General features: G+C 43.8%; 3 protein-coding genes across 15 annotated transcripts in view; 1 reads left to right on the plus strand and 2 right to left on the minus strand.

The window, feature by feature from the left end:
- NTNG2 (netrin G2) overlaps positions 1-1,270 on the plus strand; it is a 68,482-nt gene extending 67,212 nt beyond the window's left edge. For both annotated transcript variants that reach the window (XM_032418851.1, XM_032418852.1), the window contains one exon: positions 336-1,270. In XM_032418851.1, the coding sequence (XP_032274742.1) occupies positions 336-571 (236 nt within the window). In that variant the 3' untranslated portion in view covers positions 572-1,270. The remainder of the gene's footprint in view (positions 1-335) is intronic.
- A 12,286-nt stretch (positions 1,271-13,556) lies between these two features.
- SETX (senataxin) lies at positions 13,557-102,762 on the minus strand. 8 transcript variants are annotated; one of them, XM_032418179.1, is made up of 26 exons: positions 101,979-102,112; positions 101,013-101,128; positions 95,624-95,807; positions 94,410-94,620; positions 92,127-92,236; positions 82,969-83,188; positions 81,884-82,003; positions 78,766-78,937; positions 78,541-78,628; positions 73,862-78,085; positions 55,939-56,038; positions 46,846-47,019; positions 44,355-44,587; positions 43,229-43,396; positions 42,538-42,694; positions 38,837-38,938; positions 38,534-38,649; positions 36,650-36,721; positions 34,600-34,749; positions 33,442-33,549; positions 30,201-30,388; positions 29,082-29,174; positions 27,375-27,539; positions 23,047-23,145; positions 21,506-21,593; positions 13,595-17,622 (listed from the first exon to the last, which is right to left on the minus strand). In XM_032418179.1, exons 3-26 carry the CDS (start codon positions 95,798-95,800, stop codon positions 16,888-16,890), a joined length of 8,070 nt encoding a protein of 2,689 aa, XP_032274070.1. In that variant the 5' UTR covers positions 95,801-95,807; positions 101,013-101,128; positions 101,979-102,112; the 3' UTR covers positions 13,595-16,887. The 8 variants fall into 8 exon arrangements, 7 of the variants coding, with proteins under 7 accessions (XP_032274075.1, XP_032274076.1, XP_032274070.1 ...); XM_032418183.1 differs by lacking the exon at positions 101,979-102,112 and adding an exon at positions 102,644-102,762 and having other exon boundaries at positions 16,888-17,622; XM_032418182.1 differs by lacking the exon at positions 101,979-102,112 and adding an exon at positions 102,626-102,762 and having other exon boundaries at positions 16,888-17,622.
- An 18,687-nt stretch (positions 102,763-121,449) lies between these two features.
- The window catches only part of TTF1 (transcription termination factor 1), a 22,760-nt gene continuing 30 nt past the window's right edge, over positions 121,450-144,179 (minus strand). The window contains exons 1-11 of one of the 5 annotated variants that reach the window (XM_032418640.1): positions 144,143-144,179; positions 142,592-143,611; positions 141,034-141,260; positions 139,311-139,496; positions 137,886-137,964; positions 134,444-134,574; positions 132,156-132,390; positions 129,743-129,832; positions 129,418-129,483; positions 125,410-125,495; positions 121,450-124,500 (exon numbers count right to left, since the gene is read on the minus strand). The exon at positions 144,143-144,179 is cut by the window's right edge and continues 30 nt beyond it. In XM_032418640.1, coding sequence (XP_032274531.1) covers positions 124,322-124,500; positions 125,410-125,495; positions 129,418-129,483; positions 129,743-129,832; positions 132,156-132,390; positions 134,444-134,574; positions 137,886-137,964; positions 139,311-139,496; positions 141,034-141,260; positions 142,592-143,604 — 2,292 coding nt within the window. In that variant the 5' untranslated portion in view covers positions 143,605-143,611; positions 144,143-144,179 and the 3' untranslated portion in view covers positions 121,450-124,321. Of the gene's footprint in view, positions 124,501-125,409; positions 125,496-128,873; positions 129,484-129,742; positions 129,833-132,155; positions 132,391-134,443; positions 134,575-137,885; positions 137,965-139,310; positions 139,497-141,033; positions 141,261-142,591; positions 143,623-144,142 lie in introns of those variants that run through there. The other 4 variants (XM_032418641.1, XM_032418639.1, XM_032418642.1 and 1 more) reach the window with 4 other exon arrangements.

The following is a 144,179-nucleotide window of genomic DNA, read 5'->3' on the forward strand; positions in this document are numbered from 1 at the left end:
GCTTGGCGAGACCGAAAGGACGAGTGGTCGCTAGCCTCGGGAGGAGGGTGGAAGGGCGCTCCAGGCACATGGACTAGCAGGTGCAAAGCTCCGGAGGAGAGAGAGCAGGTGCGCCCCAAGGCCAGTGGGCCGGGAGCGGGGAGAGCCAGGGGCAGTGGCGGGAAAAAAGACAGGGGCCAGGTCTCGCCCGGCCACTGTCCCCATCCACGCAGGGGCGTTTCGCACCAAGTGCGCCCTGAGCCTCCGGCACCCCTCGGTCCGTCTGAGTCGCAGAAGCTCCAGCGAGGGGGGTGGACTGGGCCACCGCCCGCGTTAACTGCCCCTCCGCCCTGCAGCCAACGTGTGCGACGACGATCAGCTGCTCTGCCAGAACGGCGGCACCTGCGTGCAGAACCAGCGCTGCGCCTGCCCGAGCGGCTACACCGGCGTGCGCTGCGAGCAGCCCCGCTGCGACCCCGCCGCGGAGGACGGCGGCCTGGACTGCGACCGCGCGCCCGGGGCCGCCCCACGCCCCGCCACCCTGCTCGGCTGCCTGCTGCTGCTGGGGCTGGCCGCCCGCCTGGGCTGCTGAGCCCGGCCCGGAGGACCCTGCGCCCGGGGCCCCAGGGGCCCGGGGGGCTCGGGGGTTCGGGGGCTGGCGTCCGAGGCCGGGCGGCGAGAAGGGTGCGGCCCGAGCTGCTCCCAGGTGCTACTCAGCAGAGTCCTCCCGCCTCCTCCCGCCGCGGTCCGTGGCCCCCGCCCCCGCCCCGGCACTGCCCTCCGCCGCCGCAGGGGGCGCTGTGCGGCTCTGGCTCCAGCAGCCTGCGACTTGGGTCTTAGTTTTTCTTTTGTATTACCCGCCACCCCCCACCCTTCTTTTTTTTTTTGCTGGCGGTGAGACGAGGGGTGGGAAGAAACGCCGCTCACCTCAACACCTCCAGGTCCCGCCTCCCAGCACACACACACACACGCACGCACGCGACTGTCGCGGACACCCCCTGCACCTGTCCCTGGCTTACCACCCGCCAGCGGACCCGGAGGTCCAGTTGCCTACAACTCTTCTTTCTTTGTTTTCCTTTGCGACCCACCGGACTCCGTGAGGCCTGGTGACCAAGGAACTCACCGTCTGGGGGAGGGAGTTGGGAAGGAGGGTTGGGAGGGCTGGAACCTTTGTTTTGTAGAGAACTATTTTTGTTTGTATTAACCGTCCGCTATAAGGAGGACGTGAGCCGCTGCAGGTGGTTGATGGTGTATTATCCGACGGAGTAAAGAGTCTGCTCACTGCTGCCTCCAGGGCCTGTTTTGTGGGTTCATTTACACCCCGCGGGTTTGGAGTTTAAAGAGGAGCCCACAAAGTAGCCTTGGAGGAACTTTCACCGTGAGGGCCACCACTTCCCCAGGCCTGTGAGTGAGATCCGGCAACCCTCCTCCCGGCAGGTCTGGTTAGCAGAGCCCTCTAAGCCCTTGGTAGGGGGTACCCACCTGTTAGCAGCTTCCCCAGACTGTTGCCTCCCTCCTGTCCCTTAAAAAAAAAAAAGATCCAAAGTTTATTGGCACTTTTCCTCAGCTATCCTTGAATTTAAAAGCACATGGTGGACACTGGTATCATTGCTGAGAGATCCAAGGGAACTGACTGGTGATTTATAAATCGGGATGGATGTGTCTCTCAGACCTGGGGGACCCCCAGCCTCGGGCCCAGTGTCTGGAATCCCTAGATGGAATGCACAGCCCACCACCCTCTCCTCCTTTCCCTCCCAAAGATCCAGGGTGGCCAAGGAGACCCAGGGGCGGCCTGGGAGTAGTGAGAGGACATTCTGAAGAATGCGGTCTATCCTGTGCCATGGGAGGGTCCCCTGCGTCTCTCCCGCCCTTGGGTACTCGTATTTCCCACCCCCCACCCCCACCCCACTTACTCTCCGGAAGGTCCAGATTTCTCCCAAAGATTCTCAGCCCCATGGGTCAGTTCTGGCTCCTAGCTGCTCCTACAGCCCCCACCTGCGGTTATCCTGGCACCTGCAGCCACTCTTTCCAGGCTGGGGAGTTTAGACCTGCCTCCCCCACCCTCAAATCCCCAAAGCAAGGCTAAGACCCAGTTCAACAGAACTTGGCCTTGAGGATGAGATTACAATACAGCACAGGAAGGGGGAAGCTACAACTGGATATGAAACAGGATTCAAGGCTTGTCAAGGACAAAGGCCAATCCTGCTGGCCTCTCTCAGCTCCCATCCAACACCAGGTTGCAGGGGTCAGCTCCCAACCCCTAAAGGAAGTGCGTTCCGTCAGGCCCCCCTGTGGCTTCTTCACCTTCCTTCTTACCGACAGAAGCCCAGTGAAAATAAGATATCCTGGGACTCCCTGTGTATAAGAGTGGGCATGTGACATAGTTCTGGCCACTGAAATCTAAGCAGGAGTGATGGATGGGGCTTCTAGAAAGTTCCTTAAAAGCCCCTCCCCTCCCTACTCCCCACCCAGCTTTAGTTGGCCCCCTTTGGGGCCCTGGCCCTGCTCTCTTGCCCCTCCCCCTGGTGCTCAGGCAGCAGAAGTGAGGGAGGGGCCATCTGGCAACCCTGGGTGTGAGGGCATCCTTCTCGGGATGGTGGAGCTGAGGACCTAGGAGAGCCAAGCACACCAGGCCTGCTTGCCAACCTCTGCACTTCATGTGTGAGAAAAAAATCAATCCTGATGTGATTAAAACACTGGAATTGGGGTTTTCTGTTTCACGCAGACTTACCAGTTCCTAAGCTATTGGCTCTCCCCACCCAGCATCTGGGTCCCCCCGCCCCCCGAGTCCACCGAGGCCAGAGAGACTGACACCCTCCCTCTCTCGGCTGCAGCCGCCCTTCCCCCCCCAACACTGCCCATGACGAGGACAAGGGATTACAGCATTAGGCCCCGGTGTCCAAGCCTTGCTGTCTCAAGCCACCTCTTCCCCGGACGGGAGCTGCCTCCTCCTTCAGCTGAGTGTGGACCCACCGCTAGACAAACAGTTCTGTTGGCTGCAATTTATAAACAATGGTCGCCTTCCTCCTCCTCCTCCCAGTGTTAAAATACAAAGGCACCGCAGTGATATACCCCCAAACACACACACACACACACACACACACACGCACGCACGCGTGCACACAGCCCTTTGGTCTGGTTCCCTCATAAGAAGCAGAGCCTGAGACAGGGGTTCGGGCGTGAATTTGCTGAGGTAGTGAGGGAATTAGGATGTGGGGTGTGGGGAAGGCCCAGCGCCGATGTCCCCCCTCTGCCTGGTCCACTGCGGGGGCTCTGGAGCATAAACCACATCGTGAGGCAAGGGGCAGCTTCAAATCAGGCAGTCAGTGCCCTCATGCTGCCTTGGGGGGCTGCAGTCAGTCCCCCAGTACAGAAGGTAGGTGGCCGTGAGCTGTGAATATGCCAACACAACATTGGGGGGTGCTCCCCTAAAGGGCCTCTGGGCCGAGCACCAACAACTCTGCACGTGCATGCACACACACTCTCCCCTTTGTGTCGCCCTGGGTGTGTCCCTGGAAGGGTCCTGAGGGGTCTAAGAGGAAAGGGGCCTCTGTGGGCAGCGCTCTGTCCTCCCCGACCTCTCTCAGCCAGACCAGCGCTGTGTCAGCTCCCTGGGGCTGGTCTGAGTGAGGGCTGGGAGGTGGACGGCACCATCAATCAGAGCGGCAGCCCCAGTCCCTGAGGACACCACTCAGACCCTGACCTTGGCTGGAGGGTGGAGGGAGAGTTGCCCGTGGCCATTTGGAAAACTCTGACATTTTCCAGGCAGCGGGGAGAAGGAGAAAACAAGGTGAGCCGGACCCAAAGTCATAGCCCAGCCTCTCTTAAATACTGCATCCTGTCCCCGACCGAGATCAGGATCTGACATCTGCTCCTGAGAGGTAAAGAGGCCAAGGTCCCCATTCCTCAGCTTGGATAACGGCCCACCGTCAGGCGCCGTGCGCAAGTGAATGCTCGTCTTCAGCCTACAACAGGTTTCTCAACCTCAGGGCCTTTGCCATGAGGGCTGGAGACTTCTGGGAGGGCGGCGGGACGCTGTGCTCGGCACCTGGGAGGTTTAGCAGCGTCCCCGGCCTCGGGCAGCTAGATGCCAGTAGCACCTCCTTCTCTGGGGTGAAAACCAAAAGTGCCTCTGGGCATTGCAGCCTGGGGGCAAGACCGGCCCAGGTTGAGAACACTGCCCTAGGCAGAAGGGACTACCATACCCATTTTACAGAAGGGGAAGAGGAGGTCCACCAAGGGAGGCTCGGAGAGAAGTAACTGGCCTGAAGTCACACTTGCTAAGCCCGGGGGCAGGAGCTGAGTGCAGTCAGCCTGACTCCAGAGCCCAGTGTTGAACCCAGGGCCACTGCAGCCTAGGCAGCCCCAGGCAGGGGGGCATCTGCCCGGGGGGGGGGGGTTGGGGGCCCTCCTGCCTGCTTTGTCCTCCATCCCTGCGCCCCATGCAACCCCTATAGCGGGCCCTACAGCAAGCAGAGCACGGAGCCCTGGGGAGCTGGGCTTCATCCGAATGGCTCTGCTGTCGCGGGAAATGTCTCTCCACCCGCCCCTCCGCGGCAGCCTCGCCTCGCCCCCTGCCCCCACCTGCCCCCTCTAAATAAGCAGGACTGCTGTGTTAGCGTTTCTGGCCTCCCCTGCCATGCGTCACACTTATGAGGCATTTATGGGCACCGGGGGAACAGCTCTCGGCCTCTCCAGGCAAGCCTGGGTGGGCAGGGCTCAGAGGGGGCTCACCCCATGCCTGCACCCCTGCCCTGGGCCCCACACTTCTGGCTAGGCCCGTCTCCCCCAGTCCCAGAGGGACCCCAGCACATCTCAGCACATCTCAGGCCAGAAGAGTTCGGGGCAAAGGCCCAGGGAAGGAAAGCTTTACTTGTTTATTTTTCCTTTGCAAAACACAAATCAGACTGTAGGGAAGTTAGCAAATACAAAGAAGCGAAATAATAATAATTTAAAAATTAAAATCACCCACAATCCTCCGTTCGGAGCTAATAACAGTTAATATTTTCTGATATACATTTCTAGTACTTTTCCATAAAGCAAACCCACAGACAATCTGGGCCGGCATTTGTTAAGCCCAGTAGTAAGCATCGTGGTCAGGCTTGACATCCTTATTTCGAGAATCCCGGAAAGGAAGCTGGGAAGTGGGCTTTATCAGTGTAGCCACCTTACGTAAGGCTGACAATTCTGAGCCTCCAAGAGTGTCCTGCTCAGAGGGCTTAGGCCCAGCACAAAACCCAGCTCCGGGGTGACTTAAGCAGAAGAGATTATTTGAAGGCACATGTCAGGGGAGCTAGATGTACAAAGCCGGGGCTGTATGCAGCCCACGGTGGCCAGAGGGTCCCCCCTGCCCAGATGCTGCCACGGGTGCGGCCCTCGCCCCAGGCCTGCCTCCTGCTGGGTCCTCACCAGGTACGCACAGCCTTGTGTCCAGCATTTCCCACCCCACCGAGGGAGATGGTCTCCCTTCCCCAGCTAGAGAAAGGGCACAAAGAAACATGACTATTCAGCACAGAGAGGGTGGGCAAGCCGCCCAGAGTCACACAGCCAGGAAGAAGCAGGACCCCGGATGCAAATCCAGGCTCTCCGGTGCAGAACCTAGCTTTTCACACTGACCCGCACACTGCCACGTTTTCCCTCTATTTTATTTTATTTTTTAAAACAATAATGGCCTCATCTTATATATACCCTTCTTGGTAACCCGCTTTATAAAATGTAGCAATATATCCTGAATCAAAGGGGGTCTTTTGCAATGAAAAAGAAATGCCCAAAGCACGTCCTTTCATTCTTTGTTTCCACCTCCGCCCTCTTTCCCACCCAGAACCCGCGCTCTGGGGGGAACAGGAATCCAGCTCCTTGTTATAGGAGCGACTCCCTGCCAGGCCCATGTGCCCCTCCGACAGGACAGGGTCTGGCCAGGCCCCCGGAGTCCCTGTGGCTGTGTTCCTGGGGGCACAGAAGATGGTGCCGTCTTGCAAGAGCGGCCCTAGGCCAGAGACCAGGTGGGAATACCTGCAAGAGCAGGGCTCCAGATGACTTCTGGCCAGAGCACACTTGTTCTGCTGTTGAGGCCGGTGGTCCTGGGGACCCTGCCAGGAGTGGCTGGACCGGGGCCTGGAGTCCCGGGAGCTCTGGGATTGAGCCCTGGAGCCGGCACCAGAGGCCCTGGGGTCTGTCCCATGCTGTACATTCACAGCTGGTCTGCTTGCTGTAGGGCCCGCTATAGGGGTTGCATGGGGCGCAGGGACGGAGGACGAGGACCCACATTTCTACCCCCCCCAAAGGGGAGGGGGTTCTAAAAGCAGAAGGGGTGGCAGTGAAGGGCACAGACCCTGGAGTCCAACCACCTGGGTTCCAAGCTGTCCTCCACCACCTGGGTGACCTTGGGCAAGTTACTCAGTCTCTCGGCTTGGCGATGGGGGTGGTAAACAAGTGCCTGCGTCTCAGGGCCATGCGGGGGATTCAGCAAGTTGAGACCGTGTCCCCCCTCCCCCCCAACAGACCCGCGAGCGGGGCGTCACTCCACTCTCCTCCCGCCCTCTACTTGAGTACCTCTGGGGCCAGGCCCTGGGGCCCGCGGAATCAGGCCGACACCCCAGCCCCAGCCCCGGCCCCAGCCCAGGCACAGCGAGCGCCCCTCCTCATCACTGCCATGTCCAGGGCCAAGGCACCGGGTAACACAGAGGAGGGTCCCGCTCTGGGGCCCAGGGTCTGGTCCACAAACCAGCGGACTGTGAGGGCTGACGGCGTGGGCAAAGGGCAGGAGGGGACCTTGGAGATAAAGATGGGGAGGCTCTCTCATCCTGATTCCACCGGGGACGAAGAAAGTCCGGGATGAGCCCAGAACCTCTTGCATCACAAGGTAAGGAGGTGCTCAGAGGAAGAAGAGGGCACATCCACAGGGATCACTGGAGTATAATGAGGATAATGACAATCGCAGATTTTTACACACTGTCTTTTTTTTTAAAGGACATCCTGAGTCTCCAGTGATATTCCTAAAGAGGAGTAGGGGGGGCAGGCAGTGAGGAGCTCTTCCTCATAGAATTTTAGAATGACGCATTCAGGAGACGGCCACTGGAAAATCACTATTTCGTAGCCACCAGTGTGACGGCTGATCTGGGCAGGAACATCCATGGATGTTAAGGGCAGTGGGTAGAAGGTTCACGAGCGACAGGCCTCTCACGGCCTCAGTGGTTCAGCCCCAAATTATGGGTTAACTACAAAGAAGGCAGCTGGTGGCACCACCTTAAATTAACCAAGTGACCAAACTCAGCATCACCAACAACAAGGCCAACGAATGCTTTGTGCCTCCCGATAACAATGCCACAGAAAGAGTACATCACCACCTACGTTCTTGCCAAAAATATGTAACCTGATTCAAATCGCAAGGAAACAATCAGACAAATCTAGACTACGGGGCATTCTCTAAGCTACCTGGCCTTTACTTGTCAAAAATGTCCATATCATGACAGACTGACACAAAAGAAAATGTAAAAACGAGTGGAACATTTTACAGGCTGAAGAGACAGGGCAACTAAATGCAATATGTGATCCTTGATTGGATCCAGAATTAAAGTCTTTTTTAAAAATACAGCAATAAAGGACATTTTAGGATAATTGCAGAAATTTGAACACAAATTAGATAATTATATCAAATGTCGATAACAGTATTGGTATGTTTTAAAAAGTCCTTATTCCTTGAAAATGTGTTCTCTAGTATCTAGAAGTGAGGTATCATGATTATCACAAGACACTTGGAAATTGTTCCGTGAAAACGAAAAGCAGAGACCGATGGATGAACAGAACAAGAAAGGGTAACGTGGTAAGGTGTCGAGAACTGGTGAATCCAGGTACGTTAGGTCTTCATTGAATTTAAGTCTTCACTGCACTAGTTTAACTTTCCTTTACATTTAAAAATTTCAGGACAAAAAGTTGGATGAAAACGATAAAAAATTTTTAAATAAACTCGTTAATAATAGCACTAAGACAATTTGGCGGCATTTGTGAGAAGCGGGGGATACAATTGTATCCCTTCCTCATGCCATAAATAAAAATAAACTCAAGAGGTTAAAAGCAAAGTAACGCTTTCGAAACCTTTAGGAGATTGGTAAATTCAACCACACTGCAATAAAAATCTTCTATACCATAAAAGACACCAGGAAAAAAGCGCAAGCCATGACCGAGACAAGATACTGGAAATACATGAAAGAGATAACGGATTAACATTGAAAATATATTAAGAATTTCAAAAAAAAAAAAAAAAAATCAAGGGAGAAGACAAACAGCCCAAGAGAACAATGAGCAAAGGATGAGAGCCAGCAAATCCTGGATGAGGGAACAAAAATGGTCAACAAACCTAAGAGAAGATCAACCTGGTGGTAATCTAGGAAATACAAATTTTACCCCCATCAGATTAGCAAAGAAGCTTTTTAAAAAGTCTGGTAACACCTTGTGTTTGTGAGGATGTGGGGCAATGAGATTTCACATCCACTGCTGCTGGGAATATAAATCAGCATATGATTTAGTCTAATGGGCTTTTGCCTGGCAGTTCCTCTCCTCGGTATACATCCTAGAGAAAATCCAGCGCAAGGAACAAGAACATCTGTACAGGAATGATCACTGAAGTATTGAATAGTGAGTGATAAATGCAAACAATCCAGATGCACTGCACAGGAGGCTAGATGTGGGGCTTGCGGAGCGGTCCCGCACTGGGATAGCATCCAGAGGTGACAGTGGGTGACTGGGAGAGGGCCCCTCAGCCGCAGCACTACTGACATTTTGGACTGGACCATTCTGCTGCGGGGGGGGCGGCTGTCTTTGCGCACGCGCCATATTACACAGCACCCTTGGCTTGCGGTAGATGGTAGTAGGGCCCACTCCCAAATTGCAACAACTGTCCCCCCACCTGAGAACCCCTAAATTAGAGCTATATGCATCACCATGGATAAATCCTAAAATACAATGTTGAGTGGCAAATTCGAATCACAGAAGGAGAGATGCAGTATCACAGCCTTCATAAAGACACTAAAACATACAAAATAAAGGCATCTCCACTCTCCAGATGAGACTCAGAGAGGCGGGGCAAGTTGTCCGAAGCCCCCAGCTGGAGCCACAGTGGGGCCGGAAGTCCTGTTGCAACGCGCGTTTGTGCCATTCGAATACGTTAGCCCCTAAGTCTATATACTGGATTTTTTTCGTGCACGTTGGCGCATCTGCCCTGATTAAGCAATGCATCCACTGCCAGCACAAACGTTGCTAGACGCCTTTCTACCGGTGGGGACACTGGCAGAGGCCCTTGTCCATAAGGGGCCCCAGGTCAAACTGGCTTTGAGAGCAGCCGATGTAGATGGGCGATTTTCACACCTTTCCACCGAGACCAGGGTACAAGTAACATTTACCGTTGCGCACTACCGCGCAGGGGGCGTATCTGAAAGAAAACCTGCTCCCCGACCTGCGAGCTCCTTCCGGCTCTGCCCTGCTCTTTGCCTCTTGCTCTGCGTGCGTGGAGGCTGCAGGGTGGCAGCGCTGGTCACTGTCCCCACCGCTCCCCCGGAGCCAGGGCGGAGCTGGGGGACATCTCGAGGCAGGTCCCCTCCGCGGGCCCCCGGGAGCTGGGAGCCGGCCGAGAGCGCCGCCCTGCCGGTGGCGGGTTCCGTCGCATTCCGGCAGCCGGCGCGCACCTGGCACGCGCACCTGGCACGGCGGGGACACCCCATTGTCCCAGGCGCGGCGCCCAGGCGGCGCGATCCTGGGTGGGGAGGGCGGCTGGTGTCCCCTGTTGCGCAGCTGCCGCTCTGGCCATTCAGGCCGCGAGCCCCTGCAGCGCCCCCCGCACTAGGGGTCCGGGGCGGGGGTGAAGGCCAGGAGGCCTGGTGGCTGCGGCCACGGCCATGGGGGAGCCCAGGAGCCCCGGGGCCGCTGAGCACCTGCGCAGGGCGGCCACCGCCCCGGAGCCCACCGCGAGGAAGTGGCTCACTCGGCACGAGGAAGATTTGCGAACACAGCCTTTCTCGCAGGCTCCAGGGCAATGCCGTTTGTAAGACAGAATGACCGAAAGAACTGGTGTTTCCTTTAAAATACAATTAGTTTTATTATAAAAATAATTCACACTCACTGTACAACAAATGGAAAAATGAAAAAACAACAACCAAATAGAGAATAACCTTGCATTTACTCCCTGGAATAGTCAGGGCACAGAGGATTTCTAGGGCAGTGGAACAGTCCCATATAAGGCTGGAATGGCCTATGGGGGTCATCACACGATCATCCAGACCGATGGAATGCACCCGAGTGAACCCTAATGCAAACCATGGACTCACTGACCGCAACAAATGTACCCTCCGGAGAGGGCTGGTGGCAGTGGGGAGGCTGGTGTGTGGGGAGGAGGATCTTTGGAAAACCTACGTACCTTCCTCTCCTCTTGATGTGAACCTAAAATGCTCTATAAAATAAAACCTATTTAAAAAACCCCAACTACCTAGCCCTTGTTAAACATATTGGCAAATGTCTTTTTGGGTTTTTTTCCCCCCTTATTAAAAAATTCTGTGTGCTGTATGTAGAGAGAGAGAGAGAAGAAAAACATAACCACCCCTTACCACAATATTGTGAATCCTTTCCAGGTCAAGAAAAATGGTTGAAAACTATCCTGGGGGTCTGTCGCTGTGCCCTGGAGGTGCCATCATTAGCCGCCCCTGTAATGGTGTGCGGGGCAGTTGTAACGGGCTTGTGCCGCGGGACCAGTCTCTATGCCCCAAGATTACCCGGGAGGAGAGTGCCAGACATGGGGGTTCCAATCAAGGCATTTAAGTTGCTTAAAAACCTGCAAGGGCTCCCTACTGCCCTTTGCGTAAGACTCGGCGACTCGCCTGCCGAAAAGGACCCGCAGCACCTGGCCTTCCTTAGCCAGCCCCTCCGCCCCGCCGCTAGCTCCTGCTGGGTTCTCGGACCTGATCGTGCTTTCTTCATTGCGCCTTCCAGTTTTTGTCTGGAATGCCAACTCCTACCCCGCCCGTCAGCTCTCAGCCTTCTCTGCCTCCCCAAGCTGGAATGTCTGCTGACTGCACACAGCATAACGCCGTGTGTCTTCCTTCTAGCTCATTCTTTGTGGCAGAAAAGCACTGACTTGGGGGGGGCTTGGGCCCACATTTAGGTCACACAGGTTCTGTGGGTCAGGAATTCCAATGCAGCTTAGCTCAGTGGTTCTGATTTGGGGACTTTCTTGGGCCTGACTTGGGCCTGACTGGGGCTGGTGGGTCCACTTCCAAGATGGCGCCCTCCCTGCCCATGTTGATGCGCTGGCTGTTGGCACAAGGCGGTTCCTCCCCATGAGGACCTCTCCCCACAGAGATTCTGGAGTGTCCCTCACAGCAAGGCAGCTGGCTTCCCCCAGAGCAGATGATCCGACCGAGAGCACGCACCCCCTGCAGTCACCTGTTTCCACAATACCCAACTGCTTCCACAGTCAGCCCTACTCAGCGCAGGAGGGGACTACCAACTCTGCTACTGGGAGGGGCCAGAGCATTCCGGGTCTCGGAGTTCAGTTAAGCAGAACCACTGTCAGAAATCAACGTCAGGTATTATCGCCTTGACTTGGCCTTACGCGGCTGTGAGTGGTTGAACCGTCCCAGTGAGGTGGTCATGTTCACGCCTCATGCTGGAGCTCGAAGTCCACAGGCAGGCAGCCCGGGAAGACGGAGGTGAAGCAGGAGAGCGAAGGCAAGCTGGGATCGGTGAGGTGGATTGGAGCCCATGTCCGTCTGCCCGCAATGGTGGAGACGGGGGGCGTCCCCCAGGAGAAGCTGGGCCCCCTGTCCTGCAGCCAGACAGCCTCCTGTCCCAGGTATTGGAGAAGCTGAACAGTGACGGTTGCAGGCCCCAGGCCAACGAGCCAGCGGTGACAAGAGGCGTGAGTTACGACAGCGCCCCGGGCCTCTGTCCCGGCCTCAGAGCCTGTGAACAGTAGGGCGGCTGCTGCTTTCCTGGCCTCAGACCGCACGCAGGGTCTCCTGTGGCCCACCCGAAAGCAAAGCTACGGGGAGCTCTACCCACCCAAGCTGACACCTTACGAACTGCAACGGAGTGAGGTTTGTGTCCCCCTCCCCCCCATTCATACGCTGACATTCTGCCCCCAAGTGATGGTGTCAGGAGGTGGCGCCTTTGGCAGGTGATGAGGTCATGCGGGTGGAGGCTCACGATGGCCCCAGAGAGCGTCCCCGCACCTTCCGCCACGGGAGGACACAGCGACGAGAAGGCCATCACCAGACGCGGCGCCTGCTGGTGCTGCGATCTTGGACTCCCAGCCTCCGGAGCTGGCGAAGAACGTTTCTAAGGCACCTGGTCTCTGGGGTTTTGCTGCGGAAGCCCGAGTGCGCTAGGATAGAAACCCACCACAAGCTCAGCTCTCCCTCCGCAGAACCTCAGGGATCGGGGCCTGATTTTGGAACTTGGTGAAAAGAATCAGAAAAGGAACTCAAACCCCAATTTCCACTTTCAGCTAAAGAAAGTGAAGCCCCTGGAGGCTGCGAGCTGCGGGTGGCCGGGGTGGAGCTCAGGCAGACCTGCCCCCTCCGTGGTTAACACCGAGTCCCTCCCAGGCCCGTTTGTGTGCTGCCACCTACCGGAGGGGTTTTAAGTAAGGCCTTTCCGGTCACCAGCCCCGCAGCTTTGCCAGTTCGTAGCTCTAGCACCCCGGGCAAGCACTTCAGCGACAGGAGCCGGGGTTCGAACACCCGCACGCGCCCAGTGGACTCTGCCGTGCGTGGCTCAGCTCCAACGCGGAGCCCCAGCCCGGAGTCCCTCGCCTCAGCAGCAGCCACGCGGGCGTCCCTGCTGGGCAAGCACAGACCCGTTGCCTTTTCGAGGCCTCATTGGCCACACGGACTCACCCTGGCTCTCCTCCCTTCTAACGGCCCCAGGAGTCACCTGAGTGGTCTCCAGTTCTCCTTCCCCTGGCCCTGCTGTCCTGGGAACCTCCTTCTGAACGAAAGCGAAGGTGCCCCGATGGCCTTTCATGGTGGGCCTTGCCCTGTCCGGGGCTCCTGGGGGCGACAATGGTTGAGGAAGGCAGACGTGACCCCCGTGGGCCCGAGGGCTGCTCCTCTCTCCTCCTGACCCCTAGGAGCCAGGCCTCAAGGCTGGAGGCTCAATGGAATCACGTGAGAGTGAGTTTAAGAGTTTAAAAAAAAAGTAAAAGGCAGCAAGCGCGGGGCCCCGGACCCATTACATCAGAAATTCTCGGCTAGAGCCCAGGGGCAGAATGTTTCCAAAGCTCCCAGGGGACTCCGAAGCGCGTCCCCGGGTTGAAAACGCCACGTTAGCACTTCTTTTTGCAGGCAGGTGGCTGCAACACAAAGGTGGCCCCGTCCACCAGCACGTCCACCAGCACAGGTGAGCGTGAGCGCTGGGGAGCAGGGCCCACGCGGACCGCCTCGCGGGGCTCCAGCACCCCATCTGTCTACAGATACCATTTATGCCACTCGACGTGGCAGATGCCTCCGTACAGGAGGGCAGGGTGACAAGAACTCAGGTCCTTTAAGGGCGACGGAGGGGTCCCTCGAGTACAGAAAGTGCTGTCGTGTGCTGCACGATACGTAAATTCTACTTAAGCTGAAGCTAAATTTTTGTTTCCTCCCTGAATTATTTATTCCTCAAACAATGAATGGCGGCCCCCGGGAGGTGGTGGTGACTGCGTGGGTGAGTCGGGCAGGAATGACTTTAAAAATCGTCACTACAGATGTGGCAGTAATGAATTCCACAGATGAAACGGCCCTCGGAGCACTGGTCTCTCACCAGGTCCTTTGGTGAATTTAGGAGGCCCCTACCCACCATCCGTCATCTCACCCTCCTGGGGACTTGCTCGCACACCCGGAATGAGCCAGAGCCCTCCAACAGGAGTGCGGCAGAGTCCCACACCGCGAAGGAAGCGCACTCACTTCTGTGGCCGTCGGCAGTCACCCTGACTTGCACGTCTGCACCCATCGTGTCCCTGGGGGCTCCGCTCACGCCCGCCCAGCCTCTCCTACCCTCCCCAGCCTCTGCCTGAAGGTGAGCATGCTTTTCTGTCGGGCCAAGCCCCCAAACAGGACTGGCCACCAGGGCTGGTCGTGACACACCTCGTGACCTCACAGATGAGATTTCACCCCCAGAGCCGGGGGTGGGGGGGGCTGGAGAACATTCTGGAATAAAGCAAATCCCCACCATGTGCTGTCTGCAGACAGACCACGCGGCAGGCTGAACGGGCCTGAAGCACTCTGCTGAGCACACTGACGCTGAATCCCACCTAACTCAGGCCAGTTTTCCGGTTTCCACTTTTAATTTCACCAGTTTCTCTTAAAATGGAGGTTTTCACAAAGAGGGGTACTGTCTACCAAATCCCAGCTGTGAACTCAGAGCGTAGAGTCAAAGCTGCAGCAAAGAATTATCATTTGCGCAACTAATTTTAGAAAATAGTTTAGTACATTTTTGTTATAAAATCCATTTACAGGAGGTTATTCACATGTACTTATCAAATTTGCTCCTGGTGATACATGAAAACATAGAACCAAATAAACCATGCACATAAATCCAAGGAAAATTATATATAGAGAAGCAAAACAAGTTTTTAAGCAGAATATATTCATGTTGAAAGAACGAACAGTGAGAAGACAGGCCACTTTCTTGTAGTGCCGTGGCAAGGACGAAGCAAACAGCCGTATTCCTCACTCTGCAAGATTAACTACCACTCACCAACACTGCTGGGATAGCCACATCGAGAAGGGCCCCATTTACACATAGGAAATGCTTTATACCAATATTTTTTTACCAAGCGGAACAACAAACAGTTTCAAATGCAGCGTCAGGTGGCATGCGTTCGCAGGGAGAGGTCGGCAGGGCACAGGCTTGGATGGGGCGTGTGGGCAACCAGCGGACGGACAGGGCCTTTGAGAGCACACGTCACGCTCATCGGAAGCCCACGGTCCGGGCGTGGCAGCGAAGTCCGCAGCCTGGGAACAGGAACCCTTCCTTCTTAGTCCCCGTGCTGCACCAGCAGAGGGAGAAGTTCCTGACCCCCAACTGTGTCTGTCACGCCTGCTAAGCCTACAGAGTTTAGGCCCTTTACACCGCTACCGCCAAGAACCTGCTCAAGAGTAGAAGGAAAGTAAACTCAAAGTAACAGTGCCATTTCTTGCCAAAGGCACAAGCAGGAAGCTTAGAGAGCCCCTGACCCGGACAGGGTGGGGCTCGCCCTGCCCCTTCTCACACTGCCGGCCGAGGACCCATGCTCTACCTGCACGCAGGGAGCAGGCCGACCGTGGGGCTGGAGCGTGTGCTCCCTGAGGCCCGGGGGTGTCCGCTCGACGTCAGCAGACCCCTGCTGGGGTGACGTGAGTAATGAAGAAGCAGAATGTCTAAACTTTTGGCAATCAAACATTTAAAGCTTTTAATAACCAGCTTCAGTAGAATTTTCTGACACGAAGCCCTCTTTGCTTAAAAAGCAGATGGCAAAATTTCAAACGGTGCACAGTAATCTTCAAAGGGAGGCCCTCACCAAGTTAGCCAACGGGCTGCCTGGCATTCCCGACAAACCACTAGTTCTGACAGGTGCAAACTGTTGATACCATATATTCTCATGTCTGTGAGTTTGGAAAACTGGACTTTGCAATGAGTGACCCCCCCACCCCCACCCCCGGTGCAGGTACTCAAACATCCCCTCCCCACGGCACCCCAAACCACAGCACAACCCCCTCTAACCAGATGACCCTACAAAAGTGGCATCTTTTCAGGAGTTAACACAGTCTCCAAAGATCACAGGAAACCTGTCAACTCTCCTCCTGGGTCTCAACTTCCAATGTCTGCACTTCCCTTCAGCCTTCTCTTCTGAAAGGGTGTTTCTTTCCCGCCTACAGTATTCTATCTGGCTGGCCCTCCTGGATCCCAAGCTGCCAGGTCGGTGACCCGAGGCCCCTGGGTAGACATCTAACATGCAGCTCCCCAGGCTCCCCCAGAGCAATCTGGTTGGATTCTCCCGGCAACCTGCCGGCTTTCACGCACAGGGGTCCCCACGCTGCTCCAGCCCCGGCAACCGTGGGACCTGTCACCCACCAGTTACGGGACACTCACAATATGCTGGGGGCATCTGAATGGTAGGTCAAGAATTATTCTTCTGTTTCATCTGCGTCTATTTCAAGGGGAACAGGAATTTTAGCTAGAAACTCTGTGCTTCCTGAAATAGGAGGCTGGACTCATCAGAGCAGTGCAATATCCTGTGCCAAGAGCCTCATCTGAAAACGTCCAACAGCAGCAGAACTTTACCGAACAGGACTCGGCTGCCCGAAGTTTCCCCCAGGAGACTCCACTTGTTTTCTTAAATAGAACTAGAGCCGTCTGACCCACCGGCATGAACCCTGCCTCCCAGAATACCTGGGCTGCTGAACAGGTCTTGCCGGAACAACATCTGAAAGGGCCTGCCCTCCTCCTCCCACCTTTTTGTTTTGTTTTGTTTTGTTTTTTAAGTATAAAGTTTGTTCTGCTGAAAATGACTAACATTTTAAGTAGGGGAAAGAAAAGCGGTCTACTAGATTACATTTTAAAACGATTTTGTTATTTGCTATACAAATATACATTTCAACTTCTACAACACCCGCCTCAGTCTGACCCCTTATCTCAGAAGGACAGGAGCTCAACATTCTAAGTCTCCGACTTCAAGGACAGTATTACAGACACACAAAGGCCCTTGAAAGCTTTTACAACTGACAAAAAACTGTGGAAGATGACCAAGAGGCTCAGGTGTTAGGATACATTTTCCATGTTTTCCAACAGCACACAAACTCCTTTAAGGAAAAAAAATAATCTTATCTGGACAGTCCCACTAGCTGGTCACCTTAAGTTTGCAACGATGCCATGGCTGACAGTCTGTGCCATGTGGCTTCACTATAAAAGCCTTCTTTTCTTTGAGCTGCAGTCCTCCTTCTCCAGTCCCCTCTTGTCCCAGCCAGGGCTCCTCTTCGAGTAGTGGCTCTCCGGGCTCCACCTGTCCTGGTCGCCCTCACTGAAAGCCCGGGTCTCTCTTCTGTGGCTGAGCCCTCCTTCCCAGTCACATCTTTTACTTGTGGAGACATCAGTCCCAGCAGCTGGAGGTTCACACTGCGCGTGAGGTTTGTAGTTGTTCAGAGCGGTTCCTCTGGCAGTGGACAGCTGTGCGCTACCCAGATCCTGGTGACTCCCAGGGAAGCCTGGCTCGCCCGAGGGAGGTGTCGCTCCGGGATGCTGGGGGCTCAAGGGCTGCGGATCCCTTAGGCACACCCCTTTGGCTTCGGGGTCCAGGCCCATCCTCCTAAGCAGTCGTGGGTCCCGAAGCCGGTCCTGAAGGAGAGGCCTTTCAGGGTCCTTTGTAGTGACAGTACCAGAAGATTCAGGGGGCGTGTGATACAGGGAAGAAGTGAAAGATGTCTTGGCAAATTCACTGTCGAGCTTGTTGCTGGGCAAGCCGCCCTGGGGTCTGGACGCCTCCGGGGCTACGGCGGGAGGGTGAGTCAGACTTCTCTGCAGCACGGGCTTGAGCTTCAGAATCTTCGCTGCGTCGTGCCTATAGTTTTTGTCGCACGTCTTGATAATGGCACCCCGCTTCTGTGCATCCTGAATCAGGTGATTCCAGTGCTGATTTTCCTTGAAACAGAGAAGGGAAAAACAATTACACCCCCAAAACACTCATACGCTTGGGAAGCATGAAGTTTCTGCTTTCGTTTCTGAATAATAATAAATACACTTCACGAACAGATTCTTAAGAATCCATTAAAGGAAAAATAAGTTCAAATACGGAATTATGAAGCCACGTTACCAGAAAAGAGCACCAGTCACTGCCTATGAGAAAGAACTTCCACCATTTTACCCTGTGGCTCATGCCATGTGGGAAGCAGAGCTTCTGCAGACCGGACCAGCTGTCTACAGCCACGAGTAGCTACTTACATTTCAATTAGTTAAAGTTAAGTAAAATAAAAAGTTCTGTTCCATAGCTGCACCAGCCACATTTCAAGTGCTCGGGGGCCACACGTGCCTAGTGGTTAGTGTGCTGGATGGTGCACAGAACAGCTCTGTCATCCCAGAAAGTTCCCTTGGACACTTGATCTAGAGTCTTGCCTATCTCTCGAAAGGCTAATGTTCTGGAGCAGGAAGGCTTGATTTCAGAGAGCCCTAACTTTTGGGTGTGTGTGGCTATTCTAGAAAGAGGCTCATAGCCTTCACTGAATTCCCAAAGGCCTCCCAGACTCCAAAGGGCTAAACTGTCTTAATCCACTGAGACAACTATTCCACAGATTTTTCCCACTGTCTGTCTCTTTTCTGGAGGAACTTAAGTTACGAAAGCAAACCTAAGGAGAAGGAAACCCCACCTGCACACATCTCTCCTCTCTTCCCGTTTGACTTTCCTCAGCAATAAACTACCACTTTACAACCATCAGAACGTGAGCGTGAGAGGAGAAAATCCAAAGCCTAAAGAAAGAGGAGGAGACAGCTGCCCTCACGTGGCCTCCTGCCCTATTCAAAAAACTGGGTGAGGGCAGCAGTATTTACTTGCTGCATGACCGTGGTCAAGTCAACCTCTCTGAGCCTGTTTCCTCATCTGTAAAATGGGCATAATGTTTTATTTAATGGATTCTAAAATGCACATTGTTTTCACATTTAACATTTCTTAATTTGGGGCACCTCCTGGCCAGGTAGCAGTTTCCAAGTACCTAATCCTGGAGGAATTCATGGTTAGGCAACCACAACCCCTTGACTTTCAGTCAATAAACCATTTAAAAAAAGACTGAGTCCCAGCTCTTGTCTGAAAACCTATCCACAGATACCTTCTGATGAGACAAGACAGTACCAGCACTAACGCCTGGGAGAATGGAGACTGGGAGCTGGAAGAGAACCCTGGAGACCCTGGTGGGGTACCCTTAGGAAATGTGCAGTCCCCAACCCGCTGACTGCACAGGGAACAGTCTGTGGCAGAAACAAGGACGTGTGTGACTGGGACCTGGGGAATGATTCTGTAGTGCTAGACTCGGAAAGTGAAGTCCTTCCAGGAATATTGCAGCCTATTCATTTTGTATTTTCTCTTTTATGTATGAACAAGGGTGATAGAAGTCTGTCTTGTCGAAACAAGCCTAAAAGAGTTCTTTTAATAAATATAAAAATTCTACGTGAAAATAGTGTCACAGTTTAATAGTAATACATAAAATAATGATTCCTATCGTAATGGCTTCTTGGATTGGACGAACTGGGACTGTGTGAGGGCTGAAGGCTCATGCACAACGCGCACGCCCAGGGCCGGCATGCACCAGACAGGCCCGCGCGAGCACTACTGGGCCCGGGGCCTGGACCTCCTTCTCACTCTGGAGCGCTCCAGAGCATCTCACCCTGAGGCTCAAACACAGATGTGACGTGAAGCAGATGGCCTCGCTGCTATTTTTTGCCAAGTCTATGGCACCTCAACTTGGTATTTAATCTGATCCTAGGATCACAAAAACAGTTTTGAGAAGGATCTATTACTCTTGGTTTCTCAGAGGAAACCAAGTACCTTCACCATCGATTCCGTTTCCGTAAGGGAAATTGGGCTAAGAATTAAAAAAAAAAAAAAAGGAAAAAAGCCCCAAGGACCACAGAAGTCAGTTGGAGAGCCCAAGTGATACCCTGGGAGTTTTCCTATTCTGGTCTTTCTGTGCCACTGGTTTCCGAGAGTGCAGACACCCCAGCTCCCCGCGTGCTCTGGGGACACCCCCGCCCCGCTCCGTCCCGCAGTCACCACTCATCCATGCCCAGGCGCTCCAGGGGGTGCACCACCACGGCCAAGGCGCATGCAGATCCCCGGGTGCCACAGAGAGGGGGCAGTAAAACCGGGGGTGCCCAGCAAGCCTCCTTCAATCAGGGCGTCGCTAGGAGACACATAGCTCTAATACACTTTTTACCTTTCAGGTTAAAACATTACCAAAATTCAACCGTGTAAAAAGGATAATTCTAATAGGTTAATCAACTGATAAGAAATCATTTTTTAACACTTAGATCCTTATGGTACCAGGAAAAACAATTCTATAAAAAAATCTTTTAAAAAATTTTAAGAAATAATAAAAAAAAAAAATCTTTTCTTCTGAGGTAAGTACAGATTCACAGGAAGTTGCAGAAAAAGTACAGAGAAGTTCCGTGCACCCTTCACATAGTTTCCCCAGGTAGTTATAAAAATACTTCTTAAACTTTCAATTTATATGTAAATTTTTGTGGCAGAGAAACGTAACAGTGTGAGATAACAGAAAGGCTTTTAAATTATAAAAATATATATCCCCCTGAATTTTATCCCAAACAAGTACAAGTGGAAATTCAATTTCAAAGAGCAGAAAGAATCATACTGCTATCTGTTCCAATGGATTCATTTAAGAGTGATGTAAAGAGGGCGCCTGGGTGGCTCAGTTGGTTAAGCGACTGCCTTCGGCTCAGGTCATGATCCCAGGGTCCCGGGATCGAGTCCCGCATCGGGCTCCCTGCTCAGCAGGGAGTCTGCTTCTCCCTCTGACCCTCCCCCCTCTCATGCTCTATCTCATTCTCTCTCTCAAATAAATAAATAATATCTTAAAAAAAAAAAGAGTGATGTAAAGATTTTTAATAGTTTTATTTTACAATGCCAATATTTATAATATATTCAAAAGCAAAATCTTAAGCAATACTTAAACTTACCATAACAAATTTTCAATATCAACTTAAAAATAGGTGGTATGCAGCTTTTAAAAATTCCTTCAAGGGGGCACACAAATAACAGAAGCTGAAGACCACAGATGTAGGGAAGAACTGAATGGGAAAGACTGTATTTGAATGCCCTCTGGTGGTACTAACCAGAAAATGGGAAAAATACTGAAAAAAATCTAATGAGTTAGCTCTTCTCCTAACATAACCACTGACTTTGGGAAACACAAAAATGAGAAGAATTCGAAGTTGTGACCCCCTGAAGAGGCAAGCAGCAAACACCTGTGTTAGCCAGCTATCACCGACGGAGGCCACACTCTGCCTACCACGGATGTAAACCCGCCCCGTCTCCTAGAGGAGCTCTGACACGGCCTCCCCCACCCAAGTGACACAGGGTGAGCAGTACGCTCCCCATGCCAAAACAGAAAAGAAGATCCAAGCTTCCTCTTGCAAACTCCCTCGAGCTGGCGTTAAGCTGGGCCAGTAACAGCCACAGTAGCTGAGTGTGTGCTTAAGTGCCCACAACTGTTCTAGCACCTTAGATGTATGGATGGATTTATAGATCTCAACAGTCCTATGATGGAGACGTAATTTTTTTTTCATTATGGATAATGTGGATACTTGGGCCTTGGACTGGGAAAGGGTTAGCAGTTTACATCTATAAAAGTTCCCAGACAGAAGTTGCTGAAGGACAGGACAACCAGTGGGAAGAAGCTCATTATTTTGTAACCCTGCAATCAATTCCATTTTGATGGAAAATAAAAACAAAACCTCAACCGAGTATCAGTCACAATGGGCAAACTTTGGAGCACTCTGGTCCTGAGAATGCACCTACCATGAGGGTCCTTAAATGTCCGAGGATGAAGAGGCTGTACTTGGCTCGTGTGATGGTGACGTTCAGTCTCTGCAAACTTGCCAGAAATCTAAGCAATAAAAACAAAGTTACTTCCTTCTGCAGAATGACTTAGCGTTAAGTGTAGGTGACACAGAGACAGTGCTTCAGAGAGCTTTCCCTGCGCTCCTTCTCCTTAAGATTTTATTTATTTATTTGACAGAGAGAGAATGAGAGAGAAAGCACATGAGAGGGGGGAGGGTCAGAGGGAGAAGCAGACTCCCTGCCGAGCAGGGAGCCCGATGCGGAACTCGATCCAGGGACTCCAGGATCATGACCTGAGCCGAAGGCAGTCGCTTAACCAACTGAGCCACCCAGGCACCCATCCTTCTCCTTCTTTAATGGTACATCATTTTCTCCCTCTTCCCAACACAGGGTCCCCAGCAAAGAAGCAACTCCCATTAAAACCTGGAAACAAAAGGCCTGGAGCTTTCCTTGAAAGTGATGCATCTGTCTGTCAATCTCCTATTTGGACTTGGAAAAGATACTGGGAATTTTAAGTGTCATTTTTTTTTTTTTCTTAAAGATTTTATTTGACAGCGAGAGAGAGAGCACAAGCAGGGGGAGGGGCAGAGGGAGAAGCAGACTCCCAGCTGAGCAGGGAGCCCGATGCGGGGCTTGATCCCAGGACCCTGGGATCATGACCTGAGCTGAAGGCAGATGCCTGACCGACTGAGCCACCCAGGCGCCCCTTAACAGTATCATCCTTAAAGCTTTAGAAACATCCTAAAAACACGCTACTAGATCAGTTATTCTTAGTATATCTGAGATCAGTAAAATGTTGTGGAGCCAGAGGAGAAGCACACACATATCAGACAAATGTACCAACACATCTGAGGAGAGCTCAGCAATAATAGAACTGCTGTACGAAGAAGGTGGCCTTTCTGCTTCACAGGATGCCCCAGAGATACCAATGTCTTCACTTGTCCATGTAGACTCTCTCCAAACAGGGGAAGAGGTAACTCATGTTACTATTTTCTTTAAGAGCAAGAAAACTCATTTATAATCTATAAATTTCACCTGCTCCTCAAGAGCAGGAAAAGGCAGCCACACAAGAGTCTCAGGGCTCTGAGACTCAGGGGAGTTTTCTGTCACTCATTACAATGTCCTTGGCATCTTTAGTGAGTAAACTGACAGGAGTTAAGGTTTACAAACTTAGCAAAGCACAAAAACACAGAGAAGACGAAAAGCCACTCTATGACAGATCGTGGAGAGGACAAGCCCCCTGCAAACTACCCCCGAGCCAAGAGTTAGGTTACTCTTAGGAGGTCAAAGAACAGACTGCCCCTGGACGTGGGTGATAGACAAGGTCCAAGAGAAGCAGACGTGACAGTGGATCAACTTTACAAGTGAAAAAGGAAACTTTCATGAAGTGACACAAGTTTTTATAAAGGAAAATACCGCAAATAATGATATTCTCCAACAGTGATCAAAAACAGATCTGACTCAAGATTACAGACAAGTAAAAAGCCAGTGACACTCACCCAATTGAGCCCTGCATGGTATTTGCTCTGACGCACGTAACAATAACGCAATCCTTCTGCCGGCCCTGGAACCCATCCACGGTATCTACTTCTGCTGGCCTATTTACAAAAGACAAATATGTTTACTGAAAAACGTTAATTATTAAATATGCATATTTATACAGTAGCATTTTTTCAGCTTTTGTCATGGTATCTTTTATCAATATATAATTCATGTAACATAAAATTCACCACTTTAAAGTATAGCATTCTGTGGTTTTTAGTATATTCACTATGTTGTACAACCATCACCACTATGTACTTTCACAACATTTCCTTCATTCGTGCCTATTAGCAGTTAATCTCGATTTTTCCCTCTTTCCAGGCCTGGCAACCACGAATTTACTTTCCGTCTGGAAATTTTATTTATAAATGGAACCATAACATATGTGGCCTTTCCTGCTTGGCTTCTTTCACTTAGAACATGTTCAAGGTTCATCCCTGCTGTAGCGTGTAACGGTACTACACTCCTTTTAGGACTGAATATTTGGTTGTACAGATACCCCATGGTTTATTTATCCATTTACAATTGATGGACATCTGGGTTGTTTTCCCTTTTTGACCATTATGAACAATGTTGCTATCAACATTCACTTACGAGCTCTTGTGCTAACATTTTTTCAATTCTTTCAGGTATTTATCTAGGAGTGAAATTTCTGGGTCATACAGGAATTCTACGCTTCACTTTTTTTGAGAGAGAGAAAGCACAAATGTGAATGTTGGGGGAGCGGGAGGGGGAGAGAAAAGAATCCCAAACCGGCTCCACGCCCAGCAGGGAGCCCAACATGGGCTTGATCCCACGACCCGAGATCACGGCCAGGCCCGAGCTGAAATCAAGAGGACACTTGACTGACAGAGTCACCCAGGTGCCTCTATGCTTCACTTTCTGAGGAACTGCCAAACTGTTCTCCACAGTGATCTACCATTTCACATTCTCACCAGCAATGCACAAGGGTTCCAATTTCTCAACATGCTTGCCCAAACTTGTTATTGTCTGTTTTTCTGAGTCATTTAGATGGATGACATGGGGTCTCACTGTGGTTTTGATTTGCATCTCCCTAATGACAAATGATGTGGAACATCTTTTCATGTGCTTGTGGACCATTTGTTTACAACCTACTTTTGAGAAATGCTATTTGAATCCTTTGCCCATTAAAAAAATTAGATTACTTAACTTTTTATTTTTGAGTTGTGTGAGTTCCTTATATAATTCAGATACATGATTTGCAAGTACAGATTTCCCTTGACTTAGGATGGGTTACATCCCAATAAACCCATCGTAAGTTAAAAATACCCCAAGTTGAGGGGCACCTGGGTGGCTCAGTCGTTAAGCGTCTGCCTTCGGCTCAGGTCATGATCTCAGAGTCCTGGGATCGAGCCCCGCATCGGGCTCCCTGCTCGGCGGGAAGCCTGCTTCTCCCTCTCCCACTCCCCCTGCTTGTGTTCCCTCTCTCGCTGTCTCTCACTCTGTCAAATAAATAAATAAAATCTTTAAAAAAAAAAAAATACCCAAGTTGAAAATGTAATTGACTACACTTAACCTACCGAACACTGTAGCTTAGCCTGGCCTACCTCGGACATTAGCCTACAGCTGGGCGAAGTCATCTAACACAAAGCCTATTTTATAATAAAGCGTTGGCTATCTCACGTAAGTTACTGACCACTGCTCTAGGATAGGTACAGGATGGCTGTCAGTGGCCGCGGGACTGCCCGTGAGCTGCGCCCACTGCTGCCCAGCACCGCGAGAGGACTGTGCTGCGCATCACCAGCTGGGGAAAAGATCCGGATTCAAAATTTGAAGTATAGCTTCTACTGAATGTGTACTGCTTTCCCACCAACATAAAGTTGGAAAATTCTAAGTCAAACCATGGTAAATCAGGAACTATCTGTATATTTTCCCATTCTGGGGGCTGTCTTCTCCCTTTTTAAATGGTGTACTTTGACACACAAAGGTTTCTAAATTTTTAATTATGAAGCCCAATTTATCTATTTTTACTTTGGTAACTTGTGCTTGGGTGTCATGCTGAAAAACTGTTGTCTAATCTGAAGTCACACAGATTTATACCTTTATTTCAAGTTTTATAATTTTATCGCTTAGATTCAGTGCTCTAATCCACTTTAAGTTCATTATACTGTATGGTGTGAGACAAGAGTCAAAATTCATTTTCATAGTGCCTGGGCAGCTCAGCCGGTTAAGCTTCGGACTCTTGATTTGGCTCAGGTCATGATCTCAGGGTGGGAAGGGAGCCCCGTGTCTGGTTCTGTGCTGGGCGTGGAGCCTGCTTAAGATTCTCCTTCTCCCTCTCCCTCTGCCCCTCCCTCCCACTTGTGCATTATTTAAAAAAAAAATACATTCTCTTGCGTGTGGAGATCTAGTTGGCCCAGCACCATTTATAAAAAGGCTATTATTTCCCCACTGAATGACGTTGGCACCCTTGTTGAAGAGCAACTGGTCATAAATGAACGGGTTCATTTCTGAACTCCCAATTCTATTCTACTGGTTTCTATGTCTATCCTTAGGACAGTACCAGTTCTGATAACCAGCTCTGCAGTAAGTTTGGAAATAGCAAAGTGTGAACCCTCCAACATTTAGTGTTCTTTTTCAAGATATTTCCACGTGAATTTTAGGTTAAGCTTGTCCGTTTCTGTCAAACAGGCAGCTGGATTCTGCCAGAGACAACACTGAAATCTGTAGATCAATCACTCTGGGGAGTGCTGCCCCCTCAACAGCACGAAGTCTTCCAATCCACGGACACAGACTATCTTTCCATTTATCTTGGTATTCTTTAACTTCCTTCAACAACGTTTTGTACTTTTTGATGTGTAAGTTTTATACATCTTTACTACATTCGTTCCTAAGTATTTTGTTCTTTTTGATGCCATTATAAACAATTGTTTTTTAAATTTCCTTTTCAGATTGCTAGTTGCTACTGTATACAAATACAACTAATTTCTATATACTGATCTTGCATCCTACAAGTTGGCTGAACTCATTAGAATGAATGGTTTATGCGGTTTTTGATATATAAGGTCCTGCCAACTATGAAAAAGGATAGTTTTACTTCTTTTATAATATGGATGCCTTTAATTTCTTTTCTTGCTCAATAATCCTGCTCAGAACCTCTAATACAGTGCTGCACAGAAGTGGTGAGGGCAGGCGTCCTTCCTGATCCTGGGGGGACAGCACTCAGTCTCACCATCAAATATGATGTTAGCTGCGGGTTTTTCATAGATGCCTTTTATGAGGTTGAGGAAGTTCCTTTCTATTCCGTCTATTGAATGTTTTTATCATGAAAGGGTGTTGGATTTAATCAAATGCTCTTTCTGTATCTACTCAGATGATCATGCGGGTTTTCTCCCATTATTCTATTAATATGTTGTGTCACATTGATTTTTGTATATTGAACCAACCTTGCATTCCTGAGATAATCCCACTATGGTCTTGGTGTATAATCCTTTTAATATGCTGAATTCAGTTCCCATTATTTTGTTGAGGATTTTTACATCCATATTCATAAGGGATACTGGCCTGTAGTTTCTCTCTTCTTGTGATGTCTTTCCGTGGCTCTGGTAAGGTAATTTTGGCCTCATAAAAGGAGTTAGAAAGTCTTCCCTCCTCTTCTATGTTTTGGAAGAGTTTGAGAAGGATTGGTATTAATTCTGATCTTAATGTTTGATAGAATTCACCAGTGAAGCCTGGTCCTGGGTTTTCCTTTGTTGGAAAGTGTTTGATTACTAACTCCATATCTTTACTTTTTACAGGTCTGTTCAAATTTTCTTATTTTTTTCTAGAGCCAATTTTGGTAGCTTGTGTGTTCCTAGGTTAAGAAATTTTTGAATTAATGGATTTCCAATAATTAATCTTTAATTTTATTGTTGAGGTAAGAAGGAGACAAAAACATGATCTTCATCCTGTACATAAAGGCATGAAAAGGATTAAATACTTTATTCTAAGTGAAAGTGTTACTTCGTGAATCTTACTAGAATGAGAATTCAGATTAACAAGTCATAGAAGTAAAGGAAGAGGCCTGGAGGGTTTCTCAGTGGGTTCCACTGCCAATGGTGGTGAGGACATCCCGATCAGCAGGAGGCACTCTGTCTATGGCTGGTCTGCAGGGCCGGGAGTCTGAGCGTTCCCTACCCAGCATGACCGAAGCCTTGAGTCTCCTCCTGCTATATTACCACGGCCTAGGACCATTTCCTAGAGTTAGGTTTCCTTTTATCCCCTCTTTCTTCTTTTTAATTCAACAGAAAAACTGGAAATATCTGTAAAAATATAGATGCCTCACCCTTTTCTATCAAATTCTTTGTCCAAATCCTTCTGAATCATCGTCTTCTGAGCCTTGTAATGGGTTATTATGCCAATGTTCCGGAAAGTAACATCCCTTCTTTTGTCTTTAATAAGTTTAATTATTTCCATTACCAGTTTTATTTCTTGAACATTTACATATGAGCTAAATAAGATGAAAAAAACAAAACAAAACACATCAAAACTAATAGCAGTCCAACTGCTAGCTTCAGTCCTACTTTGTTTTCCGTTACAGTGAAGGGCAGGCAGATATGTTTCACCTTTATTCAGTCATCAGCGGCTCAAAGAAGCTGTTATAATGACCATTAATATTGCATACTTGAAGACCTATAACCACCCAGTGAAACAGGAGGTTGTAAGAAAGAAAAGACTCTGAAGTCAACTGAAGTTTACTCACCGATATCTTCATTTGTTATAACAGGGATAGCAACAATCAGAACAAAAGTATTCATAATAACGAAGATATGAATAATAAATAGCGAACACTAAGAATTTGCTATCTTCCACACACTGAAAAAAGTGCTTTATCATATTATCTTTCTTAATTCCCCACGCTGGCTGGGCACCACACGGCGAGGGGATGCCATCCACACAGGCTAAATGTGACGTAGCCCCCAGAGGTGAACAACATGGAATCCTGCAGCAGGCCTGCATCCTCACTGGCCTCCTCCTGCACTCCCAACTCACCTCCCAAACTACACGCACCCCGTCATTACTGTTCTAGGAGCAACATGCACTGCGCCCGAGGCCACCTTAGCCTCTCACTTTAAGGGCCTTTAATACCCACAATCTTAACTTCTGACTTACTCGACAGAAAACCCCATTAGCCAGCTCTCTCTTCCATCACTGAAGTCTAATTTACTTTACTTGGTCACCTCTCAGGTCAACACTCTTCTGTGACCTTCACCCCCAACAATGCTTATGGCCAACTGCTTCTCTGTATCCCTAACTTCTTCACTCAATGTCCTGTCCCCACACCTCAGTAGCTCAGCTAATACCTAATCCTTACTGAGGACGCCCCCTGCTCTACAGCGCTCAGGGACACAGAGGTGGTATCTGTTCTCTCCCCGTACTCCATGCTAGGACCTGTGCTAACAAACACAGCCTACAGACCATCACCCCTCTATTTTCTCACAAGACGCCCTAACTCCTTAGAAGTTTCTCCTACTTAGCAGTCACCACTCCTTTTCAATCCTTCACAGACCACATTAATACGTTCCCTTACACACAATCCCAGACATCAGGTACTGTCCACCCTCTGTCTCCTACCTTAATTCAAATGGATCTATACTGATCCTCACACCGCTTAACCCAGCTGGAATAAGTAATTACCTTGGCGATTACCCAGTTGTGTCTGTCTCTCCTCTTAGATCACAAGAGCCATGCACTGGGGCCATGTCTGTCTTACAACAGCTGTGATCTTATTAGCATGTATTTACTCAAGTGCTTACCATGCTAGGGATTACCATCCCCATTACACAATTAAGAAGAACTAAAAAGCCGAAACGTATAGAGAAAGATATTAGTAATTTATGATAATAAAGGAAAAGCTAGTAGCCTAGCTCCAGAAAAATGCCTGTGCCCTGGCACTAGGCAAAGAGATGTATGGAAAATGTTTCCCATGTAAATATGAACAAAAATAACAACTCTGGGACCATCCCTGGGGATTGAAGAGAGGAGAACATACTCATTATCCCGTCTTTCTGAACCGTCTCCGACATCAAACACCAAGTAAGGTTGAAATGGCCAGTCTGATGAACACCGACTGGTTTCAGTCTGTCTACAAAAAAGCAACCACCATTCAGAATACAGGTTATAAGAAAATATTTTATTTTTATTACTATTTTTTTGTTAGAGAGGGAGCTAAGGATAAGAAATACCTTATTTTATCAAAATGTGTTTTAGTGAAAGGTAAAAAACAGATTTTATTTCTGTTCTAGGCTAAGGAGAGTGATCGATGCAATTAAAGATAACTGCAATTGAAAAGTCACTCCTAATATAGTAAGTGAAAAAAGCAAGCCAGAGAATACAGACAAGTCCCCGACTTTGGATGGTTCAACTTAAAATTTTTTGACTTAACTCTGGTGCAAAAGCAATACATTTCGGTGGAAACTGTACTTGGAATTTTGAATTTGGATCTTGTCCAGGGCTAGCAACACGCAGTACAATCCTCTCACGAGACGCTGGGCAGCAGTGAGGAGCTACTCCCAGTTAGCCCCGCAGTCATGAAGGTAACCAACTTCTACGCTGACAACCATTCTGTTTGTAACTATCAGTACAGTATCTGATAAATTACACGAGATATCCAACACTTTATTATAAAATAGGCTTTGTGTTAATGATTTTTGCCTAACTGTAGGCTAATGTAAGTGTTCTGAGTACGTTTCAGTAGGCCAGGCTAAGCCATGTTTGGTAGGTAGGTTTGATTTATGATACGTTTATTGGGACGTAACTCCATCGTAAGTCAAAGAACTGTACTATGCTGAGTATGGTGTGATTCTTTTTTTCAAAAATTTAAAAAGTAAAAAAGTAAAAAAAGATATGCATAGTACAAGGACTAGAAATAGATATACCAAGATGTTACCAGTGATTATTTCTGGGTAGCATAAATAAGGGCAATCTTCCCCCCTTCTTTTTTATCTGCATTTGCTAAAATCAACATGGCTTTTGTAATTAGAAAAAATTATTAAACCTCTGATTTATGCTTTTTATGACGACTTAAGAACACAGTAAAATAGCTATTCTTCCTAAGCAGCTAAGCCCACAAATAAAAATAAGCTAATATAAGCAATGAATGGGAACTCACCTATGTGTTTTCAAGCTTCTGTTATAAACATAATTAGAGGGGAAGAGACATATGTCTGGGTGCATCCTGTACTGAACAGTAAGCTGTAAAATAGGCAGCCTGCCGATCATATTGTGCTCCACGTTGTCTTCCAGCAGCTTGTAGAAGCGTGCCATCATTGACTGGTCATAGCCATATTCCTGTGCTTTCTGGAAAGGGTGAGAACAACAATTTCCAAGCATTTGTTTATACTTTTCCCACTATTGTAAGAACAGCAACTGAGCTCTGATATGTGAGCGGCGTAAGATGGCCAACAACCACAGATTCAGAGAAAGATGTTTCTGACTCCAGGCCTTGAAAAACCATGTAGCTTGACTATAAAAGTTTATTTAGAAAACCCACATACTGCTTATGAAAAGGATGTGATCTGGGGCACCTGGCTGGCTCAGTCGGTAGAGCATGCGACCCTTGATCTCAGGGTTGTGAGTTCAAGCCCCATATTGGGTGTGGAGCCTACTTACTTAAAAAAAAAGAAAAAAAAAGGAAAAGATGTGATCTTGTAATGGCCATAACTAAAGCTATTTTGATGCTAACAGAGGTCACCTGAAAGAATCAATAATAAAAGAAACAAAGAATTGCAACACAGATTTTAACAATTATATCTAAGGTATTCTCTCACAGATGGAAATATTGGTTGTCATTGTACACAAGCCTTTTAAAGACCAATCTCATCCATCCAACATATACTGAGAGCACCTAAAAGTTGGAGTGCTGAAACTGTTAAGGTGAATTAGATCAAGTGCCACAGAATTTGTATTCCAGTGGAGGAGAAAGACAAGTGACAATAATTACTAAGTTGATTTCATAAACCTATTAATGAGTTAAGACCTGAAAAATTAGTGACCTAAAAGATAAATGAAGAGAATAATAGTTCTAATGTTATTGTAGCTGTGCCGTGGGATATACTTTTCGATGTCAACATCATACAAATATTCAAGAAGTATTGTGTCTTAAATCATCTAGAAGCAAATGTGCACTTAAGAATGCACTAAGACAACGGATATGGGATCTTCACACGTGATGCTGAAGACGTGTGTGCGAAGTTCGAAAAACCTATTTCACAAATTAGGAGGGGGGGGGGAAGGCATTACTTCCTAAATCATAGGTTATTTCTATATGTGATTTTAAGTAAGTCTGTGTAACTAAATAAAATATTAGTAGTAGACATCCAACGATTTCATCTACATCCCCAGAAGTTGATCTATTCACAAGTTAGCCAAACCTATTTTGAAAAAGAAAAAGGTAACAACAGTTCCACTTCCAGAAAAAGACTGAGTCTACCCTACAGAATGACGTGGATTTCTACGTTCTGACATGGAAGGATATTCCTGATCTATTTACAGACTGGAAAAAAAGACAACTTGGCACAGAATGCTTCTGCCCCCTTTAAAGCAAACCCTATACACATACAACCACCACACACAAACCTTATAGCCACCTGACATACCATATCTTAGCGACTTATTTACTGTCTGTTACCCCCTACATGCAAGCTCCAAAAGGGCAGGGACTTTTGTCTGTTTTCTTCACTGTTTTAACACCAGCACCTGAAACAGTGCCTGAATTAGGCTGGCACTCAATATTGATGGAAAGAAATGAATAAACGAACACACAAATGCCCAGCAAAATCTGTTAAAATACTCACTAAACTGTTCCCAGTAATTCTTCTTAGAAACAGGTGGATAGAAAAGCATGTTGAGAAAATTAACTTTGTAATTATCTTCTAAATTTTTCTCAATAAGCCCATATTATTTCTGTGATAATAATAAGCCCAAGCAGATTTTTCTCATTTTTGCTGCTTTTATCAATCACCAAAGTAAGCAGTAAAGTTGGGGCCCATCAACAATCCCTTTTCACGGGCGCCTGGGTGGCTCAGTCTTTAAGTGTCTGCCTTTGGCTCAGGTCATGATCCCAGGGTCCTGGGATCGAGTCCCACATCGGGGTCCCTGCTCCGCGGGAAGCCTGCTTCTCCCTCTCCTACTCCCCCTGCTTGTGTTTCTGTTCTCACTATGTCTCTCTCTGTCAAATAAGTAAATAAAATCTTTAAAAAAAAAAAAAAAAGGAAAAAAAAAATCCCTTTTCACTACATGCTGAGTCCCTTCAAGAAGTTAAATCAGTAAATTTGCGAGATACCATGTTATTTAAAAGAAATGCAATACAGAGTCGGTTCTTCATTATTCTCCAAGAACAGAATCACCCGCAGCTTTTCCTACGGACACAGGTTTTCACTCAGAGATCTCGGGTGTGCTTCTAGGCTAACACCATAGTGTGATCATGCACGTGTGCTCAGATGTCAAAGAGCTGCACTATCATTTTCAATAACTCCGAAGTCAAAACACAGTAATGACAACAAAAACCACTTGCTTTCATTCCACAACTGAACAGACATGCTTTGAAATGATCTGTTCCCTGGGGTTATTTATGCAACCACTCCTCTGTACAAACAATCTTTGTATTAGTGAAATATACAACTATTAATTAAATTCAAAGCCATGGTCTACACCTATTCAGATTACCCAAAACATCTACAAAAGTCCCGATTCTGGTGTGCATTTCTAGGAGCCCTCTGTGGTGCGGTAACAGCAGAGAGGGGCGGGCCACGTTCAAGGTGCTGGTTGGTCCTCCCCACAAGCGGGGCTCACGACCCCTTTTCTCTTCCTGACACTGCACTTTCAGAGGACGAGAGAGGCACAACGTATCTTTTTTTTTTTTTTTGTATGACAGGACACAGATTTCTAAAACTGGAAATGTACTCTAAGAGTACATTTAAAGTACTCTTGATAACGTTTTCAAATTTGCATACATTTAAATATAAATCAGGAGGTTAGGAAACTTAAAATTTTTCTTTTATTATTGTTTTGGTGTTTATGTTACTAAAATGGATTGGATACAGCCCTTAAAATAGCTGTGCACCGCCTTTCCCCAAGATAGAGCAGGCCGCACACGGAACACGGTCGTTCTCGTCTTCAGGTCTCGGGCACGCGCCCTGCTCGGGTCACACATGCACATAAGCACAATCAGGAACAAAGGGACATTTTTACAGACTTTTACTCTTAAAATTCAAACAGTGGTTCTCTTTCCTTAGCCATTCCCTACTTTGCCTTCCAAATAAGAGATGATGATCCAAGACAGACCCCCTCCAAACACAAGAACAAAAAAGGCCCTTCCACTTTAAAGCAGTATGAACATGAAACTAACTTACCATAGAAATGACCGTGGGAGGGAGCTGTTTAGGATCTCCTACGAGGATGAGCTTGTTACAACGATGGATGAGTGGAGTAAGAGTCTCAACCTCACAAGACTGCCCGGCCTTGGGAAGAAAGTACAGAATGAGAAAGTGTTCTTAATCATCTTTGCTGTTTCTTTATCCATGTATACTTTATCTAATTCATAAAAGTTCTAACATTCAGAAAAGTATCACACTTTCTCCTTCTGCACTGAGTATCAAAAATAAGGATTTCTGAAAAGTACTTATTGTGATGAACACCAGGTGATGAAAATAATAAAAAATAAGAAAAATGAGAAAAAAAAAATAAGGATTTTTTTTTTTTTTTGGTTAGAAGATAAAACAACAACAGAAACAAACACTCTAAACAATCAATTAAGAAGAACCACCGCAGGTGCATTGTGAAGCTGGCACCAGTAGGGTACCATGACCACCTGGGAACCAGCCACGGGCTGGAAGGCGTGTAATGCCCCAGTCCTATGTTCTCTGTTCCCTCTGGGCACTTGCCCACGGGAACTGCGTGGCTGTGTGACCCCCCCTCTCCCTGCCACCCCCTTCCTTCCTTGTTCCCCGCAGGCCTCATCATCTGCAAGACTCAAGCTTCTCTTCAATAACATTTTCTTCAATTATTTCATCATTTCCATGGTTTCTGTTCTTTCGTTTTGGTGAAACTGGATCTTGGATTGATCCTCTGCATCTCATTTTCCACGTCTTTTGTCTTCTGGCTCTACATTCTGGCCAACAGTAGGTACCCAACAAATGCTTGCTCAATGAATGAACTACGAATAAAGGATGTTAGCTGAAAACATTGTGGCTCAGAGCTGTCCAAAGTTATATTAAAACTGCTTCAAAAGGGAACCAGAGCTATTCCAAGCAGAAGCGAGATACTCCTTGGGAAGGATCTGTTGGGAACAGTCAGGCATCCTTAAGACTATATAATCCCAATTCTGGGAAAGCCATTTTAACCGTGGGGGGGCCGTCAGCAGCACATTTCAACATAAGAGACTACACACATGTGACAGCAGGTGAAAACCAGCTACACAAGGACTCTGCTCTAACTCAGCAGCAGCACGGTTCCCTCAAGACTCGGCCCTCACAGCAACATCCAGGTCATACCGCTGACCGCCTACTGACCTCATCGACAATGACACAACTGAAGGGGACACCCCCTTGCCCACGAAAAGCAGACTCAAGCAGTAAACCACCACTTGTGCTCAATGTGCAGCAGATGACATGAGACTCTAAGATGATGATGCTCTGTGTTTTTTGTGGGCGTCCTTGAACCTAAGACAACAAATAAAGATGAATCAATATTTCCCTGTATATAAATTGATTATGGGAGGCCTATTTTTACTGTAAAACATCCAACATTTATTATGTGATAAAAATATTTGGTGAACGCTGAGGGGGAATCTCAAATCTAGAGAACGGCAGAAATGTTTAAGATAATCAGAAACAACCGGAGAGAACACTGTGCACTGCAGTGCAGTCTAAGCTCAGAACAGGATTTAAGCACATTAGGAAAAATTTATTCAGGCTTGATTTGGTCAAAGCAAATTACAATTCTTACAGCAGATGTATGTGGGCAGGTATCAGAATGCGTAGAGATAGTTGTGAAGCAATTATCTGAGTTAAACTAGGGTCAGAACTCAGCTTGAACATACATTTTTCTGTCAGTTTTTAAGTATATAATATTGTTCTTTCTTTTACAAAGGCTTGTACCAATGACGACAATGCCTGTGAAAACGAGAAGCATTCTGCTTGCACGTAAGAAAGACCACCTCGGCCCATCTCTGCCACATGGATTGTGTGATGGCGCCAGACAGTGCACCTCCCATTTAGTGTTCAAGCCACTAAACCAGGGTTCTTATCAGAGATTCAGTGAGCCTATTTCGGTTCCTAAACAGGGGTTCATCCCTGCACATTTGTTCAACCCCAGACGTGGACTCCCAAGCATGTGTGGAAGCTTCAGGGAGATGGTGGCAACTGTGGCCCTCCCAGGGACACCCGTGAATGCACTGTCACACACCTCTCCTCTCAGCCACCTGAGGAGAACTGCCAAGTACAATTAATTCAATGGCCCACAGAACAAGGTGATGAGCAGCAAAACCCACAGTATATGCAAAAACAGACTTCATCCTTAAATACAGGCTTCATCCTTAAGTTTGGGAAGTAATTTTGGGCTCAGTTTACAATTTTAATAGAAATCTTTCCACATAATTTTTTTATTTAAATGAACAAACAGCTAAATTGTTCAACTGTTATTTATTTAGCTATACTGGGAAGGCTAATACATTCAAGAGAAAAATCTCAGCTTAAAAATACTAATAACGTTACCAGTTGCTATAACCTGCTCTCCCTGACCCCCACTGGCTTATTAGGGCTGCAATCTGGTCATGAGGATATATATCAGGCTCATCCTAGCTTTGATCAATCTAAATCTTGTTCATTTTTTTTTTTAAAGATTTTATTTTTAAGTAAGCTCTGTGCCCAACGTGGGGCTCAAACTCAACAACCCCGAGAGATCAAGAGTCACATGCTCCACCAACTGAGCCAGCGAGATGCCCCTTGATGATATTTTTATACCCAAAGAATACTGGGGAAGAAGTTACACACGCTACAGAAGGATTCTTATGATCAAAAACAAATAGGGTAGGTTTATGCTTTCAGTCAAGAATTGTAAAAGACTTGTTTGTACTCTCTTTTGCCAAATCCCCAGCCACTGTCACGCTACTTGAATCTAGACATCTCATTTTCCTTTTTTTTTTTCCCTTCTCTTTTTGGTGTCCCTGGGTGGGCACGGATTTTATTTTCTTTTTAACAGGGAAAACACCTTCAAATCTACTTTCACTAACTATTCATCTGATGATAGTTATCATAAGCGACTTTGCAGCGCCGGGGGTGTGGAGAGCACCTAACAACGGAGTTTAATACCCAGACCTAGAAAAGGAAAAAATACTTTATAATCACCTTTCTTAGAAATCTCAATGACGATAAGAATTATTAGGCTAAAACAAAAACAGCAAATGTACATGTAATTGCATCATTTTCTCTACTTTAACATTTAAAAAAGTTTTTCATAATATTTAAATGCAATTGAGAAAAGCCCATCAGTTGCGTGAAATAATTCATAATAAAGAGAAAGAGAGAAAAACCCGGAAAATGCTACAGGTGAACCACTTACCTCTTTAATTTTAGAAGCTAGTTCCTGCCTCTCTTTTGAAACTTTCGCAATTTTTTCATCTAATTCCTGCCTCTGGGAAAAGTGAGAATGCAATCATTAAAGTTAAACTGAGCCATTTTAAAATGCTTTCCCGCTGACTGCCTTGCCTTTCAGGTGGCACTATAATCTAGCTGCCCAAGACTCGCTTTTCCCCCAGTTCCTTCTCTCTTCCCCAGGAGTCCTGACACCAGGCTGTGCTGCGGCCACGCTACCCCATGGTACTGCAGCCTCGTGCACACTGTCCAGCCAGGCAGCCTGAAGAGACCCTCCATGGACACGAGCCCTCCCGCGAACAAGGCCCCAGGTAAGAGAGCAGCCACAGACTCCCAGCAAATGGAAGCTCCGACAGGACTGCCCTCATGACCACAGTCTCCCCTGCCTCCAGCGCCTGTGTGCCTTATGCACACCCATGCAGCTTATCTAAGCCCTGCTCTTTTGGGCTGAGTTGCCCAATCTGGCCCTAGCCCAGGACCCCCAAAGCACCTCACCCACAGACCCTAACAAAGACGAGCGCCCAGGTCCTGCCTCTCGGTCTGCATTCTGCCTTGACCTCCCTGTGTGGCCCCTGGAGGCGGGACGTGTACTTCCTCCAGGATCTGTGCGTAATAAATGTCTCTATTCAATTTCTCTGTGGTCTGGCACCCTGAGCTTCACTTAAGCGTTAATCTGATAAATCCTTAACACTGTACAAGATTCCGTTCTGTCTAGTGTGTCCCATGTGTGCTATTTCTGTCTGCTGGGCAGTCCAACCCCTGGGGCTCATTCCTCCATTAATTTCTGGGTGATTCAAACAGGTTATTAATCACATCCCAGTCATTCCTCTAGCCACAGTGATGGGCATATAACATAGGCCTGGTAAACTGGCTCACATTCCCTTAAAAACAGGGATTAGACCTGCTTGCACACCCAGGGACTAATCAGACTCCCTCCATGGAACTGACGCGTGGATAGCAGGGAAAGCAGCCCCTTCTTGCCCTATGGGTTTCCTTCCTGCCTGCCTTCCTCCCTTCCTTCCTTTCTTAAAATTTATTTATTTATTTGAGAGAGAGGGAGAAAGAGCATGGGCAGTGGGGGGGGGGGGGGAGGGGGGAGGCAGAGGGAGAGGTAGAGAAGCAGACTCCCTGGTGAGCATGGAGCCCAACACGGGGCTTGATCTCACAACCCTGAGATTATGACTTGAGCCAAAATCAAGAGTTGGATGCTTAACTGACTGAGCCACCTAGGCGCCCCTCCCTTGGGTTTTCTAAGCTGGAGCGGTGGTACCCAGAGATGCTGGCACTTGTCTTCTCCAAGATGAGAAATGTCTGACACACAGAAAAATCAAGGGATGGAGAAATGAAATCTGGAGCCTCTGGATCCAGCTACACTGGAGTTAATCACTCCCAGAGTTCCTAGGTATCTAAGTCAGTGAATTCCCTTTTTGTCTAACTTGGGTTTAACTTGCAACTGAAAGATATCTAATAAATTCACTACAGCTTTAATACAAGGCAGGCAACAGCAAACTACAGCCTGGGCCAAATTCAGCTCACCATCTGTTTTTATAAATAAAGTTTTATTGGAACACAGCCACATCCATTTGTTTATGTATTATCTGTCACTACTTTTATGCTACAACAGCAGAGCTGAGTAGTTGAAACAGAGACCATATGGCCTGCAGTCTAAATTACTTACTACCTTTCCTTTTTAGAAAGTTTTTTAATCCCTAATATAAGGCATACCGCTTTTTTATACATCTTTATACACCAATTATGCTATTCCACAATAAAACATTGGTATCAAATACTCATCACTAGCTTCTGTACTTATCAGCTATTAAAAAATATTCATCAAGACATGTTTAGATACCTGTATTTCCCTTCCTCCTCGGCATAAAGCACGCTGGCGGGAAAGTTCATCAAGTTGATGATCTAGAAATTCCTTTCTTCTATGCATCTCCTGAACATGAGAAGGTAAGTCTTTTTCTTAAAAAAAAGAATGCTATGATAAGTCTCACAAATATACACATATGCATATGCAATCAGAAGAAAAACTAGTTCTCAAAGCAAGGCTATTTCGAGTGTCTACAAATTACCTTTAATGCCCAACACATTAGCTATCACATAAAAGGAAACAGAAGTAATGTTAGTATGTGCTTTAATGAGTACTTACTCATTCTGTGGTTAACTTGGCTGTCCAAACTGAATTTTAGGACCTCATTATTAATAGACTTTTCTGGACCGAGACGTACTAAATTTATATCTCCACAGTTCCCTGTTGATAAAAAAATCATACTTAGAGATTAATAAGGACACTGCCAATCTCTGTACATAGTACCTATTTCTAAGCGAGCATACTAACAATCAGGGAAAGGAGCCAACATTAACTATCAATCAACTCCACACCTGAAACTACACTAGAGGATTCATACACATTAGATATTCTTCACAACCACCCTGCAGGGTGAGTACTGACCATTTCTACCTAATAAAAGCTACAGAGGTTGCATAAACAGGACATTACAAAGTTGAGATTCAATTATACCAACATTTCTCAAACTATGTTCTGTACAACATTCCATAGTAAAATACATTTGGGAAAGGTGAGTTGAAATAAGATAGATTTCTTAACCACAGGATATATCAGATATGTAAAGACTTTCATATATTAATACATATTTGAATTTTCAAGACAGAATCATATTTTACTATCAAATCCTTTCGTGGAATATTCACAACAAAGTTTTTGAAACTCTACTCCATATCATGCTGCTACTCCAGAATCTAAGGGACACAAGGTGCTGAAACTGTGGAGTAGATAACTGCAAACAGTGTAAATGTCATTTAAGTGGCTAGCTGTTAACCACACCTTTATTTTCGGTCACCATATTTTATATATTACTTAATCTAAAAATCTCTCACTCCATCATAGGGCTAAATTATAGCAATCAGCACTTATCACAATCTGACACATCACATGCTTATTTGTTTACTGTCGATCTCCTTCCACTGAATAGGGTTTCGTTGTACTCACTGGCTATGATAGTGGCTGGCACGGAAGCACAATCAATGTATGCTGAATGAATGAATGACTTACTAAGCAGTTGTCTACAACATATTTTGTTCCTAGTTCAGCTCATTCTTCTAACTTTGAAGCCATCTTCTCTGGCCAACATTTACTTAAAGGTTTCAAAACTGCTAACTTACTTGTGTTTCCATGAGAAAGGTGGATGAAATTACCTGGAAACTCACCCCCTATAAATACCTAGAAATGCTCCATAAATTAAAACAGACTCCTTGGGCACCTGAGTGGCTCAGTCGTTAAGCGTCTGCCTTCAGCTCAGGTCATGATCCCAGGGTCCTGGGATCGAGCCCCACATCAGGCTCCCTGTTTGATGGGAAGCCTGCTTCTCCCTCTCCCACTCCCACTGCTTGTGTTCCTGCTCTCGCTATCTCTGTCTCTGTCAAATAAATAAAATAAAATAAAATAAAATAAAACAAAACAGACTCCTTTAAACTGCAGGGTGAGCTCACAGAAATGGAAGAGAAATTCCTAGGGGCCAAAAACAAAAAGAAAGCTCAAAACCAGAGTTGAAAGCCCACAAGGTGCTGAGGCTTCCCTGGGGGAACAGGATGAGTCAGGGTTGGCGCCGTCTAGGTGCTCAGAATTTTTTTTTTACTGTACATTCAATAAAATGCAGATGTTTCAAAATCTTTAGTTCTACAGTTTGACAAATGTCTACACTGGCAAAACTACCATTCCAGTGAAGACATAGAACTTTATAATGGAGGCTTGGATTTTAAAGCCCACTGGATGGGGCGCCTGGGTGGCTCAGTCGTTAAGCATCTGCCTTTGGCTCAGGTCATGATCCCAGGGTCCTGGGATCGCGCCCCGCAGTGGGCTCCCTGCTCCGCGGGAAGCCCGCTTCTCCCTCTCTCACTCCCCCTGCTTGTGTTCCCGCTTTCTCTGTGTCTCACTCTGTGAAATAAATAAAAATAAAATCTTTAAAAAATAAATAAATAAAGCCCACTGGAAAGGAAGAAGGCCTGAAAGAGGTGGGAGGATGAAAAGGAAATGAATCTAACTGCCCCTGGGCTTAGCTGGGAAAAACCAAAATCTCTTCCAGGACTTTCAAAACATAGGCTCATACCACATGTGGATTTAGGGACTAAATATGTAATTCAGGGAATGACAAAGGTGACCCAATCAAAATAGAGTTGAAAGTTTTAAAATGAGAATACAACAAGCAACTTTATGCCAATATATTTAAAAATTAAGAGGAAATGTTGATTTTTCTTGAAAAATACAAATTAGCCAAACTCACTAAAATACAGAAACCTGAATAGACCTATTAACAGCTAAGACATTCGGACAGATTAAAACTTACCCATCTGTCAATAAACAAAACAACACTAAAAACAAATTAATCTTCAAGGAATAGATAATCTCTGTCATATATAAAACATTCCAAAGAATTAACAAAAAATTATCCCCAATTACATTTTTAAAGTCAGTGTAATGATACCCAGACATAGATATGACAAAGAAAAATCACAGGCTGGCTTCATTCATGAGTACTCATTTTAAAATCCTAAATTAAACATTAGCAATCTAGCAACGTGTTAAAAAATAATAATACATGACCAAGTTGGCCTTATTCTAGGAATCAAAGATATTTTAGTATTAGAAAAACACTGTACTTTACCCCACTAACAGATTAAAGAAAAAAGTTTCATTACCATTTCAACAGATGCAACAAGAAAAATGCATGCAATAAAATTCAACAGCCCTTCATGACAGAAACTAATGACAAAGGACCAGGACAGCTGCAAGTAGTGGAAGAAATGACAATGAATGCAGTATAAAAGACCAAAGTTCTCTTCTACGGCCAGAAGATATCATTTTTTCTCTAACAAAATGGAAGATCCAACCCGGATGCCTGGCTGGCCCCGTCCTGATCCCGGCCCAGCTGCATGGTCAGCACTCGCCTGAGAGTGCTCACCTTCCCTCAGCCAGCCAGGGACAGGCACGTTAAAACCACACCACTGCGTATGCACTGGAGTTGCTCCTGGGCGTGTAAACTGCTACACCCACGTCTGAGGACGATTTGGCACTATCTAGAAAACCGAAGATGCACAAATCCTTCAACCCAACATTTTCACTTCAAGGTCTACCTATGGTAGACCAGTGTTTTTATAAACTCTTGACCTTTCATATGAGGTACACCTGACCATCAATACCCAATAGAGAACTCACACACCTCCCCAAGGAAACAAACACAGTCCCTGCGTACCCTCACTGCCTGGATCTCACTGGAGAGAGCGCAGCAAACGGAATGCCCAAACCCTCACCTTCGTGGGGCTTATGACATTCCAGCTATCCTGCACGGAGGTTCTCTCGCCTCTGGTCCCTGTTACTGACAGTAACTTCTGCTAGAGCTCCCCATACCCACCAATCCTTTCCCACGGCTAACTCCTAACTACTCTCCAGGTTTCATCTTAGACATCATTTCCCCCAGGAGCCTTCCTTAACGCTCCACAACTGAACCAAGGGCCGCTCTAAGGTGTCTGAAAGTAGCCACATCTTACTGCTCTTACAGAATGTCCAGATTTATACTCTAACTGCCCACTGATCCACTTCCTCATTATCGTCTCCTGGAAGGTTTCACTGTTGAAACCTCAGTACTTAGCACAGGGCCTTGGCACAGAGTAAATGCTCAATAAAACTTGCTAAATGAATTGATGAGTACGTATGGGCCACAGCCCCAAGCAGAAGTTATTACCACAACTGGCTTATTCTTTGGCATTCAAAGCTGCCCACACTAAACACAGAACAAAACCAAAAACAAATTAAAAGCCATATAAGTATCATACCCAAAGGATTCTTCTTGTCTTTACATTTTTCTTTAAATTCGAGGATGATTTTTTTCATAAGTTCATCAACAGCTGCGTTGGAAGGCGCACACACAAGGACACGGTTTTGTTTGATTTTGGCATTGGAGTTTTCATCTGAATGCCCCTTCCTCTGGTTCTACAATTTGACACACACACGCCAAACAAACAAACAAAAAATACTGATGAGCTCTATTACAGAGTTTTCCAGTTTTTCTCTACTTCCGTGTATGTTTGAAAGTTCCCCTTATAAATACTTAAAAATAAGTAACAGCACCTACATCTTACATTGACATCAAAATGGCTCTAGCAGGACATTTTATCATAGCTTCCCTGAGCCTCACCTCACTACCCAGTTATTTTACTCCATACTCAATCCAACCAAAATGTAGCCCAGGAATACATTCCAGACAGTTTCTTGGCATTAGACGTGACGAGACCACCATTCTAGCCCTTCAGCTTAGTGTCACACAGGACATTTTCTGCTCTTTTTACTTTTTACACCCTTGTCTCCTTCTGCTACCTCTTTCTCAGATACAGTTCCACACAGTATCAAAAAGATACACCAAAGTGCAGGGAGGAGGACCTGTAGCGGTCATTTACGTATGCCCCCAGTTAACTCCTGAGGGACGACGTGCCCGGCCCCCAGCGCGGACGCCCTCACGTACTCTACCTCTGTCAGCAGGCGGTAGAGGAGGCCAACGATCGTTTTTGATTTTCCTGTTCCAGGTGGTCCGTGAATCAGACAGATCTTGGCAACTGACGGGGAGTGTTTGACCATGGCATATGCAGTTTCTATCGCTTTCTTTTGGTCTTCGTTGAAATCTCTTAAGTAGGCGATCTATGCAAAAGACATTAGTGAGAATGAGCTGCTCTTCCTGGAGTGGCACAGGAGAGGAAGAAGAGAAAACCATTTGAGTTTCTTCTAACCTTTATCAGACAGAAGCTTTGGTTATGATCAGGAAAGACCCCAACATGACCTTTAATCTACAGAACCAATTTCACTACTATGAAGTTATTTATGAGCGTCTGTAGGCTTCAGCCCACCTACAACTACTACAACTGCATTTTTATTTGTGATTCTTACAAAGAGGATCACAATAAATTGTTCAATACTTTTCTTCTATTTATTCTTTCCATAGATAGTACAAAAACGTTCTGAGATTTTCTTTCCTAACATTCCGGATTTTGGATCAGATCTAAGTTTAAACCTCAGCTTCACTCACAAGCTAGGTCTCTAAACTCCTAACCTCTCTGCGCCTATGCCTTTGTCATCCATTAAATCTGGGATTCCTGAGAGGACGAGAAGTGAATGAGATACTGCACAGAAAGCCCCCGCACACAGCAGCGGTCCAAACACTGTTACTTTTCTCTTGCCTTCCTCAGTATTAATCTCCTGGAATGAATATATATAGGTCTTACAGCAAGAACATAACATGCTCATGCAAAATGGCAACTTTACCTGTCAATTCTCCGTCGATCTTTCAAATGCAAAATTAACTCTATTAACCTACTCCTACCTCTGAATTTTAATCACCTAACAAGCATTTAAGTAGGATGCTCATCTAACATTTTAATGCTCCTCTTTAAGCATATTTTCAATCCTTTATCGCACTACACTTTTTTCCTGAGGTAAGGTGAGTAACATAACGAAGCGCCACACACCCTCACTGTGCACACACGGGGATAGAGCTTTGTCCCAGACATACAGGAATGTGCAATGAATAAACACGACATGATGCTGTCACATTCTGACACGAAATTTTCAGACTTTTTGTTCCCGTTTAACCATGACTCACAATTCTCTCAGATGTTGTAGTTAGTAAATCTTTTGTACAGAAGTCCATGGGGTTTGGATTCAGAACAGCTCTGGCCAGTTGGTTCCGTCCACTCAACAAAGACATGGCTTTCAACTTCCTTTGTGTAGTTACCAGAGAACTGATTACAACGCATTTCACGAGTTCATTTAAATTGACTGGCAAATTATCTTGAGTCTGGATGGAAAGGGAACACTCAGATTTCCCATTGCGCACTATTATCAAGAAGGAGAAAAAGCAATTTCAGTTGCCCGGGAATAATGTTGTCCAGCTAAAAAGGTTATTCAGAATTATGTATTTTATAACTTATGTTTTTTGTATGATGTTGTTCAAGTAATTCACTCAAATGTTTACTGAATGCTTCCAAAGAACCAGGCAATTCCTTTCAAGAAAAGGGAAGCAGATAACCAAATAAACATGTCAGGTGGTGATGAGCACCATGAAGCAAGCAGAGGAAGGGGATGAAGAAGTCATGAGGGATGGGAGGGAGCTGTTACCGTCACAGGCAAGTCAGGGAAGGTCTTCCTGATAAGATGGTATCTTAGTAGACACTTGAAATAAATGAGTAGGCCACGCCCTTATCTGAGGAAAGGGTGTTACCGGCAAAGAATCAACAATTGCAAAGACCATGAAGCAAAGATGTGACTGGAGTATTTCAGGAACAGGGACAAGCCTAGTATGGCTGGAAGGAAAAGTAGGGAGACAAGTGCTGCAAAGACTCAGAGAAGAAAACGGGGCTCCATTTTATAGGGCTCTGCAGACCACAATACTGACTTTGAACCTTATTCCAAGTCAGGTAGAAAGCCACAGGGCAGCTTTGTACTGGGAAGTGACATGCTTAAACTTAGACATTAAAAGAATCGTTCTTCCTGCAGATGGAGAATAAACAGCAATGGGAAAAGCACAGAAGCAAACAGGCCACCAGGAAGCCACTGCAGCTGATGGTTGTGTGGACCAGGATGTAGTAAGCAGACGTGGGGCTTGGATTCTGGATACTTTGCAAAGAAAGAGTCAACAGGATTTGCTGATGAATTACATGTAGGATGTGAGACAAAGAAAGGATCAAGGATGACTGGGGTTTTGGGCCTGAGCAACTAGAAAAAGGCAGGCCCCACTTGCTGAGATGGGAAAAACAGAAGGAATAGTAGATGTCAGGCAGAAAATCAAGCGCTTCCTTTGGTTTTTTTGTCTAACAGATTTGCAAATGGAGATGTCAGATAGTTGGATGCTTGAGGAGCTGGAAGGAGAATACCTTAGAAACATAAATTTGGTGCATGTCATCATTTGCAAGAGTCAAAAGCACAGATTAAGCTATGTACCTCTCCTGCTACGCCCCTAAATGCACTCTACAGGAAGAACTGGGCTGGACCACACTTATGATAGAAATACAGCACACCAGTTTCAGTGCAGCATGATGCTAAACTCCAAGGAGCTTTGTTTTTAAGACTGGATGCAAAAAGGCGAAGGAATAATGAACTCATGTTCTTGTCACATGGCTGAGGCTAAGAAAGCAGCAATGTTAAAAAGGCTGCTCAGCATACAATGAAGAATGTGGGCAACCCTGCAGTCGAACAAATGTAGGTTTCAATTCTCGGCCTACCACTTAATACTGAGAATGACCTTGGGATGAGTACTGAATATCCCTGAGCCTTCATTTCCTAGTGAGCAGGGAATACATAGATCTTACTGCTTTGCAAGGCTTTGAGGAAGACGATAAACGAGCGCAGGCAGGACAAGGCACGTGGCCTGGCACGCAGCAGGTACCGATTACCTCCAAGCTGACATTACTTCTTTTTTTTTTTTTTTTAAAAGATTTTATTTATTTGAGAGAGAGAGAATGAGAGAGAGAGAGCACATGAGAGGGGGGAGGGTCAGAGGGAGAAGCAGACTCCCTGCGGAGTAGGGAGCCCGATGCGGGACTTGATCCCAGGACTCCAGGATCATGACCTGAGCCGAAGGCAGTCGCTTAACCAACTGAGCCACCCAGGCGCCCAAAGCTGACGTTACTTCTGCGATGCTACTCCCAGGAGACGGGTCCCTACGACACAAGGGATGGGGGCAAGGGAAACAGCAGAACCTTCGAGGTGCCTCACAATGACTTATATGTTTGGTCTTCTCATTGATACTTAGCCGCAACACCAAGGTTGTGATTTTAAGATACAAAAAACAGATGGTTTGCAAATTGTCTGTTTAATAACAAACACAATGACAGATGAAGAAATGTATCAGAAAGAGAGGACATTACAAAAGAAAGCTTTTAAATCATAAATCTAGAGGAATAAGTACTGGGCTTTTCCCAGATGAGTCTAGAAAAATTAAAAAAAGGACTCTGGATGGCAAGTAACCAACCTGGCAAATACACGTCTCAAATATGTTTAACAAGTATGTGGCCGGTAAAGCACAACTCAGAGGGAAATTAAAAGATGAGCTTATATCTGACAGATTTCTCTTTACAGTCTCATTATCTACTTACTGACTGAAGTGCGGCGAAACTTATGAATATAACCGCAATGATATTCACGGAGATCCTGCATGCGATTTCTCTCTGTATCTTTCTTCTCTCCATTTTGTCTTTCAGGAACCAAAAACACCAAATCATTTTCCTTTGGATGAAGCTGTTTAGCTAGTTCACATTCCTCAAGATGAACTATGAAACAATAAGAAGTTGGCATTGATTCTAACAGAATTATTTTAAATGAGATTAACTTAAAGGATATTAACCCCTTGTACTAAGTTCAAGCAAGTATACAGCACGAGACTTTGTAATATACTTCAAAATAATACTCTAAGCCAGTCAACATTCTCAAATACGGATTATACAGTATTATAAAATGTATTCTTCGCAATGGCTAAAAAGCCAAAATAAAATCATAATATTCAAAAGTAGCTAGTAAACTTCCTTTCCTTAAAACTTATTTTAGTTTTTAACCAAAAAATTTTCTCTTTTGTTCCTCAGTTTCAAAATCCCAGGAGAAAACCCCAAAACAGATCCAAGGACATATAAGAACTTTGAGCCTACTGGTGGCATTTCACACTTGATCTCAGCCAAAAGGCCGAGAAGCGATTACTGGTGGCATTTCAAACAAGGGGGAAAGACTAGTTGTAAACTACGGGGGCTGGGAAAACAGAGCAAGCACTACAACAAAAAAGTTGAGCACACCAACCACCAGATCCAGTAACAATATAATGAACTAAAATACGAGGCACTGGGATTAGACAGACAGAACCACTAAATCCAAACAAGATTTTAAAATGTAGCAGGTTAGGAGTGCCTGGGTGGCTCAGTCGGTTAAGCTTCTGACTTCCACTCAGGTCATGATCTCGGGGTCCTGGGATAGAGCCCCACACCAGGCTCCCTTGCTCAGTGTGGAGTCCGCTTCTCCCTCTCCCTCTCTCTGCCCCTCCCCCCTGCTTAAGCAAGTGCACACGCTCTCTCTCTCTCTCAAAATAAATAAAATCTTTTTTAAAAAATAAATAAAATGTGGCAGGTAAGAAATATCTATGTGAAGGCATCAGAGCAATTATAACAGTGAAGAGTTACTGTGTTGAGATCCAGAAGAATGTGGAAATCCAATGGAGTCAGCCCAGTATTTCCCCTAGAAACATCTCAACTATGCTTGGAGTGGCAGCCAAGAGGCCAGGCCAGACCTGGGATGGCCTTATTGGACTAAAAAGACAAAAACTGGAGTCCAGGGCCTGTCCAGAGTGGGGACCCTGGTAGCCCTATATGCTTCAGGTTGGGACTACGAAGGACTCAGGACTACACCCAAGGATGAAGCAGAAGCAAACCCGCCTTGACGTGGGCTACAGCCCAGCTTCCAAACAGCTGGGTGCTCCAGAAAAGCCAATCCCTTAAACCAGATTAAGATGATCCCACATCGCAGGTGCCCCAAAGAAGCCTGGCAGAAGCAAAGAAAAATCCTCTGTGGAGGAAGATAGTATCATCCTAGGCCTCAAATTATTTTTATAAATAACATTGCAAAGATAATGACCAACACGCACCAGGGATAAGCAAGGCACAAGGAGAGAAGAAAAACACAAAGCGGTAGCATCAGTAAACAACCGAGGACTCACTGGGGGCTACCGATTATGTCTCACACAGTTTAAAAGGTTTTACCTCATCTATGGAAACACTTAAAAGAGCTACTAAAACTATAGATTTTGATAAATCAAGGGTGCATGTTTTAAGTTTTAACCTAACTGTTCTAAAACAGCAAAAGATGTATACATTGAGAGATAATTTCCAAACTAACAAGAAAAAGTAAAAAGAAATTTTAAAATGAGAAAAAAAGTAAAAGTATTCAACCAAAACAAAAGGTAATACATGTAATATATAATTAGGTTCATTTACTTCTGTTGTGTTTCACTTTATGGTGTGCTTTTTAAAATTCACCTTTGGTAATTTAATAGTTCAAAGTCTCATATATGTGTAAAAAGTATACTCTAGTTCTATCAGGTTTTTTTTTAAAGATTTTATTTATTTATTTGACAGAGAGAGAGAGCCAGAGAGCACAGGCAGGGGAAACAGTAGAGGGAGCGGGAGAAGCAGGCTCCCTGCTAAACTGAGAGCCCAACGAGGGGCTCAATCCCATGATCTGAGCTGAAGGCAGATGCTTAACTGACTGAGCCACCCAGGCGCCCCTCAGTTTTTTCTTTATATATTTTATTAGGTATATATACATTGAGAATTGTCATCTCCTCTGAACTAAACTTATTATGATTCCCTTTGTATGTAAGTTTTTTTGTCTTACAGTCTATTTAGTCTGATATTAACAGAGCTAAACATGTCTTCTTTTTTTTTTTTAAGATTTGAGAGAGAGAGAGAGAGAGAAAGCGCATGCACATGTGTGTGAGTGACTACCTGCTGAGCGCGGAACCCGACATAGGGCTTGACCCCACAACCGTGACGTCACAACCTGAGCCGACATCAAGAGTAGGATGCTCAACTGACTGAGCCACCCAGGCACCCTAAACACATCTTCTTTTAGTAGGGTTTACGTGAGTGTCTTTCTCCAATCCTCTGTTTTTTCAACCTTTCTGTATTCTTATGCTTACACGTATTACTTGTTCATACATACAGTGTATTATTATATTGTAATCATATTGTTCTTGAAATAACCATTTTCTTCTACAGGATGCTAAGGCTACTTATAAAATTGCAAGTTCAGATATGGGATAAAAGAATATAGGTAATATTGGTCATATCAGATAGCAAGTCAGCTCTCAAAGACTTGTAGGGTCCTACCTAAAGGGCTTAAATGATAATGGATAGAAACACAAGTATATGTAAGTCCATGCATTTATGAAGTTAAAAAAAAAAAAAGCACATTGGTCAACATCAGTGCCTGTGGTGAATTAGCTCATTATTTTAAAAACTGGTCAAGAGTCAAGTACTTTTCTACATTTCTTTATAAAGTACACCAGAGAGTAACCAAATAATATAGAGAAATTTCTTTATAGAACTATTCCAGCTAATAAATGAAGAAATGATCAAATAAAAATATCACCATTTTGTACCTTTAATAAATTAATCTAGGCATTAAGCATCCACAGCTGTAAATATTACTAAAAGAGAAATTAGAGATCATGCACTTCCTGATAAAGGAACATAACACCATCTACGAAATAGTTTTGCCAAAAATAATAAATCAAACTTGAATCGGATCATGCCTCTAGATACAACTATTAATTTACAGGAAATACAGAGGACAGAAAAACGTACCAACAAACACCAGGGGGACACAACAAGTATAGACAATAATTCTAAAGGATCAACAACTCAACTTTTTCAACAAACAAATTACAAAGGGGAAAAAAAACAGAATGAGAAAATTATAGTTAAAAAAACCTTTCGGGCGCCTGGGTGGCTCAGTTGGTTAAGCAGCTGCCTTCGGCTCAGGTCATGATCCCAGGGTCCTGGGATCGAGCCCCGCATCGGGCTCCCTGCTCGGCAGGAAGCCTGCTTCTCCCTCTCCCACTCCCCCTGCTTGTGTTCCCTCTCTCACTGTGTCTTTCTCTGTCAAATAAATAAATAAAATCTTTAAAAAAAAAAACCTTTCAACTAGTGTCAATGTGTGCACCTAATTTGGACCTTATTTCAAACTCGCCGAAAAAAATTGTTATTTATGATGAAATTGAAAATTTAAACACTGACTAGCTATCTGATATTAAGGAATAACTTAATATTTTAGCAATAAAATGTAATCTTATTATAAAATTTTAGGTCTGTATCTTTTAGAGATATTCACTGAATTACAAATGACACCCCACCTCCACAAAAATCAAACCAAAGATAATCTGCAAAACCTCTCCATCGTAAACTCTAAAACATCACTGAAAATAAACCAAAATAACTGGATGTATTTCTTATTCATGAATTAGAAAATTATCAGAAAGATGTCAATTCTCAAAAAAAAAAAAGATGTCAATTCTTGCCCAACTTCCCCATTTTTTCCTCTAAAATTTATATGGGAACTCAAGCAGACAAGAATAGCTAAGGCACTCTTAAGGCAAACAAGGTAGGAGGAACTGTTCAGTCGTTATTAAAACTCATTATAAAGCTGGACTAAGTAATTAGGCAATGTGATGTGGGCACAAGGGTAGGCAAATGATCCAATAAAGAAATGAGTCCAGGAAAAAAATCCATGAGTTAAATGGACACTAGATTTATGGCAAATATGGCACTGCACAGCATGAAGAGGGTGGTCTTTTCAATAAATGATACTGGGATAACCACAATTCCATTTGGAAAAAAAAATGAAACATGACCCCTATACATCCCATTCATGCATAAAAATAAATTCCAGGGTGCCTGGGTGGTTCAGTCGTTAAGCGTCTGCCTTCGGCTCGGGTCATGATCCCAGGGTCCTGGGATCAAGTCCCGCATCGGGCTCCCTGCTCGGCGGGAAGCCTGCTTCTCCCTCTCCCACTCCCCCTGCTTGTGTTCCCTCTCTCGCTGTGTCTCTCTCTGTCAAATAAATAAATAAAATCTTTAAAAAAACAAACAAAAAAACCACAAAAAATAATAAATAAATAAGTAAATAAAATAAAAATAAATTCCAGGTTGACAAAACAATGAACTCTAGAAAAGGGGCTACAAACTTTTTCTGTGAAGAGCCAAACTTTTTTTCTGCAAGCCACACATAGGGTCTGTTGTATATTCATCATCTTTTTTTCAAAGTTCTTTGGGGCACCTGGGTGGCTGTCGGTTAAAGCATCTGCCTCCAGCTCAGGTCATGGTCCCAGGGTCCTGGGATAGAGCCCCGAATCGGGCTCCCTGCTTGACAGGGAGTCTGCTTCTCTCTCTCCCTCTGCCCCTCCCCCTGCTTGTGCATGCTCTCTCTCTCAAATAAATAAAGTCTTAAAAAAAATTCTTTAAAAATGTAAAAACCTGGGGCACCTGAGTGGCTCAGTCATTAAGCGTCTGCCTTCAGCTCAGGTCATGATCCCAGGGTCCTGGGATCGGGCCCGATGCTCCCTGCTCGGCGGGAAGCCTGTTTCTCCCTCTCCTACTCCCCCTGTCTGTGTTCCCTCTCTTGCTGTCTGTCAAATAAATAATATTTTTTTTAAAAATTGTAAAAACCTTACTCTAAGGTAGTACAAAAAACAGGATATGGGGTAGATCTGCAAGCCATAGTTTGCTGACACTTGTTCCAGATGTTAATATATTTATGAGCTGCAGCAGGGAAAGGTTTCCTAAATGAGGCATAGAACACCAACCATAAAAAAAAAAAAAAAAATAGGGGCGCCTGGGTGGGCTCAGTTGGTTTAGTGTCCAACTACAGATCTCAGCTTAGGTCTTGATCTCAGGGTTGTTAGTTTAAAAAAAAAAAAAAAAAGATGCATTTGCTATGTTAAAAATAAATTCTAGGGGTGCCTGGCTGGCTTGGCAGGGAAGCATGCAACTCTTGATCTTGGGGTCGTGAGTCTGAGCCCCATGTTGGGTGTAGAGTACTTAAATAAATAAATAATAAAAATAAGACATTCTTAATAAAATAAAGCTTTTTAAAGACATCAGTGAGAGTCAAAATGCAAGCCAAACTGAGAGAATGGCATGTATCCAGATTATATAAGGAACTCCTACAAATCAATAAGAAAAAGATAAGAGAAAATTAACAGTAACTTTGAATAGGCACTTCCCAAAAGAGATTACTGAACCATCTACTAAATATATAAAAAGGTGCTCAACCTCACTGATAACAAGGATATGACAAAATAAAACCACAAAAGGCCAGCAAGACAAACATGGCGTAATGGCTAAAACTAACATGACAATCAATACAAATGTGTTGGTGAAGACCGGGAACAATGTGACTTCTCGTACACTGCTGGTGGGGTTTAATGCTGAACAACAGGCTGAGCATTACCTAGTCAACTTGAACATACACATACCCAGAGACTCCATAATCCTCCTCTGGATAGGACTCAACAAAAATGCCCTCCCACCAACACAGGAACGTCAGGGTGGCACTGTTCATGAAATTCTGTGTCAGATTTAACAGAGCACGCCCGAGGCTGCTATCTTTAGAAAGGTCTGCTTACAAGGGTGGCCTTTGGCATGTGGGATCCTGGATCTCGGGATTATCATTTGCTGACTCATCAGACTCGCTGTGCCTAAACCATTTGCAAAAATATGGTCTATACCAAACACCTGCTTTACTTCTGGAAGTCAGGAGTTTAGGCCAGGCAGAGGGTGTTCTGGGCACTGAATCTCTAACACGCTTCCCTAGTAGGTAACATTCTGCATGCCCTGCACTGTGACAATTCCTTACTGGGAAGTTAAGTACACTGCATGTAACTCTACTGGGAGAGGACTCAGGCTTGCTCCTGGTGTCGTCCATACTTCACCCCATGTGCTTCTCCCCTTGCTGATTCTGCTTTGTAGCCTCTTAACATAACAGTCACAACCATGAGTATGAGTATATGTTAATTCCTATAAGCTGTCCTAGTGAATCACTGAACCTTGGGGACCCGACACACAGGCCAAAACTACTGAAAATAAAAATGTCTGTCAACAGTAAAATCATAAAAACGAAACAAAAATCACACAGTAACATCAGGACATGTTCACATAAGGAAATAATACTATAATGATGACACACAAAATTGAATTTTACATACATGTTAAATGAAAGAAGCCAGATAAAGAGTAAATACTATGTAATTCTAACATATGATCAAGTTGATGCCAGATAAATTTGTGATTTAAATATTTAAAAGAAATATAAAACTACAAGAAATTATGAAAGTATCCACTTTTTTTTTCCTAAAGATTTTATTTATTTATTTGACAGAGAGAGAGAGAGAGAGAGACAGCGAGAGAGGGAACACAAGCAGGGTGAGTGGGAGAGGGAGAAGCAGGCTTCCCAAGGAGCAGGGAGCCCGATGTGGGGCTCAATCCCAGGACCCTGGGATCATGACCTGAGCCGAAGGCAGATGCTTAACGACTGAGCCACCCAGGCGCCCCTGAAAGTATCCACTTTCTAAGACCAAAATCAGGCGGGTGCCTGGGTGGCTCAGTGAGTTGAGCGTCTGCTTTCAGCTCAGGTCATGATCCTGAGGTCCTGGGATCGAGCCCTGCATCGGGCTCCCTGCTCAGTGGGGAGCCTGCTTCTCCCTCTGCCCCAGCCCCCCACCCCTCATGCTCAGGTGCGCTCTCCTCTCTTTCTCTCTCTCTCTCACAAAAATAAATTTTAAAAATCTTAAAAAACAAAAAAAGACCAAAGTCAGAACCATAAAGAAATAAGTGTAATAGTTTTGAACATGTGTAGAAATCGTCTGTGCCTCAAAACCTGGATGTGAAACTGAATAACAAACAACCAAAAGCAATTTACAACAAAGCACACACATTAAGAAGAAAACAATGTCCCTAATGGGGGGGGGGGGGGGCGCCTGGGTGGCTCAGTTGGTTGAGCGATCAGGTCCTGATCTCAGGGTCATGGGATGGAGCCCTGCAGAGAGGGGAGTCTGCTTCTCTCCCTCTTCCTCTCCCTCTGCCCCTTCCCTTGCTCTTGTGCTCTCTCTCAAAATAAATAAAATCTTAAAAAAAAAAAAAAAAGGGGAGGAGGAGGAGGAGGGGCAAAGGGCATGAACCATTATCCCCACATTCCGGAACCTCACTAAGAATACTCATTATCAGAAAAAATTTGGGAACAAAGCTACAAGCTCAGATGAGATACACTTTACATACATAAAACTGGAAAACAAAATTGAAGCTAGCAAATGAGGGAGATGTACATTCTTATATCTTCATGTTGGAAGTGAAACTGATATTCCTTTTGGTAGGCAGAGGCAATATGGAACAAGTCTTAAAATACACATGCTGTTTGACCTAGCAAAGTTTACACTGAGTGTTTGCAACAGTGAAAAACTATAAACGATGTACATGTCTAACTAGACACGACTGGTTAAGTAGATCTGTGGAATATATTTACAATGGAATAACTATAAATATTAAATATACTGTTATTGGGCGCCTGGGTGGCTCAGTTGGTTAAGCGACTGCCTTCGGCTCGGGTCATGATCCTGGAGTCCTGGGATCGAGTCCCGCATCGGGCTCCCCGCTTGGCGAGAAGTCTGCTTCTCCCTCTGACCCTCCCCCCTCTCATGCTCTCTCTGTCTCATTCTTTCTCTCTCAAATGAATAAAATCTTTAAAAAAATAAAAAAGAAAAAATAAATATACTGTTATTTAGTAACTCTGAAAAGACATTTACAGTATATTAAATAAAATTAAGTAAAATACAAATTTCATGAAGGCAGGAATCTTATGTTTCTTCACAGCTATATACCTGGCATCTAGAATCAGACCCTATCAGGCACTATAAAGTCAGTATTTGCTGAATGAATGAAAAATGTCACTACATAGTTGAATGACCCTACTACATTCACATGTACCCAACTCACACAGGTGAGCAGTCTCACAGTAAGATATATACTAGTATTTTCATAGGACTATCTTGGAATGATCGGAATTGGTGATATTTTTTTTCTGTTGGCTAATATTATTTCGGTGTCCTACAATGAACATATAGCACCTTTCCCCAAAAATATACATACACACGTATGTGTATAATTGAATCTATGGAGTAGGATGGGCAGGGGGTGAGGGGGGAGGCAAAAGAGGATTTATACTTTTTATTTTTATTAAAGAGTTCTGAATGTTTGGTTGATTTATAACTAATGCATAAGTGTGGTATGTGTTTCAGACCAATGATGAAATGAGAAGACAGAGAGCAGGAACATTTACTCAGAATCTATAAACACTATGATTTTGGGACACCCTCCCCCAACCAATCTTGTCAAGCTCCCTTCACTCACCCTCTCTTCCATGCCCAGCTTCCACTTTGGCCTGTGGTATTCTAATTATAGAATGGTTACAACCATGAATTTTATATTCATAACTGTCCCAGTAATTGTTCTCATTAAAAGACTTTAAACATTCCTTGTAAGAGGTTACAAATTCAGCTTAGGAAACCTATGTCCCAGAAAATTCAAATGATGATAAGCTTTCCTCAAACAGAAATTTCCAATTATTATATATTCCAAATCACAGAAGAAAGAACTTACCCACAAACTCCCAGTATTTTTTATAATCAGCAGGAAATTTTCGTAAATGCAACTGATAGAATTTCTCTTTGTTTGGAGAGCTGATCCACTCCTGTGCCACCTATATACAGCAAAAAAGCATATTAAGAAAGCAAAAACATTCTGGAAAGCCAATTCTAAACAGCAAAATTTCCCAAAACAAGCAACAAGTAAAGTCTGGAACCTAAAACCTCAAGTGGCAGAACATGAAAAATTAACTTGTGACTTCTGGTTTCCAGTTTGACATAAACTTAGAAGTCACCACTTCATCCTAATGAGTAAAAAGCAAGCTGGGAAATCAACAACCCTTCCCATAACCAGAAGTGACAGGAGCACAAAGCTCAGTGCCAGGAGAGGAAACCCTGAACTGGGACTGATGAGCTGCTTGAGGCTCATGTGGACAGCTCTGAGTGACAATAACTCTAGGGGACGCAGTCGTAAGGGGGACCCCTCCACTTTGTTGAGTTCTACCTCTGAGGAGCCCTTCTAGGCCCTCACAGCGAGTACTGGAGAAAATCCCTTCATGCTTCTAGCACAAGGAGGAGGAAAGAAACCATTTTGAAATATATCAGAACATTCTGATCTTAACAAGGCTTGATCTTGGAGAAACTCCTATATTACCAGAGTTAAACTATTTGAGGGAAAAGAAATAACCAACTGAGCCCGTTCTGGCCATCCTGTCCCACCTAAGGAGGTGGAGGGAACTGAGAAACATGTACGGTTCACAGTCTAGGGGCCAAACCTCTCCAAAAGACTGAGAGACTACCACAGGATTACAGAACAATCCCCCTCCTCCACAACTTACCATCATATTACTAAAAGCCTACTTACTGCTGGCTGTTCCTTTCACCTACATCATGTCCACCTTACAACAAAAATTATAAGGCATACTCAAAGGCCAAAAACAGTCTGAAGAGACTGAATAAGCATCAGAGGCAGATATGGCAGGAATGTTGGAATTACCAGAACAGGAAATTTTGTGTATTTTTTTTTTTTAAGATTTTATTTATTTGACAGAAAGAGAGACAGCAAGAGAGGGAACACAAGCAGGGGGGGAGTGGGAGAGGGAGAAGCAGGCTTCCTGCTGAGCAGGAAGCCCGATGTGGGGCTCGATCCCAGGACCCTGGGATCATGACCTGAGCGGAAGGCAGACGCTTGAGCCACCCAGGCACCTCCTGACCAGGAAATTTTTTAAAAACTATAATTAATACACTAAGACTTTAATGGAAAAAGCAGAGCACACAAGAGATGATAATGGGGGTGCCTGGGTGGCTCAGTTGATTAAGCATCCAACTCTTGATTTTGGCTCAGGTCATGACCTCACGGTTGTGAGATCAAGTCCTGCCTTGGGCTCCACGCTGGCCATGGAGCTTGCCTAAGATTCTCTCTCTCCCTCTCCCTCACTCTATTAAAAAAAAAAATAGATGATAATGTAAATTCTAAGAATCAAAAAGAAATGCTAGAGATCAGAAACACTGGCAGAAATGAAGGATGATGCCTCTGGTGGGTTCATCAGTAGACTGGACATGGCTGAGGAAAGAACTGCTGAGCTTGAGGATCTGGCAACAGAAACTACCAAAGCTGAAAGGCACGGAGAACAAAGACTGGGGAAAAAGAACAGAATATCCAAGAACTGTGGGCCAAGTGCCAAAGACCTAACACACATGCAATGGGACAACCGGGAGCAGGAGCAAAAGTAACAGAAGCAAGATTTGAAGCAATCATGCCTGAGAGTTTCCCCAAATTAATGTCTGACACCAAATCACAGATCCAGGAAGCTCAGAGGACACCAAGCAGAATAAATGCCAAAAACTATACACAGGCATATCATATCCATACTTCAGAAATCTGAAATAGCGAAGATAAAAAAGTTGTGAAAAAAGTCAGTGGAGAAAAACATCTTACCTACAGAGGAGAAAAGATAAGAATAAGAATTACACCTAACTTCTCAGAAACCATGCAAGCAGGAAGAAAGTGGAGTGAAATATTTAAACGTTGAGAGAAAAAAACCCACCAACCTAAAATCCTGAACCCTACAATTCTCCAAAAGTGAAGGAGAAATAAAGGCTTTCTCAAAGAAAAATTGATGGTATTTGTCACCATTAAATCTATCTTGCAAGAAATGTTGAAAAAGATCTTTTTTTTTTTTTTTTTTTTAAAGATTTTATTTATTTATTTGAGAGAGAGAGAATGAGAGCGAGCACATGAGAGCGGGGAGGGTCGGAGGGAGAAGCAGACTCCCCGCCAAGCAGGGAGCCCGATGCGGGACTCGATCCAGGGTCTCCAGGATCATGACCTGAGCCGAAGGCAGTTGCTTAACCAACTGAGCCACTCAGGCGCCCTGTTGAAAAAGATCTTAAGAGAGAAGGAAAATCATATTGGTCAGAAATTCGGATCTACAGAAACAAAGAGCATCAGAGAATGAATAAGTGAAGGTAAAATTAAAACCTTTATGTTTCTTTTTCTTAACTGATCTAATAGTTTATTCAAAATAATAGCAATGATATACTCAGTCATGTATGTTTATGTGTGTGTATATATACATACACATATATCTATGTTTATACATAAGTGAAATGAACACCAATAATGATACAAGGGATGGGAGGGAAGAATTAGTAATATTTTGTTATTATGATGTACTCACAGTACCCATGAAGTGTTATCTGAAAGTGGACTCAGATTAGTTGTAAATATGTATTGTAAGCTCTAGGACAACCACTAAAAAAAAGAAAAGAATAATTGATATGCTAAGGAGAAAGAGAAAATGGAATCATATAAAATGCTCAGTTAAAACCACAATGGCAGAGAGGCATGTGGGTGGCTCAGATGGTTAAGTGCCTGACTCTTGATTTTGGCTCAGGTGATGATCTCAGGATTGTGACTGAGCCCTGCTTTGGGCTGGGCATGGAGCCTGCTTAAGATTCTCTCTCTCCCTCTCTGCCCCTCCCCACCCCTGCTCATGTGCGTGCTCTCTCTCAAAAAAGGAAAAAAAAAAAAAAAACCCACAATGGCGGAAAAAGCATGGAAGACAAAAATAGGAACAAAGAACAAGGGCAACAAATAGAAAACCATAACAAATACAGTAGAAATTAATCCACTTATATCAACAGTCACCTTAAATGTCAATGATCTAAATACACCAAATAAAAGATCGTCAGAGTGAATCAGAAAATAAGACCCAGGGGCGCCTGGGTGGCTCAGTCGTTAAGCGTCTGCCTTCGGCTCAGGTCATGATCTCAGGGTCCTGGGATCGAGCCCCGCATCGGGCTCCCTGCTCGGCGGGAAGTCTGCTTCTCCCTCTCCCTCTTCCCCTGCTTGTGTTCCCTCCCTCGCTGTCTCCCTCTCTGTCAAATAAATAAATAAAATCTTTAAAAAAAAAAAAAAAAAAAAGTAAAGGGATGGAGAAAGATAACCATGCTAACACTAATAGAAAGAAAGGAAATAGTAACACACAAGGCAATTTACATGTATTTCTTGACACCACTGCACCTGCTAGTAGATGCCATTTCCAGTTGAAGAAACTAAGAATATTCAAATGACATGCCCAAAGCAATACAGCTAGTAACTGGGCAGACAGGATTTAAAAAAAAAAACTTATCATCTACATTTTCTAACAAACAATAGAAGGAACCATTTAAAAAAGAAAGAAAGAGAGAGAGAGAGAGAGAGAGAAAGACAGGGAGGGAGGGAAAGAAAGAGGTAGTAGCTATATTAATTTCCAACAGAGCAGACCTCAAGGCAAGGAAAGTTATCAGGGATGAAGAGGGGTATCATTGAGGGACAAATAAGTCACTACTCCAAGATACATGGGTCAATACTCTTAAGATGACACAATAAGCCTTCATATATATGTGCCCAACAACAGAGAATCAAAATAAGTGAGGCAAAAACTGATGCAACTGCAAGAAAAAAATAAATTAATCTAATATTTTAACACTCCTCTATCAGAAATGGACAGATCTAACAGGCAGAAAATTAGGAAAGACACAGCTGAACTCAAAAGCACCATCAACCAACCAGATATAAATGACATCTATAGACTACTCCATAACAGTAGCAGATCACACATTCTTTTCAAGCTCACATGGCGACCACATCTGAGGCCATAAACCACACCTTAACAAATTCAAAGGACAGAAATCATACACTGTCTGTTCCAGACTATAACAGAATTAAACTAGAAATCAACAACAGAGATAACTGGAAAAGCCCAACATATCTGGAGATTAAACAACACATTGCCAAAGAAGAAATCTCAAGAGAAATTTTAAAAATATACTGAACTAACTGAAAATGAAAAATACAACTTCTGAAAATGTGTGAGATGTAGCAAATGCAGTGCTTAGAGGGAAGTTTATCCACACTGAATGCATAAAAAGAAGAAAGATCTAAAATCAGTAATCTAAGCTTCCACCTTAGGAAACTAGAAAAGAAGAGCAAATTAAATCTAAAGCAAGCATAAAAAGAAAAATAATAAAAGAGCAGAAATCACTGAAATTGAAAACAGGAAATCAGTAAGAAAAATCAATGAAACCAAAAGCTGGTTCTTTGAAAAGATCATAAAATTGATGAGCCTCTAGCTCATGAAGCCTAAGAAAAAAAAGAAGACACAGATTTCCAATATCAGAAATGAAAGAGGAGACATCACTAGAGATCCCACAGACATGAAAAAGATAACAAAGGTTATGAACAACCCTATGACCACAAATTTGATAACCTAGGTAAAATGGACCTATTCCTAGAAAGAAATAATCTGCCAAAATTCACACAAGAAATAGATAACATGAATAGGCCAACATCTATTAAAGAAATTCAATCAGTAAACAAAAGGAACCTTCTGAAATAAAACACCCAGGCCAGCTGAATTCACTGGTGAATTCTACTAAATTTTTGAGGAAGAAATTATACCAATTCTCTATGATCTCTTCCAGAATACAGAAGCAGAAGAGTACTTCCTAACTCATTCTATGAGGCCAACACTACCCTAATACTAAAACCAGACAGACATTACAGGAAAAGAAAACTATAGCTCAGTATCTCCAACATAAAAGTAAAAATCCCCACCAAAACATTAGCAAATGGAATCCAACAATGTATAAAAAGAATTACACATCACGAGGGTTAACCAACCAAGACTCCCCAGCATTTATGGAGTGGAGCATGAGAATTATTTGCTAATGAGGTCAGACTCTGGTCCAACACAGCTACAATCAGTTTGTATCACCCACTTCCATGTCCAGAGTGCCCCACAATGTGGCAGGTCTGAAGAATCACCTTCAAAGATGCATACTATGTTCATAACCTCATTCACGATTGCCAAAACCTGGAAACAACCCAAATGTTCATCAACTGTGACTGGAAAAACAAATACAGCATTATCCATACAATGAAATATTATCTGAGAATAAAAAGCCATGAACAACATGGATGACCCTCAATATCATGCTAAGTAAAAGGAACCAGATGCAAAAGACCAAATATTTTATCATGCTATATATAGGATATATCCAGAAACAGCAAATCTGCAGAGTCAGAAGGTAGATTCGTGTCTGCCTGAGGCTGGCTGCAGAATGGGGAGTGACTGAAAATGGGCTCAAGGGCTAGTTTTAGTGCTACTGGAAATGTCTAAAAACTGGATTATGGTGATGGTTATAAAACTCTGTAAATTTACTAAAAATTATTCATTTGCATACTTTAAAAGGGTGAATTTCAGAGTATATAAATTCTACTTCAATAAAGCTATTAAAATGCATCCTAGTAGGTACAACAGAGAGTGAGAAAGAAAAGGACCGATCAATAAAATCTCAAACCTGCTTATCTTAGAGAACAGGGTATCTGCCTGAGAGTGCCCAGAAGGTCCCAGATAGTTCCCATCCTGGGGAGAGGACAGACTTTTAGTTTGAAATTATTTGGACTTATATTAATTTCTAAAGCAACCTTAGGAACCAGAACTAAAGAGGATCTCTGATCGTCAAGCTATAATGGCCTCCTATTATAGGCCAAACTTATTGAGAGATCACAGAGAAATTCAAAAAGTACTAATGAATATACTCAATATATACTATATATTCACTGGTTTGTACATTTGATGAAGTTACATTTTTATCTGTTTCATAACCTTTTTGGACTTGGAAAATTTAAACATCATGAATGGCATGTGCTAATATTTTCACACTAAATGAAGTAACAGTTAAATGTACAAGTAAGTGAATGTTTGTGGTCCATCAAAGCAGTATTAAGTTTAGAAGAAATCACCTAGGTTCAGAGAACAAATAATCATGCATATAGTTAGAAAATAAGCTCCCTGAGTAGAACATTTACAATGCACTGAACAGAAACTAACATTCATTGGCTCTTCAAATTATTACAGGACAGTGGAAATGCTGTAATATCATACAATTCACTGTAACTACAAAAACATACCATGTTCCTGTTCTTTACACTGGGAGGAGGGGGACATGTCCAGTCAGGCCCTGTCGTCAGAGGATATACCAGTCTTCTTTTTTCCCAATAGAGAATGGGATTATTCTACAAAACTGTATGTTTCTAAAAATTTGATAATTTTTCTGATCAAATATTCTATTACATTTTGATAAAAATATTACCACTATATACATTTTCTTTGATTATAATGGGACGGTTAAGATAATTCTCTTGATTTAAAAAAACTACATTATTAAAATAACAGCTATTTCACTGTGGAAAAGGAGTTTTTACAAGGGTGGTTCCCAGTAACCAATGTTGCTCTTGCCTTACAAGAAGACAGAACCAAACACAAAACCTACAGAGCAACTGCCACTCATACTCATATGTCCTATCTTCCCTTTCTTCACAAAGTCAAAGGCGAAACCCACTGACTTTTGTTCTGAATCCCTCTTGTCCTCCTTAAGACTCAAATTTCTGAAGTTACCCATTTTCTTAACAACAATTTCTTCCTGCCCATTGCTCCTTCCCATCAGCATACACCTTGATTTACCTCTTGGAAAACAAAAAACCCACCCAAACCATGTGGAGACAAGGGGGTAATAGAGGAACTTTGTGCTTTGTCCTCAATTTTGCTGTGAATCTGAAACTGCTTTATAAGGTTTCTTAATGAAAGGGGGAAAAAAGCACCACTAGCAAACAAAACAAACCCTTCTTTAACTCCCGAATCACCATCCAACTACTGCCCATATTTTTCTGCTCCCCTTCTTTTTTCAAAACAGTCCAGCTATTCACATCTTTTATGCCTGGCTTCTGTCCTAACCACTCCACCAAAATTTCTCATCCAGGTAGCACACTCCACTTTCAGAGATTACTTCCTTGCTCTCTTGTTGCCTCCTTGCTTTTGATTTCAGGTAAACAGTAAATCAGAATTCAAGATATACTCCCATCAACAGTCTATGCAAGGCCTCTCTTGTTCGATTTTTCCTTTTACCCCAGATGCCCACTCCCACAACTTCCACCTTCCACACCCACCCTGTTTCTGGTACTAGTTATCACTAAAAAAAATCCAGTGCAGTGTGTTTACCCAAAGGACACTGTGGTATAAATCCGCTTACTTTTTTTCAATCAATACTTAAGAGTTTGTTGCTACTGATTGCAGTTGGAACTGTTGTTACTTCATTCATCCATCCTAACTGGTTCTAATTCCATAAACAATCCTGTAAATAACATCCTGAGACGCACAGATCCCCATGGATGGACAAGTGTGTGTTCTGGTTAGTACACCCCAGTGTGAGACTAAGCAGTCAGAGCGATCACAAACTTTGGCTCACCACTCTGTTACTTTAATGTCCTTTTCTTTGTTTGAGCAGCACTTCATATAGTTATTCACCATTTAGTCTTCCTTCGGTGGACTGCTAGTTTTATTTTTTGTCCATCTCCTATTGATTTCCCTGTATTTTTGTTGATTTACAAAAGCTCTTTGTATATCCTAGTTGTCTCTTGTCACTTTTGGAATATTTTAACTCTTCTTCCTATCTGTTAACTATGAATATGGGGTCCTTCACTGAAAAATTCTTAACTATTACAGAGTAAAATCCAAATTTTTCGTCTTAGGGTTAATGTTTCTTGGGTTTTTAGGACTTTAGTCACCTAAATTGACATGTGTTTTCTGATATTGTTTATTCTATCTTATGTAATTCTACCTTTCAAATATATGTGTTAATTGAAGATAATGTGCTGTAAGATAGTAATGTAGGCTAATTTTTTTCTGCTGGAGTAGGCCAATTTTCCCCCTACTATTGAACAGTCTCTCCTTTCCCTGCTGACCTGTGGTGGCCTATCAGTCTTACCCTAGGTTGTCATACATGCAGGGAAGAGTTAGGTCTCAGGAGCCAAAGGGTCTTTGTTCCATTTCAGTGAGTTGTCTGCCCTTTCCCGTGCCCCTCTTATCTATTTCTATGCTTCGAAATATGTCTTTATATTGAACGAGTGTCCCCTCTCCCCATTACGCTGATTCTTTTTCAAAGTGACTATTATAAAGTATGTTATTCTTCCACACAAATTTTAAAATGCTTATAAAGCTCTTCCAAAAAATCCTGCTGAGGGGCACCTGGGTGGCTCAGTCAGTTAAGCATCTGCCTTCACCTCAGGTCATGATCCCGGGATCCTGGGATCAAGCCCCCAGTTGGGCTCACTGCTCAGTGGGGAGTCTGCTTCTCCCTCTCCCTCTGTCCCTCCCCGTGGCTCGTGGTCTGTCTCTCTCTAATAAATAAATAAAAATCTTTTTTAAAAAATCCTGCTGGAATTTTAACTCAAACTACATCAAATGTATAGATTCAGAAAGAAGTCACATTTTTACAATGTTAAATTGTCTCATCCATGAATATGGCACCTCTCTTCATTTATTCACTCTTCCTTAATGGCCTTTAAAACAGAGTTAAGTCTCTTAATTATTCTCCGTAAATACCTGATGCATTTGCTGTTAGGCTAACTCTTAACACGTTTGCAGTTTGGGTTTTGTTATAACTGATACTTCTTTTATATATTCTAGCTAGTTATTACAGCTATAAAAGAACATTTTTTTTTTTTTTTTTGGCACATCAATCTTGTACCCAACTACTGATTCTATTGGGGTTTCTATGTAGATAGTGATACCATCTGCAAATGATCAGAATTATGACTCTTCCAATTATTCACTGCTGTTTTCCTCGCCTTCATGAACTGTATTACGGACTATTAGCTGTAGTGCCTGTCATCATCCACAACAACTGCTCTGTCAACTGCTGCTTTGTCTATTTTGAGATTACACTATTGCATCCATTCATGCTCACGGCTGATTGTATGTTCTTGGGTCACTGTTCCTTTTATGAGTATCTACTGTCTTTGTGTTTCTGAATTATTTTCACATTCAATTTTGTTTGATAATAAAACTGCAATTCTGCTCTCTTTTGGTCATGTTATTCTGTTACTCTCTTTTTCCATCCTTTCATCATAAACTTTTCTGGCTCTTTTTACGCGAGCCTCTGGCAGACAGTATTACTACTGGAACCTGCCTCTTTAGCACGTTCTAAAGGTCTTGCTGCAACTGTTAAGAAGGTGTACATGTGCTTAGTTATATTCCCTTGGCACACTAAGAACCCTTTCAACCCAAACTCTTAAATCCTTCCCTATTTCTGGGAAATTTTCAGTTTTATCACCCCAGCTCATTTTTTCCCTCCTGAGATCCTTATTACACATAGAATAATACTTGTGCCCAACCTTGTGCCTTTTCTTTTCTATTTCCCACTTCCATCCTTTCCTGATTCCTCAGGTTGTGTATATTTAATATTTGTGCCACTTAATGAGTTCTTGATTTCAACTATTCTCTCTTTCATCCACACTATCTTCTGTGTGTTGTTATGGTTTCTCCCTCCTGCTTCATGTTTCATGTTCTCTCCTCTATCTCTGAAAATATTTCACAGGCTAAATCTTCTTCTGTCTGCTCCACTACTTTTGCTTTATCTTTCTATATTTTCCAGGTTGCTACTTTTCTCTTATAGTGACTACACTCCAAGGAGATTCATCTCCCCCTCTTGAATTCATACTCCCCACAGATTCTAGGCATATCAGTTGGAAAGGTATGGGTGGTGGGTGGGGGTGGGGGTGGGAGAGACACAAGGGGCTAAATCAATCCTAGCACCACTCTAGCTTTTGTGCCTCTGCTAATGAATGGGGTAGGGAGTAATGGGGGGGGGGGGGGGAGAGACATACCTCAGGAAATGAGCATGAAGTATTATAATCTGCAAATCTACCCCAGCACTTACGTTTTTCAAACTCTAACTCCCTTGGTTATAATAACCTAGCCCTAGGGACAAGAACTCTCAAGAACCAAGGAATTCAAAGACTAACTGTGAGCCATGCCTCACATGGGCTGGGCTACAGAACCACCCTAATGCTGCCTAACTACTTTTGGCTGACATGAGCTAGCTGCATCTTTTCTGCCCTGTACTACACGGTAACATCAGAGCAGTGTTCTAGCCCAGGGCGATGAGAGGAAGGAAAAAGGGTAAACTAAAAAAATCCACTCTAATTTCCATCTGTAGCAGTTCTTCTAATCTGGTCTGTCATTTCCTTTCCACCCTGAGACCCAAATCACGTCCTACTGTCCCAAGGCTTTCTCACAATATATATTCGTCTGACACATTCAACTATACCCCTCTGGCTTCTGTGATGTCACTTCCAGAAGAGACTGCCATTAGCCCAAACTCATGTGATGCCCAGTAAACAGCATCACCACCTAACCAGATGCTTAAGCCAAAAGCCTCAGAATCATCCTCTCTACCCCTTAATTCCCACATCCATTCCATCAATACATCTCCAAAACTTACCCACAATGCATTCACTTTTACTTCCAGAGCTGCCACCCAAATCAAATTACCATCATCTTTCTCCCAGGCTACTGCAACGGCTCCTTGACACATCTATTGCATCTATACTTGCCTTTCCAGATTATTCTCCATGGAGTAACCAAGAATGATATGTAAAAAATTGCAATCTACTGCATATTACTACTCCCCAGCCTAACACCAACCAACTAAACATCTTCCAACACTTTCTCACTAAACTGAGGATGAAACCCAACCCACAGCTTCCAGGGCCGTACACCATCTGGCTCTTGACTATTTCTCCAGTCTTATTACATTTCCCTTTCCCCCTCAGTTCCTTCACTCCAGACACACCAGCCTAATCTCTCTGCTCATACATGCGCAGTTAGTTCCTATCTCAAAGCATCATGTTCCTGACACTCCCCTCTACCCTGCACAAAATGCTCTTCTTCTGGCTCCCAGCCAGGTCTCAAGAGCAGCTTCCCATCACTTATCGTATCAGCCTGTTTTGCTTCCTTTGCAGAACAAATTACAATCTGAGATTAGCTAAAGAAATGAAGGAATTTCCCTGCAGGGGATTTAGGTACTGATAATCAAAGTTAGTACCCAAGAAGAGCACTTACTTCCTACCTACTCCCTGTCCATACAACCTAAAATGAGCCTGGTGACAGGAGAGGACTGCAGACAAGGACAGCAAATATAAATGTTAAGATTAAAGAGCAAGGGCACCTGGATGGCTCAGTTGGTGAAACGTCTGCCTTCGGCTCAGATCATGATCTCAGGGTCCTGGGATCAAGCTCCACATCAGCCTCCCTGCTCAGCGGGGAGTCTGCTTCTCCCTCTGCCCCTCATCCTGCTCGCGCTCTCACTCTCTCACATAAATAAAATTATTAAAAAAAAAAAAAAAAGATAAAAGAGCATTCGCCACAATGGCCCATTTAAAAAAGGGGAACCTGCCAAAATGGGATACATTTATCTAATACTTTTATGTGTTAAATGCAAGGATTAAAAAATAAATATATCTTCTATCAGGCACATCAGTATATAAAAGACTCATATTGCTAGAAGTTGAATTTGCTCTCATTTGTCTTTTGCACCAGAGGATAATTTACATGTCATTACATTTCACCTGCAGTAAGATGTATTAACTAGATATGCTTTATGTCCTAAATAAGATACCAACCAAATTTTTGTAAATAGAGTCTACACCCACCATAGCATTCTATTGACAAACATTCTGAAGTCAAATTACATCAGAATGAGAGTGATGAGCCTTGATGAGGGTTGATGCTACAGCCTGTGGCTCATTAGAATAAAAATTAGAAGTAATCAAGGCATCTTAATACCACCACTAATAACTGTTGGCCTGAATAAACAAGAAATGCGAAAACAATGTTGTTTAAGCTGTATGGTTAAAAAAAGAGAAAGAAAATTTCAAATAAAAATGAGAGATTGAGGAGCGCCTGGGTGGCTCAGTTGGTTAAGCGACTGCCTTCGGCTCAGGTCATGATCCTGGAGTCCCTGGATCGAGTCCCGCATCGGGCTCCCTGCTCAGCAAGGAGCCTGCTTCTCCCTCTGACCCTCCCCCCTCTCATGTGCTCTCCCTCTCTCATTCTGTCTCAAATAAATAAATAAAATCTTTAAAAAAAAAAAAAATGAGAGATTGAGGAGCGCGTGGATGGCTCAGTCGTTAAGCGTCTGCCTTTGGCTCAGGTCATGATCCCGGGGTCCTGGGATCAAGCCCCCATCGGGCTCCCTACTCCTTGGGAAGCCTGCTTCTCCCTCTCCCACTCCCCCTGCCTGTGTTCCCTCTCTCGCTGTGTCTCTGTCAAATAAATAAATAAATAAAATCTTTAAAAAAAACAGAGAGAGGGGTGCCTGGGTGGCTCAGTCGTTAAGCGTCTGCCTTCGGCTCAGGTCATGATCCCAGGGTCCTGGGATCGAGCCCCGCATCGGGCTCCCTGCTCGGCGGGAAGCCTGCTTCTCCCTCTCCCACTCCTCCTGCTTGTGTTCCCTCTCTTGCTGTGTCTCTCTCTGTCAAATAAATAAAAAAAAATCTTTAAAAAAAAAAATAATAAAATAAAAATAAAAAAAATAAAAAAATAAAAAAATAAAAAAAACAGAGAGATTGAACACAGGCATTTCCCCTTTCACTCCTCTTGAAACCCCACCAAAACACCAAAGCAATTTTTAAAAACAGATTAGTTCATTAGGACAAAGAACAGAAGACACATGTATCAAAATGTTGGAAGCTGGAAAGCAGCTGGATGAATGGTAGCTAACTCAGCAAGTCCAAGAAGCTGAACTGCAACCTATTAGCAATCTGATGCAGACCTCTAATCCGGAAGGAGGGCTGAAGAGAGACAGCCCCTCTCTGCAACCCACAAAATACTGCAGAGATTTTGTCTGTGGAGAGGGTAAAAAAACAGTCTTCAGCCTTGGGGACAGCAGTGGGGACAGCAGGCACGGTGGAGACACGGCACTGACAAAGAGGGAAATTAGGCAAATGTTTATACACTGAATGCTGGGACCCTTCCCTGTCCCCCACCCTCATCCCATGGTCAGCTGCCCGTCAGGCCTACCCTTTCGAGGCAAAATATCTGAAGATTCTTCTTTGGGGAATCTGACCTCACTTTAAGAGAGAAAAAAAGACTATAAAGATACTGACTTATAAGGGTGGGAATGGGGCTTTACAACAAAACGCCAATGGTTAACTAGCCTACCCTTTCACTCAGAGCTTCTTTTTAATCTTATATACAACAAAATACAGATTTGTAACTACACCGAAGCATACAATTTTCACATAAAGAATGAAACTAATGCTGGGTTTCACCATATTATGGTGTCCTTCAGATCACATTTAACTTCCCCACAGTGCAATAAAAAGGATCATTTTAGCAAAGCAGGAGCTTCAGGTATTCCTAAGCATCTCTTTTAACCTGTCACTATTTAAATTCATCCCTTTTTTATAGCGTTTTTAAAAACTGAGATGTATTTCATACGATATAAAATTCACTATTTTAAAGTGTACCCTTTCAGTGGTTTTTAGTATATTCACTGTTTTGTGGAGCTATCACCATTATTTAATTCCAGAACACCTGCATCATCTCAAAATAAACCCTATACCTATTGGGAGTGTCCTTTCCTCCTCCACCCCTGGTAACCAATAATCTACTTTCTGTCTTTATGGATTTACCTATTCTAGACATTTCATATAAATGGAATCATAAAATATATGGCCTTCCGTACCTGACTTCTTTCACTTACCAAAATATTTTCTTTCTTTCTTTTTTTTTTAAAGATTTTATTTATTTGACAGAGAGAGAGCGAGAGCAGGAACACAAGCAGGGGGAGTGGGAGAGGGAGAAGGAGGCTTCCTGCCGAGCAGGGAGCCCGATGTGGGACTCAATCCCAGGACCCTGGGACCATGACCTGAGCCGAAGGCAGACACTTAACGACTGAGCCACCCAGGTGCCCCAAAATATTTTCTTTTTAATTGAAGTGTACCTGACATATAATATTAGTTTCAGGTATTAGCATAATAGTAACAATAACAATACATATTATATAATAATATTACATTATTATATATAATTTTTCAAGGTTCATCAATGAACATGTAAAAGTAGCAGATAATAGCTTATTCCTTTCTACAACTGAATATTTCATTGTATGGACATTAATACATTTTGTCCATTCTTCAGCTAGTGGATATCTGGGTTGTTTCCCCTTTTTGGTTATTATGAATAATGCTCCTATCTGCTTTTCAGTATCCTGTTCTTAATTGTGAGTAGATCACCCAAAATCATCAGCTATCTGAAGAAAAGAATTAATATAAAAGGTCTGTATACACTAAAACGAACAGGCAAAAAGCAACTGGGGAAACAGGAACTATGCAAAGAGAACTTTTTAACTGACTTTAAAACTATCGTTAACAAACTTCAGACAATAAAAAGATGCCATGGGGCGCCTGGGTTGTTCAGTCATTAAGCGTCTGCCATCAGGTCATGATGCCAGGGTCCTGGGATCGAGCCCCGCATCAGGCTCCCTACTCCTTGGGAAGCCTGCTTCTCCCTCTCCCACTCACCCTGCTTGTGTTCCCTCTCTCACTGTGTCTGTCTCTCTATCAAATAAATAAATAAAATCTTTAAAAAAATAAAAAATAAATTTAAAAAATGCCACGCTCATGAAAAGAAGAATAGGATCCTATAAAATGGAATCCTCAGAGAACAAGAGTCCCATGAAACTAAAAGTATGCTAAAAAAAAAAAAAATCAATAGGTGAGAAGTCCTCTGATAAAGTAGAAAAAGAAAAGTGAGATGGAAAGTAGAAAAAGTGAGAAAATTTAAGAAATTTTAAGACATGCAAGATTTCAAAACTTTATCATCCACACATCCTTTTTTCAGGAAGCTGGAAGGCTGTGCTTTGCTAAAATGATGGAATAACCAAGAAAGATAACTAGGGGCACAAGAGACAGAGATCCAACACAGGAAAGAAAGAAATGCAAGCCCCGGGATGAGGATGGTGAGTACTTCAGGATAACCATCATAAACCAAGAATACGAAACTTATAGATTACTTCATATACCTGATCATGAGAGATTTAAACATCCAAGAGTCTGAAGCTAATTTTAGTTGTAAGTATATAGAAAATTAAATGAGACAATAAATCCAGAGAAAACCAAAAGTTGGGAAGGAAAGGAAAAGCAGTTACAGCATACTACATGACTTAGCTGTGGGTACCTTTTATAAAGTCAAAACAACAAAACACTGACCTACAAATCATAAAATAACTCTGTAATGAGGATGAGGGAACAGGAAAGGTTATGTGAGAATGTAGGGCTGGAAGAAAGGGTACTTCCTATAGCAACAGCAGATGCCCAAAACTGAAAAGTTAAGAAGTCACAAGAGTGACATGTTATTTAGAAATATGGAAGTAGGTATCAAAAGGATCCATTAAGAATAAAAAATGGTTACTGAGAGGGTGAGGGGTACATGCTATTTTTTACAAAAGTATTTGACTATTTCAAACTTTGTGTATGTATAAGGTGCCTGGGTGGCTCAGTCAGTTAAGTGTCTGCTTTCAGCTCAGGTCATGATCTCGGAGTCCTGGGATAGAGCCCCATGTCAGGCTTCGTGCTCAGTGGGGAGCCTGCTTCTCCCTCTCCCTCAGCCACCCCCTCCACTAGCTCGTGCTCTCTCTCAAATAATAAAAAATAAAACATAAAAAATAAACTCTGTGTATGAGGACGCCTGGATGGCTCAGTTGGTCAGGCATCTGCCCTCGGCTCAGGTCATGATCCCAGGGTCCTGTGATCGAGTCCCGCGTCAGGCTCCTTGCTCGGCGGGGAGCCTGCTTCTCCCTCTACCTGCCTCTCCCCCTGCTTGTGCGGTGTCTGACAAATAAAATCTTAAAAAAAAAAATTTTTAAAAACAAACAAACAAAAAAAACAACTCTGTCTATGTATAAATGGAACTTGTGCCTATTCTGTTTTGAAAAGACTAGAGCTACAAAAATGTCCTGAAAGGAAGAGATCTTATAGAGGAATATAGGATTACCTCTTAATTCAGGGAAAAATATATAAAAAACATGTCTGTCCTAAATTTAAGGGCCGTGAATGGCTTCTCAGCAAATCAGTGCTTTCCAGCAAGAATAAAGATTAAAAAATAAGCTTCAAAATGAGTAAAATTTATTTTCCCCAGCTTACTTAACTACATACACTGCTCACTGAGCTAAGAGTTCTTCTATGGGAAGAAAATAATTCTAATACTAAATCAGTATTTCACTTTGCTGCTATGGAGGTATTAAAGATCCTTTGTCAATTAGTTGTTTCTAATGCTTTTGAAATACTAGTAAAATAAATCTTAAAACAATGGCTAAAATTGGGGGCATAAATTGATATAAAAGTATATTTTAAGGATGCTTTGATTCAAGCTTTATAACAAATATTCACAATTTACTTGATGATCTTATCTAGCACACTTGCCCCTTCGTATGATACATTTCCTTTTCCTTCAACACACTAAGCTTGATTCCACCTACTTGTATCTGCTCTCACCCTGCCTGGAATATACTTCCCATGGTGGATTCCTTCTGGTCCCAGTGTAAATACTATCGCTTGCAGAGACTGTCAAACCTTTCTGTCAGAAGTGCCCTATGCCCTTTGTGCTAGATCACACTAGCATCCTTCCCCTGATCTGAAACGATCACATCCAGAAGGCAGAGGCCATGTTCTGCCAGTCTGCCATGTTCACCACTTTACCCCCTAGGCCTGTAATAAAACTTGCCACATATCAGCCACCCAAATATCTTGCAGGTGAATGAATACACAAATATTTACCTCAGTGTTCTTGGTTTTGTTTTTAAGAAACTCAGGTTGTTACATACTCTTTTTTTTTTTTTTTAAGTAACTTGAAAAAGTAAAAATCTAACTTCTGACCCCTAACCTGCTTTGAGAATACCAAAAACATCTTTCAAAATGCAGTTGGATGCTTACACTTAAAAGTACTGGCTGTTTTTCTGAGGTTCAAATTTAACTGGGAATCTTGTATTTTATTTGGCAATCCTCGTCAGAGGGAGTAAGGAAGATAGAAGAACCAGAATGGGATGTGTTGAGGTAGGGGAGACAGTTAAAGGGAGAGAGCAACCGCTAGGATGAGTAAGAAACTGGAAAGACAGATTATTATATAAAGAGAAATTTAGGATTTACTGCTTTGTGTTGTTCAATGTAATTTACCCCATGCCACCTCCTCAAGAAAACTATAAAAAGGTCTATATTACTTTAAGAATAAATGCAGAAGGGAGACCATCTCCTGATAAGTCTTCCCTTACCTCTGTATCAAAAAACACTCCTGTGCTCCCTCTGGCCTTGGTTCATTAGCACTCTGAATTGTGTCGGGAGGCCCCAGAAGGGCAGGGGCTGAGAAAGTGCTTCCTCTGCAGCACCAGCACCTAGACCAGCGTCTGGCACAAATGCCCACTCAACACGTAATCTAAAGGCTACATCTAAATCAAAACTAGGTCAGTGATTTTAACTGTACTCTAATCACTACCGAAATAAGAAAAGAAGCAACTTCAAAGTCTCAGCAGGCATACAACTAAAATATACTTACTGTTTCAAAAGTATTCAATATCATCAAAGGGAAAAAAACATTAAAATAATCTCCACAATCTTGAAATTTGACAGGCACAGGTCTTGAGATGGACTGACAAAGGCTTGCTGGGGGCCCGCACTGATCAAAGTTCACAAACATTTCGTATTTCCATTTTAAGACCTCTTTGACAAAGGTGTCAGAGATGGACTGCGATGACAAGAGAATGTGGACTGGAGAGGAAGCTGAGAAGGATTTGCTTTCACCAAACGTCAGTTTGTAACCTTGCCTGCTGGAATTACTTGGAGTCTGAGGATGAAGAACATTGCACAAACTCTTCACTTCACCCACTGGCTTTGGAGACAACACAGAGGCTGGCTGTGGGACTTTCAGAACAGCCTGTGCCCCATTTGACTTATTTTTTAGAGCTGGTGGAAGTGCAGAGGCACTTTCCAAAGACTTGGAAAGATTAGCAATTCGTGAAGTACTACTTGAGCTAAAAATCTTAGCAGTGGAAGGTCTCGAAGGCTTGGATGCAGAAAGGGGCAAGCCAGGTTTACGAAATACATCTTCATCTGCTGCTTTAGCTTCACAGTGTTTTGAGCAGTAGTCACCCTGGTTTTTCGGGGTTTCAACACAATCTTTGTACTTACATTTTGTGCTACTCCAAGATTCCAACTGAGGCCGACTTACAGAATCTTCTTCCACCTGAGCTGTATCTTTGCCATGAACTACTTCAATGAGTTTCTCATTACCATTCTCCATCTGTGAACACAAATCCATATCTTCAGGATCGTGCTGTGTTAGAAATATATTCTCATCTTCTGTATCACTGTTGGATTCAGGCTCTCCGTCTTTCAAAATTGCCAATTCTAAATGATGTACTGTTGGGTCACCACCGCCTAAGGGGTCTGCTGAAGCAGAGACAATGATTTCCTTTGTTGGTATTCTTCCATTCAACACAACAGAAGCAGACTGGTTCAAAAGACAAGCATCATTGGTCACCTGAGACACATATTTTGTTTTCATGGGTTCTGGTTCTGAAGACACACATTTTATTAATTGTTTCCCAGTGTTGTTAGCAACCACCTCAGTTCCTCCTTTATGACTATAATCTGAACCATCTGATTCTGGGACAAGTATGTCAGAATTCTGTGCTGGACACAGCCCTGCTCTTGTAGTATCTTTATTTTCATAATCCAAAAGTCCTTGTCTATTTTGTTGTGATTTGGGTCTCATCTGCCTTCGCAACTGAAGATCTTGACTTGTCAGCAGTTTCTTATTGTTTCTGACAGAGAGAGTCTGAGGAGAAATTAACTTAGTCTTTTTGCTAGTATCAACCACTCCAACAGTTTTACCATGGTCGCGTAACTGAACTAAATACTCTAGAGATCGCTGAGACAACTCAAATGCCCTACGAGGAGCCTTCTTCAGACCAAGTTTCTCAACTGTTGAAGTTGGTTCAGGGCACTGGCGAAATTTCTTTGGTGGAACTATAGCAGGAGTTGTCCTACAACTTATATAAATTGAACTTTTATTCTGCCCTTTCTTGGTATCTGAATGTGTTTTCTTAGGAGTTTTAGAAAGTGGGACTCTTCTAATGGGTTTGGAATAAGTACGAAGCTTTGGAGAAGACTTCTTCAGTGAAACCGTAGTGTCTTTGTCTCTCTGAACACTTGAACTGGGACTCGCTGTCCTTAGGTCCATACTTTTAAAATCATTTTCAGTCAGACCTCTCTCATTAAGAATATCAGGCTCGTCCTCATTTCTATCAGAAGGTGAAGGCCTTAGAGGACCTTCAGCCATAGGTTTTTCAAATCGTTTTCTCTTACGTTTTTTTACTTCAATTTCACAAAATTCCCCAACAGAAATACTACTCTGTGGTTCTGTGTGTTTTTCAATGCCCTCTGCTACCTTCTTAATAACCTCTTCAGATACATAATCTGTCTCATAACCCCAATCATTCGTGGTATCAGCTATGTCAGTCGAACAAGATTTTTTTTCATTCTCTTGAACTGAATTCTTCTCTGCTTCCTGATCTTGCCAAACTGAAAACACTTCACATGGACTTTCAAACTCAAAAAACTGAGAATCTGATTCTTCAAACTGCAAAAGGGACTTTGTCTCCTCTTCCTTTTTTAACTTCTTTTCCACATTCGTACTAGCTATTGAAGTATGCTGCTCCGGGCATTCTTTCTTGATGCCTATTTTATCTTGTTTAATATGTTTCTCAAAACCCAGAATTCCTTCATCATCACCATCATCATCAGAATCTGAAATAATAATAATCTGGCCCCGACAGGCTTCCCCAGTATTATTCTGGTCAGCCGGGAAACATCTTCTGTCGTCTTTCACTCTTCTTTGTAGCTGGGATGAGCTTTTTTGAGTTGAATCTGATGGGAACTTAATAACGCTGGCTTGAGCTATTAAAGATAACTTGTGGAGGTCTCTGTCTATCTGAGAATCTGATAAGGTGTCAGACTGAGGACTGAGGCCAGGAGCCTGTTCTCTCAAGTGAGAAGACATCTGACTGGTATTCTTGCTTATTTCCTTATCTTTTGATTCAAGAACAGTCACAGGATCTTTGAAGGGAGACATTTTCTTCACGGAAGTGTTGGTCACTTCTGTAAACGAGACCAAATCTTTATCATCAATGTGACATTCCTGTATTTGACAGTCGTTTTCACAGGAAGAGAAAATATCTAACTCTTCACTCTTCAGTTGTTTCTTTTTCAGCAATAAACTGTTTTGAGATTTTTGTTCCCCATTTTTATCATCCAGAATGCTGAGAGGGTCTAATGAGAGATCGTGCATGAAGCCATCCCCTTTCTGACCTCCTGAATCTTTCCTTGAATAGAAACTGTCAATGTTAGACACAGTTAGGTTTTCCTCTAAATTACCAGTATTATTGATCAAAGTACTTTTCCTGTGTTGCTTCTTTATTACATGTGATAACTTAGCACAAATTTCATCTTTATGTGCCTTAGTTTTTGATTTTGAGGTTTTGCCAAGAGCATCACCCTTGAAAGAGAAATCCTCATTTGATGTGCACGACTTCTCCAGAGAATCAGTGCTAGAGTCGGTCAACAAATGTGTTGACATTATTATTCCTCTGTCACATCCCCTTTCTGGACCATTCCTTGAAGTACAATTCTGCAGTACATTTCTTGAAGTACAATTCTCTTTCACAGACTTCTGCTTCCCTGTACTTATTTTAACTTGATCTTGAGCTCTTTCAGTGAAAAGGTTTTTACTACTCTTCTTTATGCATGACTCGGCTGAGAGATGATCTTCTAGTTTCCAATCTTTTATATAATTTTGCTCATTATCCTCTTCTGTAGTGTTACTTGCTTTAATCAATATATTCTCTTGTATTTGATATGCCTCAGCTTTCATTGGTTCTTTAGAAAATGTTGGGCTGGAGTTTTCCAGACAGTGCAGATCTTTATTGGACTTCCTCTCTATTTGTTCACTTTCTTCTTTACTATAAGATGCCGGAGAGCTTTTACCTGCAGGACTCAGATCCACAAAAGTGTTACATTGAGGTACTTTGACTTTTATGTTTCTAATAATTTGCTTTAAACAAGTTTGTAACTCATGGGTTTCCTGAGTAGTCAACTGCCAACCTAGAGACAAATTTCCACGCAGAAATAAATTGAGTTTATCCCAGAATCGCTTACATAAAGTTTGCTGCCCAAGCTGATAACCTTCTTTAAGGAGACTTCTAATCAGCTGCACACAAGCCAGTTGTACAGAATTCGATGGCATTGAATGCAATGACAGAGATGATATCATTGCTGTTCCTTTGGAGCAATTTCCAGATGACTTCTCAGAACTCCGTGCAAATGCAGTGGTAGGTAGCTTGGCACATTTTACAACGGCTTCTACCCATTGCTGGGAACTAACCCACAGCAAATGCAGACATTTTTTATTTCTATGCAGCTCAATCACGGACACCAAAATCAGAAGAAAAAATTCAGTAACTTTGTCACACATGGCATCTGTTTGGTTGAGGACATCTTTGACTTCGGAGTGCAGATGATGAATAACCTCTACTATATACGCCACACCCAAATCCTTAAGATCCATGAGGGACTGAACAAAAGGGATGAACCACAGAAAGGTGCTGTTATGAACACGCATGTCTTGACCAATATCTGACTGAAGCACACTGGCTAATGTTTCCATCTCTTCATACATGTTAGGACAATAATCTGGGCAAATGGCTGATCTCCACCCTGAATCCTAAAATGAAAGAAATACTGACATTAGATAAGCAAACAGAATTCATGACGGATTTAATGCATAGCTATTAAACAATGTATCACTGAGTTTTCCTATTTTGGTTCACATATACGCCCCAAAAATGGAAAACATAGGTCAATGTCGAGGTCAAGGATTCATGAGTACACCTCGTCTTCTTTCCATTAGCAGGTTTCGATTCCAGTCATGTCACTTATCTCCCTCATCCTATAACCTTTCCACCCTTCCTAACTGCCCTTAATCTTCCAAAGTGTGCACCCTGTAGTGAGAGTCCATTTTCCCCATGCACATCTGTTCAATCAGAAACCCCTTATGCAGCAGTGAATTCAGAATAGCTATGGTATCATAACATCAGTAATTCAACTAATTATGTACAATATCGCCTACACAATATAAAGGCAATACAGGATCATCTGAATTCTCAACATGTTTTATACCTTTTTGGTCTTTTCGGGATTATAATTGTATACAATCTGGCTGCAAGTCACCATATCATCCAAATAGGACTCCGGTTCTAACTTGGTCCTTAAAGAGCAAGAATAAACAGAAATTACTGAAATGAAAAAAAAAAGCAAAAAGGAAAAAACCCTATTGCTAAGTCAGTTACAACAGACTTCCTCATTGAGATTATTTTAAAATACTGACACATTAACTGAACTAACCTTACAGAGCTGTTCCGTATATTTTGGATCTCTTTATTGTAGCTCACATTGTTGATAATGGTTTGAAATGCCTCAATAGGATCAATACGTTGACCCCAGACCTTAGATCCAAGGCGATCCAGAATCACCATGAAACAGTGTAATGCTGGCCAAAAAGGATCCACACTATCATCTGAAATACAGTGGAGTAATTGCTGGATTACAAAATGATCAGAAAAAGATGCTAAAACATACTGAGAATGAAGCATTCTTTATCTGGGTAGCAAAAAAAACTGAAAGCAAAGCAGCTAATTTAAAATAAAGTGCTGCCAACCACAGGTTTTAAAAACCTAGTAAACTTTAAAGCTAATTCTGCATTTTTTTCAAGCAATACTATACACCCCTAAGAAATTTTTTAATGGGGAACAAATTGAGAGTCTAGGTAAACTCACCTCTCTCACCCTGTTTGCCATACCTGAAACAACCCTTCCTACCGAACAAAGCCCATGATACAAGAAATTCTGGTTTTAAGCATGATCTGAATTATGTGTGCCATTTGGCTGCTGTAAAGGACTGAATCCCTTAGCTAATATTAGGCTAAGCAGATACACACACCCTTCATCCATCCATATCGCAACTTGGCCTTGTTATCTACTTTTCATCCAAATGGTAGGAATTCCCACTACTGAGAAGCTCTTACCTCCAGTCCTTTCCCTCTCCTCTATCAGATACGCAGTGGCAAACTACTGCCCTACTCAAAAGCCTTCCAATTGCTCTTCAATGTCTTCCAAGAAAATTCAAAGTCCTCAGTCATGCACTTACTTGTAAGATCCTACTCTATTGTTTCTTTCCAGCTTTATTTTTCGCACTCCCATAATCACACCCTATCTACAGCAAAAACAACTGGCTTTTTCCCAAGTAAGAACCAGAATGCCTTCACTATTAGCACCACCTCTCAGAATCCTCCATCCTCAAGCCCAGCACAAATGCTCCTACTATACCAAACATTCCGTGGTCGCTTACTCTTCTCTAGCACTCTTCTGGACCAGGTGCTCCCACTCACTCAGTTACTGATAAGTTATCTGGTCACCTAGAACTTTCTGCTGTATTTGCTTCAGGGCTCTTAAACTCTACTTGCTTTACCACAGGCATTTGTGTAAACCTTCCCATACACTTTCTTGTCCTTTCCTGCAGCTCATAGTGTTTTATGGCCAGTAAGCTCTCAAGTAAGGAACAGAGTCGTCAGTTTGAAGACCATTATGAAAGCCTTCTTAAAGAGATGACTCCCGTTTTGAAAAACATTAGGGGAGCTGGATTAACGGAGAAGACAGAATTGTATGGGCAAGGCACAAAGAAATGAACTACTAATGTAGTAAATGCTGGTAAATGAATTAGTAATAACTTTAAGAATAATGTAGCAAGAAAATGTATGTGATCACAAAAAGAGTAACACTGCGGGGGGCGCTGGGTGTGGGGTGGCACCGGGGCTGGGGATGGTGGTGGCCATGGTCGAGGAGGCTCCGGGATGAGCAGGAGGAGCGCCGTGAGATGGGCCGGCTCCCAAGGCAGCAGGGAGGACACTGCCTCTTACTACAGCTGCTCAGAGGTACTAAAGGAAGCTCAGCAGATGTGGGCACCCCAGCCAGCAGCAGAGAGGGGTGCAGGGGAGCCACAGAGAAGCCCCTTCTGATGCCCCAAGGAACAAGCCGACCCCATCCAGGCTCTAGGAACACCACAAAGCAATATGAAACCTGTTCATTAGAGGAGTCAGGAATGCCTTCCACCAAAGAAATGTGACCAGCGAGGATATGAAGAGAACTACCAGCTGCTCAACTAACCACACACCCTCCAGTGATGCCTCTGAATGGTCCCGAGGGGTTGTGGTGGCCAGGCAGAGTCAGGCAGGAGCCAGAGTCAGCCTGGGGGGTGATGGAACTGAGGCCATCGCTGATCTGATGGTGGACCAGGATGGTATGCTGTATAAGGTGGCTGTGCCACCTGCTACCTCCTCCCCAACTGGCCTCCCATCTGTGGTAAATATGAGCCCCTTGCCCCCCCCCAAAGAGTAACATTTACATAGCTCTTTTAGAATCCTGCACAAATGACTTTATATCCACGCTGGAGTTGTCTAAAGAGAAGTGAATGTGGGGGAAAAATGATTCATTGTATTTTCATAGGATCTGACATCCTTGATCTTTATTTACTCCTTCATCAAGATTAGAAATATTCAGTACAGATCCTCCCTGATCAGCCTGATACAACCATGAGCAAAAGAAAGTGAGGGTCTAATAATAAACATGACGACAAGTTTTACACCCTGTTTTCTAGACTATCTCAACAGCACTGTCCAAGAGTGCTTTCTGCGCGGATGGACATGTTCTTTACCTACACTGGTCGATACAGGAGCTACAGCTACATGTGGCTACTGAGCACTCATAGCTCGTGGGGCTGCAAAACCGAATGCTTCATTTAATTTTAAGTTTAAATAGCCACATTTGGTTAACAGTCACCATGCTGGACAGTGGAACCCTAGAGAACCAAAGTGAAATGAAGAACCAGGAAAAAGGAAGACCCTAGGACAGGGAAGGCTTTCTCCATAATTTTAACTACCATGTCATTAGAAATTTATCTGCTAGTCTTTTTTTTTTTTTTTAAGATTTTATTTATTCATTTGAGACAAAGATATATATATAGAGAGAGAGAGAGAAAGAGAGAGAGAGCATGAGCAGGGAGAGAGGCAGAGGGAGAGGGAGAAGCAGGCTCCCCGCTGAGCCAGGAGCCCAATGTGGGGCTCGATCCCAGGACTCTGGGATCATGACCTGGGCCGAAGGCAGACGCTTAACCATCTGAGCCACCCAGGCGCCCCCTGCTAGTCTTGATTCTACCACTAACTGGGCATTTCAACATGAAACAGTAAGTTAACTTCCCTGGGCTTCAGTCTCCTCGTTTATGAAGGTAAGGTGCTGAAATTAAACTCTAGAAGTCCCTTCCAATTTAAAAATCTGAATCCGTGACTTAACCATACAAACGTTCTCTCTTCTTTTGTCCACACCATACACCCAAATTCTTGCAATGACACTAGTATTTTAAAAGGGCACATCACAGTATTCAAAAGCATTTAGCAAATAAAGGTTATTACCATCTGCTTGCCTCTCCATGGTGTGAAGTATTGATTGCATAAAATCATTCTGTTTGTCTGAGCCCAGCAATAGTGAGTCCATGGCCTGCTCCTCCAGAATGGTCAGCAACATGCAAATACCTGTAAGATCATTGACAAACGTTTTCTTGACTTGATTAAGTAACATTGCTCTCATGCCTTCTCTGGCTTAGTTGGCAAAAGAGTAACAAGGTGAGGGTGCCTGGGTGGCTCAGTTGGTTGAGCAACTGCCTTCGGCTCAGGTCATGATCCTGGAGTCCTGGGATCGAGTCCTGCATTGGGCTCCCTGCTCAGCAGGGAGCCTGCTTCTCCCTCTGACCCTCCTCCCTCTCATGCTCTCTCTCTATCCTTCTCTCTCAATAAATAAAAATCCTTAAGAAAATTATAAAAAAAAGAATAACAAGGCGGTAAAATGAAGCAAACCAGTATCCAGTTCCTCAAACATTTAAGTCTGAGACAGTCATACACAACTGCTCCCAAGTAACAGGACTTTAGACTGACTTGAAAGTAAAAAGGGAAAATGGTACAAACTGGCTAGAAAACAACTGCTATGACGACTACCACACAATTTGTATTTCCTCAAATCTAAGGTGCCTTCAATTTTAAGATCACCATATTTTGAGTACTCATCACTGCCAAATATGACACATGACTGTAAGACTCAGAATCAGTAAAGTAGAGTAGAACTATTTTGAGTCAGTGTAGAACCTGCTGAAAAACCAAAGCTATTATCTCTTTCAACCAGGCAATATTTTACAGATGGGAAAATCTCTTTAAAATATATCAAACCCCATTAAAGTCAACTGTTATACTATTATCTTGTTATATATAGTATCGCTTTAAAGATTTAGTTGCCATACTCGAACATGTACCTCTTACAAAGATGGTTTCTAGGATAAATAATGTTTAAAAACAGGATATGTAATGGCGAAGTCAATTTAACAACAGAACAAGAATTGGGAACTATGAAATCCTTGATCAGATCACCAAGAAACCACTTCCTTTGCAGGATACTCATTAAGAATCATGAAAAATACTAGTTATATTTGTGTAGGAACAGTACTTACCTAACCAATAGTTTTTGTAGTTGGTGGTATCATACATGTGTGAGGGCAGAAGAATCAGTTTACCCTTCTCGAGGACGGAAGAAGTATAAATGTCTGGACTTTCCAAAAGCCCCAATTCAATGACTTTAAAAAGGCAAGTCAAAACCTCCTGCAAGTCATAATAATCATCTCTGTCCACTTTTCCCAAATTTCTTGCGGTCAGGATAGCCCAACGCCGAACCTAAAGGCATAACATGTTCACTACTTCATTCAACAAATAATTGTCTACATGCAGCAAGAACCTAGTTAAGAAAATCGGATTCTCTGTAGATTTTACAAGACCTAAGATACAGGTGGCCTGGGTGGCTCAGTCGGTTAAGGGACTGCCTAAGATACTAGTAACGCCATGCTTGGACCTTATTTTATCCTCATTTGGACCCTAAAAAAGCATTTATGAGATAATCACTTAACCACTGATTAGAAATATACAGGGGCACCTGGGTGGCTCAATCAGTTAAGCGTCTGCCCTAGGCTCAGATCATGATCCCAGGATCCTAGGATCAAGCCCCTTTCAGGCTCCCTGCTTGGTAGGGAGCCTGCTTCTCCATCGCCCTCTGCAGCTCCCCCTGCTTGTGCTCTCTCTCTCTCTCTCAAATAACAAATAAAAATCTTTTTTCATAAAAAAAAAAAAAAAAGAAATATATTAAGGAATTATTTTAGGTGTGGTGATACGAATTTTTTTTAAAAAGTCATTATCTTTAGAGACATACTGAAGTATTTTATGGATGAAATGCTCTGATGTCTAAGATTTGCTCTAAGTAATCCAAAGGGATATAGAATATTGGCTATGTAGTGATAACTCATAAAGCTCAGTGATGGATATATAAGGGTTCATTATATCATTCTACTTTTGTATGTTTGTAATTTTCCATAACAGAAAGTTAAGAGGGGGGAAAAAGTGGAGCCTCAGAAGAAATCAAGTCACCTCTAAATGTCAATATAGCATAGACAAGTGATTTTAAATTTCTCGTGGGCAAGGGGTGCCTGGGTGGTACAGTCGGTTAAGCATCCAACTCTTGGTTTTGGCTTAGGTCATGATCTCAGGGTCATGAGATAGAGCCCCGTGTCGGACTCTGCACTCAGTGTGGAGTCTGCTTAAGATTCTCTCTTCCTAGGGGCGCCTGGGTGGCTCAGTCAGTTAAGCGGCTGCCTTCAGCTCAGGTCATGATCCCAGGGTCCTGGGATCGAGCCCCACCTCTGGCTCCCTGCTTGGCGGAGAGCCTGCTTCTCCCTCTCCCTCTGCCTGCCTCTCTGCCTACTTGTTCTCTCTCTCTGTCAAATAAAAAAAAAAAAAAAAAAAGATTCTCTCTTCCTCTCCCTCTGTCCCTCCACAACCAAGCTCCCTGCCCCCCGCTCTTTCTCTAAAATAAATAAATCTTTAAAAAATTTTCTTGTAAGCTACGAATTAAATTTAGTAATCATGACCAACCTTAAAAAACTAATAAAATAGAACAGAAAAATATCAGCATGCATCCTGCATGTTAGGAGTATTATTTTGGGAAATGTTTGCGTCACATATGTATATGTGTACTCAATGAAAAACACCTTTTATCATAGGTTATGGTCAAAAAAGTTTGAAAAATATAGAGCTAATGGATGTAGGAATGGACTGGCTCTATACCAACATAAGTAATGAATTTTAAACTTTTGGAAAAGATACAAAGGAATGCATGAGTCCATACTGGTAATAAATAGGTAAATAAATGGGAGAAAAGCAAAAGCTCCCGGTTATAGTACAATCGATGTCACGTGTTAACTGGTAAATGTGTTGAGTGCTGGATGGGAAAATTACTTCACAATCTTAGAAAAACTGGTTCAGGCAAAAGCATCAGTTAGCACTAAATATAGGAGAAAACTTTGGTGAGGAGCAGGGCATTTCTGTGATCTCCAGTATCTAAGAAACAGAAAATATACAGTGAAGAAACTGGACAACACCTTGACCAGCTGATCAAAATTAACATAACCACAAAGGGCAAATGATATGATGCGCGTCTGTTATAGGACACTCTGAGAAGGACATCACATCACTTTTATGGAGTACCCCAGCTGGGAATGCATAGCCTGACTCTAACAAGTAAGAAACATTAGACAAACCCAAAATGAGGAGCATTCTACTTTTTAAAAGGTGCAGGGAGGGGCGCCCGGGTGGCTCAGTTGTTAAGCGTCTGCCTTCGGCTCAGGTCGTGATCCCAGGGTGCTGGGATCGAGCCCTGCATTGGGCTCCCTGCTCAGCGGGAAGCCGGCTTCTCCCTCTCCCACTCCCCCTGCTTGTGTTCCCTCTCTCGCTGTGTCTCTGTCAAATAAATAAAATCTTTAAAAATAAATAAATAAATAAAAGGTGCAGGAACAGGGATGACAGCACTCTTCAGAAATGTCATAAGATGTCCAGATGAAGGGAGACTCAGGCAACATAACTACGTGTAAGAGCTGATCCTGACCCGGATACTGGAGCACGGGGGGAAACACTACGAAGAACACTGGAGAGCACATGGTACAGCTGGAAGACAGACATTACTAAATCAGTGCAAAATTCACTGAAGCTTGTAACACTGTCCTTACAGAAAGAGAAGATCCTCTTCTCAAGAGATACACATGAAGTACTTAGCGGTAAAGCACACAGAGGGATGAAACCGACTTTCAAATGGTTCGGAAAAAAAGCTGTGTCACTTGAAAGCAAATGATAAAGCAAATGGAGACACTAACAATTAGTGAATATGGCTTAAGATGATACAGGTATTTTATTCCTGAGAATTTTCTGAAAGTGGGAAAGTACTTCCAAACAGTTAAAAAAACCAAACCAAACCTAGGGGCTCTGGAGCCCGGCCGCCTATCTACACACCCTGGTCACCACACGCTAGTCTGTGTAACTGATTCAGTTTCCTCATCTATGAAATGTGGGCTGTAAGGTTTTAATGAGTTAACATCCGGAAACTACACAATACTGCACCTGAAACACAGTAGACCTGAATATTCACAGTCATGAAAAGCCTTTATCCAAGAAAGCAGTATGTCATGTAATACTTAGGATTGCCCAAACAAGGTGAAAAGGCTGACGCTGACTTTGCACAGACTGTTGGTGGTAAAGGACCCGAGCTGTTTGAAAGGTCTTTATTTCACCTTCTCTCTTGGGCGCTTGCTTCTAGATGGACAGCTCCCATTCTTCAGCACAGGGAAGACACTGTTCCATCGTCGGTTTTATTCCTATGACTGAGAAGCTAACTGCAGCTCTCTCGTAGGTAGTCTTTTCTCTGGCTCCTTTAAAACCTTTCTGTCTTTAGTATCCTGAAGTATTACTACAGTGTGCATTGGTGTGGATTTTTCTTTTATTTCTCCACCTCAGGATCTGTGAGCATGCCTATCTGCGTTTTTCACTGACTGAAAAATAACGCACCATCACCTCTTTATCATGCCGATTCTTTCCTTCGCCAACAGAGCGAACTGAGATTAGATCTTCCCACTGTACCCTGCCTTTTCAGCATTCCCCCTCCATCCCTTTGTCTGTCTGCTTTCTAAAGTAACCTGTTCATCTTCTAAATTCATTAATTCTCTCTTCAGGCACACCTAACTAGCCGTTCAATCCATCTAAAGTGTTTAATTTTATGTGTTTCATTTCTACATATTTTAATTGAATCTTTAAAAAATATTCCTGGTCTTTTGATAGTGGGTTTTCAAGTCTCCCTTCTACTGAAGCACTTTATATTCTGTATCTGATCATTCTAATAAAGGAGTTCTTTGGGTACACTTGCTCATTTTTATTTCCACTCACACACAGTGGTTTTGTTGTTTTAATTTTGGTACCTTCATTGGGATATACCTGTGGGAATCTGGCAAGGACTCAGTTGATGTGTCCCTCTGGAAAGGATCTGCAATGGTTTCTGCAAGTGTCAAGCAAGCAGGCAAACAGGAACTTCTCTTATGAAGAGAGGGCTTTGGTTACAAATTTTCAGGGAAGCCTTTTCTCCTCACCCAGATTTCAGAGACAAACACATTTCTGTCATCTGTGAATTATTTTCTACTACCTTTTCGACTAAGGGTGTGGCCCATCAAGTCTGTTTTATTTTTTTTTTTAAAGATTTTATTTATTTATTCATGAGAGACAAAGAGAGAGAGAAGCAGAGGGAGAAGCAGGCTCCCAAGGAGCAGGGAGCCCGATGTGGGACTCGATCCCAGGACCCTGGGATCATGACCTGAACTGAAGGCAGACGCTTAACCATCTGAGCCACCCAGGCGCCCTCAAGTCTGTTTTATGGTAGAGCCTCTAACTCCCTATCCCAACAGCTTAATATACATCTGTTAAACATATACTTTAAGGTTTTACTAACTTTGGCTAACACTCTCTGGATGCCTGTGGCTTCACTGTCCACCTTCTACTCTGGGTTCCAGTTCCCTGTCCATTACACTCTACCTTCTTGGGACAAGCCTATAAACCCTGTCACATTTTACCTGGCATACGTAAGTATTTTGGAGGAGGAACATTTTTCAGTTTATAGAGACACTAGACTGACAGAAATTGAAGTCTTTTGCTGACATCTTTTTTGGATGAGGGTTAGGGAACAAGACTTCAGAATTAGACTATAACCTTTTATTCATGACACACTTTTATCTTTGGTCCATGCGTAGCCCACTTTTAAATTTAAATTTTTATTATTAATACAACATGCATCCATAAACTCATCATCCAACACAAAAACTAAGGCCCCTTTACTGTAACATGCATCTAACTATATGGGGCCCATCCCCCCCCATCTTCCTGCCCCTTCCAACCTGAGGTGACCATCATCTCGAATACCATGTTCTTCATCCCCTTATTTTTTATATAGTTGTGGTATCTACCTGTAAATATTCATTTTATTTCTAACTTTATAAAAAGAGTTTCCTCCTATATGGAATCTTCTGAAACTTTATTTCACTTAATGTTATATTACCAGGATTCACTTATTTTGTTTCAAGTTGATAGTTTGTTTAGATTGCTACATGATATTCCCATGTGGAGATACTTCACAGTTTATTCACAGACTCCCCCACCACCAGGCATCCCAGTTGTTTGCAGGTTTTTGTGAATTCTAAGTAGTGTGCTATGGAATTTCTTATATACACCTCCTGTTACAAATGATCAAGAGTATCTCTCTTACATACACACTCAGGAATGAAACTGCTAGATGGGGCACCTGGGTGGCTCAGATGGTTAAGCATCTGCCTTCAGCTCAGGTCGTGACCCCAGGGTCCTGGGATCGAGTCCCACATTGGGCTCCCTGCTCAACGGGGAGCCTGCTTCTCCCTCTGCCTCTCTCTCTCTCTGTCTCTTATGAATAAATAAATAAAATCTAAAAAAAAAAAAAAAAAAAGAAAGAAACTGCTAGATCATGGGACATAGGAATGTTCAAATTTAGACGAAGCCAAACTAATCTCTAAGGCGCTGCCCCAATTTACACTTCTACCAGCAATGAGGTCCTGCAGATCCACATCCTAATACTTATAGCCTCAAACTAGCACACACTACAAAATGCTGTGGTTTTGCTATTTCCTTGTCATTAATGTCAAACTGTCCTTCATATGTTTATTAGCCACAGAACTTCCTCTTCTGGGAAATGCCTGTTCAGGTCTTCTTCCACTTTTCTTTTGGGGTTTTGTTAGTGTTGTTTACAGCTTCTCCCAATTTTTAACTTGTCTTTTCACTTTAAGATGTCTTTTGATAAACAAAAGTTCTTAATTTTGATACAGTCACGTTTATCAGCCTTCCTTTTATAACCAATGCTTTCCTTCCTTAAAATCTCAGTGATATATACCTATATTTTCTGCCAAGAGTTTGCCCATTTTGACTTTTTTTTTTTTTTTTAAAGATTTTATTTATTTATTTGACAGAGAGAGACACAGTGAGAGAGGGAACACAAGCAGGGGGAGTGGGAGAAGGAGAAGCAGGCTTTCCGCGGAGCAGGGAGCCAGATGCGGGGCTTGATCCCAGGACCCTGGGATCATGACCTGAGCCGAAGGTAGATGCTTAACGACTGAGCCACCCAGGCGCCCCTTTATTTTTGACATTTAACCTCGAGTGTTTAAATACTTGATGTTTTAAGTATATGACTTAAAAATATGATTTCCTCCATAGAGATTCCTTTGTATCACTTCCATTTCCAGTCCTTCTTTTCCCCATTGATCTGATGCATCATCTCTATCAAATACCAAAGATCTAAATATGAGTGAGTCTGTTTGAGTCTCTATTGTATACCACTGGCCAAAGTATCTGTCTGCACATCACTATCACATTGTCTTAACTAGCAGAGCTTCATGGTAAGTCTCCCTCATCCTCAGAAATGTCTTGGCAACTTTGGATCCTTCCTCTTCCATATACATATTTTAGAAACATCTTAATGTGTTACATTAAAAACCCTGCTGGAATTTATTTAGAAACACTCTGAATCTATAGATCAATCTGGGGCAAACTGACAGATCTTTCTATTACTAAGCTTTCTTATTTATGAACACAGGGTCTAGGGGCGCCTGGGTGGCTCAGTCGTTAAGCGTCTACCTTTGGCTCAGGTCATGATCCCAGAGTGCTGGGATTGAGCCCCGCATCGGGCTCCCTGCTCCGTGGGGAGTCTGCTTCTCCCTCTCCCACTCCCCCTGCTTGTATTCCCTGTCTTTCTCTCTTTCAAATAAATAAAATCTTAAAAACAAAACAAAACAAAAAACACAGGGTCTTTCTTTACTTATTCAGGTTCTCTTTCATGTGTTAATTAAGTTTTATGATTTTCCTGTAGAAGTTCCATATCTTTGTTAGATTTATGCCTGGGTATTTAATATTTTCTGAACCTGTAATAAATGGAAATTTATCTTTATTAATTTTTGGCTGGCTGTGTACAGAAATAAGAGACTTCTGTAAATAATCACCTTGTTAAACACTTATTTCTCAAAACTTGTAGATTCTTTGGGGTTTCCTAAGTAAATGATCTTATTGTTACAAATTATATCATTTTTACTTCTTCCTTTCAAATTCTAATGCCTCTCATTTCTTTTTCTAATTTTTTTTACTGCATTGACCAGAACCCCAACTTAACACTCTACAAAAAGTGGTGATAGTGAGCACCTTTGTCTATTTCTGATTTTAAAGGGAATGCCTCACTAAAAGTTAGTCAGTTTGGATAATGTTTCCTTTAGGTTTTTTACAGATACAACTCATCAGCTTATAGAATTCCCTTCCATTCCTAATTTGCTAAGCATTTTTAATCTGAATGGGTGCTGAATTTTATCAAATGGTTTTTCTGCATCCAATCAACCATATGAGTTTTTTAACTTGTTAGTAAGGTGAAATTCTATTTATAGATTTTCTAATATTTTGTTTAAGATTTTTGCATATTAATGACCATCATTTAACCTTAATGTTTTAGGTGTCTTGTTTTTGTTATTATGTCTTTTTATTATTTATGTTTTTATGTTGTTATGTTTTTGTTATTTGTATCTTGTTACCTGCTTCATAGAATAAATTTAAGAGTATTCTTTTTCTGGAAAGACAAACATAAAATGAGGATAATCTATTCTGAATAATCAGCTCATAAATTTTGAAGCTTTCTTTATTTCTCTAATTACTTAGAGTTATAAATTTCCCTGAAAGCACCTCTTTTGCTACATCCTATAATTTTTTTATGTAACATCTTCATTAGGATTCAGTTCTGGGTATTCTTAAGTCTTGATGATTTCTTTTTTAGCATATGTTAATTTCAAAATGTGGAAACTCATTTATCTTTTCATTAACTTCTATCTAAATTGTGTTATGATCAGAGATCATGGTAGTCCTTGAAATGTGCTGAAACATTTATCATGGCTTAGTATGTGATCACTTTTGTCATGTTCAACATGTATTTGAAAAAATGGTTAGACGCCCAGTTCACATATATATTCATTAGGTTACGTCTGTAAACTATCTTATATATATATTCCCTTCCTTGCTGGGGTCTTTATTGATCTATTGATTCAATACTGAAGAGGAGGACACGGAAATCTTTTACAATAATGAGTCTACTATCCCTTCCCGTAGTTCTACCAATAACTGCATATCATTTACTTGAGCCTATTTTAACCAGCATATTACTTGTTTAAAAATGCTATATGGTCTTGATGAATTGAATTTTTATTATGTAGTAACCTTATCCATCCTTATCCAAATGTCTTTTTTATTTGATATTACAATAGCTTCACCACTTTGTTTAGGTCAGTATTTGCCTATTAGTTGTTTTTCCATCTCTTACATCAACTTTTTACACAAACTTTTTGCAAAAGGTATCTTTAAACCTGTTTATATGTACAAACTTTTTCTATTTCTTTTAAAGCATTTTCTAAATAAATTCATTATTTAAGATAATTCACTACCTAGCTCTGCCCTTAACCAGATGAGAACCTCGCATGCATGCTCTCACATCTTTCATCTCCTTGCCTGCCAACCTCATCACGTTGATACCACCTAGTCCAAGTTATTATTGATATATTCACTTTCCTTGAACTTACTGGGTTTTTTTTAAAATAATAAACTTTACCACAGTATTCAATCAACTTTATATATTCCTGACAACATCTTCTGAATTCTTCTCTCTCAAGGACTTCATCAGCAGTCTAACACCAGCAGCTCAGGACTCCCAACCACTGGTCACTTAAAGGACACTGAAGACTCAGTCACAAAACCTGTGAGGGCCTGGCCCGGGTCGTGCAGGCTCGGCTGGACCTGCTTCCTCTACTGCTATGCAGCTGTAAAAGGCCAGGCCCAGAGGGCACCTGGCTATACTTTCTGTCCATTTTCTTTCACAGGCAGGGGCATCTCACCTTTATGCTGAGCACAGGCCTTGACCCTGGTCCTCTGCCTTGCCTGGAGTACACTTGGAACTCCTGTTATCCTGACAAACTGTATCCCCGGCTACCTACAGCTACCCAGGCCTACAGGTTTCCACTGTTTATCACTCTGTGTTTCTGCTCCATTGCTGCTCCCCAGAAACATTTACCTTTTGAGGGGTGTGAGTACACATATTTTTAACAGTTTAATATTTTAAACAAAATATACACCCAAACCCTCTATTATAACTATCTATATGTGCAAAAAATACGTCCTTTCATTGCCTACTACTCATACTCACCATTTCATTGGGATGGACCAGAAACAAATAGATGCCTGGATGTTTGTCAAAAACCTGAAAGGAGCAATTAGCTTGTTCCATCCGACAAAGTGCTTCAACACATAATTCATCTAAAAAAAAAAAAAAAAAAAGCCAGTAAATAAAAGACATAAATCTTATCAGCTTATCAAAACCCCCTAAATATGGCTCCTTTGGTTGTTCTGTAAGTAAATAAAGTTGTTCCTTTCTTTTTTTTTTATTTATTTTTTTTTTTTTTTAAAGATTTTATTTATTTATTTGAGAGAGAGAGAATGAGAGAGAGCGAGTACATGAGAGGGGGGAGGGTCAGAGGGAGAAGCAGACTCCCTGCCGAGCAGGGAGCCCGATGCGGGACTCGATCCAGGGACTCCAGGATCATGACCTGAGCCGAAGGCAGTCGCTTAACCAACTGAGCCACCCAGGCGCCCCGGTTCCTTTCTTTTTTTTTTAAATGAGGCATTAAAATGCTGATCATGTAACAGTATTTACCTATCTGAAAGACTAGTCTAGTGTGACTGATCATGGTGTGTTCCTATAAACTACCCTGACTTTACTGGTATACACATTTTTTCTTACATTTGGCATAATTATACCCATAGGATATCTTCTTAGAAGCATGGATATCAGTCCAGTTCCATTAGCATTTTACATTTTGATCCACATGGGCTTTATTTAGTACTAGTGATAAAGTGAGCTTTCCCCTCAAATGGCTATTTTGTCCTACTCTCATTTATTGACTAATACAGCTTCTCCACTGGTTTGAAAAGCTACCATCATCAAACAAGCTTCCCAAATATGACTGGTTCATTTCCGGACTCAATGCAGTTCCCTAAGTCTATCTATGCTTACACTGTTCTGATTCCTGCTGCTTTATGGAAATCTCTTCACTACCCTTTCAGAAGTATCCTAAATAGACTCCTACATTTACCCTACCTAATCAATCAGCTTTACTTTCTCAAACTTCAAAGAATATTGTTAGTGACGGAGGATGGCTTTGGGAAACAGTGATAATAACAGGAAAAGCATGAAGGAAGTGCTTGGGTATTGATGGTTTGTTTCTTGTTCTGAGTGCTGGCTACATAGGTGTATTTGGTGAAAAATGATCATTTATGTAATTTTCTTGGATAGAGTATCTGTTAATAAATGCTTGAAAACTGACTTGTTAGAATTTTAAAACCTAATTAAACTTATTTAGAAAGAATTGATGTATCTAACCAAATCTTTAGATCTACGTTTCAGTTTACTGAAAATACAGAGAATAAAGAAGTTAAATAACATCACAAGTAAGCAATCTAAAAAATCCAGAAAGTGCATTATACATTATTCTACAGGGTAACTATATGGTCTCATATAGTCAACATTATGGCAAAAAAAAAAAAATGTGTATGTGTACAAGTTGACTGTTTTAGATTCAAAGAGATGTACAAAATATGAACCAAGGCAACATATGGTCCCTGATTGGTTCTTATTTAAACAAACCAGCCAAAAACCTCATTTTGCAACTACTGGGAAAATCTGAATATGGACTAGATCCTAGACAGCTTAAAGGTATTGTTATCTGGGGGGGGGAAAAAAGTATTGCTATTTTGTTAGATCACAAAAATGTCTTCACTTTTATAAGATTCACATTAAGAAATGCAAATATAAATGACCCAAATCTATGCACCAATAATATGCCACACCTTAGTAATTAGTGAAAATTACTACAGACCAGTAGTTCTTAACCACAGACAGTTTTGCCTCCATGGCGCCCCGCTCCCCGCCCACCACTCAAGGCTCAAGGGACATCTGGCAGTATGTGGAGACAGTCTGGTTGTCATCACAACATGGGTAGTGGGAAGAGCAGAGGGCTACTGGCATCAGTGGACAGAGGCCAGGGATGCTGCTAAACACCCTACAATGGACAGCACAGCCCCCACAATGAAGAAGTATCCAGTCCAAAATGTCAATATGCCAATGTTGAGAAACTCTGCTATAGACAAATTACAAGAACAAAAATTAACTAAAGGACAGATGAGTAAATGTGTGATAAAGCAAATAGAGTAAGATGTTAGCAACTGGAGAATCTACACGATGCATACATGGTGTTCACCGTATCGTTCACTTTTCTGTATGTTTGGAAACTTCCATACTTACAATGTTGGGAGAAAGTATGAAGTATCCTAATTATATGTTTAACAAGCAGATTTTCAATACAGATAAAACTAAGCTTTTACAATTCTTAAAAAAGACTGATAAAACTTGTAGAACACCCACGATACTCACTAACACGCTCATGTAAAAGCAGGTAAGGATATTTCAGTATTTCAAGAAGAGGAACTCGAAGCTTATTTTCAAAGTCTTGGCCAGTAAAGTCAAACAGTTGTGCCTCTCCATTGTTGTCTACTATATACAATTCATCATCATCTCCAATTTCTGCCTTCATGGATTTTTCAAAGTGATTTATGAGACGTAAGGTTTCTAATTCCCATAAAACCTATAGAAAAAGAAAAATGGGTAGTACGCTTTATATCTTATTATCAACAGAACACTGGATGTCATGATCTTTTTAGAAAGCTTTCTAACAGAAGTTTAAAGAAGTAATAGATATCACATTAGATCTGAAGAAAACAGTTCCTAAATAAGGCCACTTTTATGATATATGAGTACATACAACGTGAGATGTGTAAACACTGCCCTTGAAGAGTTTTGTTATAAATATCTCAACATCCCTTATCAACTATTAAAAAGGGAATGATGGGACACCTGGATGGCTCAGGTGGTTAAGCCTCCAGCTCTTGATCTCAGGGTCGGGAGTTTAAGCCCTGCACTGGGCTCCATGCCCACTCCCCCAAAAAAGGGGGGGATGAGAAGTTGGAGCTTCTCTGTCAAAGGCATGACCAGGCCTTCTCTGTCTTCACTTCCATGGTCCAGCCATAGGTACCCACCTTAAAACATTAGCTTTAGCACAGACACTGGTTAGCTTCGTAACTAGGAAACTTAGCAAAGGTTGTCTCAACAGATTCATAACTAATCAACCTCTCCTCCCTTCTCTGTATCTGCACATATCTCTACAGTCTGATTGTGTTTTTCATGTAATAAACCAAATATTCAAAGCCACATATTTAAAATATGTTTCACTTTGTTTACGATGACCAGCAAATACACCTGCCCTTAGAAGTTTATACCATTTATCCATTAAAAAATGAAAAGAGAAAAAAGAATCAACCAATAAAATAACCCAAGCCATTCAGATACATGAATGTAACACTATCAAATATACAGCCTTAAAAACATAAACTGAAAAAAACCCATACGTCATTTCATAAAATTGCTTTATATCACGATGACTAAAAGTGAGGGATCCTAAAATTCTACTTAAGGTTTCAATTCAATTCCATCCATCAATCCTGTTTCCTGAATGATTCCAAAAGAGTTCAGGTTTCTCCTCTTCCTCGTAATCAAGCTCTGAAAAGTACTGTTCATCAAATGTAAATTACCTCATGCAAGAATGGTAAATCATCCCTTGCTTTGTGGTATTCGGCCACACACTCTAAGCAGTAGCAGAGGTCTTCATCAGCTGTTTGAAACTCACTGGAGTGGGTCTCGGATGCATAGCGCTGTAGGAAGTCAACGGTGGAAATGCCACCTGGCGTACACCAACAACATGTGCTCATTCTGCACCTGTACCCAGAAGAGACAATATCTAAAGAATAAAGAAAAATAACAACACTTCAGGCCTCTCCTGTGTGACCCTCATCTCTAACTTAAAATATGCCTCCACCACATGGAGAATGTTCTCCTGGTCAGCTTATCAATTACTGAATGAACTCAAATTTGAACCCACTCTTAAAAACTTTATCTTTGACACATAAAAAATATGAAACGAAAGTACTTTGTTAGTAAAAAAAATCACACAATACACAACTGTACTATAGAGAAAGCTCAAAACTGTGTAGTACTGATGGAAAATTACAGAGACAAAAACTTATCAATGTCTTCAAAGTATAGATTTTGAAGTATTCTAGTGATGTACTGGAGCCAAGTCAAAAGTTCAGAAAACCTTTACATGCCTAGAAGACATTTTTCCAGAAATCCATGGAAATAGAAAAATCCATATTAATCCATACCAATAACAAAACTCAAGAGAATGTTCTCTGGTTTAGAAAGCAGAGGTGCAAGAATCTGCACACGGTGTGTATGAACCCCACTGTAGGCTGTAACAGCTACAAATGTTAACAACCTATTGCTACTAAGTTTAATACCATTTTTTACTATCTCCAACTTTTTGTTTCTGTAATAACATCAGAGCCTCCACCATCCAAACTCATGTGAAAGGGTTAAGATAAAGTAATTTTCCAAATCCTAGCAGTCTCAAAAAGAGCAAAGTAACAGGAAGGTACCAGTAAACAAGAGGAAATCCCAAGAACCAAATGTGTCAAAGGTTTGAATAAAGATGCACGAATGAGGCAGGTTTATCAGAACTACAGACGGCACAGAACCGAGTGGATTAGCAAATAGGATGGAAGCCAAAATCCAAAGAGATCTCCAATTCCAATGAGGTGTAATAAAAATAAGATGCTATATTTTTATTCTTAACTAAATGCATACAAAGGTAAATACAAAGCTCATCATCAGTAAACGATGTGTTATGACTAAACAAAAATACAAGGTGAGCCTGGAAATACTCAAAATACAAAAGGATGTGGGCATGTCAAAGGAACACTGGAGCCAACCTCAAAGAGCTCTGGATGGCCAAAGCTGAAACAATTTGATCAACAAAATAACAATGTAATTGTGGATTATAACCCACAGTATAGATATACCTGAGTCCACACGGATATAAATAAATGACTGCATGAATAAACAAATGTGGGAGACCAACCTTCCTTACAGAAGAATTCCAAATAATACATACACATACTCTGTTCCAAGAGGTGGAGCTTAATCCCACCCCATCTTGAATGTGGGCTGGACTTGCTGACTCACCACCAAAGAGAGTATGGAAAGGGAGATACTATAACATTACAGTGGAGACATCTGGCAAACACAGACTTAACCAAGTACTCAAGGCTCACCTCACTGGAGTTGATAACCCCTCACCTAATGTACTGAGGAAGGAACTTCAATGCTGTAGGATGCTTCTCCAAAACCCATAACCCCAGCCTATTCATGAGAAAAACATCAGACAAACCCAAAGTGACAATTATCTACACAGCTATCAGCCAGTCTGCAACAAGGAAGAAAACCACACCCAAGAAGAATGAAGCAAGTGTTCTTTCATATGAAAATGATGATTTATTGGGAATTGGCCCAGAAAAATATCCAACAAGACTGATCTTCAGAAATTTGATCTTAAATTAACTACCCAATGAATATAAAATATCATCCTAATTAATGGGAAACAAGCTGCAAACCCAACTGTAAACTATACACTAACAATTAAGTCCATTTCATAACAGGATGGACCTAACCCAGGCATTCTCATCAGGGGTGACATCATCCTCAAGGAGATGAAAATTGGTTAGTGGGACACAAAAAAGTCCTACCTTTATGCATAAAGTACATAAAGAGATATACAACGTACTGGTGGTTTAAAATTCACGGGAAACTCATAGGAAAGAATGTCTAAAATGTTTCCTTTCAGAGAGGGAGAAGGGACAATAAAAGGTTAAGAAACATGACCAAGTCATTAAATATTTGGATACAGAAACCCGGCAGTGTGATGTTTTCAAATGCATTATCATCCTAAACTCAAGAGTGCAAAATCTCTGCTAACGGGAAATCAATGACCTCTTGATAGAAATTGTATTTCACTGCAGAGCCTTTTTTGGCATACTGCCAATTCCTAAAATAAGCTGTTTTTTAAAAAAATTCCTTATTTTCTTCTTACATCATTGATTAAAGAATTATATATAAATGCGTAAGTAAAATCAAATACACGATTTGTCTTGTGAATTTTTTTTTTAGATGTTTTATTTATTTATTCATGAAAGTCAGAGAGAGAGAGAGGCAGAGGCAGAGGGAGAAGCAGGCTTCCTGCTGAGCAGGGAGCCTGATGCGGGACTCGATCCCAGGACCCTGGGATCATGACCTGAGCTGAAGGCAAGACGCTTAACCATTTGAGCCACCCAGGCGCCCGTCTTGTGAATTTTTAAAATTAATTTATTAAAGTACTAATTGTATGCTTTCTTCATGCAAAGAAATTAGGGTGACTTTCAACATTAAAGCTGAAAAGGACATATAAAAAGGGACATTCAGAAAACATACAGAAAAGGACATTAAAAAGGAGAAATCAAAACTCATTTATAAGAAGATTTCACTAAGTCCTAAATTAGGAGCTTCCTGAAAAGCAAAGCAAAAAAATAATGTGAGTTACACAGTCCTCACTTGAAAAATAAAAAAAGTATGCTGGTTCAGCTAGAGAATCCTACTCTTTCCTGACACTAATTCTAATTCAAGTACATTCTACTAATGCCCACCCTGTGCAAGCGTGCAGCAAACTAGGGAATACCAAGTAATATAACAGATATTATGGTTTTGCAGAATATAAAATTATTTTATTCAAAGAAGAGTTTCTTACACCTAAAATGCCAATATCATAAATACTCGGAAGTTAGAAGTCTACAGAAGCTGTTTTTTCTGGTGATCTAATTCAAAGTGGGGAGTGAACTTAGAAGATCTAAGATCTAAGAATAGAAAGTGAAACTCCTCGGAGATTTCTCAAACATCATCAGTTGTGTCAAGCAGGATTTGTGCAGTCAATAAAAACTTTGAAAAAATTAAGGATCTGAAGTACAAATAAACTGGTGTAACTTTAAAATAACTAACACTTAACCAACAAAACAAAACAAAACCTTTCTATTAAGAAAATTAAGGAGTCTGTTTGTTTCACTCACCCAAAGAGCTAGCCTACTTCCATACACCAGAAAGGACTAAATTTTCTTGTCATATAACAGATGAGTGCCATGAGTGCCAGAATACAGAAAATAGTGCTATAGAGCATGTCAACAACAGAAACAGTTCCTATGATTCCTCTCGAAAGGTCATAAATGGGTGGTTATGTCCCCAAATCTAAAATCATCACTGGCCTGATAGTTAAGCCTCAAAAATCTAAATGAGATATACAATGTAATTTTTATTTTAAGAGAAAACTGCAGGTAGGTGACCACAAATCCTGTAAGTTTTTGCACAACCCAGTTCTTCTGAAAGTCAGTTCTGTTCATTTCCTCAGATTTTAACTGCTTGGAACTATTACTGAGCCACAGATGGTGGTGTCCAGGGAACCCTCAAACTGCAGGACAGAAATAAGAGCTGCACTCTGAGCATCAGAAGAGAGCTGATTTGTCAGTAACATAGGATGCTTCACCAGAAGTATGGACCGACTTTCCAAAGACTGGCCCTGAGGATATCATTTCTCAGTATTAGCCGGCCAGAAACTTTAAATAGCAATCACTTCCCTCTACCTTTCTCAGCTAAACTTCTTGAAAAAGTAATCTAGATTCACTTCCTCAACTCCCTGGCAATCTGGCTTCTACCCTTACATTTCACTGCCACGTCTTACCAAATCCCAGACGTTCTTTACTTGCCGCCTGTGAAGCATACAGAAATGCTGACCATGCATTTTTTAGCTAAGACAACACACCAATCTCCTTTCACTTCCTCTACCTCATCTCCTGCACAATCACCTCTTCCTTTTTTCTCCCTCTCATTATCAGAGTTTCCAAAGGCTTGCCTCAGGACTCTTCACTGACATCCTCTTTCTGGGTAACCTAATTCAAACCACTGCTTCCATTACTACCTATAATGAAACCACCCAAAGACTGCGAACGTATGTAAAACTCTCAATGCAACGTTTAACTGTAATTGAGCCACTCAATAAATGACAGCCTAACCCAACCTACAATTTCTATTTGATATCCAACCACATGAAGTCAACCTCTACTCACCTGACAGGCACCTCAAAGTCAAAAACAGAGTAAAACCCTCCGCTTAAATCTGTTATTCACCCTGTACGCTCACATTATGATCCCTTCAGTTTTCAAATCAGTTACCTGGTAATTATCCTATACTCGCCTTCCCTTAGCCCCCATCTTCATGAATTCCATAAAGCCCATCTCCCTTATTATATCTGCACTTTATTCTCAGTGACACTGCCACCGTCTCAGAAGAATACATTTTCACCATCTGTGTGGATTACAGAAGCCTAAATGTCTCTGGCTCTTGTTTCATCCACCAATTTTTCCTCCAAAATGCTGCTGAAGGGCAAAGCAAAAACTGAGTTTTGAATTCTTACAGTTTGGGGATAAAATTCTAATTTTTGACCTCACCACAGAAGGCCCTCCCTAATCTGGCTTCGGCATTTCCTGCCATTCTCCCTCACTTGCTCTTCCTAAAATGGTGGTATTTGGCATTCCCTGCCTTTATAGAAGCTCCTTCAACTGCCTTGAACACCCGCCCTCCATCCCTCTCCCTGGTTCTTAACCCTAAATGCATACCAGAGACACTGAAGGAACTTAGGAGATAAATAAAATTCAGATTCCATTTTTTAAAAGAACTTCCCCACTTATTCTGATAAAGAGTTGAGAGCTACCTGTGTGCAGTGCATCCCTGAGTGTCACCATATCCGGGGGCTTATCTGACCCATCCTCTCTGCCTTTGATGACTTTTCTTCTATCCTCTGGGAACTCTGTATACGTTTCTGTCACTGCACTTAGGGCGCTGACTTGAGCTGTTTACTTTGGTCTCCCACCGCTGCCACCCACCTGCTCCATCCTCACCACGTCGGAGTCTGTGAGGGCAAGGATCTGTTTCGTATATTTCTACTCCAGTGCTTGACATATCAAGTGACGGAAAAATGTCTTAAACGTTTGTTTAAAAAATAATTACCTGGGCTAATGGCCTACAGAGAAGTGATCCTCTCAGTCGAGATTCCTAGGCTTATTTGTGAATGGGTGAGGATTTGCACTCACATATACCCAGACTCTGGCCCCAAGAGAACATTTCTGAAATAAAACAGAAAAACAAAACTGATGAAGTGGTTTTTCTACGACATCTGAGCGTCATTCTCATCAATTCTATGAAGTGGAGGCAGCTGGTACCAATCGGTCAAACGGCACGGGCTCAGGGAGGCTAACAGCCTGCCCGTGGGCACCCAAGTCTGAAGAAGGTGCGAGTGCGCTTCTGACTCCGCAGGGGGGCCGGCTCCATAGGGGACTGTCCCCGCGCAGAGAACAGCTGGGCACCTCGTCCAACACCCCCCAAATCGGCGAGAGCAGGTAAACTGAGCCCTCGGTCCGCCAGTAACTCTTCCTCCTAACCGGGGGCTCTTCCCCCCTCCAGCCCCCACGCCGTTCCCGCAGGGCCGAGCGCGTCTTCGGCCCCTTGCAGCCCCGGCAGGCGCGGAGGCGGACAAAGCCCCTCCGCCGGCCGCCGGCGCCTTCAGGTGGGGAGCGCAGGGCCATCCGGGACAAGCACACTCTCCGAAACGGGGAGAGGGACGCCGGGGCGCGAGGACGGAGACTGTCTCCCGCGAGCCCCCGACTCATCCCCAAGTAAACTACGCAGTGGCCAGACCAAAGGCAGCTCGCACGAGACCGCAGCGGAGACGACAGCGAGGGAGGGGCGGGGGTCCCGACGCCCGGGACCCCGGGCTGCAGGAGGCGCCCGCGGGCTGCTCCCGCCTCCGGCGCCGCGGCCCTCCTGAGGGAAGCGGCCCCACTCGCGCCGCCCCTCCCCCACCCGCCCGGGCCTCACGCGCCGCGGCGGTTACTCCACGCGGCCCCGCGCGCACTAGTCGCGCGCGAGCGCTCACGCCCGCCGGGCCCGCGGCCTCGAGCCCGCCGCTCGCCTCACCCCGCTCGGCCTCGCGTCGGCCGCTAGCCCACCTCCATGCCTCGGCTCAACAGTCGGCCGAGGGCGGATGTACGGGCCCACACCCGGCTGCCTCCGTCCCGACCCGGCCACCCAACCCGGCGGCGCCGCGCGCGAAGGCGCCGCCCCCCCGCGCTCGCGGCGTTGGCCAAACGCAGGCCCCGCCCCCGCCGCAGCTTTCTTGTTTTGGTGCGCCGAGGGGCGGGGCGTGGGAAGAGGCGCACCCGGGCTCCGCGGGGAGGCCGAGAAGCTCGCGTCACTTCCGGGATGCCGGGCTCGGCCAATCGGGGGCGCCCGTGTTGGGGGAGGGAGGGGCATTGGCTGCGGAGCGGTGAACGCAGCCCCGCCCAGCACTTGCTTCCGGTAAGGGCCGCGCCCTGATGCGCCTATCCCGGGGCGGGTTGCGCGCCTACCCTACTACGTTTTTTTTCCGTCCCTTTTCTTCTCTTTTCAACGCCTCAGGTACTGTTAAAGATCAGGAAGGATTTTTTTTCCCCTTTTTTTTATCGCCTTTAAATACCTAAGATATGTAATCAACACCTAATTTTGGGATATATACACCCTGTATTACAGAAAAAGGATACACGAAGTATAGTAAAGACAGCAGCAAACACCATTGGGAAGCATACCCGGTTTGGACCGCCTACCCCTGACTTGGATGGCGAGGTGTCTCCACCTGCCTCTACTCTGATGGAGGAGGCGGAAACCGGTGCCAACCGACGCTACCGAGGACCGGAGCGGCGGGCACTGGCGGGCCAGCGACGGCCGCACCGCAGGGACCCGTCACCGAAGACTGAATGGAGGCCGGGGGCGTGGGCGGGCGGGGAAAACCTTCCCGCAGGGGGGCGTGGCTTGGCCCCCCTCCCCCCACTCCTGTCCGTTGTGGCACCTGAACTGTCCCCGCACCGCGCGGTGCAGCGCGAGACCAACGACCGTTACTCGCCTCGTTTCTCGATGCTTCTCTGCCACACACCTCCCCCCGCCAAGTGTTTAAGAACGTTACAGAACCGTTGCACACCGTACTCGTTACAAGAAGTTGTGTATGTGTCCTCATTAAAGTACTATGTTTACGGAATACTGGTCTGAAATGAGGTTCTGGATGGCTATTGGCAAGAAATTTAAGAGATGGATAAGATGATAAAAATAAATAACCTGGATTTCGCATTTCCCTGACATCACCATTTTCATGTAGACCCTTGCAGAATGTATTACTTAGGTTTTGACTAAAGTAGACGGGAAAGAGTATTGGTAAAACGTCAAGCTCCTCACCACCGTGGCGGAGACAGAATTATCACCTTGAATACTGAACAGGGTATTTTGTCACTAGACACACGAAAATGTTTTAACTTCTTCGAAAATTAGAAAAAAAGGCGCAAGTTTAGGTTGGATCAAATCTTTTAATAGTTAACATATGTGTCTTTATACCAACATAGTCATAGTTTTGGTATTTTTAAAGAGGAACGTGCTCATGAAGGCAAAAAGTGCCCAATTCACAATTTCATCCTGCCTCTGAGCCTTCTGTGAGCCTTTTAATTCTACCACATTTGCTTTCAATCTGTAAATGATATATTGATATATTTGCATGCTTTTTAACTTTATGAAATTACCCTAAATGCGTTTTACTGGAAATTGTTTTTTTACACTCAACTTTATGTCTTGTGACTCACTGATCCAGGGTATACTCAGGATTTGTAGAGCCCAGAGCTTACACAATTTGAGGGTTAGGGTTAGGGGCTCAGCAGGCAGCCTCCCTGCAGTTGTAGGACCCCCAACGGTCCCCTTCATGAATACAAAATTAGGAATAAAATTAACATTTAGGATGATTAGCACAAATTATACATTTTTTAAATAGACAAAATCCACTAATATAAAAAAAATCACCCCCCCCCCGAAAAACAAACTACAAACACAGCTCTACAAAAATTGTGTATTTTGGCTTCACACACTTTAATTACCTCAACAATAAGGTTGAAGATCATTTTCAATAGAGAACCCAAAGGGAATGCAGTCTTTTCTCTAGCAAGGGTGATGAAATTTTATTAAGAGTTCATAAAAGTTGGGCGCCTGCGTGGCTCAGTTGTTAAGCATCTGCCTTCGGCTCAGGTCACGATCCCAGGGTCCTGGGATCGAGCCCCGCATCGGGCTCCCTGCTCAGCGGGAAGCCTGCTTCTCCCTCTCCCACTCCCCCTGCTTGTGTTCCCTCTCTCGCTGTCTCTCTGTCAAATAAATAAATAAAATCTTTAAAAAAAAAAGTTTATAAAAGTTTTGGGGCACGTGACTGGCTCAGTCAGTAGAGTGCATGACTCTTGATCTGAGGTTGTGTGTTTGAGCCCCAGGTTGGGTGTAGAGATTACTTAACATCTTAGTGGTGCCTACGTGGCTAAGTTGGTTAAGCATCAGACTTTTGATTTTGGCTCAGGTTGTGATCTCAGGGTTGTGAGATCAAGCCCCAAGTCAGGCTCTGTGCTCAGCAGAGAGTCTGCTGGCTCTCTCTCACTCTCTCTTCCTTTCCCTCTGCTCCTCCCCTCGATCTCTGTCTCTCTCTCAAATAATAAATAAATATTTTAAAAAATAAAATAGGGGTGCCTGGATGATTCAGCCAGTTAGTGGGCTGCCTTCGGCTCAGGTCGTGATCTCGAGCTCAGCGGGGAGGTCTGCTTCTCCGTCTCACTCTGTGCATGCGCAGACGTGCTCACTCTCTCTCAAATAAATAAAATCTTTTAAAAAAATAAAATAAAACTTAAAAATAAAGTTTATAAAAGTTTCTTTCAAATTGATTCCATCTGATAATGTCATGTAAATTTTTAGGGTTGTCAAATTAAAATTACTATCAAGTTTTTTTTTCACATGACCTGTAAGATTTCAGAGCCCAGTTTCTGATGTAGTGACTGAGCCTAAATATTTAGAATTGATGACACATTATTAGAAGGCTGTCATGGATGTTCTCATCTTTAGAAACATATTTTGACTTTTATATGTCAGTACTTTATGTCAAAATTTCAGTACTTTGGGGTGCCTGGGTGGCTCAGATGGTTAAGCGTCTGCCTTCGGCTCAGGTCATGATCTCAGGGTCCTGGGACCGAGCCCTGCATTGGGCTCCCTGTTCAGCGGGGAGTCTGCTTCTCTCTCTCCCTCTGCCCCTCCAAACCCCCCCACACGCACTGTTTGTACTCTCTCACACGTGCTCACTCTCTCAAATAAATAAAATCTTAAAAAAAAAAAATTTCAGTGCCTGGGTGGCTCAGATGGTTAAGCATCTGCCTTTGGCTCAGGTCATGATCTTGGGGTCCTGGGATCGGGTCCCACATCAGGCTCCCTGCTCCTTGGGGAGCCTGCTTCTCCCTCTGCCTCTGCCTCTCTGTCTCTCATGAATAAATACGTATAATCTTAAAAAACAAAAATTTTTTTCAGTACTTTCGGCATGCCTGGGTGGCCAGTCAGTCGGGCGTCTGACTCTTGGTTTCAGATCAGGTCATGATTTCAGGGTCCTGGGATCAAGCCCCACGTGGGGCTCCATGCTGAGTGGGGAGTCTGAGATCCTCTCTCTCTCCCTCTCTTTGCCCCTCCCCCCACTCGCATGCTCCCTCTCTGATAAATCTTTAAAAAAATTTCAGTAATTTCTCCAGGTTGATCATGTGACTCATTCCTCATCATCATTTGCATTATCGACAACCCGAGAATCTCTTACTCATTATTTCTATTTGAAATTGATCTCTTAATGAATTATTGAATTTTTGTTATAATTTCTACTGATTTCAACATCATTCATCTTCACTTCTGTCTCATATTCCTTTAATTTTTGTCAACTTTATGTAGTTTATATAAAGTTATACACAATAAAATACTGAGATTCTAAATAGTGCATGGTTTGAGAACTTTTATTTTATTTTACTTTTTAAAGATTTTATTTATTTGACAAAGAGAGACACAGCGAGAGAGGGAACACAGCAGGGGGAGTGGGAGAGGGAGAAGCAGGCTTCCCACAGAGCAGGGAGCCCAACGCAGGGCTTGGACCTGACCCAAAGGCAGACGCTTAACGACAGAGCCACCCAGGCGCCCTGGTTTGAGGACTTTTAACAACTCCATAATTTCATGTAACCATCTCCAAACATGATATAAAACATTTTTTTTCAACCCAGAAAGTACCCTTGGGACACTCTCCAGTAAATCCCCTTCTCCACACTCACCCAATGGAACTGGTGATCTGATTTCTGTCACTTTATCTATCACCATAGATTCATTTAGACTGTTCTAAACTTTTTTTTCTTTTTGAGAGAAATAGTCAGAGGGAGAGGGAGAGAGAGAATCTTAAGCAGACTCCATGTTCATCAAGGGGCTCAAAGTCACAACCCTGAGATCACGACCTGAGCCAAAACCAAGATTCGGATACCTAACTGACTGAGCCACCTAGAACTCTAGGTACCCCTAGAACTCTTTTCAATGGAATTATATATTATGCACTCTTTTCTCAGGCTTCTTTTGTTCAACATGAAATGTGTGAGGATCAGAGATGTCACTGCATATATCATTCATTTTTATTGTGGAGTATGATATCATTAAGTGAATATACCACAATTTTTTTCACTCATATACTGATACTGGGATATTGGGTGATTTTAAGTTTTCTGCTATGATGAATAAAACTGTTATGAATATTACTGTACAAGTCTTTCAATGGACATGTTTTCATTTAACTTGGATAAATAATCAAGGAGTGGAATTGCTACATGACAGGGTGTGTCTTTAACACTATGAGATCTTACAATCCACTTTCCAAAGTGATTTTACCATCTTACATTCCTATAAGCAAATGCAATTTTCTCCACAATCCACAATCCATTTTCTCTACAATCTTGTCAACACTTCCCATTGTGAATCTTTTAAACTTCTAGTCATCCCACTGGGTTAAAAGTGTACCTCATTTGTTTCTTCCTGATAACTAATGATGTAGAATATTTTGTCATGTGCTTATTGGGAATTAGTGTATCTTCTTTGTGAATTGTCTGCATGAGTTCCTTTGACCATTTTCTTAAAGGACTTAATTTTTTTAGAGCAGTTTTAAGTTCACAGCAAAACTGAAAGTACAGAAATTTCCAGTATACTCACTGCCCCCATATAGGCACAGCTCCTCCATTGTCAGCATCCCTCACCAGAGCAGTACATTTGTTACAACTGATGAACCTACACTGATACATTATTATCACCCAGATAGAGTCCATCATTTACATTTGGGTTCACTCTTGGTATTGCACATTCTATCCAGTTTGGACAAATGCGTAGACAGGTATCCATCATTATATCGTAGAAGGCTTTCACTGCCCTAAAAATCCTCTGTGCTCTGCCTATTCATTCCTCCCCAGTCTCAACCCTGCGAACCACTGATCCTTTTACTGCCTCCATAGTTTTGCCTCTTCCAGAATGTCATATAATTGGAATCACACAGTATGTAGCCTTTTCAGATTGGCTTCGTTCACTTAGTAACATGTATTTAAGGTTCCTCCATGTCTTTTCATGTCTTGACAGCTTTTTTTTTTTTTTTAGTACTGAATAATACTCCATTCTCTGGATGTACCACAGTTTATCCATTAACCTACTGAAGGGCCTCTTGGTTGCTTCCAAGTTTAAGCAATAATGAATAGAGCAGCAATAAACATCTATGTGCAGATTTTTGTGTGGACATAAGTTTTCAGTTCATTTGGATAAATATCAACAGCACAATCGCTGGATCCTATGCTAAGAGTATGTTTAGTTTTGTAAGAAGCCACCAAACTGTCTTCCAAAGTGGTGGTGTCATTCTGCATTCCCACCAGCAATAAATGAGAGTTCCTATGCTTCACATCCTAGCCAGTATTTGGTGGTGTCAGTGTTCCAGATTTTGACCTAACAGGTGTGTAATGGTATCTCATTGTTATTTTAATTTGCAATCCTTTGATGACCTATGATATGGAGCATTTTTTCATATATTAATTTGCAACCTGTATATCTTCTTTGGTGAAGTGTCTGAGTCTTTAGTCCTTTTATTCAGCAGGTTGTTATTTATTTATTTATTTATTTAAGAGGGAGAGTGAGAGCAAGAGTGAGGGAAGGGGCAGAGGGAGAGGGAGAGAGAGAATCTCAAGCAGACTCCCCACTGAGCACAGAGTCTGATGTAGGGCTCAATCCCATCACCCTGACATCATGACCTGAGCCAAAATCGAGCTGTATGCTCAACTGAGCCACCCAGGCACCCCTGTTTGTTTTTTCTTATTGTTGAGTTTTAAGAGGTTTGTGTATATTTTGGATGATAGTTCTTTAACAGCTGTGTCTTATGCAAACATGTTTTCTGAGTCTGTGGCTTCTCTTCTCTTGATATTGTCTTTCACAGAGCAGAGGTTCTAATTTTAATGAAGTTCAGATTGTCAGTTATTTCTTTCATGGATTATATGTTTGGTGTTGTATCTGAGAAGTCATCACCATACCCAAGTTCATCCATGTTTTCTCCTATGGTATTTTCTAGGAGTTTTATAGTTTTGCATTTTACATTTAGATCTATGATCCATTTTGAGTTAATTTTTGTGAAGGGTGTAAGGTCTGTGTCTACCTTCATTTTTGTATTTTGGATGTCCAACTGTTCAGCACCACTTGCTGAAAAGACTGTCTTTGCTCCATTGTGCTGCTTTTCCTCCTTTGTCAAAGATCAGTTGATGGGTCAGATCATTTATGGGGATCTATTCCTAGGCTCTCTATTCTGTTCCATAGATCTACTTGTCTATTGTTCTACTAGTATGATACTGTCTTGATTACTATAGTTTTATAGTAAGTCTTGAAGTTGGGTACCATCAGTTTTCTGACTTTGTTCTCCTTCAGTATTTTTTTTTTTTAAGATTTACTTGTCAGAGAGAGAGAGAGCACGCTCACAAACAGGGGGAGCTGCAGGCAGAGGGAGAAACAGGCTCCCTGCTGAGCAAGGAGCCCGACGCGGGACTCGATCCCAGGACCCTAGGATCATGACCTGAGCCAAAGGCAGACGCTTCATTGACTGAGCCACCCAGGTGTCCCTGTTCTCCTTCAGTATGAATTGGTTATTCTGAATCTTTTGCCTCTCCATATAAACTTTAGAATCAGTTTGTCAATAGCCACAAATAACTTGCTGGGGGTTTGACTGGGACTGCAGTGAGTCTATAGATCGAGTTGGGAAGAACCAACATCTTGACAATATTGAGTCTTCCTATCTATATGAACATGGAATATCTCTCCATCTATTTACTTCTTTGATCTCTTTCATCAGAGTGTTGTGGTTTTCCTCACATAGATCTTGTACATATTTTGTTAGATTTATACCAAAGCATTTCACTTTAGGGGCTGCTAATGTAAGTGCTATTGTGTTTTTATTTTCAAATTCCACTTGTTCATTGCTGGTTTAAAGGAAAGCAATTAACTTCTGTATATTAACCTGAATCCTGCAGCCCTGCTATAATCTCTTATTAGTTCCAGGGTTTTTTTTCGTCAATTCTTTTGGATTTTCTAGATAGATGATAAAGTCACATGTGAACAAAGATGGTTTTATTTCTTCCTTCCCAGTCTGTATACCTTTTATTTCTTTTTCTCGCCTTAATGCATTAACAAGGACTTCCAGTATGATGTTGAAAAGGATGGTAAGAAGGGACACCCTTACCTTGCACCTGATCTGAGTGGGAAAGCCTTGAGTTTCTTTTTTTTTAATTAAGATTTTATTTATTTATTTGAGAGAGAGACAGAGCACAAGTGAGGGAAGGGAAGAGAGAGGGAGAAGCAGACTCCCCAATGAGCAGTGAGTCCGATGTGGGGCTCGATCCCAAGTCCCTAAGATCATGACCTGAGCCGAAGGCAGACGCTTAACCAACTGAGCCACCCAGGTGCCCTAGCCTTGAGTTTCTCACCATTGAGTGGGACATAGCTACTTTAAGTCTTTCCTCTGGCTTCTTTCAAGAATTCTTTTTTTCTTTTTTTTTAAAGATTTTATTTATTTATTTGACAGAGAGATAGACAGAAGAGCACAAGCAGAGGGAGTGGCAGAGGGAGAGGGAGAAGCAGGCTCTGCACTGAGCAGGGAACCCGATGCGGGACTCGATCCCAGGACCCTGAGATCATGACCTGAGCTGAAGGCAGACGCTTAACCATCTGAGCCACCCAGGCGCCCCTCAAGAATTCTTCTTTATCTTTGATTTTCTGTGATTTGAAAATAATATGCCTAGTTATAGTTTTTTGGCATTTATCCTCTTGGTGTTCTCTGAACTTCCTGGATCTGTGATTTGGTATCTGACATTAATCTGGGGGAAATTCTCTATTATTATTTCAAATATTTCTTCTATTCTTTTCTTTCTTCTTCTGGTAGTCCCACTATGCATATGTTACACCTTTGTAGTTGTCCCACAGTCCTTGGATACTGTTTTTCAGTCTTTGTTCTCTTTGCTTTTCAGTTTTGATAGTTTTTTTTTAATTGCTATATCCTCAAGCTCAGATTCATTTCTCAACCATGTCCAGCCTACTACTAAGCCCATCAAAGGCATTCTTCATTTCTGTTACAGTGTTTTTTTCACTGCTAGCCTTTCTTTTTAGTTCTTCCTTAGGATTCCCATTTCTGTACTTATATTGTTATGGAACCTGGACTGGATTGCCAGATGGAAGAACCAAGTGGCACCCGGAGACCTTGGAGGATAGGTTTATTTAACGCCGGCGGGCTCAGAGAAGAGTCATCTCCAAAGGTCTGAGCCCCGAGCACAAAGGGGGTAATTTATACACTTCTACTTCCACATCCTGGGCACTGTTGGCGCGTGCGCGTGCACGAAGCGGGGCAGGGAGAGGAACCCAGATTGGCACGCGCGGGAAGCAGAGCAGTGAGAAGAACCCGGAAGAGCCCTGGGGCAGGGGCTGGGACTCCCTTGCTGGCTTGGTGGGCCATCTTAGGACACAGATTTTTCCTTATCAATATTGCCCATCTAGTCTCATGCTATCTACTTTATCCATTAGAGCCCTTAGCACTTTAATCATAGTTTTATTTTTATTTTTATTTTTATTTTTATTTTTTTTAAAGATTTTATTTATTTATTTGACAGAGAGAGAGACAGCTAGAGAGGGAACACAAGCAGGGGGAGTGGGAGAGGGAGAAGCAGGCTTCCCGCTGAGCAGGGAGCCCGATGCGGGGCTCGATCCCAGGACCCTGGGATCATGACCTGAGCCGAAGGCAGACGCTTAACGACTGAGCCACCCAGGCGCCCCTATTTTTATTTTTTAAAGATTTTATTTATTTGAGAGACAGAGAGCATGAGGGGGGTGCAAAGGGAGAGGGACAGACTCCCTGTCAAGTGGGGAGCCTGACACGGAGCTCGATGGGGCTCAGTATCAGGACCCTGATGATGAAGGATAGTTGGAAGGCAGGCAGGCAGGGACAAGGGGCCTGTGCCCTAAGAGAAAACCAGCCTTAAAAGGATTTTACACCGCCCTGGAAGGAGACATCCACCCTTTCCCATAAGATAGATAGGTGACAAAAATCTGACTGGATGACAGGTACAGGGAGGGTTATCCTTATTTAGATTAAAACAGCCTGCCAACAAGCTCATAAAAACCCTAGACGTAGAAACTCTGGTGGCAACCCCTTCGGGTCCCCTCCCTCCTTGGCAACTTTGTACTATCACTTTGCTATCGCTCAAAAAACCTTGCTTTGCTGCCCACCAGTCACTCTGTCTGGTCTACCTCTTCATTCTTTGAAGCGGACTGACCAAGAATTGTGGGCACCAACAGAGTAAAAATCCTGTTAACACTGAGATCACGACCTCAGCCAAAGTCATATGCTTAACTGACTGAGCCACCCAGGTGCCCCAATCATAGCTTTTTTGAAATTCCCACTCTGTGAAGTCCAAAATCCTGGCCATGTCTAGTTCTGATGCTTGCTGTCTTTTCGAATTGTGTTTTTACCTTTTGATATGCCTTGAACTTTTTCTTGATAGTGGGGCATGATGCACCGTGTAAACACAAGGGTTGTAAATAAGCCTTTAGTAATGTGATGGCGAGGTGTGGGGGGAAGTGCTCTATAGCCTTATGATTAGGTCTCAGTCTTTAGGTGAGCTTCCACCACTGGACTGTTAACTTTAAAAGTGTTTATCATTTTTTTCTTCCCTTTAGGAGAGGATGGCCAGAGTGGGCTGGAGTTGGGCATTTCTCTTCCCCCAAGTAACTGGAGCTGATTGGATTTGGGTCTTGTCTTTCCCCCAGGTCATTTAGGTTCTGATAATACCCAGGCAGATTTGGCTCCCGTTAGCTGGCTTCTCCTGAGGGCAGGTCTTGTGAGAGCAGGGTGCTCTAGTGTATTTCAAAATGGTTTCTTTTCCCCTCTGCCTACTGGAAGAACAAGGGGGTTTTTCCTCTGATATTTACTGTGGAGACCTGGTCAAGCTTAAAATCTTTTTTTTCATTAAAAAAAATCTTATTTTTTTAATTTTAAAAATTAAATTTTTTAATTTAAAAAAAAATCTCAAATCACTTTACACTTTAAAAATCTAGAAAAAGAAGAGCAAAGAGAACCCAAGGTTAGCAAAGGAAGGAAGTAAAGATAAGGGTGGGGAGAAATGAAAAACAAGAGAGAAAATTAACAAAAGCAAAAGCTGATTCTTTGGAAAGGTTAACAAAACTGGCAAATTCTAGCTAGGCTGACAAAAAAGAAGTAAGACCATTAACACTGACTTTATAGAAATCAGAAAGGTGCATGGGAATACTAAGAAAATTGTAGATAACCCTGATGCAATGAACAAATTCCTAAAGAAACCCCACAAACTATCAAAACTGACTCAAGAGAAAATACAAAGTCTGAAAGACCTATAACATTAAAGAGACTGAATCAGTAATTAAAAAGCTCCCAAGAAGGAAAAATCCAGGAACAGATGGCTTCACTGGTGAATTCTACCAAACGTTTAAAGAATTAACACCAATATTTCTCAAAGTCTTCAAAAAACAGAAGAATATGAGGTCATTCTATGAGGTCAGCATTATTCTGATATCAAAGCCAGACAAAGACCTCACAAGAAAATAAGACTATAGACCAGTATCCTTCATGGGACATGTAAAAAGTCCTCAATAAAATACTAGCAAAATAAACTCTGCAGCATATGACAAAGATTATACACCATGACCAACCCCCAATGCAGGGGTTGGGGTGCCTGGGTGGCTCAGTCATTAGGCTCGGGTTATGATCCCGGGATCCCCGGATCAAGCCCTGTATCAGGCTCCCTGCTCTCCCGCTCCCACTCCCCCTGCTTGTGTTCCTGCTCTCTCTATCTCTTCTGTCAAATAAATAAAAATCTTAAAAAAAAAAAAAAAAAAGGAATGCAGGGGTTGTTCAACACAGGAAAAATCAACCAATGTAATACATCACATTAATAGAATGGAGGGGGAAAACATGATCATCTCAACTGATGCAGAAAAGAACATCTTCTTTCACAAAACCCAACCTCCTTTCATGATTAAAAAAAAAAAAACAACCCTCAGGAAACCAGAAATAGATGAGAACTTCCTCAACATGATAAAGGGCATATATGAAAAACCCATGGTGGACATCATACTCAATGGTGAAAGACTAAGAGCTTTCCTTCTACTTAGATGAGGAACCAGAAGAGGATGACTACTTTGACCATTGCTATTCAACACTGCTGGAAGTTCTAGCCAGAGCAACTGGGACATAAAAAGTAGTAAAAAGCCTTTCCTACTGGACAGGAAGAAGTAAAACCATCTCTAAACACAGGTGACGGGATTCTGCATACAGAAAAAACAAAGAAAGCACAAAAAGACTAGAAATAATACCCTTCAGAAATCTCCAAGGCAGAAACTTAAAATTCTCAGTCATGTTATTGAAACATTCCAAAGCATCTTTTCAAATTCAAAAGTTGTATTTCTTTTCTTTTTTTTTTTTTTAAGAGAGAGAGAGAATCTTAAGCAGGCTCCACGCCCAGCATGGAGCCCAGCACGAGGCTCAATCTCACCACCCTGAGATCATGATCTGAGCCAAAATCAAGAGTTGGATACTTAACCGACTGAGCCACCCAGGTGCCCCCAAAAAAGTAGTATTTCTACAAAAAATCCCCTCCAAAACACATCTCCAAACTGTCCACCACCCTTCCAATGCCACCTGCCCTAGAAATGACAGAAATTTAATGTTGAAGTATCATGCTTTTGAAATACTTCTAAAAATGTTCTATCTCCTAATGCAGCGACTTCAAATAAAGTTTTTCCCAGTATTTGGTGGAAAACTTGGTCCTGGGAGAATAGGAAGTGAGGTATTTACTATCATGACTGAGCTGAATTTCAGTCCCGTTCCCTTCCATTCCTTGTCCCGTAGGCCCTCAGTATACCCTTCACACCTCTTCCAAAACCTTCTCTTCCCAAGCAGTGAGAGTTGGCAACAAGGGCCATTTAACCCTCAGATCCATGAACACAGAACCTGGGGCTTTGGAATTTGCAAGAGGTTAATAAAATGTTGCAAGCCTGGAAGGAAATTACTGAATGAAAAATCTAAAGCTATAATACTAATATCAATAAATATTGAAGCTTTTACAGAAAGAAACATGTCTAACCATCCACTGCAATTCATTTCAACTCACACAATTTTACGCAAATATTCTCAAACGTGGGCTGTAGGGTATCTGATATAATGTGAGAGATGTAGGGCTTCCAAGAAGGCCAGAGTGCATGGAACCAGTAGAGGACTTCTAGGACCCTTCCTGGTAGCTCAGCCTTTTCCCTTTAGCTTTACCAGCAGTCCTGAAATCAGGCTACCCAGCCTCCTCTGCTTGCAAACAACGGTGACCCCAGAAGAGATGAGTGAACATCTCTCCTGGATCAGCCTGTGCTACTAGACCAAGCCTGAGGGTGAAAGGTGGCCTTCGGTCCCAAGGTGAAAACCGCTCAACAGAACAGCATTTTCAAGGAAGGAAGTCAATGCGCCATAGAGGCAATGACTGGTTTGAGAGAAGGGGAGAAATACAAGCTTCATCTTTTGACCTGTCCAATGAAAGACATGTTCTCAAGTGAATAGATGCAATACACGGGGACTTTATTACTGAGCTTGGGGAGGGATAATAAAACACACAAATTAAAAATTTTTTTAACCTTCTGAATACATGACTAGCGCTTCTCTCAGCACCTGAGAAAGTGCCCTTGCAGATGATGGCCCCTGGAGCTGAAGCTTTAGCAGCTTCATGGTCTGTTCACCTCTGCATCCATCAATCCATTCGTTCATCAGATACTTATTGATCATCTAAACTAGGGGGGGGCAGCGATGAAAATATCATTGCCCACAATTCTGGTGTGCTGTTGCTGTTGTAGATAAAGTATCTTTCATGTTTGTTTCATGAGTCTGTCTTTGCACAAGTGCTACATTGTAGATTTACAGTAACTCTTGAAACTGGCATGTAAACATTCCCACCTTGTTTTATTCCAAGATTGTATCCGCTTTTTGCTTTTCTGCATAAGTTTTAGAATTAGCTTATTCATTTCATAGAAAATCTTGTTCGTATTTTTACCTTATTGTATAGAGTTTATAGATCAATTTGGGGAGAATTAACATCTTTACAATTGAGTCTTCCAGTTATCAAATATACTGTATTTCCCCATTTATTTGTCTAAGTTTCTGCCAATAATATATATATGTACATGTATATATACATGTTTTATTTAGAAATCTTTAATATTAAGGCATTATACCTTTTTAAAATTAATTATTTATTTATTTTAAAGATTTTTATTTTTTATTTGTCAGAGAGAGAGAGAGAGAACACAAGCAGGGGGAGCGGCAGGCAGAGGGAGAAGCAGGCTCCCCGCTGAGCAGGGAGCCCGACGTGGGGCTCGATCCCAGGACCCTGGGATCATGACCTGAGCTGAGGGCAGATGTTTAACCAACTGAGCCACCCATGCATCCCTATACCTTTTTTTAAAAACACTTTATTTTTAAGTAGTCTCTACACCCAATATGGGGCTCAAACTCAACCCTGAGATCAAGAGTCACATGCTCCACCAACTGAGCCAGCCAGCCAGGTGCCCTGGCATTACACCTTTTTTAAGAGAAGTATTAAAGAAATTATATAGGGTAACAAAAAAAATGAAGTATCAGTATTTACCAATGTTTTGTTTACCTGAAATGTTATTTCAGTTATAAAAACATCTCCTATAACAAAAAATAATCAAAACCTTTACTGGATTTAACCCTTTATTTTAAAGTCCTAAATATTTTTTTCACTTCTTTTCTTAAAGATTTATTTTATCTGGGGGGAGAGCATGGGCTGGGGGCAGGGGCAGAGAGAGAGGGAGAGTGAGAATCCCAAGCAGGCTCTGTGCTGAGCCCGGAGCCTGACGTAGGGCTCCATCCCATGACCCTGAGATCATGACCTTGAGCCACCAATACCAAAAGTCGGATGCTTAACTGGCTGAGCCACCCAGGCGCCCCTAAAGTCCTAAATCTTAAGGTAAACAATATTTTGGGTAGAAAATATGCTAATTTTAAAAGTTTGGTATACTATTTCTATGGTTTATTAACATATATTATGTACACGTAGCTGGTCCTTTTTATAGTAAACCTGGCTAGATTAATCACTTATACTAAGCATTGTAAAATAAAGGTAAGAGCAAAATGTTTTTAGCAAAATACTCTGTATGAAAGAACTATAAGTATCAAATATATTCATTAGTAGTTGTTATAGACTGAATTGTGTCCCCCACCTTTCCCACATTCCTATGTTGAAGTCTAATCTCCAATGTCACTGTGGAGACAGCATTTAAGGAGATAATTAAGGTTAAATGAGGTCATAATGAATAAGGAAAGGGTTAAGGTATAGGCAGGGAGAGGTAGGGGGCCCCTGGCTGGGCTCTGAGACTATTCCTGGCAGGCAGAAGCACTAAGCCAGAGTGAACAAGAAATAGGGAAACAGACCCCCTGGCCTCGGATGGTGGGGAATATTTTTTCTTTGGCAGCTACAGTGTAATCACAGAAAATGACCAAACTTCAAAGAAGTAAGTCATGAAAGGTATTATCAAGAGTCCGTGCTCAAACCAAGATGGCACAAGAATCTCAAGGCCACAAGCTTCCAAGTTGGTTTTCAAGAAAACACTGCCCCTAAAAGCCCTCTGTGGCCACCCATCTGGGACCCCTCTCACTCTAGACAGCTTCTTTGCTTTCCGCTCTCACCTTCACTTAATAAACTTTCACTTCACTTCACCCTTTTGTGTCCGTGAGATTCTTTCTCTGACTTTGTGAGACAAGAACCCTGTGATCCTGTAACAATAAGGATGAGTCCCTAAAACCAACAGGACCGGTGTCCTTATAAGAAGAGGAAGAGACACCAGAGGGCACACACAGAGGAAAGTCCACAGAGGACACAGCAAGAAGGTGCCACCTGCCAGCCAGGGAGAGGGCTCACCAGAAAGCAACCCTGCTGGTACCTCCATCTTGGAGCTGCAGCCTTCCAAACTGTGAGAAAATAAGTTTCTGTCGTTTAAGCCACTCAGGCTTCCGCATGCTGTTATGGTAGCCCTAGCCCATGAATACAGTGGTTGGTAATTATCTGTGACAAAACATGTAACAAAATATCTTCACTGAATTGTCTTTCAGATTACAGCTGCCCTTTGGCATCCGAAAGGATGCCCCATAAAAATACGCTGCAGTGAATTTCACTTGATTAGTTTATATCGATCTTTTTTTTTCTTTTTTTTCCTCCCGCCTCCTTTCACACTGGCACCATAATATTGGAAGCATTAAGTACCTGGGATTCACGCCTTCTATAAAGACATTATTTGAGGGCGCCTGGGTGGCTCAGTTGGTTAAGCGACTGCCTTCGGCTCAGGTCACTGTCCCGGAGTCCTGGGATCGAGTCCCACATCGGGCTCCCGGCTCAGCGGGGAGCCTGCTTCTCCCTCTGACCCTCTCCCCTGTCATGCTGTTTCTCTCTCTCTCTCTCTCAAATAAATTAAAAAAAAAAAAATCTTAAAAAAAAAAAAAGACATTATTTGAGTAATTTCAAATGATGCATAGCTCTTTGTGTTAAAAAGATGCTTTGTGGTCACAACTACTTCAAAAAGCCAATTATATTCAAATAGCCTGACATATCCTGCTTCAGCAATGACAGAAGCATGTTTTGAGATGTGGCTATTTATTTATTTATTTATTTATTTAAAGATTTTATTTATTTGACAGAGACAGTCAGAGAGGGAACACAAGCAGGGGGTAGTGGGAGAGGGAGAAGCAGGCTTCCTGCCGAGCAGGGAGCCCGATGCGGGGCTCGATCCCAGGACCCTGGGATCATGACCTGAGCCGAAGGCAGACGCTTAATGACTGAGCCACCCAGGCGCCCCGAGATGTGGCAGTTTTTTCAGTTAGGGAAATGTGAAATGCTAAAAGATGTGACCAGTCATGCCTCTGCTTAAAGTATATAGTGCTGCAAAACTCAGATAATGACCTAATGTCTTCAGATAACATAACCAGCCCAGTTCGGCATACTAAATCATCAAGACTTTGGGGAGCACAATTCCAAAGAAGGGAATAACTTTACCAAGTTATAACATTTCACTAAATCAATACAGTAGTCTTTAATATAATAAAGTCATACTTTTGTTGGAGTCACATACTACTTTCAAGATAATTTTCAGTCGATAAGTATGATGGAAGTACCAAATCAAAACAACGTAGATTCTAATGATGGATTTATAAGATTGAAAATAGTTCCCAGAAATTCATATGGCTTTAAAAAGAATGTATTTCGCCACTGAAATTTCCTCATGTAAGTCGTTGAAGTTTAACACGGAAGAGCAATTGCGTGTATATAAAATGTGGTTCTTCTTTATTCTGGGGTTGGTCCAAAACCAGGTAGAGTTTCAATGCACAAAAAGCTTCAAAATTCTATCTTAAGGAGATTCAACAGCCTTTAAAATTTTTTTCCCAATAATATTTTATAGCTCTTTTGCACAGAGGACTTGCACATTCATTCCTAAGAATGTGATACTTTTTCACATTATTATAAATGGTGACTGTAGCACGCAGAATATTGGTCCACCAGAGATGGCCATATCCTAAATCCCCCCGAGATCTGTGACTATGACATGTTACATGACAAAAGGGACATTAGCTTTGCAGATCAAAATGAAGGCTGCTAATCAGACCTTCTTAAAGCAGAGAGATTATCTAGGTGGGCCCAATCTACTAGCTTAACAGCTAAAGACTGAGGCAGAAGAGTAGATCAAAGGGATGCTACATGAGGATTCAACCTCTTTGGGGGCTCTGAAGATGGAGGAAGGGGACCACAAGCCAAGGAATGCAGTAGCCTCTAGAAGTTGCGAATGACCTTGAGTTTACATCCAGCAAGAAAAGAGCTCTGCAACCATGAGGAACTGAATTGTTCCAACAAAGCCAAATGAGCAGGAGGCAGATTCTCCTAGAACCTCCAGAAGAGTGCAGCCCTGAGGCCATCTTGATCTTAGCCTTGGGACCCACACCTTTGAAGACACTATGACATAGAGTTTGACCATTACCCACATGCAGGGTAACCCACAGGGAACCCACGACACGAGTTTTAAACAGGGTGATGTGATGTGACCAATTCTGCAGCTGTGGGAGAAGACTGGAGAAGGGTCAGTAGCGGCAGGAGGGAGATCGGTGTAGTTAGAGGATGATGTCTGAGACCATGACAGAGGGGGGCAGAGCTGGACAGATTCCAGATGATTGACTGGAGGTGGAGTTGATGGGTTTGGTAAGGGACTAGATGTAGAGGGATGGCGGCAGCAACAGTGGGTGGTTCCCAGGTTTCTGATTTGAACTCTGTGAACGTGATACCACTGGCAGAAATGAGAAAGCCTGGGCGGGTGACGCACTTTGAGGTGTGTGGGGGTGACTAAAACATTGTTAACAAGTCAAACTTGAGATGTGAGACACCTGAATGGAGATCACAAGTAGGCAGATGCGGTTTTCCTTTTTCAAAATTTTATTTATTAAGTCATCTCTTCCCCCAACATGGGGCTCAAACTCACAACCCTGAGATCAAGAGTGCACGCTCTGCAGACTGCACCAGCCAGGCATCCCCCGGTGATGCATCTTTCAGCCTGGAGTTCAGGGGAGAATCTGACCTGTAACCATGCAACTGGAAGCCGTCAGCATGTCAAGATTATTCAAAGGCACTGAGGATGTGAAGAGAGGCCTCAACAGTCCCGAGGACCACGGACATTTAGAAGTTGGGTGCAGTGGGAGGAGCACAGAGGAAAGCGCCCATTCCACACTTGTACTAATACGTACATATTACATATATATTTAAAGATGGGTGATATGGGAGCATGTTTATGGTGATGATGATCCAGAACAGGAGAGACTGACGTTAGGAGAGGATCAGCAAAAGATCAAAATCTTCGAGACAACGTAAGGGGCAGACCGTGGGGCTCAGGCGCAGGGCGAGGCTTCGGGCAGGAGGAATGAGTGCAGATGGAGGCAGGATCGCCTGGTTGGTGGAGGGAAGAGGGAGTTGACGTCCGCTGTCTTCAACTTGCTCAGTGAATCATGTAAAGGGCAGAAGAAGGGTGTGGGAGGGTTGAAGGCATAATGGCTGATGCGGGGAAAGAACAGCAAATGTACCAGAGAATCAAAGTAGATCCTCTGGTGACGCTGTGTCTGTTTGAGGCTGACAATCATTAAAGTGAAACCAGCCAGCTCAGTTTTTTTTTTCCCCCCAAAGATTTTATTTATTAGAGAGCAAGTGAGCACGAGCAGGGGGGTGGGGCAGCGGGAGAAGCAGGCTTCCAGCTGAGCAGGGAGCCCAATGCGCGGCCCGATCCCAGGACCCTGGGATCATGACCTGAGCCAAAGGCAGATGCTTCACCAACTGAGCCACCCAAGCACCCAGCTGCGTGGTTTTCTTCCAGAAATAGTTACCTCTTAGGTGCAGGGAGGAGGCAGATGGAAGGGCTCACCCAGGCTTGGCGTCTTGAACGGGAAAGTGCCACCAAGGGAGAGGACGCAGAGCAGAGGGTGTTCGGAAGAGAGCAACAATAAAGACAGACTCGGTGGCAGCTTGGTCAGGCTATGAGCCAACTGGTGGACAGATGCACCGTTTGATGAGGCCAGGGAATTAGGACTGGCGGGTATTTCAGGAGCTGAACTGGAAATGGTGTTCAACAAGCTCTGGATTGTGTCGCCTGCAAGTCTGCCCGGTTCCCTCTGGCATCTTCAGCTCCTGCTGTGCTTACTCAGTGTGTGTGGTCAACAACTGTGGAACTGAAAATGGCCCGGAGGAGAATCGAGGTCTTGATCTGATTATGACGCTCATGTCCCACCTCCCCTCTGCTGCGGTCTTGGACCTCTCTGTTGGGGAATGAGGTCCACAAATGAAACTTAGCAGCTGAAAAGTGTGCCTATTGAAAAGTGCAAATGACCAGAACTGGGGCAGAAACTCAAACCATGCACGGGCAAGACTGTTCAAAACAATTTTATTTGTTCCTCCATCTTGTTTCTTGTGAGACAGGTGAGCTCACTCGCTCTCTCTCTCTGGGTCGGCTCTTCCTCCTTCACATCCTCCCAAGTACAGACTTTATACACCTTTTCCCCTTTTCAGACTCTAAATTGGGGTTGTCCGCTTGACAGCTCAGCCCTCACGTTCGTGGAGCTGACAAACCCGCCTCTCGAAGGCTGCTTGCCTGTCCTCCTTGCGCCACAGACCAGGGGTCTCCGCACAGCCTGCCCAGCCCAGAGCAAACTCACGGTTTCCCCGCACAATCTTCTCTTTTCCTGGACCTGCACTTGACGCACTTGACATACACAGTCTACTACCCTACCCGTCTTTTTCTTCCACAGTCCAGGACTCTTAGATGTAAAAACAGTGTTTGGCAAAGGCTAACATTTCTACGGTGCATTTTTTTTGGGGGGGGGGGAGAGGCATGGAGATATCGATGAGAAAAAGTTACAAAAATAGAACTTGTACAAAAAGTACACAAGTTTATTGGGCAAGATTCACAGCACAGGCAATTACCCACTGTCAACACACATCTGTGGGTTGCTTCCTCAGAGTGCTCTTCACCTCCTCTGCTAATGGGACTCTGATTTTTCCACTGGGGTATTTACCTTCTCAGCCACTCCAGGCGTGCTGTGCTAAATCCCAGCTCCAGAGCAGAGCCCAGACTGGCTGAACACAGTCCTCTTTTCCTGGCTCCAGTGATGATTCAGAGCTGGGCACAGGCTCTAATTTGGGCACTGGGAGCAAAACCCAGGACTTAAGCAAGAGCAATTGGAAGAGACCTTTTTTCCTTCCTCTGAAGGGGGAGCAGGTCTGCTGAAGCATGTGACTATGGGAAGGCGCCCCCGTGTGTGTACTGAAGATGAAGTGGACAATGGCGAAGGGGGAGCAGAAAATCCGCCAGAAACCCCATCTTTGGTGACCACAAGTAGCTGAGTCAGTCCTTACTTGGACTTTCAGTCTTGAGAGTTCCCGAATTCCTTAGATCCATGTGGGTCCCATTTTCTGGCACTTGCAAATCCAGAGTTCTACCCTATAAATTCACAATCCCACTGCCCTGAGAGAAACACTGTCGATATTTTGGGTTTAATTTCTCCCACACATTTTAATGCATCTACGTATATACCATTTCCTTTATTTTCTTACTTTTACAAAACTGAAAATACTCTTCTGAAATATTTTAGTTGATAATATTGTTTACCTCTTTTTATGCTGACCCAAACTATAATAATCATTTTTAATTACTGGATAATATCCCATTCTAGGAATATACCATAATTTAACAGATTTCCATTAAGGAACATTCACATTTTTGTCTGCTTTTCAAATTATGAACGTGCCATTCTTATACATGAGTTCTTTTATTTCTGAAAAATGAAACCGCTTTATCTCTTTAAGTGAAATTGCTGGATCATAAAATACATTCTTAAGGCTTTGCTGTATTTCACCAGATTGTCCTCCAAAAGGAACTTTCATTCCCGTCAGCATGGGGACAGGTATGTTCGATGGATAGGAGGTGACGAAAGGTAGAATACTTGCTAAAAAGAAATATCCACTTGTTTGCTGCATGTTTCCTGAGTGTCTCTTGTGCGCACAACACCGTGACAGGTGCTGGGGATATGCTGGTGACCAGCCTCCTAGACCTGTCTCTGTACTCTTCCTTCTCCAAGGATGGCAGCTTTGGAAAAACGTCTAGCTTTGTGGATGAATTAACCGACAGCGCACACGTCATGATGTGAGATAAATGGCCTAAGAGAGAACACTTGGGAGACGGTGGCGTCCAGTATTGGCACAGATGGTGACATGGCTGCGTGGGACGCTGCTCACCCACACCTTCCTTCCATGTTCACGTGTGGCCAGGAGCCTGGAACGCTCAGGCCCCTTGCAGGGCAGCGGGGGCCACAGTTACCCAGGGCTCGGCGAGTCAGCCTTCCCGTGTGCGCTCTCAACCCTATATAACAATTTTGTAACCTAAATCCCTACATTAAATCCTTCTCTGTGTGAAACACCTAGAGCGGTTTTGCTTTCCTGATTTGACGGAAGAGCCCAACATGTAAATTACCCTTGAAATTCTGTGAGGTGTGAGCTGTGCCTTAGACCCACATGGCATCTTTCCATAAATCTAACAGAGCCAGATTTCTCTGGAAGCAGTGGAAGAGACTGCTGGGTTTTTGTTTTGGATTTTGTTTTTTTTCCCAGTTGGAACACCAGATGAACTCAGTGACTGCCCTTGAGAACGCATCTTATATGCAAAACACGTACCCTCAAACACCTGACTCCCTCAGGAAGATGAGATCCGCACACGGAGGCAGGTACGTGCAAATGGAAGCCAGGCTGAGAGACCAGCAGATCCACGGCCCCCTGCGAGTGCTTATCTAGAACCACATTCCCCGGGCACACAGAGTGACAACTGGGAAAACAGAAAGCAAACTGGCACGCATGCCTGACTACAACTGTCAGGGTTCCCATTTTTGGGGAGTGTGCGTGTGGTGAAATCCACACAATGAAATGTTCACGGGACGGGACTCTCCCCTCTGCTGCCACGAGAGGGACTTGGGATACTGCTGTTCTACAGAAACTGCCAGTTGGGCTTATCTTCAACGGTCCAGCAACAGCAAATCAACTCCGGATGCTCCTCTTTCTTTGCGCACGCAAACACACTAGAGTCTGAAAGGGTGAATCGCTTTGGGAGGCTCCATAATACGAAGTATCGTAGACGTCCCCTTCTTTGGCCGTGGCCCCTTCTCTACTAAACATCAGTACTGAAAGAAGCGTCTCTGCCCCATGCACAGAAATACAACCAAACCTGGAGAGGCGGGCAAGACACAGCACTGTCCCCTACCTCTTCTCCCTGTCTTCTCCCTCACTGTCGTCGTCACGATAGAAGATGTCACTGAACCGGAAGGCCTGCCTGGGTGTCGCGGGACTCTGGATTTCGGTGCCCGTTTTCTCCACCTTCTTCTCTAACTTTTCCTTAAGCAGAGGCAGGGTGGTCTCGTAAAGGTAGTCTATAATCTCTAAAAAAAGAAATGCAATTTTGACATTATTTGTACAAAGCCTCCTTCCCAAGGTCAAAGGGCAGAGGGCACGGATGTGGGTGGCCCACTGCTGCTATTACTGTGTGCAGTGGTCCTGTTCTAACTGGTTTACTTGTATTCACCAGTCCCCTCAGAATCCTAGGAGGAGGGCACTACTGTCAGCCCATTCTTCAAATGAGGAAACCGAGGCCAAAAGGCGTTATAAATCATGGCCAAGGTCGTGGAATTTGTAGGGGCAAACGCAGTCGGGATTCAAACCCAGGCAATGCTATCTGCTAAGGGTCAGAAGTAGTCATCACACACTCCAGGGCAAAGCATCACCCAAACTCGTGGTTCCCGAATGCTGGTGCTGGGCAGACCGCTTGAGGCTCTCCTTGAGCCTGTTAGAGAAAATCTAGCCTCTGGATGCAGCCTGGAGGTTAGGATTCGGTATGTATGGGACGAGGTCCAGGTATGTATGTGTTCAACAAGTTCCCCAGAGGACTCTGATGATCTGAGTTTGGGAATACCGAAACCACCCACAAATGGCTGCAGAGAAGGAACTGGGCATCTTAGGTTTGTTCTGGAACCGTGTCCGCACACGTGTGCGTGCCAGTGTGCATGTCAGTGTGTGGCGTGTGTGCACATGATGGCGATCCAGGAGCACTCAGTTATTTACCGAGTGCTGGCCACGCACCGAGCACCCTGCTGACCACGGTTCACCTGTCTATTATCTCATTTAGAACTTCGAAAGTCCTGTCAGGTGGGGATGAACAGGTGATAATCTCTCCCATCCTACAGCCAAAGAAACCGAGACTCCCAGAGTTAAGTCACGCGTCCGAGGTCACACTCCCAGCACATGCCACCACCTGCTGTGTTCTCAACTATTTAAATATTAGAAATGCTGACCTGGAAAAGTCTTCTTCTGCCAAAAGGGAACACAGGTAGCTTTCAGCTTATAAAATTTAGTTTGAACATAGGACGGAGGAACATCACTTTAGAAAGGAAAAGATAAAAAAAAGTTAGCATCAGTTTAAAAACTGGTCATTTCACTACTGTGTACGAAGTACGCCGACTCGGGAATCTACAGGTATCAGTAACTTTCTTAATCCTGAACAGGAAACCATGGTGTCCACAAATGTGGGACAAAAATAAGACACACATGAAAAAGCTGTCGTTCATTTGGGTAAAAAGCACACACATAAAAGAAAGAAGGTTCCGGGCGCCTGGGTGGCTCAGTTGGTTAAGCGACTGCCTTCGGCTCAGGTCATGATCCTGGAGTCCCTGGATCGAGTCCCATATCGGGCTCCCTGCTCAGCTCGGGGTCTGCTTCTCCCTCTGACCCTCCCCCCCCTCATGTGCTCTCTCTCTCTCTCATTCTGTCTCAAATAAATAAATAAAATCTTTAAAAAAAAAAAAGAAAGAAGGTGAAAAGCACAAGACAGATCCTGTTTAAATTACAATACTAACATAAGCTGATGCTTACCTTGTACTTGGCCCTGCCCTAAGGGCTTCCTTTCTAGCCACAAACAATCCACACAGGGGCTCTATGAGAAGCTACTACTCTTGTGCCTCATTCTGGAGATGGGGAAACTGAGGCACAGAGAAGTGGCCCAAGATCTTACAGCTAATAAGGGGTAGGGCTGGGACTTCAACTGGGTGGTCTGACCCCAAAACCCACACTCTTCACCACTTCACTTAGGATAAATGCGTATTTGTCACAATCCAAAGGCAGATGTCCCCTGATTTTTTATTTTGCAAAGCTAAAAAAAGCAGATGTTTATGATGTTTTGGTGAGTCAAATATATTTTCAATTTACAGTAAGTAGGACAGACACAACCAAATCTTATTGTTTTTTTAAAGTGAAAATCTCTAACTTCACTTCCTGGCCACTTTTTCTTAGACGATAAAAGCAGGACTTATTTCAATAATTAGTTAACCTAGTAGTTAATTAGTGTGAATACATTTACTCTTACTGGGTTCTTCCTCACAGCAACCACTAGCTAGGTGCTCACTGTGTGTCCCTACTGAGCTATGTGTCCTCCACGCCCGATCTCCTTAGTCCTCGTTATGGTCCTATTAAACCGTTTTGTGGATGAAGAAACTGAGGCTCAGACACAAGTTAGGGAACAACGTGCCCAAGGACAGCTAAATAATGAGTACCAGGAGTCAACATCAGGTCAGTCTGACCGTAAAGGCCAAGTTCTAAGGCCCCCATGCCTTCCAACTCTTCCTGCAGGGCCGTGAGTCCTGTGGGGCGTGCTGCAGACCCAAGCTAGGGTTTGGAGAAGTCACAATAATGGACCCGGACATTTTTTCTTTTCTTTTTTTTTTTTTTTTAAGACTTTATTATTTATTTATTTATTTGACACAGAGAGAGAGAGATAGCAAGAGCAGGAACACGAGCAGGGGGAATGGGAGAGGGAGTGGCAGGCTCCCCGCCAAGCAGGGAGCCCGATGCGGGGCTCGATCCCAGGACCCTGGGATCACGACCTGAGCTGAAGACAGACACTTAATGACTGAGCCACCCAGGCGCCCCTGAATCTGGACATTTTCAAACCAAGTAGGCATGACATCTCATTAGGTGGACACGCTTTCTTGACATCCTGCCTAAATAATTCACAAGGGAGACTTTAAGACTCCGAAGAGACTGAACTTTTAAATACTATTTTTCACTGTTTTAATTATTAAAACTTGACAATGTGCTATTTCAAACAGTATTTGACTAGATGCCATAATCTCCGTTTTATGAGATTTATTAATCTTAAGTGAAACAATGTGTTCTTAAATATATAATTTTACTTAAAACCATTAAAAGCCCATTTTAATTTAAGAACTTGTGATCTGAAGCAACGTCACAAAATATACAAAAATTTACTGGAAAAGTCCAATTTTTCAAAAAGTGCTTTGCTATTACAAAGGGAGGGCTTTGCAGCCATGGGTGCTTCTCAAGATGGGAGTTGGTGGGTCCAGAGCAAGGTCCCCTCTTTCAAAGCACCTGCCACCCTCATCTCTCAGGGACCCATGATTCTGAGCAGTGGGTGCCCCACCTCTCACTCAGGTCACCTGGAAAAGGGAAGGGTTTGGAACCATGAGCATGTCTGGGTCATGACAAACTTCCCATTCTCCAAGTTACAAAGACCAAACTGATTGTTCTTTGTTCCTTGTCCATGATCCCAAGGTGCAAATAACCACCAGAACCAGTTTAAACCCTTCCTCATGGATCAAGGATGGCGTCACACTTTTGAAAGTCAGCCAGGGGGCAGCCGCCCTGCCCCACTGTCCACCCTTCCAAAACTAAAGGCCAAACAACCCCCAGCACCCCGCTTCTGAGAGCCCCCCAATCCCCGCACCCCACACCCCTCAATGATCTGCTCTGCTCACAGGGACCGTGCTTTGCGAGCAATAAATTCAGATACTGAGAGTGGTGGCCTCTGTCTTCGGTAGCAGGAAGGGATTCAAAATGCAAGGATGCTGTACAGTGAAGACTCACAGCAAAGGCAAAAGGAGGTAGCTCATAAACATAGGAAAGTTCAACTTCACCCCCCAGATGAGACATGCAAATGAAGCCGCACCGAAAGTACCGGGGGAAGCCTGAAGAGGAACAGGATCTTTACATGGTCTCAAAATATCTCCCACGGCCCCTTCTTATCCCCAAGAGAACTGGTACTTTATACGGTGGGGGAACGCGGCAGATGCCACCGGAGCCAAAGGATCAAAATCAGAATCATGGGCCTCACGACGTGGCGTCACCTGGGTCCTAATCCTGCCTAAAGTACAAGACCCCCCCACGAGGAGGCACCGGACAAACTCCAACGGAGGGTCATTCTCCAAACAAACGGCCTGTGCTCGCCCACGTTTTCAATGGCATCAAAGACAAAGGCAGAAGAGCTTTACTGATCGGAAGCCAGTGAGGAGACAGGACAGACAGACAGGAGCTGGAGTGGAGCTGGACTGGATGGTAAATCGGGGGGAAATGCTATAAAGGACATTACTGGGATGAGACACCTGGGTGGCTCAGTTGATTGAGCGTCTGCCTTTGGCTCAGGTCATGATCCCAGGGTCCTGGGATCGAGTCCAGTGTCGGGCTCCCTGCTCGGCAGGGAGCCTGCTTCTCCTTCTCCCGCCCCCCCCAGTTGTGCTCTCTCTGACAAATAAATAAAATCTTAAAAAAAAAAAGGACTTTAGTGGGGCAATTTGAATGTGAGCTGTGTTTTATTTATTTTTTAAAGATTTTATTTATTTATTTGACAGAGAGACACAGCGAGAGAGGGAACACAAGCAGGGGGAGTGGGAGAGGGAGAAGCAGGCTTCCCGCCGAGCAGGGAGCCCGATGCGGGGCTCGATCCCAGGACCCTGGGATCATGACCAGAGCCGAAGGCAGACACTTAAGACTGAGCCACCCGAGCGCCCTGAATGTGAGCTGTGTTTTAGAGTACAGCGCCGTACCAGCGTCTGATGTCCCGAATCTGGTCACTGCACTGTGATTATGCAGGATGATGTTCTTGTTTAGGGCACGCTGCCCGCCACTAGCCCTCAAGTGGTTAAGGGAAACTACTTTATTCCCTTGGAATCGGGAGCAGGAGAGGGAGGGCGGATGGTGAGCAAACGTGGCAAACTTAAGAATTTATGATTTGGGGCAAAGGGTATGCGGGGTCTCTAGTAGTCGTTCAACCTGTTAGCTCCTCAAAGCTCTCAGGAGACTTTGCACACACTTCACTCACCCTTCCTACGTGTCTTCGGTGAGGGGTGGGGTGGAGGGAGGGTCCCATGGGCCCCCAGCACCCAGAGCGGAGGCTCCAAGTACACGGGCGCACGGGGCAGTCTGCACGCGAATCCGCTCAGATCTCACAGACGGTCACTCCTGAGGCCATCTCTTACCTTTTCGTCAGCCTCACACTGAATACACAGCCTTACCCTATGGCGCTAGCAAGGTCTTCCCAGTCTATCTCGTTAGTGTCCTCCACGTTTACCTCATACAATCTACAAGAAAAAATAAACACGAAGTTTTCAAGCACAAATCAGCACAATGGACGCCTTCTCAGATTCACCCACGTGAAAAGCTTGGGGGCACCAGAACGTTCAGCCGCGTCCCAGTTCCCTCAGGCCCAGCGAAGTTGGCATGCCAGCCCAAGGTTAGCCCAAGGTCATTAGCCATGTCACCACGGATTCTGCTGCTCAACATCTACTCTTTGGCCAGAGAGAGAAACAGTTCCAACAGCATCGCTTTCTATTTCTCTACCTTTCGATGAGGTTGATTTTGGCCTGCAGAGCATTAACTCCGCGGTACACATCCCGACCATTCGTCATCCTCTTGGTTAGGATTTCCGTCCTGCGTTCAAAGAAACAAAGAACGTACTTTAAGACTTTCAGGGGTAAAGTTTGCACTGCCATTTCCTGCCCTTTTCTCACCTACATCACACCCCTACTGAGAACTAATTTCTAACTTGTGTGACTCATCACTGCTAACATTTACCACCAGGGAGTATGCCAATTTTTTTTTTTTAAGTGGGAAATGATAAATAAAACGACAGAAAGGTGGCACCTGGGTGGCTCAGTCATTAGGCGTCTGCCTTCGGCTCAGGTCATGATCCCAGGGTCCTGGGACTGAGCCCCGCATCAGGCTCCCTGCTCGGCGGGAGGCCTGCTTCTCTCTCTCCCACTTCCCCTGCTTGTGTTCCCTCTCTCACTGTGTCTCTCTCTGTCAAATAAATAAATAAAATCTTTAAAAAAAAAAAAAGAAAGTTGATGGTTACTGAAACTGGATGAGGGATACAAGTTCTAAATTTGTGTGTACGATGAAATTTCTGTAATACGAAGTTATAAAAAGGAGAAGAGAATAAGCCCTTTAACAGGTGTTAAATGAAGCTGTAAACTCTATTTTTGATTGTTTAGAAAACAGAGGGACATCGCTGTTGGGACACTGAGGGAGACTTACTATAGTCAGGACTCCTCTGAGGCCCATAGCTAACGGCTGAGGGAAGGGGGACTGGAGCTCCTAACGAGAGCAGTGACCCAGCTAAAAATATTTTTTAAGTACTCATCTCAAATAGCAAAGTCTGTCACGATCTGATGGACAGATCGCTAGCTGTTACATTCTGGATAAGGGGGATCCACGATACGCAGGTGAGGATGCTGTCTGTACCAGCAGCCAACTGTGTTCGTTCAAAACGCAGACTCTGGGGCGCCTGTGGGGTGCAGTCAGTTAAGCACCCGACTCTTGGTTTCAGCTCAAGTCGTGATCTCAGGGTTGTGAGATCAAGCTCAGGATGGAGTCTGCTTTGGACTCTCTCTCACTCTCCCTCTGACCCCCCACCATGTTCTCTAATAAATCTTCAGGAAAAAAGTAAACTGCATCATCTGTGGTCATTTCAATTTACATGAAAGAAATCTACATTCAGGTTTTCAGTTTCCTGCTTTTCTCTTCAAGTTAAAAAGCAGTCTCTCTTACACGTTATCCGAATTATACCGATCCTGAAGCACGGCTGCTCTGCAGCATTTCCCTCTTTAAATACTGACCAGTGTTTAACAAACACTCCTTCTTTCAGTGTAAACTATAGGGGAAGAAAGGGCTCTGGTTCCTCCATGTTATATGCTTCATCCCCCAAAACATTATCTGTTCTGTGGAGTTTATGTCCCTGACTATAGTCTTCTATGAAAATAAACAGATAATTCTACAGCAGAATTGTAAGGAACAATAAATGGTATAATTTAAGAGTCTGCTTTTAATATAAAATATACCTACTCTGGATCTCACTCTTATTTGACACTGACGATGACCACACTCCTTTGCGCATGACGTGTGGGTCGTGAGCTGTGGGACCACCGCTCCAAGGGGTCCTGTAGCAGCTGAACACCCAGCTCAGAGACCCTCCAGGGCTCGGAAAAGCCACATCAGGCAAAGAATGCGCAGCAAGATCAGGACTGAAAATGCTTCTGTGTGACTATGGTCTCTCAAGAAGTTCTATGGTGAGGGGCACCTGGGTGGCTCAGTCGTTAAGCGTCTGCCTTCGGCTCAGGTCATGATCCCAGGGTCCTGGGATCGAGCCCCACGTCGGGCTCCTTGCTCCGCGGGAAGCCTGCTTCTCCCTCTCCCACTCCCCCTGCTTGTGTTCCCTCTCTCACTGTGTCTCTCTCGGTCAAATAAATAAAATCTTAAAAAAAAAAAAGGAAGTTCTACGATGAATACAGCTGCCTGGCATTAGTGAGGACAGAGGAGCCCCCGGACAAGACAGGCTCATGGGAAGGGCAAGCTCCTGCACATCACCGTGCTTGTGATCTCTCTCCCAAAGGGGAGTTTTGTGTTTTTTTATGTTGCAAAGAGAGAACTGTTTTGTTTTACTAACGCCTTAGCAAGGGACAGAGTGAAGACACCAGAAGTCAATATTCAGTATTAAAAGGTTCCAGTTCCTTTGGAGGAAACCACATGACGAATCAGGGTTAGTTAGGTGCCAACTTAGATCGGATGTTGATACCGAAGTGGTTGGAACAGCTGGCCCGAGGTGAGCATTTCTGACACGCTTTGCACACGGTACTTACACAGGTCTCCTTCCGTTATAACCCCACTCATCTACCCACTCCAGTGATGCGTGTGGTACGGGGAGGGGGGAGGGAAATATCTTGTTGAAATTTATGTAAGAAACCTTAAAACTTACCACTTACTTTTACACTGCATCCAATTTCTGGTTTCTACTTTGGCTTCTACTTCTACCCAAGATATGCCCTTGTAGAGTTTTTCCCTAACAATAGACAGGCAGCCTTCAGGGTTTTCTTGGAGTTTAGAATCCACCTCTTTTAACTCGTGGGGAGACATTTTCTTTAGAATCACTTCTTCGACGGCCTTGATTAGTTTCTGGGTTTCCGTCTTACTCCAAGCACCATGATTTCTTGCTGTAGACACAAAAGGATGATCTTATAGTTGCTAATCTATTTGTTTTCAAGCACAATATCAAAAACAAAATGACAATGATGGATACATGTCATTACATACTTGTCCAAACCCACAGCACACACACCACCAAAGGTGAGCCCTAATGTGAACTATGGACCCTGGAAGATGATGGATGTGCCAGTGTAGGGTCACGGACTGTAACAAAGGTCCCACTCGGGGAGGGGGGGGGTGGGATGCTGACAATGGCAGGGGCTATATGTCGGGGCAGGGTGCATATGGGAAATCTCCACTTCCCTTTCAATTTTATTGTGAACCTCAAGCCGCTCTAAAAAATAAAGTCTTAAGGGACATCTGGGTGGCTCAGTCAGTTAAGCGTCCAACTCATGATTTTGGCTCAGGTCATGATCTCAGGGTCATGAGATCCAGTTCTGCATTGGGCTCTGCACTGAGTGTGGAGTCTGCTTGAGATTCTCTCTCTCCCTCTCCCTCTGCCCCTCCCCACCTGTTTGCCCACGCACTCTCTCTCAAAATAAATAAATAAATAAAGCCTTAAAAAAAAAAAAGAAAAGATAAACCAGGCACTTTTCAGAAGACAGAGGGCAACATCTTGATTACACAGACATACAACCATCAAACACAGCTACACGCAAATTAAAATGGAACCACTTCTTTTTAAGAACCAATGCCCGGGTGCCTGGGTAGCTCAGTTGGTTAAGCGTCTGCTCTTGGATTTGGCTCAGGTCCTGATCTCATGGCTTGTGAGATCAAGCCCTGCATTGGGCTCTATGCTCAGCAGGAGTCTACTTGGATATTCTCTCCCCCTGCCCCACCCCCCTTGTGCTCCCCCATACTCTCTCTCAAATAAATAATCTCAAAAAAAAAAAAAGAACCAATGCCAGAGAAGTCCTTCCTTAAAGCAACGTATGTTTTTTAACTTCAAAAGAATATTGTTCTTCTTGTTTCTGACAGTAATGTCTCTTGTGTGAAACTGGGAGGTTCTCAAAACACTTAATGGGGACAAAATAACTGAACGACTTCACGTGCATCCATAACTCTCCCCAGGAACTCCCCGTGTGGCACTGAGCTGCAATGGGAACTCTGGCCTCGATGACAAAGACACCTGAACCACAAGCTGGCCTCTGACGGGGGCATCAAACCATCTGTGGGTCATCCTCCTTGTCTAGATGGTCACAGTCAGGCTAAGTAAGAGGCCTCAAACCGGGAGCCTACACATGTCTTTGGTTTGGCCCATAGTGTGATTGTGTTACTTTTCCTCAACAACTTAGATGAATATTTAAAAATTGAGAGTTCCAAAGGAAAAAAACAGTATCTAGATTAACACTCCCCCCCCCCCCCCCCCCCCCCCGCCAAAAGCAGACTTCTGCTTTACTTCCTGGAAACTGGAAGAACCGGCCACACTGAGTCCCCACATGGCACCAGCTGCTGGACGTGGGGGCACAGAAGGCAGGGCTCCCGGGCACGCCAGGTCCACGGACGCCCGGCCGCTCTGCCCCACGCGCTGCTCTGCCACGTGACCTAGGACAGCATCCCCGTGCTGACAGTGACGTCGCCTGTGAGCTTCTTGAAGCAACTGGGGATTTTATAATGCAAAGAATATCCCCAGGAAAATTTTCTTTTTTAGGAAAGAGGAGAAAAAGACACAGGAGGTTTTGGAAAAGTCCCTGCCTAACGGGCCGACTGAACTGCACCCCGGCCCCCTGCAGCCTCTGCTGTCCTCTGGTGGGGGAACCTCCTCCGCCCAGGCTCTGCTCCCCGCCAGCTTCCTAGGGTATGTATGGGTCAGGCTGGCGGTGAGAGCTGCGCTGAAAGTGAGGGACCTCAGGTGTGGCCGAAGTCGGTCTTGTGAATAAAGGCCCCATGGTTTCACAAACACGCGGGAGGAAATGCAATGAATCAGTACAGAGAATGGCTCAAAACGTGACAGCTCTCTCAGAAGACAGGCTGGCAAGGAGGCCTGCACCGGGGGGTGGGGGGGGCTCATCCGTTCACCCGGCGGGCGGGGGGGGGGGGGGACCAGAAAACAACACTTACGACTGCTGATCTGGGAGAACTTCAGGGCAACAGAAAGGCTGCTTCGAGCCACCATCTCGCCAATCTTTTTCCAGTCGTTCCCATGCAGGGAATGGTAGATCTTTAACTTCTCCATGTCTCCTTTGCTATACCTGAAAGGGAAAACGTGTTACAATTCCCAATTAAGTACAAGATTAAAAACCCTATCATCATTGCAGTTTGCCGTAGTCCTGGGAAAAGCTGCCGGGGCAGGCTGGTCCCGTCACTTCCTGTCCCGGCACCTCGACTGTGGTCACCCTATAAATCAGTCACTGCAGTCCCAGGCCAGGGGCCTGGCTCAGTTACACAGGGGCTAGAGCAAATAACTGGGTCACATTATTCCCATCCAAACCCTAAAGGCTTTGCGCTGCACGCACAAAACACCAACTCCTCCACGTGGCCTACAGTTCAGCCCCACTGGCCTTCTTGTAGGCCTTTTTCCCCTCAGAGCCTCCATGCTGCAGTGGAAATGGCCTTTCTCCACCCACCTGGACGGCTCCTGCAAACCCTGCAGGTGGCCCTTCGTCAGCGAGGATGTCCCGATACCTGAGGGTCCAGTCCCCCGCTGCTCTCCCCCAGAGCAAGCTCTGCCCCTTTCACAGCACCCCCCCACAGACGGGCAGTTGGACATCGAGGGGTCCCCCCGTTTACCCGTCTCTGCCTCTACACCAGCGCCGTCCAACAGAAATGTAATATGAGCCATACACATCATCTAAACCTTGTAGTGCTCACGTGAAAATGAATTTTATTTCATTTGAATGAACTTAACAAAATATTTGACTTAACCCACTATATTAAAAACGCAACCATTTCAACACGCAGTCAGGATCTGAAAGCGTTAATGAGGTAATTTACGTTCTTTCCTTCTAACTCCAGCAAGTGTATCACTCTTACGGCGCCTCTCAACTTGGACTAAATGTATTTCAAGTGCTCCCTGGCCCCGTGAGGCTGGTGGCCACCGTGATGGACAGCACGGCTCTGGAGGGGACATCCTACAAGGGCTCGGACCCTGTTGGTTTTTCTACACCATGGTATCCGCAATGCTTGACAGACAACAGACATTCAATAAATACGTGACAAATGACTTCACACAAATGCACAATGATTTAAGGAATGTACGGCGCTTTTTCATTCCACATAAAAACAAATATACTAAACAAAAGAACCAAAAAAACACTAAGTGGATTTGGAGATTAAACACAAGTGTTTAAGTGAAGGGAAAGCAATCCTTAGGGCATTCTAGAATTCCTTAATACAGGGGGCGGGGAATGGTGCTTTATGTTACTACTAACTTAACACAAGAAAACCCCTAGCAAAATACTACCCATCCCTGATGAGAGTGATCCAGAATTACTTCCAACAGTAAGAGCCTAGCAGTCTCAGAAAGTCATCTACAAATGCAGAGCGTGGTGAGGAGAGACCTGTAATCCTTCACTGCTAAGACTCATGCTTTCTAGCAGTTTCCTTCTCAAGGCAATCAGGATCTTTCTAAGATTATTTATTTTTAATATTTTATTTATTTGTTGAGAGAGAGAGAATGCATGAGCACAAGCAGGGGGAGCGGCAGGCAGAGGGAGAGGTAGAAGCAGGCTCCCTGCTGAGCAAGGAGCCCGATGCGGGGCTCGATCCCAGGACCCCGGGATCCCAACCTGAGCTGAAGGCAGACGCTTAACTGACTGTGCCACCCAGGCGTCCCTCTTTCTGAGATTTAAAACAACTTAAGGGTACCCCTGAAGCAACAGAAAGGAGGACATCAGAGAGAAAGTGAGTGCATAACAATGATGAAACAGGTGTATTGACCTCTGATGTCCCCCAGAGCCTCAAAACTCTTTGATTTTTGGCTTTCTGTGATTTTTTTCAGTTAAGCATTCCTTAAGTTAGAAAAAATATATTCTAAGGGCAAATTGTTACCACAACACATTGGAATGAAAGACTTGGCTTATTCTAAAACTTTCATTCCCACGCTTATGTCACAGGTAGAAAAATGTCACCTCAGCTGCCACCATTCATTTGCCAAAAGCTATCTTTCAAGTCCCACTTAACATGTCATCTTTAGTGCATTTCCTTAAAGCTCTGTCCACAGATGCCCAACCCCGGGGCTTGGGAAAAAGGGGAAGGCGGGTATTAGTTTGTGGGCAACCTTTTCCTCTGCTGAAGGTTTATTTCTCTTGTTCAAAAGTTAAGAAACCAAAGTCAGGGGCGCCTGGGTGGCTCAGTCGTTAAGCGTCTGCCTTTGGCTCAGGTCACGATCCCGGGGTCCTGGGATCGAGCCCTGCGTCGGGCTCCCTGCTCTGCGGGAAGCCTGCTTCTCCCTCTCCCACTCCCCCTGCTTGTGTTCCTTCTCTCGCTGTTTCTCTGTCAAATAAATAAATAAAATCTAAAAAAAAAAACAACAACAAAAAACCCACCAAGGTCATATCAGTGTTTGCAGGTCAGAGAATACGTATGTGTTGGTTTATAATCATGCAGCTAACTGGAAGGCAACTGGCCCTGTCAGATTTACTAAATCTGCCTCCCAGAGTGAGATTGAATAGCTGGTCGGCTGGGCCCTCAGAGGGAGGGGTTGACACCTTCCTGCCTATCCCTCTGGCCTGGAGCAGAGTGCTTAACCACAGCCGACCCCTGATCTATGCTGGTTTTATCTGGAATGTTGGGAACAAAATATAGTTGGGTATTTTGCTTGGGGAAAGAGGGAGAATGACCATCACCACAGGACACTCTGCATTGTCACTAATGACCTGCTCCTACGTGACCTCCTATTAGTGCTTACCCCACCTTTAAATATTCACTGAAAACCCAAAGAATTAGGCTGAGTGCTGAAGGGAACATCGCATTGAAAAGGAACGTTTGGGGGTGCCCAGTGGCTCAGTCGGTTAAGCGTCTGCCTTCGGCCCAGGTCGTGATCCCTGGGTCCTGGGATCGAGCCCCGTGGCAGGCCCCCTGCTCAGCAGGGAGTCCGCTTCTACCGCCCCTCCCCGCTTGTGCTCTCTCTCGCTATCTCTGTCTCTCTCTCTCAAATAAATAAAATCTTAAAAAACAAAACAAAAGGAACGTCTGGGTACACAGGGAGCTCACAAATTAGCAGAGAGCAAAGAAAACTTCACGAGTAACATAAGAGAGGCACGGCACGCTGAGGGCTAAGGAAAGTATAAAGAAAGGCCAAGGATTTAGAAAGGGGAAGATCACAAACGTTTACTCAAGAGGCAGAAACCGAAATGAGCTTTGAAGACATACCACTGACAACAAATACACAGTCTACTTTTCACACACGAAAAAATCTTCAGTTTTTTACCTCTCATCTGTTGTGGACATTCTAATTTATACTATCAGCAAAAACATTCTGTCTCAAGCTGCTAAGACTTTTTCTTTTTTTTTTTAAATTTTTTATTGTTATGTTAATCACCATGCTAAGACTTTTTCTTACCTGCCTTTATAATTGTTGACATCAAACATCTTCTTTGCTCGATAGTAGACGAGTTTCCAGGGCCGGGCAATGCCCTTTCCTAAAGTCAGAAGAAAGGCAGTCAGAGGGGCCCACAGGGCAGGGCTTGAAATGGAGTCACAATTGGAAAGGGAACTCAGCATGGCTCCTGTTAACACCACTACCCTAGATCCTGGGTCAGGCTGGGATTTCATACATCCCACACAAAATCACCAGTTTCCTTGGAGCACTCTAAAATCTACACGCTTAGTAAGTCAAGGCTCCAGCTTCTGGTCTACTAAATTCGAGGGAAAAGCCCTTACAAAGCAAAGTAATGCTAACAAAATTTGAATGAAGAGGAAAGCATGCTAAGGTGGGGGACACATGCCAACAGTTCTCCATAAGATTAACAGAAGAGCTTTCTCAATGAGCAAGCTTGGCTTGCTTCCTCACTCAGAATGAAACAGCCCCTTGACAGGGACCCCCCCCCCAGTCTGTTTCCCCTTGCGTACTCGAGAACACCTAAGAGGGCGCCTGGGTGGCTCAGTCGGTTAAGCGACTGCCTTTGGCTCAGGTCATGATCCTGGAGTCCCGGGATCGAGTCCTGCATCGGGCTCCCTGCTCAGCAGGGAGTCTGCTTCTCCCTCTTACCCTCCCCCCTCTCATGCTCTCTCTCTCTCTCATTCTCTCAAATAAATAAATAAAATCTTTAAAAAAAAAGAAAAGAAGTCAGAGAACACCTAAGAAATCATCCTCTTTACATTCATGGATTTTTTTCAGTCTGATCCTGTGTTGCTTCATGACTTTCTCACTTTCCAAATACAGCTGCAGGAGGAGGGTTCCAGAGACAAAGCACAGATAAGGCTATACTTGGAAAACTTAGAAGACCCTGGTGCACGTAAGAATGTGCTTTGGGGCACCTGGGTGGTGCAGCTGGTCAAGCGTCCGACTCTTGATTTCAGCTCAGGTCATGATCTCAGGGTCATGAGATCGAGCCTGGTGTCGGGCTCTGTGCTCAGCACAGTCTGCTCGAGGTTCTCTCTCCCTCTGGCCCCCCCCCGTGCTCTCTCTAATAAATCAAAAAAATCTTAAAAAAAAAATGTGCTTTGTGCAGCATATGCAAAACAACACATAACAAAGAATAAATAAAGAGAAAGCAAAACGATACCTATTACCAAGTACGAAAGCTAGAAGTTGATCAGGTCGCTTTTTATAAAATCTGCAAAAGCACTATACTTGGGAGACACAAACACATTCCAAATCCCCAAAAGTACAGGCTGGCAGCAGGAATACTCGTAGCCATGGCAGCGGGTAACATGCACCGCACGCACTGAATGGGCCAGGCGCTGCGCTAAATACTTACCGTGGGTTCTCCCTTTACGGTTGGTAGGCTGTGGATGGTCAAAGAGTAAACAGTTTTAAACTTACCAATGTGCAATCTAAATGCATATTTTCTTTTTAAGTCGGTGATCACAGATTTCTCCTCTGGGTATCTGTCTGTGTACAGCAGTTTGTCTGCATTCTCAATTCCTGTCAGGGATAGAAATTCTTGCACGTTTTTCTCTAACTGCTTATTTTCCTTTACAGAAAACTTGCCAAATCTAATAGCGACACCTAGGATTTGGGTGGGGAGAAAAAGTATGTATTGTCAATAAGGAACAAAAGCAAACCTACCATCTGGTCTTCAGCAGTTACAAGACAGTGGCTTGCTAGCTCCCCCCTGCTGGGAACAGCCCCAGCGGTGTACTTGAACTTGCTGTTAGCTCCCCTGCTGTGCACGCCCCACCCCCCCAACTTCACTTCCCTGAGAATTCAGCTCAAGCCACTCTTCTCCCAAAGTCTTCCCTGGTCACCCCCTTCCAAAGTGACCTTCCCCATTTACCACTCAACTTTTGAAAGTAGTTGTTTTTTATATTAAAAAGGAATCTATGTTCATTAAAAATTCAAGCAGTATGGAAATAAACATTTAAAAGAAGCCTCCCCTTTGCTCTCTTCTGCCTCGCTCCCCCCCGCAAGGCAGTGCTGTGAACTGGCAAGAACTCGAACATTCACATATATTTTCTATGCATACGTATGGGGGGTGGGGGAGCAATGGCATCATGCTTTACATTCTAGTCCTCTTTGTAACTCAAAGCAACCAAGTTTTATTATGTACTGACGATCTTATATACTATGTTTTTCTATTCTTAGACTTACTTTAAGAGTATCTTTTATAAAATACAGTCATAAACATTTCCACAGAAAATACACAAATAGAATGGGACCATTCTATAGATACTGCTCTATTTTGAATTACATTTTTCTTCCTTAATTTGGCTATTTTTTAAAACTAATCTCTTGGGGCGCCTGGGTGGCTCAGTCAGTTAAGTGGCTGCCTTCGGCTCAGGTCATGATCCCAGGGTCCTGGGATCGAGCCCCGCATCGGGCTCCCTGCTCCGCAGCAAGCCTGCTTCTCCCTCTTCCTCTGCCTCTCCCCCTGCTTGTGAACTCTCTCACTCTTTCTCTGTCAAATAAATAAATGAAATCTTTAAAAAAATAAGAAATAAAAAAAAATAAAATTAATCTCTTCACCACGATTAACTCCCTAAGGCCCCACATTTTACTTTTCGCAGGGACCAGAGGTACTGGACCTCACACAGCCACTCAGTAAATATCGCTCATTTGTAGCACACAGCCTTAAATGTGTAGTTTACTCTTCAATTCCATAAGCTTTCTGGGAGGTTCTTATAACACAGTGAAATCAAGAAGGAGACCATGTTGGGTCTCCTGTGAAACCATGGCCATTACAACCAGCCTAGCCTCCACTTAGTATCTTGGGGAAAGAAGCTACAGCTCATCAAAGCTGACAACACTGGCTATTTTCATTTTATTTTATTCCCGCATCCTCCCCAAAGGCTCAGCCACTTAGCCTCCTCCTCCTCCTCTCCTTCCAGGCCTCCCCTACCAGAAGCTAGGTGGAGAAGAGCAAAACCAGGGCTCTTCATTTTGCTAATTTTACGGCTCGGACAACAATTCTGGAAGGAGGAGAAGCTGAAGGCACCCAGAGGATGCTTCCTGTGAATCTAGAAATCTGCATTGTTCACAGAAAAAAGGCAGGGGCTCGTTAGGCGGACAGGAAAGTTCGACAAATATTAAAGTGCCACCAGCTCACCCTGTGCTTTAAATTCCTTAAACCGCCCCAAGTCATCCCGGTACATCCGCTTGATTGTGGTGGCAGCCCTTTCCTTGATGTCTGGAATGAACTCTTGGAGCTGCCTCACAGCCGAGTCTAAATCCACATCTGAGTCACCCGAATCTCTGGAGTCTTCCGATAAATATCTTGTTTCAGAATCTTTGGCCAATTCCAAATGTCTTTCCTCTTCATTTGTAGGTTCTAACCTGCAGGGAAAATTGAGTTAACTCACATTAACCTGTCACTTGCCCTGGTGGCTTTCCAATTCTTTTCTTAAAATGATCCTTCACTTAGACTAGGCCGGTGTTAAAGCTAGGAGGGACGTTGGAGCTGATTCAGTCTGTGATGTGTGGACTGAGGTAATCTGACCAACGTATGCATACACCTCAGAGGCCGCCTACAAGGGACCCGTGTGGCCCAAAGCCCAATTTCCACCATGTGTTATTTCTTGTGTCACTACTTCTCAAGTTTTCTGGTTTTAGATACTGACTTCCTAATGGGCTAAGCCCTGTTCTGCCCCATGGACCCTCAAGACACTCCCCCCAACCCTTCCAAGGATTTCAATTTTGTGATAATGGTCACTAATTAATTAAATCAATGTAACAATGGCCACATTTTCCCCCCTTTGCTTAGTTTTCTATGCATCTGTCACTAATTCATCCCCAAATGTCTGCCAGATGTCCAAATCCCCTCTTACTGTGGTCAATCATAACAGCTAACCACTCAGGCAGGAAATTTAAAAAAAAATTATATCCATTAGTTCGAGGAAAGGGTCAGCAGCTTTCAGAGGGCCCACAGCCCAGTACAAGTTCAAAACCACAGCCCTCGACATGCCTGCCTCCTATCAGTATTACCCCTGACGAGAGGAGGTGAGTGGGCCCCTCTTATCGATACCACCTGAAGTGGCATCCTCTCCCACTGAACTTCTTGGTGAAACTATTTTAGGCCAGGACAACCTAACAAATGCGAAAATGTAAAAAAAAAAAAAAAAAAATTGCCATTGAGTAAAAATGGGGAGAAAAATCTGTCCCAAGTCCTAGGAACCGAGATAAAGTGGTTTAAAAAACTGCTCTATTAAAAAAAAAAAAGCTGCGTTTATTGTATCAGCAGTTGACTTACACAATAATTATATAAATAATGACGTCTAAATTTCTTCTATTAGGGAGAACCTTAATTCAAGGTTTTTCCTGCTCTGTAAAAATTCTAAGTATTTAGAATTTTTCTTTCTTTCTAAGTATATGCATATAGACGAACAAAGGTAACTTGGGGGGTCTTAAAATGCCCTTTTAAACTTATTCATAGAATTTCAGGGCTGGAATAGTTTTTAGTAAAAATCTGATCTAACTGCCTTACTTTATATATGAAGAAAGGAACCTTCCTGCCAAGTCACTCGGTTACACGTATGCATCGTTCTGTACATTTAACGGTCTGTCTCTCTGATTTCTGCCATTTACTACCGGCATGCTGGGTAAAGAGGTCACAGGCAGAATTCACACAGAGGACATACACACCAGAAAACATGCCACTGCCACATTACCTCTGCACCTCTTCCGAAGAGGCCTGGGTTTTCTCCTCCTGTGGCCTGGGTTTCGCTCTTTCTTCAATCAGGGCACCATTACCTTCCAGTGAATCACAGTGTGTGTCCTCAAAGCTCCCTGCGGGCACTGAAAAATCACCCCCAGGAGCTACAGGACTTTCAACAGAAGACCTTCGCTTCCTTTTCTTAGACTTTTTCTTTACACGGCCGGCTTCCTTACTGCCTTCTGCAGTCCCAACCTCACCGACCCCCTGCCATCCTTCGGAGTACACGTTCTCTAGACTCTCAGGCCCAGGCAATGCCTCAAGCTCCTGGTCATGTGCAATTTTTCTCTTTTTTTTCTTAGACTTTTTCTTATCGGCCGATCCCGGTAGTTGTGTGATTCCACCTCCTGGGCCCACAGAAAGCAGGGTTTCCTCCTTGTGTGGTTCTGGCTTGGGCAGAGCGAGGCTTGCATGCAGGCTCTCCTGCTCAGCATCCCAGGAGGCCGCTTTCCTCCGATGTTTTCTCCTCTTTTTCTCCCTAACTTTATGATGCAGCTCTTCCGACTCGTTTTTATGTGACTTAGGAACTGAATGCAGTTCGCCTGCTTCAGGCTCTTTTGTTGGCTTCTGTTCCTGGCTCACGTCAACATACACGACATCGACATCCCTCCTAAAATTCTTTGGTGTGTTCTCGATATTTTCTTTATCCACCAAGACATACACCACACCTGTTTCCCCATCCACCCCCGAAGCCCTATGTTTTTTCTTTTTATTCTTTTTGGGTATGGAAGTGGCCTTTTTCGTCTCACCACCAATTTCTGATTTTTTCAAAGGGGAAGGAAGAAGATGCTGGCAATCCTTTCTTTTTTTCTTACTCTTGGTTACGTGAGACTGCTCGCTTGCCAGGGGGGAGTCTCTGACACTTTCATGGGGATGCCTCAGATGTCCTTCCTTATACACAGAGTACTTTTTCTTTTTCTTGTCAAAAACTGGAGTGTGAATTTCCAGTCTGCTCGATTCTCCTTCCATTCTATTCCTGTGGAGAAACTTGACAACAATGGTTTATTTTGGCAAAGCATTTTAAACATCACCCTCAGGAGAGAAAAAAAAAAATCACAGAAAAATGAGATTGCATAACAAATGACAAGGCTGGAGTCATGATTACAAATTTAATATTACTCTAAATGCACCGGAGGCTCACTGTAATTTCCCGTCTGGTCACGCTGCCCTTATGATACGGTAAAAAATAGTTAACGGAGAACAGTGCCCAGCACGATCAGGCCTTGTTGCCCTCCAGCCTCGTCTCTTGCCTCTCCCGTCCCACTTTGGGCTCTAGCCACACAACGCCTTTTCTGGGTTCCTCAAACATGCCCCAACCCTTTCCTTGGCTCAAGGTCTGATAGCACACAATTTCCTCTTTCTAGAAGGCTCTCTGCTGCCTCCCCACCCTGGAGACCTCCGCCAAAGGCGGCCTCTGCGAGGCGAAGGCACCACCACCCACCGCTGGACTCCACGCGCGCATCAAAAAACCCCAACAACCAAAAGCCGACAAGCGCTTTCAACCTACCGCCCAGTGCTCCGCCACCTTTCTTCCAATCCGGAAA

This window comes from Phoca vitulina, unplaced genomic scaffold, assembly GCF_004348235.1.
Source record: "Phoca vitulina isolate PV1807 unplaced genomic scaffold, GSC_HSeal_1.0 scaffold21, whole genome shotgun sequence".
Lineage (NCBI taxonomy): Eukaryota > Metazoa > Chordata > Mammalia > Carnivora > Phocidae > Phoca > Phoca vitulina.

What these genes read in the sequence shown, in the direction of transcription:
- SETX (XM_032418179.1), bottom strand. Translation starts at nt 95,800, where the DNA reads ATGAGCACATGTTGTTGGTGTACGCCAGGTGGCATTTCCACCGTTGAC. An exon ending in AAAATACTGGGAGTTTGTGG is followed by an intron (nt 47,020 to 55,938) that starts GTAAGTTCTTTC and finishes ATTGTTTCATAG; the next exon opens with TTCATCTTGAGGAATGTGAA. An exon ending in AGAAGCTTGAAAACACATAG is followed by an intron (nt 29,175 to 30,200) that starts GTGAGTTCCCAT and finishes GCTTTTTTGTAG; the next exon opens with ACAGACTGAAACCAGTCGGT.